General features: G+C 41.8%; 9 protein-coding genes and 1 long non-coding RNA gene across 11 annotated transcripts; 6 read left to right on the top strand and 4 right to left on the bottom strand.

Moving 5' to 3' along the window:
* Nucleotides 1-32,519: 32,519 nt before the first annotated feature.
* nubpl (nucleotide binding protein-like) lies at nt 32,520-39,222 on the bottom strand. 2 transcript variants are annotated; one of them, XM_079574071.1, is made up of 11 exons: nt 39,076-39,222; nt 37,608-37,752; nt 37,501-37,535; nt 37,286-37,376; nt 37,164-37,203; nt 36,980-37,070; nt 34,734-34,827; nt 34,582-34,667; nt 34,377-34,497; nt 32,756-32,838; nt 32,520-32,682 (listed from the first exon to the last, which is right to left on the bottom strand). In XM_079574071.1, exons 1-11 carry the CDS (start codon nt 39,202-39,204, stop codon nt 32,620-32,622), a joined length of 978 nt encoding a protein of 325 aa, XP_079430197.1. In that variant the 5' UTR covers nt 39,205-39,222; the 3' UTR covers nt 32,520-32,619. The 2 variants fall into 2 exon arrangements, with proteins under 2 accessions (XP_079430197.1, XP_079430198.1); XM_079574072.1 differs by having other exon boundaries at nt 39,080-39,212.
* Nucleotides 39,223-39,403: 181 nt separating this feature from the next.
* Nucleotides 39,404-41,526, top strand: LOC306975453 (D-aminoacyl-tRNA deacylase 2-like). Its single transcript, XM_079572986.1, has 3 exons — nt 39,404-39,583; nt 39,651-39,720; nt 41,090-41,526. Exons 1-3 carry the CDS (start codon nt 39,476-39,478, stop codon nt 41,398-41,400), a joined length of 489 nt encoding a protein of 162 aa, XP_079429112.1. The 5' UTR covers nt 39,404-39,475; the 3' UTR covers nt 41,401-41,526.
* Nucleotides 41,527-58,742: 17,216 nt separating this feature from the next.
* On the top strand, nt 58,743-61,513 carry LOC306976399 (uncharacterized protein; the record flags this gene model as incomplete). The annotated part of the gene is made up of 5 exons (XM_079574316.1): nt 58,743-59,156; nt 59,228-59,547; nt 59,626-59,743; nt 59,823-59,892; nt 61,009-61,513. The coding sequence occupies 5 exons, from the start codon at nt 58,743-58,745 to the stop codon at nt 61,287-61,289; spliced, it is 1,203 nt and encodes a 400-aa protein (XP_079430442.1). The 3' UTR covers nt 61,290-61,513.
* Nucleotides 61,514-62,001: 488 nt separating this feature from the next.
* Nucleotides 62,002-92,870, top strand: LOC306976398 (uncharacterized protein). The gene is made up of 20 exons (XM_079574315.1): nt 62,002-62,300; nt 64,634-64,757; nt 64,824-64,960; nt 66,440-66,606; nt 66,665-66,860; nt 68,341-68,579; nt 69,408-69,493; nt 69,563-69,624; nt 71,622-71,860; nt 71,920-72,109; nt 86,296-86,355; nt 86,425-86,548; nt 86,897-87,038; nt 87,115-87,243; nt 87,334-87,400; nt 88,682-89,299; nt 90,691-90,965; nt 92,080-92,194; nt 92,258-92,327; nt 92,498-92,870. The coding sequence occupies exons 2-20, from the start codon at nt 64,634-64,636 to the stop codon at nt 92,815-92,817; spliced, it is 3,360 nt and encodes a 1,119-aa protein (XP_079430441.1). The 5' UTR covers nt 62,002-62,300; the 3' UTR covers nt 92,818-92,870.
* Nucleotides 73,631-76,954, top strand: LOC306976313 (uncharacterized protein; the record flags this gene model as incomplete). Its single annotated transcript, XM_079574234.1, has 9 exons — nt 73,631-73,643; nt 73,898-74,039; nt 74,120-74,248; nt 74,849-74,933; nt 75,183-75,575; nt 75,765-76,132; nt 76,213-76,327; nt 76,391-76,460; nt 76,628-76,954. 9 exons carry the CDS (start codon nt 73,631-73,633, stop codon nt 76,945-76,947), a joined length of 1,635 nt encoding a protein of 544 aa, XP_079430360.1. The 3' UTR covers nt 76,948-76,954.
* A 1,119-nt stretch (nt 92,871-93,989) lies between the features above and the next one.
* Nucleotides 93,990-104,571, top strand: LOC306975889 (uncharacterized protein). Its single transcript, XM_079573687.1, has 6 exons — nt 93,990-94,242; nt 98,397-98,606; nt 100,954-101,227; nt 101,415-101,624; nt 103,074-103,284; nt 104,249-104,571. The coding sequence occupies exons 1-6, from the start codon at nt 94,030-94,032 to the stop codon at nt 104,484-104,486; spliced, it is 1,356 nt and encodes a 451-aa protein (XP_079429813.1). The 5' UTR covers nt 93,990-94,029; the 3' UTR covers nt 104,487-104,571.
* An 8,303-nt stretch (nt 104,572-112,874) lies between these two features.
* Nucleotides 112,875-114,538, bottom strand: yipf6 (Yip1 domain family, member 6). Its single transcript, XM_079574097.1, has 2 exons — nt 113,976-114,538; nt 112,875-113,257 (listed from the first exon to the last, which is right to left on the bottom strand). The coding sequence occupies exons 1-2, from the start codon at nt 114,306-114,308 to the stop codon at nt 112,916-112,918; spliced, it is 675 nt and encodes a 224-aa protein (XP_079430223.1). The 5' UTR covers nt 114,309-114,538; the 3' UTR covers nt 112,875-112,915.
* A 2,069-nt stretch (nt 114,539-116,607) lies between these two features.
* snapc1b (small nuclear RNA activating complex, polypeptide 1b) lies at nt 116,608-131,826 on the top strand. Its single transcript, XM_079573547.1, has 10 exons — nt 116,608-116,945; nt 118,652-118,808; nt 121,217-121,357; nt 121,424-121,528; nt 125,834-125,980; nt 126,058-126,120; nt 130,220-130,282; nt 130,364-130,505; nt 130,642-130,707; nt 131,576-131,826. Exons 1-10 carry the CDS (start codon nt 116,815-116,817, stop codon nt 131,626-131,628), a joined length of 1,068 nt encoding a protein of 355 aa, XP_079429673.1. The 5' UTR covers nt 116,608-116,814; the 3' UTR covers nt 131,629-131,826.
* Nucleotides 122,399-136,361, bottom strand: LOC306975846. The gene is made up of 3 exons (XR_013793726.1): nt 136,290-136,361; nt 122,837-122,865; nt 122,399-122,436 (listed from the first exon to the last, which is right to left on the bottom strand). It is a non-coding gene; the product is annotated as an uncharacterized lncRNA (long non-coding RNA).
* Nucleotides 132,112-133,739, bottom strand: LOC306975793 (uncharacterized protein). The gene is made up of 2 exons (XM_079573546.1): nt 133,714-133,739; nt 132,112-133,289 (listed from the first exon to the last, which is right to left on the bottom strand). The coding sequence occupies exons 1-2, from the start codon at nt 133,714-133,716 to the stop codon at nt 132,195-132,197; spliced, it is 1,098 nt and encodes a 365-aa protein (XP_079429672.1). The 5' UTR covers nt 133,717-133,739; the 3' UTR covers nt 132,112-132,194.
* Nucleotides 136,362-142,533: the final 6,172 nt, after the last annotated feature.

Below are 142,533 nucleotides of genomic sequence, written 5' to 3'. Positions count from 1 at the left end.
ACTCACTGCAAATAGTACCGTAGCCCACTTTTGCGGACCCACTGTTGAGAACCACTGGAGCAAAGCGTTGTACAACTATAAGTGCTGGACTCACATAGTTGTACATGTAACTCTCTGAACACACCTGCAGCATCCGTTAGTATTTACTCCACGAGCCGCTGCTGCTGACGCGCCGCTGTGGCTCCTGCAGATTTGTGGGTTTTAAAACGTGTCTAATTATTTTACTGCCACATTTTGTAATGTATAATTGTGCTGCATAATCGCAAAAAATGGTTTAACTTGGTATCAGTGTTGTTTTCATCATCAAAGACGATAATCTTTGTTGACGCACCTTTTTTAACGACCGTAATGTAATGATGATGAGCTAAAAACAGTAAAACATGACATTTATGTTAATGAGATGAGATGAGACGAAAATGGGACATCAGGCTGTTTGCAAACAGAGCGTGTGCCCAGAGCAGGAGAACACACTCGGTACATATTTAAAGGGACTATAAGGAGTTTAAAAATGTTAAAATGATGTATTTTCCTCCCCCTACATGTTCCTCCATGTCCTAATGTGTAGAATGAGCCAAGAACTGTTCACCACAACTGCCTCTAAAATCCTGCACTGTCACTCAAAGAGGTGTTACTTCGGGCCCGAAGTGCCGTCATGCACGAGCTTAATATAGAAGCTGCAGTTACACGTATGACCTGAGGTGGCAGTAGTGAGTATAAAATGGCCAACTTGCATCTAGCCCCTTAAAGTAGGTGTTTTATTCGTCATTATTTGTGAACCGTATAACGAAACCTGAGCAGCATGTTCCCGGAGGTCGGGGAAACCGTAGCACTCGGAGGGAACCTGTCTGCCTTCAGTCTCCTTCAGAGCGTGGTGTCCTGCACTGGTCAGCTCCTCCTCCTCCCTCTTCCTCCCGCGCAGCACCCTCCGCTCCACAACAGTCTTTCACCGTTGTCTCCAGTGCTATTCCATGAGCCAGAACAAGAAGGGATAGAGGGAGAGTAATGGTGCAGAGGAAGAATATTTATATGGACAGTGAGGTCAGAGCTGCAGGAAACAGGAGCCTAGAGGAAGACCAAAGAGGAGATTCATGGATGTAGCAGATGAAGCTGGTGTGAGAGCAGAAGACATAATGGGCACAGGAGACCAGGCGTGGCTTTACTCATGTTTGAAACCAACTCTCCGTCCTCCTGATGCTGAACATGGAGCCGCTGTGAGGTGATCGCTGCGGCGCGTGACAGCGGCTGCTGAGAAGAGCAAAATCCCGCTCCGTCAGGGTTTTCAAACAGAGCGAGACGTGTGAGGAAAAAAAAAAAGAGGGAGCGCGGCAGCCAAAGTGTGAGCTGTGCAGAATCACGGAGCTGCTGAGGACGCAACGCCCACAGCTCGATCTGACACACGACTGAGGGAGGACACTGCTCATCAACACAACGTCCCGCGAGAGGCATGTTTACGGCAGTTGAAAGGCCCTTGACTTAAAGAAGACCTCTTACTGCAATAAGTAGTTATTAACCGTCAAAAACAAGGACATTGTCTGTGGCCATGTGCTCAAAGTGTGGGGCAGGGTGTCCATGTTGATGAGATATTTGTTGTGACCCAGGACCTTACATGGGATTGGAACCAACCATCAGCTCCCTCATCAAGAAGGCCCAGCAGAGGATGTTCTTCCTGCAGCAGCTGAGGGAACTTAAAGAGGGGGTATTCTGCTTTTTTCAGTCACATAGCACCAGTCTATATCACACTACAATGATGACAAACCTTCTGTTGGTCTGTAAATGCAGTAAATTAGAATAACTGCCTTGTATAAAATGTCTCTCTCAAAATGGCTGTAGTGAATGTCTTGAAATAGGCCTCTGTCTCTTTAAGAACCTCTGAGCCTTTCCGACACGCCCCCTCCACACGCTGTCTGTGGCATCAGTGGGGAGGGGGTTCTGCTGAGGAGCAGTGGTTGGTTACTCGGCTGGTGACGAAAGCTCGGAGGCGTCTCCAGGAGGTGGGGGCGTTCCTAGGAGGACTCAGGCAAACCTATCCCTAAAATGGCCGCCATCAGATTTTTTACAGATTACTTACAAATACGTAAATGTGCCAAGGCAACACTTCAGGCATGTTTTTAATGAGGGAATGATATAATAACATGATGTACAGCTTGAAAAAGTCCATTTTGCATAATACCCCCTTTAAAGCCGGCCTTGCTTCCTTTTTCATCTCTTACTGCAATAAATAGTTATTAACCGTCAAAAACAAGGAAATTGTCTGTGGCCATGTGCCCAAAGTCCATGTCCATGTTGATGGGATATTTGTTGTTTGTTTGACCCAGGACCTTACATGGGATTGGAACCAACCATCAGCTCCCTCATCAAGAAGGCCCAGCAGAGGATGTTCTTCCTGCAGCAGCTGAGGGAACTTAAGGATGCTGGTGCAGTTGTACACGGCCATCATCGAGTCCATCCTCACCTCCTCTTTCACCGTGTGGTACGCCGGTGACACAGACCGGGACCAGCATCGACTGCAGCGCATTGTGTGGCTGGGTACCATGACACTTTTTCCAATACTGGTACTTTAACCTCTTAACTCCCGCCTGAACCGAGAGGATCTTTTTCCTCAGGTCATCAGATTTTTTTTTCCATCATTTTTTTGTTGGGTATTCAACTCATTTTTTTAACTTTTTTTTTTTTAACTTTTTTGTCATTTTTTGGTCATTTTTTATCACATTTTTGTCACTTTTTTTGTCACATTTTTGTCACTTTTTTGTCACATTTTTGTCACTTTTTTGTCACATTTTTGTATTTTTTTTGTCAATTTTTTTATCATTTTTTTGTGAAATTTTTGTGAAATTTTTTCATCAATTTCTTTGTCAATTTCTTGTGACATTTTTGTGACATTTTTGCCACTTTTTCATAAATTTTTCGTCACTTTTTTGTCAATGTTTTCTCACTTTTTTGTCACATTTCCATCATTGTTTTCGTCTCAGTTTTGTTGCTATTTTCACAGCTTTTTTCCAGAAGCTTTTGGATTGGGGTAAAGCCAAACTGGAGAAAATGTGCTCGGTTCAGGTGGGAGTTAAGGGGTTAAAGGGACTATACGGAGTTTAACAAATTTCAAATGTATTTATTTCCCTCCCCGTACATGTTCCAGCCATGTCCTAATGTGTAGAATGAGCCCAGACCTGTTCACCACAACTGCCTCTAAAATCCTGCACTGTCACTCAAAAAGGTGTTACTTTGGGTCTGAATTGCCGTCATGCACGAGCTTAATATAGAAGCTGCAGTTACACGTATGACCTGAGGTGGCAGTAGTGAGCATAAAACTTGCATCTAGCCCCTTTAACGATGCTTGGTTTTCTATTCTGAACGATACTGTTTTCGATGCCTATACTAAAATAATGTTAACTGATTCTATTAAAGATTGATTTTTATAATAAGCCCTACAGTGTCGTTGGTGGTGGCAAGCTTCGATTGCAGCCACAGTTGCCTTGGGGTAGACTGACGGAATTGAGGCTACCAGTTTGCGCCATCGGCCCCTCCGACCACCACCAACCACCCACTCACACTCTACAATCATTCTGGCCTATTGTACATGTTTTTAGTGGTAGGGGAAACTGGAGTGGTGCATGGTAGCGCAGCCATTAGTGCGTCTGCTTCACAGCTAGAAGGTCCCGGGTTCAATTCCCACCTGGACTAGGCCGTCTTGCAAACTCCACAGAGTGACAGTGGCTCAGTCGGTCATGATCGGAAGGTCAGGTCGTTGTGTCCTTGGGCAAGACACTTCACCCTCCCTACCTCCAGTGTTTGCGCACAGCGGTGTATAAATGAGAATGGGTTCCTTACTGTAAAACGCTTATGGGGCCTGATGTAGGTGGAAAAGCGCTGTACAAATGTGACCATTTACCAGAACAGCCCCGTTCAGATGTTTCTTTCAGCACCAGAAGAACCTAAACTTTTTTCATGATACTTCACTGTGTTTAAGTTTAAGTGTAATGGTTTTGTATAGCCCAATATCACAACAGACGTTGCCTCACAGCTGCACCAAACATTAATGCAACAAAACAGAGCAATATATAATGTCCCATAAGCGTCGGCAGCAGGTAGCGACGAGCGGCGTGGGCGTCCCCCGTCCTTAGACTCTCCAGCACGGCAAGGAAAAACTCAAAAACCCGGCAGGAGAAAAGAGAAACCACAGAAGGAGAGATCCACTCCCATGGACGGACAGGCTATAGAGACCCAGGGCCGAAGGATCCCTCAGCAGACGGGCCAAGATCACAGACAGGAGACACCATGTGAATAGTGATGAACAGACTACAGATAAATTAAATATTGTATCATGATAAGACAAAGTCTGCAGTAAGAAGAAGAGGACAGCGCTTAGTGGACCGTACTTCCCACAGCAGTGTTCCTCCTAAGGCAGCTTTACTTCAGGCTGTGGGTCAGAGCTTTACCTAACTGACCTGATTATAAGCTCATTCTCAGAGGTACGTTTTGAGCCTAGTCTTAAATGTAGGGACTGTGTCTGCTTCTTTAACGTGGGCTGGGAGTTTATTCCATAAAACCGGAGCTTGGAGCTAAAGGCTCTTCCTCCTACAGTAATTTTGGAGACTCGAGGAATCACTCATAGCCCTGAGTTTTGAGAGCAGAGACTCTGGTTGGCTGATATGGAATGACAGCGTCTTGGAGATAGAGCGGAGCTAAACCCTTTATGGATTTAAATGTACTTGGGGACTGTTTTTGAGTCCTCTCTACGATTTGATAAAACACAGAGCAAATTGTCAAACGTGGACAGCAGCGAGTTCACCTGATGAGGAAACTGAACTCTTTTAACGTATCAGCAAATATTTTATTGAAAGTGTCTTAACCTTTTCTTTTATTTGCTGGTTTGACGCCGGTCTGTGAAAAATAAGAACAGTCTGAACCACATTGTCAAAGTGTGTAGTCAGATTTCTGGTGTGCGTTTTGAAGACCTCGCCTCACTCTGTAAGAAAAGAGTCGTCCAAAAGACTCGATCGATTTTGGGTCAACAAAACTATGTCTTGCGGTCGCACTTTACTCTGATGCCTCCGGGAGGCGATGTGTCGTTCCCCAACAGAAAAGAAATGACAATAGCCAGGAAGGCAGTGTTTATCTTGTTCTTTTTTCCCCTCATTTTTCCCCTTTGTGTCCTGATGCACTTACAGTTCATGACGTCTGTATATTGTTGTTTGTGTCTCCATTTACTGTTTTTTATGACCAGAGAGCAGTGAACAAACAGAATTGCCCATTGGGATGAATAAAGTTGTTTTGATTGATTTGATTTGATAAATGTGAGGAGCAGGATTTTAAATTTTACTCAACAGGAAGCCAATGGAGAGACTTTAGCACAGGTGTCATGCGTTCTCTTCTCTTTGTCCACGTTAACAATCTTGCAGCTGCATTTTGAACTACTTGAAAACTTTTCAGGAAGCTTTTAGGACACGCTGCCAGCAGGAAGTTACAGTAATCCAGCCTTGAAGAGACAATGCGTGAATACGTTTTTCTGCATCGCTCTTAGTTAGGATATTTCGTATTTTAGCAATATTGCGCAGGTGAAAGAACGCTATTTTACAAGCCTGGTTTATGTGTGTTTTAAAAGAGAGGTCTTGGTCTGTGTGACGTTATCCAGCCCTCACAGACCTGCCGCTCTAACTGGGACAGACTCGACCCTCTCCTCTGCGTCCTTCGCTCCTTCTCGTTGTACATTTCCAGTAACTCTGCGTCTTTAGCGTCCGTCTGTCTGAAATCCCTGGGGCTCTGGTTAAATTTAGCCCCAGTCCAGACTCCGGGCCTGTTCCCCCTCATTAAAGACCCTCTCCGGGGGAATCCGCCATCGATTTCAAAATTCACCGCTCCGTCCAACGCGCCGCTGCTGCACTTCATAAATACGCTCGATATTAATGATCGAGGACTCCTGCTACTTTAACTCAATACTAATAATAAAATAAAAACAAACATACACACCGTCCCTTTAGAAGATTCTAGATACCACTCATACACTGTGCAAAATGCTAAAAATCTACCAAAACGTTGATGATTTTTGTATTATTTATCCTTTATTTATACAGGTTTGTCCCTTGAGTAACCAAAATATTCACTTAAGTAAGAGTAATGCTAGCTTGATATAAGTAAAAGGAAAAAAGTACTTTTCAATGACGCCATAACTTGTGTGAAACAAAACATAAAATTCTGGAAATGGTGATATTTGCACAGAAAATACAGAAAATAAATAATTTAAAAGAACAAGGACGATCTGTATCTATTTTATGGATAAAAATGAAGCATTTTCCTTTTAAACATTTACTCCCACCTGAACGGATCCCGTTTTCTCCAGTTTTGCTTTACCCTAATCAAAAAGCTTCTTGGAAAAAAAGCACCAAAACAGCCACAAAAATGAGAAGAAAACAAGGATGTAAACGCAACAATATTGTGACAAAATTCAACAAAAATGTGACAAAAATTCAACCAAAAAGTGACAAAAATTCATCAAAAATGTGACAAAAATTCAACCAAAACGTGACAAAATGTGACAAAATTCAACCAAAACATGACCAAAATGTGACAAAAATTCAACCAAAACGTGACAAAAATGTGACAAAAATTCCACAAAAATGTGACAAAAATTCAACAAAAATGTGACAAAAATTCAACAAAAAGTGACAAAAATTCAACAAAAATGTGACAAAAATTCAACCAAAACGTGACAAAAATTCAATAAAAATGTGACAAAAATTCAACAAAAAGTGACAAAAATTCACCAAAAATGTGACAAAAATTCAACCAAAACGTGACAAAAATGTGACAAAAATTCAACCAAAACGTGACAAAAATGTGACAAAAATTCCACCAAAATGTGACAAAAATTCAACCAAAATTCAACAAAAATGTGACAAAAATTCAACAAAAATGTGACAAAAATTCAACAAAAAGTGACTAAAATGGGACAAAAATTCAACTAAAATGGGACAAAATTGAAAAAAAAAAACCTAAAAAAGGTGACAGAACACAGCAACAACGCGAGAAAAAAGATCAGTTTTGTGGGTCTTAGCTTTCAAATGAGGTGTTACACAGGCCTATATAACCTAAGAGGACAGAATGCATTTGGTTTAGGCGGGTGGTAAGAGGTTAAATATTTACTCACAGTGGAAAAAGTAATTATTTTTACACAAGTAAGAAACAAATACTTCATTATAATTGTACTAGAAGTAAAAAGTACCGTTTGATAAATAATGAAGTGCTTTCTTTGTCATTGTACAATCCTCTGAAGCGGTGCAGCGCCTCCTGGGTTTGTCCCTGTTTCAGAGCATGACATCCTGCACTGGTCAGCTCCTCCTCTGCCTCCTGCGCAGCTCCCTCCGCGCCACAACAGTCTTCCACCATCTTCTGGCCAGAACAACAGTAGGATAGAGGCTTGTGTGGCTTAAAGGAACAGGCCACCGTTTTTCATACTGAGATATGTTTTTACCTGAGCTTAGACGAGTTGATCCGTACCTGGTCTTTGTGCCCCTTCACCTCTGTTTGGGGCTATAGGAATATGCTGTCAGAGGCCAAATGCTAACATCTTTAATCGTTTTGCGTGACTGAGGGCACGCACAAAGACCAGACAGGTACACATCAACTCGTCGAAGCTCAGGTAAGAACATATCTCAGTGTGGAAAACGGTGGCTCCTTTAACAGTGAGTCTTGCCTCCTCGTTCGTCCTGTTTTGGTTTCCTGTAGCGCCTCTTGTGACTCCTCCTCTGTGCTGCAGGCGTGGGGGCTCTTGGTGCCTCTTCAGTGTTTCAGAAGAAGACATTTGAAGGTCTTAATAGCTCATAAGCTGCTGTTTGTTTACTTTCTTCAGGACTCTCTGCAGTAAAAAATCCACCAAACTCCACAGAAACACAGCAAAGACGCACAGAAGTATCCAGGAAAACAATGTGGAACAGAAACCACAAATGCAGTTTGCAGAAAAACCAAGAGAGAGGGAAGTTGCTGCTTGTCGCCAATGTTATGCAGAACTACTCTTCAAAAGGTTACTCAAGAACATGTACTTCAGTAAATGTAACTAAGTACTACCCGCCTCTGCTTGAGACTCAACATCTCATTTGCAAGGTCGGTTTCAAACATATAAATTGTAAAGAGATGAAATAAAAATGCAAAAGTTTCACAGATACATCATGACATGGCAGCAATATTCCCTCCAGACCTTTTCAGAAAACTCTCTCCAAATTCTGACTTCTCCAAGTGTGACCAGCTTGGACAGCTTCAGGTCCTGCTGAAGCCTGAACCAGCCGGAGGGACCTGAGAAGGAGAAGAAGGAGAAACCTCCAGCTGCACTGCTGACACTGAAGGACAGAGATGACTCACTCTGCGTGTGAAGTAACAGGGTGAGGAACAAGTCTGAGGGCACGAGTTGGAGAATAGATTAGTAAACAGTAACCAGTAACAGTCGGCAAAGGTAACTGCGACACTTCTCCATCGGGGATTACATCGGGAGGATCCGAGCCGAAATCACCGGACGTCGGAGAGATCGTTTTGCCCAACCCTCACCGTTTATACTTAATCTCTCATCGTCAGCCATAACAATGACAACACATTAAAGGCAGCCATCCAAGGATTGTAGCTCCTGAATGAGATCAGCACAAACATTATCATTCTTTGTGAGTTCTTGATGTAGTTGGGCTTTTGATCCAGATTATTTAACTTGTCTTGAGATGTTTCTGACTCGTTTCAATACATTTTGTCCTTATTTCAAGTCATTTTCTGTGCCAATGGGGTAAGAACACGGGTCTTATCTCAGTGGCAGTTTTACTTTCTTATTTCAAACGGGATTTCCCTTACAACTAGTGGTAAACGTACTCAAAAGAGCAAAGTAAACTTGGTCAGATCAGGAAAAAAGTCTAAATGAGTGAAAACTGCTCAAAACTAGTAACATTTTCTCAATTCAAGACATTTAAGACAATGCTTGATATTCACTTTTTGCAGTGTGCCGATGAAAGCTCAAGTGCGCCCCCAGAAAACCAGAAAACATGGGTCTGTTGGAAGAAAAGACTCAGGGAAGAGCCGCTGTTGTACATAACTTCACTATTGAAGTTATGAATTCACCTGCTCAGTTTTTCAGAGCTGAAGTGGAAGTAGTTTTGGCAACACTTTGCATTACGGGCCGGTAAGTCCGTGGTACTTACAGTGGTAATTAAAGTGATAATTAGTAATTAGGTAAGGTTAGTAAGGTTAGTAATTAGGGTTAGGGGTTAGGGAGACATAGAGTTACCACAGTATCTCTCATTACTAAGATACAGTGGTAATGCTCTTAGTAATGAAGGTTGTACTTCTATTTACTTTGGTGCTTTAACCCCTTAACTCCCACCTGAACCGAGCACATTTTCTCCAGTTTGGCTTTACCCCAATCCAAAAGCTTCTGGAAAAAAGGTGTGAAAATAGCAACAAAATTGAGACAAAAATAATGATGGAAATGTGACAAAAAAGCGAGAAAACATTGACAAAAAATTGCTGAAAAAGTGGCAAAAATGTCAAAAGAAATTGACAAAAAAATGACAAAATGTGATTAAAAAAATGACAAAAATGAGATAAAAATTTGACTAAAAAATGACTTGAATACCCAACAAAAAAATGATGGAAAAAAATCGGACTTGAGGAAAAAGATTCTCTCGGTTCAGGCAGGAGTTAAGAGGTTAAGTACCACAATAAGTACCTAGAAGTACCACTATTATTACTAGAATTTACCACTGTAGTTACCACCATAAGTACCATTTTAAGTACCACCGGAAGTACCACCATAAGTAGCATTGTAAATATCACTGTAAGTACCACCATAAGTACCACCGCAAGTCAGGGGCGTCGGACTGGGGGGGTAAAGAGTACTGTGTACCCAGGGCCCAGAGCAGGGTGGGGGCCCTAAAAAGTGCTGCAAAAAGCGTTCTGTATTGTACTTTCTAAGTTTCCTCATAATTGATACAATAAGTATTGAACACAACCGGGCTGAAATACAATGGATGCTAGACAGAATTTTGCACAAACAATAATGATGGATGAATTTAAAAATGTGCCAAATGGTTCAGCCGGCTTCAAATATGGTGCAAGACTAAATGAGGCTGAAGCCCTTGAGCTTTTTTGTTCATGAGACAACATATACGTAGTACAACATTTCTTTTTTGCAAAATAGCATTTTAATGCCTACTTTAAAGTCACACGTTTGTTATTCCCAGCACAAATGCAAATGTCCCTGGTGCAGTCATCCTGTTTAATGTGATATGCTAATAATCATTATGCATGCAGAATATTCCACCACCAATTTAAATATCTGTATCACTACTGGGATTGAAGGTTATTCAATTTCTGTAACTGAGGCCAATCCAGATGAAATTTCAAGTCAAACATGACACAATGAACTAAGTATCCAGGACTAATCTATATTTTTGGGGAGTTATAATAGAAAATAAATCAACTGCAGTGTCAAACCACTGTTATGTGGTTAAAGAACAAAAAATATGAGGGGGGTCCAAAAAGATAGTTTGTACCTAGGGCCCAGAATTTGGTGCTACGCCCCTGCCGCAAGTACCACGATAATTATCTAGAATTACCTCTGTAAGTACCAAGGACTTACCGGCCCGTAATGTAAAGTTTTTTTTAGAATTCACAGTGTCTCTGTTTTAAGATGAAGCCCTTGTTTTTAAATCTCGGATCACAATCGTCTGAAACAGGAAGTTCAAGTTCAGGCGAGCGCTGTCATCGGCTGATTAAGTTTATCTCCAGAGGAAGTCGAGGGTTCCGCTCTAAACAAAAACATTGCAGGATCACAGAGCAGCTCCAGATCACACAGAGTCCGCCCCGGCTGAATGTTTGGTTTCATTTCACTCTTCCAGGTTTCATAGTTTTAGTTTCCAAAAACCAAATATCTACCTTAACCTCTTAACTCCCACCTGAACGGATCCCATTTTCTCCAGTTCAAAAAGCTTCTTGGGAAAAAAGCACCAAAACAGCCACAAAAAATGAGAAGAAAAACAAGGATGTAAACACAACAAAAATGTGACAAAAATTCAACCAAATTGTGACAAAAATTCAACAAAAAAGTGACAAAAATTCAACAAAAGTGTGACAAAAATTCAACAAAAAAGTGACAAAAAATCAACAAAAATGTGACAAAAATTCAAGCCAAAAGTGACAAAAATTCAACCAAATAGTGACAAAAATTAAACCAAAAAGTGACAAAAATTCAACCAAATAGTGAAAAAATTCAACAAAAATGTGACAAAACTCAACAAAAATGTGACAAAAATTCAACAAAAAAAATACAAAAATTCAACAAAAATGTGACAAAAATTCAACCAAATAGTGACAAAAATTCAACCAAAAAGTGACAAAAATTCAACAAAAATGTGACAAAAATTCAACCAAATAGTGACAAAAAATCAACAAAAAAGTGACAAAATTCAACCAAAATGTGACAAAAATTCAACCAAATAGTGACAAAAAATCAACAAAAAAGTGACAAAAATTCAACCAAATAGTGACAAAAATTCAACAAAAATTTGACAAAAATTCAACCAAACAGTGACAAAAATTCAACAAAAAAAATTACAAAAACTCAACAAAAATGTGACACAAAAGAAAAAAAAACACATAAAAAAGGTGACACAACACAGCAACAACGCGAGGAAAAAGATCAGTTTTGTGGGTCTTAGCTTTCAAATGAGGTGTTACACAGACCTATATAATGGCCAAAGAGGACAGAACGCATTTGGTTCAGGCGGGTGGGAAGAGGTTAACCTGCGGAGTCAAAGCTTACATTTCCTTCCAAAAGTTACATTGAACTCGACCTCTAACTATAACAAAAACTTTGCGTGTGTCTCTGAGTGCGTTTTCCTCCCAGCCCGAGCTCACTACTTCATTCCCTTTGTGCGGTTTTCTTGTTTCTTGACGACTTTGCTGTGAACACTGGAGTTTAAAGTCAGTCTGGAACAGTGCGGCTCATGTTTAATACAGAGAAAACCCGGTTAATATTCACGTCTCCTGCTCGAATCAGAGTCTGACCTACTTCCACTTTCTCTGCTCCCGAACCGACTTTACAGAAACACAAAAGTAGATCAAGTTAAAGCAGGTTTTCTTAATGTAATAGGTTTGGTGTATTTTCAATGTGAAGGATGAGAGGTTTAACCAAATACTACAAGTTCTCCCCGACCCTGAGTATCACCTGAAGAAGCCCGACTTGTGGAGAGTGGGGTAAATCTTTTTTTGAGCCGGGCAGTGTATTTTAAGACAAGGAAAGTATATTTGTAGAGCAAAATTCATACACAGTTCAAAGTGCTTCGCAGTTGCATAAAATTTCAAAAAAGCAGATGAAGTCACCCCATAAAACATCAACAATATTGTCTAATATATTGTCTGTACATTCATTTTCATTCTTTCCCATTTTTCTAAAGTAATACTTTGTTTTTTACCCAAAGTAAGTTCTGTCTCCTTGGATGGATGGATGGATGGATGGATGGATGGATGGATGGATGGATGGATGGATGGATGGATGGATGGATGGGTGGGTGGGTGGATGGATGGATGGGTGGGTGGGTGGATGGATGGGTGGGTGGGTGGATGGGTGGATGGATGGATGGATGGATGAGTGTGTTGGAGTTGGATGGATGGATGGATAAATGGATGGACGGGTGGATGGACGGATAGATGGATGGATGGATTGTTGGATGGATGGATTGTTGGATGGATGGATGGATAAATGGATGGACGGACAGGTGGATGGACGGATAGATGGATGGATGGATTGTTGGATGGATAGATGGATGGATGGATTGTTGGATGGATTGTTGGATGGATGGATGGATGGATGGATGGATGGATGGATGGATGGATGGATGGATGGATGGATGCTGGATGGATTGTTGGATGGATTGTTGGATGGATGGATGGATGGATGGATGATGGATGGATGGATGGATGGATTGATGGGTGGATGGATGGATTGATGGGTGGATGGATGATGGATGGATGATGGATGGATGGATGGATGGATGGATTGATGGATTGATGGATGGATGGATGGATTGTTGGATGGATGGATGGATAAATGGATGGACGGACAGGTGGATGGACGGATAGATGGATGGATGGATTGTTGGATGGATGGATGGATGGATGGATGGATGGATGGATTGTTGGATGGATAGATGGATGGATGGATTGTTGGATGGATGGATGGATTGTTGGATGGATTGTTGGATGGATGGATGGATGGATGGATGGATGGATGGATGGATGGATGCTGGATGGATTGTTGGATGGATTGTTGGATGGATGGATGGATGGATGGATGATGGATGGATGGATGTGTGGTAGTACGCACTTCCGCTGGCAAACCAATCACCGCTACACCCGATGCTATATTAGGGGCGCAACGCACCTTCAGCCCTCCCTTTCGCCTCTGACGTCGCATAGCTTAGCCTGGGGACGGAGCTGCTGCGTTTGGCCGGCGTCTCGTGCCAAACACACGATTCAGTTGTACAAGGCGTAAGGCCGCGCAACTGAACTACGCTTTCGCCGTATGCGTCTTTGGTAAGTTTTCGTGTGGTTTTCATTCATTAAATCTAGTTCGATCTGTCCTAAAACCGTGCTGTTTGTAGCATGTTGGCGTTTCTCGAGCTCACGCCTCTGCCGTGCGCGTGCTCTACCTGCCGTCCCCGTGGGCTGTGGCGTTGGGGCTTTTCCTCGCCGTGCGTATGCGGTGCCACGCGGTCGTATTGAGAGAGGACCGGGCGAATCGTGTGCGGAGTGCTTCAATTGACGGTATGTTTTCACAGTGCTTCCAGGAAACAAATGTATGCGTGCTTCTCCTTCTAAAACAAGTCATATTTTCATAGGATCCTGTTCCTACCTCCCCTTCCTTTTGCCATATGGTCGTGATCGCTTCGAGTTGCTGGTCGCTTGGTCAAAGTGAGCGCCCACCCGGCGCACAAAGTTAAAGCTGCGTACGAACTGAACTGAACTCAATTGACCAGGGCGCGAGGGCTCCCGCACCTGAGTGCGCTCCCCGCTGGTCTCACGAACTACTCCTCCACAAACAAGGTAACAAGGCTATCGCCATCTGCGTGGCCCTAATACGCAACGGCTGCTGTAAGACTTCGTTCCTATCCTAGTCTCCAAGTTGTGGAGCTTGGCCCTGAGCGCCACACTGCAATAGGATTAGTGGATTTTGTTTTATTTTATTAATTGTTGAGTGGATGTGGATACGAATGAGTGTGAATGCGGTTGTGTGTGTTCAATGCTTTTAAAATCGACTTACAAATTTAACAAAAAATGCTTTTTCTATAAAACTAAAATAAAGTATTTTGTATAATAACTTTTGCTGTCTGTCCATTTTCACGCTCCTCTCGAACCTGTGACCTTGTAAACAAATAATTGTGGTTCCTTGAGCCCAGAATCCAAGGTGGCGTTGTTGGTAATTCTTAAAGTAGATACACTTTTGATTTAAGTTAAGCCTCGGCTGCTACATTCTTGGCGCTGCAGGCAGGATGGACTGAAAGTGGACAAAGGCAAAACGTTTCTTTTGGTGGGTTTAATCAGGGTATTTAGGATTTTGCTAATACTTGGTACTAGATAGTTGTAGCCAGTAGGAGGTCTATACAAAAGTAATTAATTCCTGTGCTAAGCATTTTTGTTTACTGCTTGAGTTAAAGCATTATTTTTGTGCATGTTTTGTGGTTTTTCATTTGATTATTTGCATGTTTTAGTTTTGCTGTGTTTCTTTTTGTGTGTAAACTATTGCTTGCATATAGTTTTTTTTGCTTTGTTAACACCTTTAGGTTACTACTGTCGCGGCTACCGGGATTAGCTGGTCCGTGCCAACAGTCTGATACATTTTTTTTGTATAGTGAACAAGATTACAGCAGTTTGTTTTGCCCTTTCATCTAAATTATGGAGGAAGCTTTACAGGAGTTGCGTGAACAGTTAGCTCAGTTGAGGGCTGACAATGAGCAATTGCGTAACGAACGTACACAACCTGTGCCGACTACTGTTGGTGATACAGCCTCAACATCAGGTGCGTCGTCAATCGCTGCTTCTACATCTAACCCAATTAATACGGATCGACTAGTTTTTGTGCCGCGGGACAGAAAATGTCCAATGTTCAAAGGTAGGTCTGGTACTAGTCTAGGTGAGTGGCTAGAAGAAGCTCAGGCGTGTATACGTGCTAGGCACTTATCTGCCGCAGATCAGGCGTTCTTTTTATATGACCATTTGGAAGGGGAGGCTAGAGAAGAAATTAAGTATCGTTCAAGTGCGGAGCGATCGGATCCCAATCGGATAATTTCCATTTTGCAGGACCTTTATGGATGCGTTGAGTCTTATGTTTCACTGCAGGAGGCGTTTTTCTCCCGACGGCAGCAAGAGGGCGAAAGTTTGCTAGAGTATTCCCTTGCGCTTATGGCTTTAATGGAGAGGGTAAAACAGCGCGCTCCCAATAACATGACCAACGCGGAAACATTGCTTCGCGATCAATTCGTCGAACAAGTCTTAGATGGCGCTCTCCGTCGCGAGCTAAAGCAATATGTCCGTAATACTCCCGCCGCCACTTTGCTCGACGTCAGAGGTGAAGCATTAAGGTGGGAGCGTGAGGGGTTGCCAGCGGGGGTGCGTGCCCGCAGTAATTCTGTCCCCTCCGCCTTTGGTATCCAGTACGCCGTTCAGGGTGGTTACCAGCGTACCACTACTGCTCCTCCGGGGGCCGAGGTAAACGAAATGAAGGAAATGTTGCGGCGACAACAAGAGCAACTTGATCGTCTGACACAAAGCATTGCCCGCTTGGAGGAATCTCACAATCCTCGTCAGCGTAACCGCTCCCCGCGCTTTGGCCCTATTATCTGTAGGCGATGTCAACAGCCTGGACACATTTCCCGGGACTGTGACAGACAACGTGACCCTCATCGTTCGCAGCTGCCGATGCAGGGGCAATCTCGGTCACATCCGGAAAACTAGTGCCCACCGGGTTGCAGGGCCACGGCTCGGGTGGGGCACTCACTGGCTCGGACAATGTTTCGAATGGTTTGGAAGACGCGCCGAAGCTCATTTCCTCCTGTCCACATATCAAGGTTTGTATGAGTGGTGTTTCGGTGCCATGTCTGGTGGACACAGGATCGATGGTGTCGACCATCACGGAACGCTGCTTTATGGAACACTTCGCACCTCTGGGAGAAGACCGACTTAAGGCCTGCCACTGGCTTAAGCTTAAGGCTGCTAACGGCTTATCCATCCCCTACATCGGTTACTTAGAGCTTGATGTTGTCCTATGTGGTAAACAGATGCCTCACTGTGGTGTCCTGGTTGTGCGGGACCCCCCTGGAAGTACATCTACTCAGGCACCCGGTGTTCTAGGAATGAATATAATTCGAAAGTGTTATCAAGAGCTGTTTGGCGAGTATGGCCCCTCACTCTTTCAGATGACTCCAGATTCCTGTCCTACTTTTCTTATGGACGCCATGCAAAAGTGCCACACAGCTAGCCTGCAGGCTCCATTAGTCCATCCGGGTAAGGTGAGGGTGCGCGGAAAGCGAGCCTGTCGCATTCCTGGTGGCTCCATGAAGATCATAACGGCCACCTGTTCTGAACAGTTTTCGAACTCTCCGGTGTTGTTTGAGCCTCCTGAATTCGGCTTGCCAGCTGGGTTGCTAGCATCACCAGCCTTGGTTCATGTGGTGCGTGGAACAGCCTATATTCCTGTCGTTAATGTAGGGACTACAGAGTTGTTGCTCCATCCCCATACTGTAATGGGCACTCTTGACCATGTCAACGTGATCAGCATGCCAGCAGGAGTGGACGAGGTTCCACCTTTTTCTGCACATGTAGCATCTCAAACCGCGTCCACCGTGGCAGATCAAGTTGATGCCGTCGATTTGTCAAGCTTGCCTCAGGAGGAGCAAGCTGCAGCTAGGACCCTTCTCCGGCAGTATGAGTCTGTCTTTGCAGCGTCAGATCAGGATTTAGGTTGCACCACTTTGATTTCGCATGACATCCCCTTGTTAGACGATGCCCCTGTACGTCAACGACATAGACGAATCCCGCCGTCCGAATACGAACTGGTGAAGGAACACATAAACAATCTGTTAGAGGCCCGGATCATTCGCGAGAGCTCGAGCCCCTATGCGTCGCCGATTGTGTTAGTTCGGAAAAAGGATGGTAGTCTCCGGCTCTGCGTGGACTACCGGCAGTTAAACCTTAAAACCCGTAAGGACGCTTTTCCGCTCCCCAGGATTGAGGAAACCCTAGACAGCCTCACTGGTGCCTGCTGGTTCTCAACCATGGACCTGGCGAGTGGTTATAACCAGGTGCCGGTTACTGAAGCCGACCGGCCGAAGACGGCATTCTGCACTCCGTTCGGTCTTTTTGAGTGGAACCGGATGCCCTTCGGTCTGTGCAACGCGCCCAGCACCTTCCAAAGGCTTATGCAGAGGATCTTTGGGGCTCAGCAGGGACAGTCACTGTTGCTGTACCTGGATGATATCGTGGTCTTTTCATCTAGCGTTCAGCAGCATCTGCAGCGGCTGGAGGGGGTGCTGGGGCGTTTGCAACAGGAAAACTTGAAGGTCAAGCTCTCGAAGTGCAGCTTTTTCAGGCGGGAGGTTCGCTATCTGGGTCACGTTATTTCCGATCAGGGCGTGTCTACTGATCCAGATAAGATCGCGGCGGTAGCCGATTGGCAGGTCCCCACCACAGTCTCGGAGCTCCGCTCTTTCTTAGGATTTGCGAGCTATTATCGCAGATTTGTGGAGGGTTTTGCCAAATTAGCTGCACCATTACATCGACGGGTCGCGGAGTTGTCCGGTCAGGCAAAGAGGAAAGCTGCTAAATGGGGGACAGAGTTTTGGGATGAGGAGTGTCAGGCGAGTTTCAGCGCTCTGAAAGCAAAGCTCTGCGCCGCACCGGTGCTCGCTTATGCCGATTTTTCGTTGCCGTTCGTGCTTGAGGTCGACGCTAGTCATAGTGGCTTAGGCGCAGTGCTCTCACAAGAGCAGGGCGGGAAAGTGCGGCCTATAGCGTATGCTAGTCGAGGCTTGCGGCCCACTGAGAGAAATATGTCCAACTACAGCTCCATGAAGCTGGAGCTACTGGCTCTAAAATGGGCCTTGACCGAAAAGTTTCGAGAATACCTGTTAGGTCATCAATGCGTCGTCTTTACCGATAACAACCCGTTGAGCCACCTCAATACAGCAAAATTAGGCGCCGTTGAACAACGTTGGGCAGCCCAACTGGCCTCTTTCGATTTCGAATTGCGGTATAGGTCAGGGAAGAGCAACCGCAATGCCGATGCATTGTCGCGCCAGCATGGCCCTAGTGTAGACCAACTGGCAGCTCTTGTACCAGGGACTTTGATGCCACCGTCTCTCCGGGAAGCTGTGTGCCAGCCGCAGGTGGAGGTAGTCCAGGCAGTAGTGGCAGCCTTTCCTGGACACCCACCATCCGACGTTCGTGCTCTCCAGGAGAGTGACCTGGTTATTCAGGAAGTGGTGTCCTTTTGGAAGCAGAGGAGACATCCTAGTTATGCAGAGCGACAGCAAATGTCTCTGCCCGCCCAGGGGTTACTCCGTCAGTGGGATCGTTTGGTCGAGAAGGATGGGCTGTTTTACAGGCAGGTGCTCCGCCCTGATGGTGGCGAAAGGGTGTTACAACTGCTCCTGCCAAACTCCCTAATCAAGGATGTTTTAAATCAGGTCCACCAGGAGCACGGCCATCAAGGCGTTGAGCGAACCTTGGCCCTTCTCAGACCTCGTTGTTACTGGCCAGGGATGGCCAGGGATGTGGCACTGTGGTGTCGTGAATGTGAAAGGTGTCAGGTTGCGAAAGATTCTCGCCCTCCGGCGCGCGCCCCCATGGGTCATCTCTTGGCATCGAGGCCCAACGAAATTATAGCACTTGACTTTACCCTGTTGGAACCGTCCCGAAACAGAATTGAAAATGTATTAGTCATCACTGATGTTTTCAGCAAATACACACTAGCTGTCCCGACTCGTGACCAGCGCGCCACCACTGTGGCTCATGTTTTAGTTACAGAATGGTTCTCAAAATTCGGGGTCCCCATTCGGATCCATTCAGATCAGGGACGTTGTTTTGAGAGTAGTTTGATCCAACAGCTTTGCGGTTTCTATGGGGTTGCTAAATCGCGAACCACTCCCTACCATCCTATGGGGAATGGCCAGTGTGAAAGGTTCAATAGAACACTGCACAACCTGCTTCGTACACTGCCCGAATCTAGGAAGCGCGATTGGTGCTCCAGCTTACCTCAGCTATTGTACGCATACAACACAACTCCTCACCAGTCTACCGGCGAATCTCCATTCTTTTTGTTGTTCGGCCAAGAGCCAAGGCTCCCTGTAGACTTTTTGTTGGGAAGAGTTGAAGATCCTGTGGGCGGAGAACCACACGAGTGGATTGTCGAACATCAGACCCGGTTGCAACTAGCATTTGAGAGGGCTAGGGTACGCTCAAAGGGAGCTGCGGATCGCAGGAAGGTGCAACATGACCAGCGTGTGCGAGATGCACCCTTAGGAGAAGGCCAGCTAGTGTTGTTGAGAAATTTGGGTGTCCGGGGTCGGTGTAAGACTCGTGATATGTGGCAGTCCGAACCTTATGTTGTCTTGCAGGCACCCTCTCAGGGTGGAGCTGTTTATACAATTGCTCCGGTGAAGAATCAAACATTGGTGAAACGAGTTCATCGCTCAGTAGTGAAGCCGCTACATGGGGCGAATCCTTTACAGTTGGCTCCTTGCGATGTACCAGCGATGGTACCGCGACGTCCGTCGGATGAGTTGTCTGGTGATGGAGACTTGTTGCTTTCTGTGCCAGCTCAAGCTGCACCACAATCACTCCCAGTTCAAATAGTTGCGACACAGGCTCCTCCTGTCCAGCTACCTTCAGTTGTTTCAGACGAGCCCGTGGCTGGCCCGTCAGTGCAGGGCCCTCTTGATCCTCCTTTCATTCTTCCCGTTGACAACACAGGAGTGCGTAGGTCCACACGTCCCACGGCCGGTCGCCATCCAAACCCACATAATTTGCCGCGATCTGCCCATCCTATGTCTAGTGCAGTGTCTTTTGTTCGAGCAAGGAGCCCGCATTAGTCGTTTGGTAAGGTCGATCGTCGGGGCGACGATCCAGGGAGAAGGGGTGGAATGTGGTAGTACGCACTTCCGCTGGCAAACCAATCACCGCTACACCCGATGCTATATTAGGGGCGCAACGCACCTTCAGCCCTCCCTTTCGCCTCTGACGTCGCATAGCTTAGCCTGGGGACGGAGCTGCTGCGTTTGGCCGGCGTCTCGTGCCAAACACACGATTCAGTTGTACAAGGCGTAAGGCCGCGCAACTGAACTACGCTTTCGCCGTATGCGTCTTTGGTAAGTTTTCGTGTGGTTTTCATTCATTAAATCTAGTTCGATCTGTCCTAAAACCGTGCTGTTTGTAGCATGTTGGCGTTTCTCGAGCTCACGCCTCTGCCGTGCGCGTGCTCTACCTGCCGTCCCCGTGGGCTGTGGCGTTGGGGCTTTTCCTCGCCGTGCGTATGCGGTGCCACGCGGTCGTATTGAGAGAGGACCGGGCGAATCGTGTGCGGAGTGCTTCAATTGACGGTATGTTTTCACAGTGCTTCCAGGAAACAAATGTATGCGTGCTTCTCCTTCTAAAACAAGTCATATTTTCATAGGATCCTGTTCCTACCTCCCCTTCCTTTTGCCATATGGTCGTGATCGCTTCGAGTTGCTGGTCGCTTGGTCCAAGTGAGCGCCCACCCGGCGCACAAAGTTAAAGCTGCGTACGAACTGAACTGAACTCAATTGACCAGGGCGCGAGGGCTCCCGCACCTGAGTGCGCTCCCCGCTGGTCTCACGAGCTACTCCTCCACAAACAAGGTAACAAGGCTATCGCCATCTGCGTGGCCCTAATACGCAACGGCTGCTGTAAGACTTCGTTCCTATCCTAGTCTCCAAGTTGTGGAGCTTGGCCCTGAGCGCCACACTGCAATAGGATTAGTGGATTTTGTTTTATTTTATTAATTGTTGAGTGGATGTGGATACGAATGAGTGTGAATGCGGTTGTGTGTGTTCAATGCTTTTAAAATCGACTTACAAATTTAACAAAAAATGCTTTTTCTATAAAACTAAAATAAAGTATTTTGTATAATAACTTTTGCTGTCTGTCCATTTTCACGCTCCTCTCGAACCTGTGACCTTGTAAACAAATAATTGTGGTTCCTTGAGCCCAGAATCCAAGGTGGCGTTGTTGGTAATTCTTAAAGTAGATACACTTTTGATTTAAGTTAAGCCTCGGCTGCTACAGATGGATGGATGGATGGATTGATGGGTGGATGGATGGATTGATGGGTGGATGGATGATGGATGGATGATGGATGGATGGATGGATGGATGGATTGATGGATTGATGGATGGATGGATGGATTGATGGGTGGATGGATGGATGATGGATTCAGGACCTGGAACATGAAGGTCTCCTTGTAAACAGGGTTGGGCCGTCCGCGTCGCACTGACGTCTTAAGGTGCGTACACACCAAAAGCGTCCACGCCTCCAACTTCCATGTTAACCCTATGTAGATGTGCTTCAACGCGCTACGAAATGCAAGCAAAGCTGTCGCAAACGCGAGCGGATGAGGAAAAACGTGTGTCAAAGCCAGGGAGAACAGCGCGGCGAGCGAACAGGGAGGCCGCGCCCACTGCTTCATGCACTCAAGTAATCCAATCTACACGTGCGTTCATTTATGCCTTGTTAACCAATCAGGGATGCTGACTGGGCTCAGGCGTCACCTGTTACCTGCAACATGGAGGACAAGTTGATCATCGCGGTAAAGGAATAGACAGAAACTTGGAGTGAGGTAATATCTACTACTACTTTTGTGCGTCAATTTTAATTAACCTGCCCTGTGTAACCATGTGTAACCATCAATTACCACTTCATTTGCATTGCATGTTGGAAACATACAGTAACTGTAATATTAGTGAACACATTGTAAAAAATAGCCTATATAGATTTTTTCAGCGGAGGTGTGCAAAAATAAGTGGAAGAGTTTGAGGGACACCTCCTCCTTCTTTCAAGAAGGGGCCACGCACCACCAGCAGCAACATGAGCCAGGAGCGCCTGTGTCCCAATGTATGACAGCAGGTCATCGAACAGGGCCCGGGACTTTAAGTCAACAATCGGTGGCCAGACACGCCTCCTATGTATGACGCTTGCAAAACTTCACGCGCCAGCAAACTGGCGTTTGTCGCAAGTGTGAAGTATGTGAAGCGGCGTTGTTTGGCGTCCAACGAGAGGCAGATGGGGCGTGGACCCACGTTTGGTGTGTACGCACCTTTACAGCGAGAGATCTCCTGCCCCATGGAGTTCAGGAGCGAGAGACGCCCGTACGTGTCTGCAACAACAACACAGAGAAAAGTCTGTTTTAAATTATTAGTTCAGAGAAGAAAAACACAAATGACATTCATTTATTTATTTATTTATTGTTTATTTTGTGAATGATCAGGTAAATTAAAATAAAGTAATAAAGTAAGGTCCCTGTTCTGCCGAGATTAACTTAATCAAAGAAACTGGAACTAAATTAAAAAAACTACACTAGACTTAAATGTAACCAAATAAACTAAGAAACTAAATGATAATAAAGACGGAAACACTTTATAAAACCTACACCTTTTTCAGCCTCAATAAAAGACAAATTAACACTTAATCCATTGTGAACATTCACTCATAAGTCATTAGTGAAGTGTGACTAACAATAACTAAACCACTACAGTTAATGCACTAATGCCTAACTAATAATGGAATAGTTCTCCACATACTTTACAAATACATTGTTAAGTATTAATGAAGTGTCAGTCACAATTAACTAATGAATAATGAGTGAATGTTCACGCTGAATTAAGTGTTAACTCATCAGTCATTAAGGCTAAATAAGGTTAAGGTTAATTATAAAGTGTCCCTGGATCTGCCAAAAATAAACATAACCAAAGAAACATGAACTAAATTAAGAAGAAAAAAAAAACGACGCTAAACTTAAACCTGAACTACACTAGACTAAACTAACAAACTAAATAACAATAAAGAAAACTGACACTTTATAAAACCTACACCTTTTTCAGCCTTAATAAAAGACAAATTAACACTTAATTCATCGTGAACATTCACTCATAAGTCATTAGTGAAGTATGGCTAACAATAACTAAACCACTACAGTTAATGCACTAATGCCTAACTAATAATGGAATAGTTCTCCACATACTTTACAAATATATTGTTAAGTATTAATGAAGTGTCAGTCACACTTAACTAATGAATAATGAGTGAATGTTCACGATGAATTAAGTGTTAACTCATCAGTCATTAAGGCTAAATAAGGTTAAGGTTAATTATAAAGTGTTAAAACTCAGAGAACACAGGGTTAAGTCTCCCCCAAAGTAACTTTGAAGAAGGTCCCTGGATCTGCCAAAATAAACTTAACCAAAGAAACTAGAACTAAATTAAGAAAAACTACACTAAACTAATAATAAAGAAAACCTCTGCAGAGACGAACCAAACCAAATGAAATGAAATTAATTAATTCATTAAATAAACCAAACCATACGTAAAGATAAAGAAAAGTAAAATAATAAAATAAATAGATAATAAATAAATGACATGACATGACATGACATGACATGACATGACATGACATGACATGACATGACATGACATGACATGACATGACATGACATGACATGACATGACATGACATGACATGACATGACAATAAAATAAAATAAAATAAAATAAAATAAAATAAAATAAAATAAAATAAAATAAAATAAAATAAAATAAAATAAAATAAAATAAAATAAAATAAAATAAAATAAAATAAAATAAAATAAAGTTCTGAGCCGCTGTCTAATAACACGGCTTGTCCCATTTGGAGAAGAATCGCTTCAGTCCAGACTTTGGCCGGTTCTTGAAAGCGTTGAGGCGGATGTTGAGGTGTTTCACAGCATCCTCCTGGAACTCCAAGGTCTTAGTTCCCACGGCAGCGAGCAGAACCTCCAGGGAACCTCCGTACTCGTGGATCAGGTCCCGGGCTGCGGCTTTGCCCAGCTTCTGAACGTTCTTCGGTTTGAGGTGGATTCCTTCAGGGACTTTGAAGTGGTCCAGGGAGGCCTTCACCAGCAGGTCCACCAGCTTGTCATGGTAGGACCTCAGGTGGGCCGGCCGATCCTTGAGAAGTTTCTTCACCATGACCCAGATCACGGATCTCTCCAAAGTGCGGTCGGAGACGGTCTCAGGAGCTTCTGTGGAGTCTTCGTCACACAGATCTTCTCTGGGATCATGTAGGATTTTGGACTCAATTTGATTTTCTGGGGCGGGATCTTGGCTCTCATCCAGGCTTTGGTGGCCTTCAGAGCAGACGTCATCAGGGCATGAAGGCTCCTCTGGACTTTCAAAAGAGTCTTCATAGATGTCAAAGAAGTCATCTGTGTGTAAGAGTTCTTTGAGCTCTGAATCTTCACCTGGCTCCTCTGTTGTGAGGTTTTCATCCACATCTTCTAGACTTTCAGCCCACAGTGGACTGTTCAATGCGAGATTTAAAACCTCCTGAAGAATCTGGTGGCCGTCAGTGATGGTGTCTTTGGGCCTGGTCTCGTTTTGAGTCTCAACAAGACTCTCTGCGCTGTTATAGTTTGTGTCATCGTCCTGAACGTCTTGTTTTTCTGGACGTGATGTCTCTGATGGGCTTTGATTGTCCACAGAGCAGATGTCTTCAGAGCATGAAGGCTCCTCTGGACTTTCCAAAGAGTCTTCATAGATGTCAGAGATGTTGTCCACTGAATCATCTTTGTGGGACAGTTCAGGGATCTCTGTTTCTATGTGTTCTGTGGCAAGATCTTCATTCACATCTTCTCGAGCTTCAGCCCACAGTGGACTGTTTAATGCGATGTTAAAGATCTCCTGCAGAATCTGGTGGCCGTCAGAGATGGTGTTTGTTGGATATGAGAGATCTTCCTGACTTATCTCCTCTAGACTTCCGACATCAAGTCTAGTTTCCGAGTCTACTGAAGAATCAGGGTCTGTCTCCACTGAGTGGTCTGGGAGAATCTCTCCAGCTTCAGTGGTCTCTGTGACTTCCTCCTGACCTTCTGGTTCTGTAGAGTTTTCTGGAAGTTGTGTTTTCTCTGGGACCGTGGCATCCTTTGCGGTTTGGGTGTTTTCATCCAGATTCTCTTGTTCCCCTACACTTTGGGTCTCTGACGGACTTTGGTGAACATCAGAGCTGCTGTCTGATGTCTCTGGTATTTTCTCCACACTCTCGCCTTCTGGGACTTCCACTGGGCTTTGGAAGATGTTAGACAGGCCGTCTAACCAGCGAGATTCTGAAGAGGTCAAGATCTCTAGTTTTTCAGATATTTGGCTCCCCTCTGGGCTTTGGAAGAGCTTTGAAATCCCGTCTAACCAGAGATAGTCAGCGCATCTGGAACTGTTTAAGTAACAGGAGAAATCTGCTGAACTGAGCTCCTCTGAGGTTGGGCTGGTCTCAGAGTCTGACCAGAGCACTGGGCGTTGGTCAGGATATTCAGCGTCCTTCAAACTGTCCCCCAAAGTGTGGGCTACTCCGGGACTGGTCTCCTCGGGACCCTGGTCGAGGATTCCAGCCTGAGAGTCTTCTGAAGTGCCTGAGTCGTCTGATGTTGCAGTGGACAGTGGAGCGACATGTGGTTCCTCTGTGACGGACTCATCCACATCGTCTCTGGGTCCCTCTGGCGTTTTGACCTCTGTTGGTTTCTCTGGTGCCGTAATGTCATCCAGTCTGTTCTCAGAGGAGCATGTTTCTCTCTCCTCAGGCGTCTGCTCACTCTGAGACTCTGAACCGTGTAGTGGACTCTGCTTTTCGTCTGCCTGGCTCTCGCTGTGCTCATCTGAATCCTGGAGGTCTTGGGAGTTCACCTCTGAACAGTTGAGGTTCTCTGCTCGCTCTTGTGAAGGTGACGTGTCTTCTGAACGCTGCTCTTCTCTGGAGTGGGGTTCAGATGTGACCTGATGTTTTTGGGAAACGTTCTCACTAAGAAGTTCCTCCTCTGGGACTGTGAAGCCCATGGTGAGGAGCAGAGCTGTGGAAGCTCTCTTTTTCGCCTCTTTCTTTGTGCAGCCTTTTCCCGTCGCTCTGAACTGGTTCAGTGACGCCTCGATGGTGAACATATAACTGTTGTTTTCCAACGCTTTCTCCTCCAGCGTGCGGTACACAGCGTACTTCTCCCTGCGAAGCATTTGAAGCTCTGACAGGCGAGAACATGGATCTTTTCCTAAACCAAAGTCCGGCCCGATGTGGACCGGCGTCTTGTTCTTCTTGGATGTTGGTGGGGCGGTTGTTTGGGGCTGGTTCGCTGTATCTTGCTTCTGCAGTGACCTGTCCACTGGAGTTGGCTCCTCTCTGAGCGTCTGGAGAGGAGGGGAGCTGGTTTGTGGGGCAGTCAAGTCCAGAAGGTCTGTTTCTGGGACCTGGTAGCCCATCTTCTGGAGCAGAGCTGTGGACGCTCGTCTCTTTGCTTCCTTCTTAGTGGAGCCAGTGCCGACAGCGCTGACCTTGTCTAAGGAGGCCTCGATGGTGAAAAGCAATTCTGCTCCTTTGATTTGCCCATGGATCTGGCGGTACGTCGCGTACGGCTGTTTACGAACCATTTGTAGCTCGGACAGACGCATCGATGGGTCCTTTCCTAAGCCGAAGTCTGGACGATCGTGGGGCTTAGGGTTAACCGTGCCCTTCTCCAGTTCTGTGGGGCTTTTGTCGACAGATGAAGACCTTTCCGTTTCTGTGGGCCTTGTGTCGACTGTGTTTTTGTTGGAGATGGGAGCTAAACTCTCCAATTTCTCCAACATCTGGATAGAGGCCTCCTCCCGGGCAGCCGTTAGGCTCGTCCCTCGTGCCTCTACGCAGAAATCCCCGGCCTCAATACGAGAGAAGAGGTTATCGGGGTCGGTGGGCGTCTCATACGACTCCTTTAAGTGCAGGGTGAGATTGCACTCTTTCGCCCGTGTGACGAGGGCGATGAAGTATTTTCCTGCCTCCATGTTAACGACTTTGAACAAGGCAGAACGAGCGAAGAATGTCTTTAGCTGAGAACGGTTTGTAAAACGCGAGTGTTCCTGTGAAAGCAGTGTCCGTTTGGAAAGGCTGTTTCGAACTGACGTTTGTGATGTGTTCAATCTCAAAGGTGTCGGGTGATGACGGAATGATGACCTCACCGTTGCTCCCGGCAACACCATCAGAATACAGGAAGTAGACCGTGCACGGAATGTTTAAGCTAAGTTTGTGCTACTATGGAAACAGCTTTGGAATCGCCCATATATGGTCATGTTCGAGGCAGCCAGAGGGAAAACAAATTATTTCCATTATCATTCTTTAAAGGAGCTAGATGCAAGTTGGTCATTGTATACTCACTACTGCCACCTCAGGTCATACGTGTAACTGCAGCTTCTATATTAAGCTCGTGCATGCAACTTTCTGAGTGACAGTGCAGGATTTTAGAGGCAGTTGTGGTGAACAGGTCTGGGCTCATTCTACACATTAGGACATGGCTGGAACATGTAGGGGGAGGAAAATACAACTTAACTTCCACCTAAACTGAGCACATTTTCTCTAGTTTGGCTTTACCCCAATCCAAGAGCTTCTGGAAAAAAGGTGAGAAAATAGCGACAGAACTGAGAAGAAAACAATGATGAAGATGTGACAAAAAAGTGACAAAACTTAGACAAAAAATTGACAAAAAATTGTCAAAAAACGGAAAAAAAATTGACAAAAAAATTATGAAAAAGTGGCAAAAATGTGACAAAAATTGACAAAAATGTGACAAAAAATGACAAAAAAAGTTGCAAAAAAAGGACCAAAAAATGGCGAAAAATTAACAAAAAATGTAAGAAAAAATTATGAAAAAGTGGCAAAAATGTAAAAAAAAAAATAACAAAAAAAGGACAAAAAATTTTAAAAAAAATGACAAAAAAATGATGAGAAAATGATGAACACGTGACAAAAAGTGACGAAAAATTTACTATTTGACAAAAAAATTACAAAAAAGTTACAAAAATGAGTTGAAACCCCCCCAAAAAATGATGGAAAAAAAATCTGATGACGTGAGGAAAAACATCCATTTAGATGCGTTTTGTAGATCTTAGCTTTCAAATGAGGCGTTACACTGGCCTACAGGATTCGGATAAAGCTGAACTGGAGAAAATGCTCTCGGTTCAGGCGGGAGTTAAGCGGTTAAACTCTGTAATAAACTGTATTTTTCTTCTAAATAAAGATACAGACACATGGAGAGCGAAGTGGTTCCACAGTCGATAAATACATAAAAAAAACGGACAATGCTAACCAGGAAACTAACGTTAGCTTCACGCTACATGCTAACACTAGCTACAATTGCCGAAAACACATCCACATGGGCCTAATTCTGACTTTACTTTATTCGTATGTGATAAATATTTGTGTAGTTCGCCAGAAAACGCCTAAAAAGAGTGAAAAAAAAGGTTTCTTGTAGTTTTTTCATTTTGTAGTTTATTTTCATGGTATAATTTTCCTTGCATTGCTTTGGACTATGTCATAAAACATATCCGCAGAAACAAGGCGTCTCTGCATCCTCTCTTTGACCGTCTATACCTTGTGTATAGGAGTAATTTCTCAGTAATATTTAATGGACGGGTTTTTTTTTCCACCTGCGTCTCCATGGAAACACAGTCAGGTCTAATTGCCGCCCGAGGCCCGTCTCTTTCATCTGCGGCGGAGCGGTTTTCCCTCCCGAGGTCGCGGGTTCGACTCCCCGCTCACACCCACAGCGACACCGAACTGGAAGATAAAGTTTCAGGCTCGAAAATTGGACGAGAGATTTTAAAATGAAGTGAACAAAAAAATAAATAAATTGCGAGTGACTTCTTTTTTTCTCTTGAGGTGGCGATAAATAATTCACGCCCCGCCGTCTGTGACTCTGTCCTCAGGTAAAACACGCGAAAACTACAACTCCAGCAGGTTTTCCCCCAGTTTCACTCATTCTTATTCTGCGTACGAGTCCTGCCTGAGAAAAAAGAGGGACAAAAAGCTGCAAAATGGAGAAAGAAATGTTCATGAAGCGGCTGAAAGAGCTGTAGCTTTAGAATGACGGGGTTTCTGTGTTTATTGTGCATTTAAATGTATGAAAAAAGTTGAGAAATATAACAAAACATTGACACAAACAACGATCAACTATTGGATCGAACAGAGGGAAGAGAATTGGACCAAATGGGAAATGTTTGAGCAGTTCCTGTCAATTATACAGCTTATTATATATTTTAAGTCCATAGTTTTTGTATTTTCGATGAACTTATATTGCAAAAAATGTTGAGTTTTATCATAATTTTATCATAATCATCACATAATGCTTGAGTGGCGCTGCTTGAGGATGTGTTGATGGAGTAAACTAAAGGGAAATGTTTGTTGGAGGCTCTATTTATGAAATTTACAATGTACAAAACACTACAGACCCGAACTATAAAAACAAAGTAGGTTTTTATCAAAAAATACTACATATTTATGTCATTTTTGCTCCATTTATCTGCACTAGAAAACGATGAATCGATTACTAACATAGTTGTCGACCAATTCAATAATCGATTAGTCGTTTCCGCCCAGCTCCTGCAGGTGCTCACAGGGCCGGATTTAAGTAAAATGGGCCCCGGGGCTAAAGTTTTTTCAGGCCCTCCATATACTGTATGTCTGTCCAGGGGCGGACTGGCCATATGTCCATTCTGGAAGAGCACAGAGGTCTTAGCTTTCAAATGAGGCGCTACATTGTTGCTCTCCAGTCGAGAAGCTTTTAGATTTGGGTAAAGCCCAGTATTAAAAAAATATGAATCTAAAAGGAAGTCCGTGGAGTATGGTGTACCACAAAGTTCAATTTTGGGACCATTATTATTTATTATTTTTATTAATGATTTTTCTTCTGTTTCTACGACCACCTTTCCAGTTCTTTTTGCTGATGATAAAAATAAAAAAATAAATAAAAATAAAAAGTCGACCTGGGGAAAATGCACTCGTTAATGTTAAGGCGGGGGGTAAGAGGTTAAAATATGTCTTTGTGGAAGGGTCCAGGGCTGTTTTTCAGTCCCAGTCCGCCCCTGTGTCTGTCTGATTTCTCTCGACAATGACAGGATAAATGAATATATTTTTAAAATTTGCCAAACTTCTTAAACATATAGGACAATACAGACTTTTATGTATTTTAAAAGTTTTTACCATAAATTGCACAAGAAATAGGTGTTAAATTAACAGCAGTGAACTGTAATAAAAAGAAATGAGACAGCGCTTAACTGTAAATTGAATAACAAGGATCTTGTATTTTTTACAGTAAAAAAAATGGCAACCACAGCTGCCAGTTATTTACCGTAAAAAATACAGGGCAGATTTTTACAGTGTAGTTTAAAAATATAAACATAATGACCCCAATTTGAGCTCCGTGGCCCCCGTGGACGAACCTTTGCTACTGCCAGACTGGTGGGGGGACAGAGATGTTTTTATTTTAATGGTGAATTTTTGTGCATTTTAACAAACCAATAGGTACGTGTGTTTTCCCATAGTCAACTCAAAGAAAATGGCGCAGACCTGGTTTAGTCCTGGTTTAGTCCTGGTTTAGTCCTGGTTTGGTCACAGCTACAAAGGCGTCTGATTAACCCCTTAACTCCCACCTGAACCGAGCACATTTTCTCCAGTTTGGCTTTACCCCAATCCAAAAGCTTCTGGAAAAAAGCTGTGAAAATAACAACAAAACTGAGACGAAAACAATGATGAAAATGTGACAAAAAAGTGACGAAGAAATGACAAAAAAATATTTTAAAATATGACCAAAAAAAACAAAAAAATGACAAAAAAAAATGACAAAAATGTGACAAAAAGTGACACAAAATTGATTAAAAAGACAAAAAAGCTTCAAAATGAGTTGAATACCCCCCCCCCCCCCAAAAAGATGGAAAAAAATCTGATGACGTAAGGAAAAAGATCCATTTAGATTAGTTTTGTAGATCTTAGCTTTCAAATGAGGTGTTACACTGGCCGACAGGATTTGGGTAAAGCTGAACTGGAGAAAATGCTCTCGGTTCAGGCGGGAGTTAAGAGGTTAAGACTTACACGTGAGGGAGTCTGCAAAGAGAGAGGGAACTCTCCTTTTCTCCGTAAGCCCAGGGGCCCCTCAACCTGCTGAGCCCCTGCATAAATCCGGGGCCTTGGGTGCTCAGTTATTGTGTCCTTAGGCAAGACACTTCACCCACGTTGCCTCCAGTGTCTGCGCACACTGGTGTATGAATGAGGGACTTGATTATGACGTCACATGTTTCCTGTTTCCTCAGACGTTGAACTCTGTACTTCTTGCTACTGTATGTAAATAACATGTAAAACTATTTTTTTTAACTGGCTGGGATCCACACACTCACCCGGAACAGCTCTGAGGCACCAGGTTCATGACAAATGAGTGGGTGATGCTGTTGTTTCAATATTCACCAAACAGAAGAGTAAAAATATACTTCACTGGGAGAATGTGACATGAATGTATTGAGCCACTGCGCCCTCTGCAGGAGATTTTAGGACTGCAGTATTTTACTTGACCAGTATCTTAACCCCACTTTATCAGAGCACATTTTCCCCAGTTCGACTTTATCTAATAGCTTCTCGACTGGAGAGCTTGGCCAGTGTAATGCCTCAGTTGAAAGCTAAGACCTGCAGAGTTTTTTTTAATAATAATAATGCATCGGTTTTATACCGTGTTAATTTTGACAACATATTTTATTTTAATTTTAGTCTTTTGACTAAAATGTAATTTAGTTTTAGTCGACTAAATTTAAGACTAATTTAGTCAACTTATATTTATAATATTCATTCTAATCATATTTAATCAAGGTCCTCGACTTCATGGAGCTGCTTCCACATGAATGAAGCTCAGACCTGTTCATTTGGCAGTGAATTTACATGATCTGAGGCTCTTTCAGACGCTCAATAGAAGTTTGGATGATTTTAGTCTCTCCTTTCTTCATTTTTATTTAGTCTTATTTTAGTCGACTAAAATATCTGGACATTTTAGTCATAGTTTTAGTCTCATGAGAAACTTTTAATTTAGTTTTAGTCCAATTTTAGTCGTCAAAAATAACACTTTGACTAAAATTGAGACTGAATATTTTAGTAATTAATTAACACTGATTCTATACAGCACTCTGCTGAGACTGCTGCCCCGCGACCCCGACCCGGATAAAGCGTAAGAAAATGGATGGATGGATCTATACAGCACTTTTCTGGAAACTCAAAGACACTTTACATTGCATTATTCATCACATTTTTGTCAGTTTTTTGTGTTTTCATCCTTGTTTTCGTCGCTATTTTGTTTCAGGAAGACTGGAGAATATGTGGTCGGTTACGGTGTGTGTTGAGATTAAATCATACACTTAAATCTAACATTATTCACATTATTGGTATCACAAAACAGACTTTTTGCTCAATAATTTATTCAGTATAACACCGTGAAAGCCGTGTCGGTTTGTGCGTTCATGCAGCAGCAGAGAGTTTCACACTGAAATGAAAAATCTACAGGTTTAGCGTCATGTGTGAAGGGCCTTTAGTCTCTGGACGACGGCAGCCGCCACTTTCCTGTACGCCTCGGCCTGAAACAACACAAATACTCACAGTTATCTGCACACGGGTAGATTCAGAATGATATTTGTAATAATGTTTTACCTCGGGGCTGTCCGGAGCAGAGACGACGACTGGTCTCCCGCTGTCTGAAGTTTCTCTGATGTTCAGATGCAGAGGAACGTCACCTGCAAACACAGGATTTATAAATAAAGACACGTCACTTATGATTAACCTCTGACCCCGCCTTAACTGAGTGAGTTCGGCTTAACCCAAACCAAGACCTACAAAACTGATGTTAATGGAACTTATTCCTTGCGTTATTGGTGTCACTTTTTTTGTTGCGTTTTCGTCTTTTTTGTCCATTTTTTTTTTTGCCACATTTTTGTCACTTTTTTGCCACATTTTTGTCACTTTTTTGCCACATTTTTGCCAGATTTTTGTCACTTTTTTGCCACATTTGTCACATTTTTGCCACATTTTTGCCACATTTTTGTCACTTTTTTGCCACATTTTTGTCACTTTTTTGCCACATTTTGTCACATTTTTGCCACATTTTTGTCACATTTTTCCCATATTTTTGTCACTTTTTCCCCACATTTTTGTCACTTTTTTGTCACTTTTTTGCCACATTTTTCCCACATTTGTCTCTTTTTCATCTCTTTTTCGTCACATTTTTGTCACTTTTTTGCCACATTTTTGTCACTTTTTTGTCACTTTTTTGCCACATTTTTGTCACTTTTTTGCCACATTTTTGTCACTTTTTTGCCACATTTTTGCCACATTTTTGTCACTTTTTTGCCACATTTTTGTCACTTTTTTGCCACATTTTTGCCACTTTTTTGTCACTTTTTTGCCACATTTTTCCCACATTTGTCTCTTTTTCATCTCTTTCGTCACATTTTTGTCACTTTTTTGCCACATTTTTGTCACTTTTTTGCCACATTTTTGTCACATTTTTGTCACTTTTTCGTCACATTTTTCGTCACATTTTTGTCACTTTTTCGTCACATTTTTGTCACTTTTTTGCCACATTTTTGTCACTTTTTTGCCACATTTTTGTCACTTTTTTGCCACATTTTTGTCACTTTTTTGCCACATTTTGTCACATTTTTGCCACATTTTTGCCACATTTTTGTCACTTTTTCCCCACATTTTTGTCACTTTTTCCCCACATTTTTGTCACTTTTTTCCCACATTTTTGTCACTTTTTTGTCACTTTTTTGCCACATTTTTCCCACATTTGTCTCTTTTTCATCTCTTTTTCGTCACATTTTTGTCACTTTTTTGTCACAATTTTGTCACTTTTTCGTCACATTTTTGTCACAATTTCGTCACTTTTTCGCCACATTTTTGTCACTTTTTTGCCACAATTTTGTCACTTTTTCGTCACATTTTTGTCCCAATTTTGTCCCAATTTTGTCACTTTTTCAGCACTTTTTATCACTTTTTCGTCACATTTTCGTCACTTTTCCATCACCCAATTTCCCCACAATTTTGTTTTCATCACGTCTGTTGCTCTTTGCTCACTTTCCTGTTGCATTATTGTTGCTTTTAGATTTGGGTAAAGCCAATGTGCTCAGCTCAGGCGAGGTTAAAAGCCAAGAATCCCATTGTGGTAACTATGGCAACTGTCAAAGCGGGTTTACGGTGAATATCTCCGTAACGGCAGGACCGATCCACATGAAACAAAAACCGCCCCAAAGCCCGGCGTCTCCTCTCTCACCTAAGAACGTCACGCCCAGAGTCAGCGCCAGGTTCTTGGCTCCGTCCGAACCGAAGATGTGAGTTTGATGGAGACAGTTGGGACACTGGAACACGCTCATGTTCTGCACCAAACCCAGCACCTGCAGACGACAGAGCAAAACAAAACATGCTCCTCAAAATCAAAACTTTCTGAGTGATAAAGCTTTAATCTGAATGAGTCTCACCGGGACGTGGACTTTGTTGAACATCTCCGCCCCTCGCCGAGCGTCCAGCAGCGCGATGTCCTGAGGCGTGGACACGATCACCGCCCCTGAGAGGAAGAAGACACGACGTTAACTCCATGGATTCCTAATGTCGCTCCCTGCTTCACACTGACCTGCGACCGGGACGTTCTGAGAGATGGACAGCTGCACGTCTCCTGTTCCCGGAGGCATGTCCACGACCAGGAAGTCCAGCTCTCCCCAGTCCACCTGCAGAAACACCCATGTCATCAAACACTTTCACCTGTTTGAGGAGATCAATAAGACCGAGTGTAGGAATGAAAGGAAACTGGGATATTTAGTTTAGTGAGTAAATCATGCACAGCTGGCCAACCTTTGAGGAAAATATGTAAACATGATGGAAAACCTACCAATATGTTTTTGTTTTGATAAGATAAGAGATAAGATGATACTTTATTGATCTCACAGATGGAGAAATTGCATTTTGGACCATATTTTTGATTAATAGATTGAGTTACAAGGAAGCCATGTCATTATTTTCAAAGACATTTCCCTGTAATGTCAAATGGAACCAAATTCAATGCTTTTTAATGACTTTTAAGGCCTTTACTGTCCCACATGAATGCTTAGTCTAATGCTTAGACAAAAGAGAGAAACAGCGCCATCTTCTGCCAAATCAATGGACGACCCATTAAACACATTTAACCTCTTAACCGAGCACATTTTCTCCAGTTCGGCTACACCCAAGTCTAAAAGCTTCTGGAAAAAAACTAGCAACAAAAAAGTGCCAAACCACTTAAAAAACATGATTAACCACGGCGACAATGAGACAACAAAGTTGGTCAGTTTTGTAGGTCTTCGCTTTCAAATGAGGCGTTACTCTGGCCTATAGGCTGTAAACTTTTAGATTTGGGTAAAACTGAACTGTAGAAGATGTGCTTGCCACTTGGTGGCGGTGGTGTAAAACCTCGCACCACCGCCACCAAGCGGCATTTCACTGGCGAGGCCCGGCCTTTGATATTCTGAGATTCTGAGTTATTACAAATAAATGTCCACCCTAGTCGCTATAACCCGTCACTCAGTATAGCTGTAGACCCGCACTAAGTAGACCAGTGGTTCCCAACCATTTTACTGGAAGCCCCCGCTGCACATTCCATTCCAAAAACTATGGCCAGTACAAATGTATAAAAGAATGAATGCTAGAAATAATTGCAAACAAACTGCAATTGGAGTGTTTGATGCACCCGTACTCCTTTCTTATATTTGATGATTTTTACTCATGACCCTTTGACCAGACAAAGCTCTGAGCCTCTGCAATCCCAGAACCACTGTAATGACTGTGTAGTGTATTGCCAATACTCCTGCAGCTGCAGAAAGGAGTGAGTCCGGTGTCCAGAGCACCTGCAGAATGAGCGACTACAACGACAATATGTTCGCTATACTCAGGAAATAGAATTCAAGAGACAGTGGAATATTTAAGGATAAATATTAGGGGTTCAGGACCCGGGGTTTGGATTATCACGGTGCGAGTGCAATCTAAGAAATAACAAGTTGGTTTTGAAATGAAATAACCTAATGATCGTTACTAGACAGTATTTATAATCTTAGAATAAAATTGGCAATGCTTTCAAAGCTGCTTTATAATAAAATGTACCTCTGGGCTCACAATACGTGAAAGCAAAATAGGAAACAAATTGTACAGCAGCAAAGGAAGAAAAAACAACAACAACAACAGCAACAGTGCAGGCCATGCGCTCGGGAAGTGGTAGTTTAATTTTCGCGGAGCGTCTACAGGTGCAGTTTCGCGGTGAATGACGATTAGATCGCCCTGTTTGGATGCGCACACACACACGGCAGTCAGATCTCGTGCACTCGCGTTGTTGTGACGCCGGGTTGTCCTCGGACAGCAGCACCGTGGTCCATATTGACCCGTGGCCAATGCCCGCGGCCGGAGGGACGGTCACGTGGGGGGGGGGGGCTTAAGCCCCGCCTTACTCGCAATTGCGTTTTATATTATAGATTGCGTTTTATATTATAGATACCTAAAAAAAGGAGGAGTTATGAAGTGTGTTCTGAATGATACAGGATTCTTCCGCATTTCAGCAACGTGTTACTAATTTGCACTTGTGATAAAAAAGATAAAAGCTGCAATAGCTCAGTATCGGAATGATGTCACCGCTGATAACACACCCCTCAAAAGTCCTGTATTGAAGAGAAGTATTCCACTGTTAACAACCACAACATTCCCGCAGAATTCCTCTCTCTCACACATGATTGTCCTAAACATTTCCGCATTTCGTCACCATTGTTCTGTGGTGTGGGTTTGTTGATTGTCGCGAGCACAATGGAAATCAATAGAGTTTGTCCGACTATATTCCTCCTGATTTCGAACAGAAAGTACCTGTCTGAGCAGCTTCTCGATGGCCGACATCACCATGAGGCCCCTCCACACGATCGGAGCCGTGTCGTCCACCAGGAAACCCATCGACATGCTGCCACAAAATAAAACAGTCCATGTGTATCCAGTTATGATGGAAAATTACAATAAATGGGAATTTTTACTGCCACGTTTTCTTCTAACTCACCAGGGAATTCCGTAGTTCATGAGAGGGACCATCAGATTGTCTGGAATAAAATGTATTTGATTTTGAGGCCTTTGGTTAAAACAAGCACACATCATTACACACGTATATAGCTGAGTCCTTACTGTCATTAAGGTCTGGGTTCCCCTTAAGATTCATCAGTTTGGGAATGGAAGGGCCGTAAACGTCAGCGTCCAACAAACCGACAGATTTTGACTGAAATGTAATAAATACACGGTCAAGATAAAACTTCAGAATACTAGATAACTTTGTAACTCAACACTAGTTTAAAAGTACAAAACAAAACGTATTAAGGGACATTTGATACGAGGGAACTCACCGGATCATTTGCAGAAAGTCCGAGAGCCAGATTAACTTCAGAAAGAGAGAAAAAATAAAATGATTATGTATAAAATAGTAACATTAAAGGCAGGATCTCTGTGTTACCTGCAGTGGTGGACTTCCCGACTCCTCCTTTCCCCGACGCCACCACGATGATCTGCTTGACCCCAGCGATGGGCTTCTGTTTGGGGAGACCTCGGGCCATCTGCTGCCTCTGCCGCTCCTGAAGAGTCTTACTGTCCACGGAGCGCTTTAATATCGCACAACAAGACAGGGATTTATTAAAAAAAAGGCAAAACTGACACAAAAATAAGAAAAAGGAAAGTAACGTCCGGAGCACAGAGCATTAAAAATAATTCACAACAGAACAAAAGTCAGACACAGGAGTAGACTTGATAAGTAAGTTATTGGACCGCCTGAACCGAGCACATTTTCTCCAGTGTAGATTTACCCAAATCTAAAAGCTTCTTGGAAAAAAAAACTCAAAATAGCGCCAAAAACGAGATGAAAACTGAACAAAAATGTCACAAACAACAACAAAAAAAATCCATGAAAGCTATGAAAAAGTGACAAAAAAGCAATGAAAAAGTGACAAATAAAAGCAATGAAAAAGTGACAAAAAAAGCAACGAAAAAGTGACAAAAAAAGCAATGAAAAAATGACAAAAAAGCAATGAAAAAGTGACAAAAAAAGCAATGAAAAAATGACAAAAAAAAGCGATGAAAAAATGACAAAAAAAGCAATGAAAAAGTGACAAAAAAGCAACGAAAAAGTGACAAAAAATGCAACGAAAAAATGACAAAAAAAGCAATGAAAAAGTGACAAAAAAAGCAACGAAAAAATGACAAAAAATGCAACGAAAAAATGACAAAAAAAGCAATGAAAAAGTGACAAAAAAAGCAACGAAAAAATGACAAAAAAAGCAACGAAAAAGTGACAAAAAATGCAACGAAAAAATGACAAAAAAAGCAATGAAAAAGTGACAAAAAAAGCAATGAAAAAATTCACAAAATCGTAAAAAAGTGACAAAAAAAGCAATGAAAAAGTGACAAAAAAAGTGATGAAAAAGTGACAAAAAAGCAACGAAAAAGTGACAAAAAAGCAATGAAAAAGTGACAAAAAAAGCAATGAAAAAGTGACAAAAAAAGCGATGAAAAAGTTAAAAAAAAAGATGAAAAAAGCGATAAAAATGTGACAAAAAGCGCCAAAAAAGTGACAAAAAAAGTGCTGAAAAAGTGACAAAAACAGCGTGACAAAAGTGACGAAAAATGTGACAAATGCGATGAAAAACTGCCAAAATGGTGTGACGAAAACGCAAAAATGAACATATCCTCCTCGAAAATACACGTAAAGGAAATAAAATATAGTTAAGCTTTTAATACTGACGATATTTCGCTTCTTTTACAGAGATCTGGAGGTTAACATTGGCTAAAGTCGCATTGTTTACATTATTCCAAATGCTTTTACTCTGACATCACACTTCCGGTTTAACTGCGGCTAACGCTAGCCGCTAACTCAAACCGCTGACACCCGTAAATATGTGATTTCTAGAGGATTCTGCCGGATTTCTTACTTGCCATCGTATCGACTGCGCACAGCACTCCGGGCCGTGTTGTATTTCATTCCCCGCTCGTAAAACCGAAGCTTTATTCACTGACAATCTCAGAAAATGCGACAATCTGCTGTACGTGAAATGCGCCATGTTTAACTGGACTCACGAGCCACCTACAGTGCGCATGCGTGTGAATGTAACGTATCATTAAAATGTAATATAAATGTTCATCTTTTGTCTCTACGTTTTTGTTCATTCACCAGAAATCCACAATAACAAATAAAAAATGAAAATAAATTGTATAGCTTGACTTTTGTGACGTAGCATTGTTTTGAACGTAACGCGGAAGTAAACTCTGCCTGCTCTTTCACACGCTTCTGTCATCACCCCAGTTAAAATCGTGTGGTAGGTGAAGTGGATCATGTCGGATAAAGATGCCCCGGTGGCCCGCGCGGTGCTGCAGCAGTGCCTCGGGGCTTCGCTGATGGTTAAACCCGCTGAAGAGGGCTCTGAGGCGGAGTACGTGCAGGTCAGAACCCCCATCTGTGCTGTCATTCATTCCGTTTAAAAGCAATGAACACAATCTTGTGTTTCAGATCGAAAGGGGAATGGTGATCTACATTTGTTTCTTCAAAGGAGCAACAGATGATATCCTACCAAAGATGGGTCAGTGAATCTAATGAACATGTTTTATACATATATAAGAGAGAGTAGCCTTTATTCCAGCTGCTGCAGATGTTTTGACCTGGTTGATGGAGCTATCTACATGAAAGAAAAGCTGGCACAAAGTTCACTGTTATCTATATCAGAACAAATGAAGTACATTTTTCATAAGAGCATGAACTTGCATTATCACATGACCAGTGTGTTTGGTACCACATGTATTTAAATACGTATTACCAAACTCATTTTGGGTAACTGTATTCAGGTAAGTAAGTAACTGCGTTATTTCAATCAATCAATGGTTTTGTATAGCCCAATATCACAACAAGGGTTGCCTCACAGGGCTGCACCGAATATTAAGGCAATAAAACAGAGTAAATATGACAATGTAAAGTTCAGGCGGGAAAACATAATGTCCAAATAAGCGTCGGCAGCGCGGGTGTCCCCTGTCCTTAGACTGTCCAGCACGGCGAGGAAAAACTCAAAAACCCTGGGGGAAAGACGAGAAACCTTGGGAGAACCACAGAAGGAGAGATCCAGTCCCATGGACGGACAGGCTATAAACCCAGGGCCGATGGAATTCCCTCAGTAGACGGCCCAAAAAAGCAGACCGTCCAGTCCTTGGTGTCCAATTCCAGTAGGCATTGTCCAACCGTACAATGAAATTCTGTTCAGGTGTTAGTCCTGATCCTCTGTGGGCCGACCTGAGCAGCATGTCACTAGCACCCAGAAGAAACCTGCTGGCTGCCTTCAGTGCTCCTCTGGTCCTCTGAAACAGCGCAGCGCCTCCTGGGTTTGTCATTGATTCAGAGCGTGCTGTCCTGCACTGGTCAGCTCATCCACCCCCCCCTTCCTCTTCCTCCTGTGCAGCTCCTTCCTCTCCACAACAGTCTTGCACCATCTTCTCGTTTGTCCCTTCCTGTCTGTTTACTTACTCTTTCATTTGAGAGCATTTAGATTACAGTTCTGTCTTAAAATCAAAGAAATCCATCACAGTAGTCAATCTTTAAACTTCAGTTTCATAATCATAACATTAATAAGAAAGAAAATATCGAAACAGCCCAGGAAAGGTTCAGCTCTGTCCTCCAGGGCATTTGCTAAATGTTTTTGTGCATTTCTAATTATTAGTAATTAAGTTCAGTAACAAGTGTAGCATAAACATCTTCTTAATCATACACCACTTTTATGCATTAAGTAAATCGTGAAAGTATTCTCAGTATTCAGAATACAGTACTCTGGACAAACTACTGGAATATGCTTCTAAATACATCTTAAGTATTCAATATTCTGTACAATTTCAAAGTATCTCCCCAACCAGCTTATGTGCAAGTTGCTGTTTTTTGAAACAAACCTTTGACTCTCTTTCCTCCAGTGTCGTCTCTGCTGAACCTGCGTCTGTCTGAATCCTCGTCGGGTAAAATGGTGTCAGTTTTGGACCTTCCCGGGAGTTTACTCATCGTTCCTCAGGCCACTTTAGGAGGAAAAGCCAAAGGCAAAGCCATGCAGTATCACAACAACGTCAACAAGGAGGACGGACTGCGGCTGTACGAGGCGTTCGTGGGACTCTGTGAAAACGAGCTCAGCGCAAAAGAGAATGTGAAGGTGGAACACGGCACATACGGAAACAGACAGGTGCTCAAGCTGGACACGAACGGGCCTTATACGCACATCATGGAGTTCTGAGCCAGGAGGAGCTCACGGGATGTTTTAAGAAGCTTTAAATACGTGATTAAAATGTTGTAATAGAGATTTCAGAAACTTGTTTTTTTTTGTCAATTTGTGGAGAAAAAGAACATTTGTGTGGTACAGAATGGGCTATATGCACAGTGACCCCACGTGATTTCCGCCCGGACAGTCAGCCAGACGCTGTCCTTCCTGTCCCTTATCTCTTCCCATTAAAAATTAGCAGGTCCCACAGAAATGAAGCGATAGCTTAAGATTTGGTAAAGGACAGCGAGTAAAAGTTCGGATGTGACGGAGCAGGCTCAAAATTATTACATGAGACATAACGGCTTCACTGGAGGAAACTCCGTGTTCATTACGGTGGATGTTTTTGTCTTGAGGCTAACGTGGCTAACAAAATAAAAAATAAAACTAGCGCAAAGTTTTGAACGAGCCTGCGCAAAAAAGAATCGTCCTGTTAGTAGTTTAAATAATATTTACTTGTTTACATGTTATATTATCATTTTTAACACTAGCCTTTAGCTCTAAGATAAAAGCTCCTCCTTACGACAGCTGGCGTTTCCTTTGGGGCAGGATTCACAGTGAACATGATGTTTGTAATACGTTGCTGTGACTGTCCATCAGTAACTCGTCCTTAACCAGATCCTGAGCTTCTCTTTATTTGTGTGGGAACCTGCTAATTGTGAACGTAAACGATCAGCGACAGGAAGTCCAGCGTCTGGCTGACTGTCCAGGAAGACGTCACGTGGGGAAACTGTGCATATAGCCTATTGACTCTGTGCATAACTTCAAATCATAACAATGACTTCCTGTTTCGATCCAGCACGCCAAAATAGAAGCACACAGCTCATCTCATTGATTAGTTCAGCAGGTACTTGCAACATTACAAGAATATAATTAAATACACACATGTACACAAGTGTTTTGTCTGTTAATAGTGAGGCAGAAAGAAAGTTGAACTAGTGAACTGCTGAACTAATGAATAGGATGGTGCTTTTATTTTGGTGTGCTGGATCAATATTGAAAGTGCTGTTTGGGAGATATTCAAATACAATATCAAGTTCATCCCCAATGTCAACAAATGTGAAAATGTTGTGGAAAAAATGGGAAAAAATTGGGGAAAATAAGTGGGAAGAACTGTGAAACATTGGGGGAAAATTGGGCGAAAAAATGTAGAAAAAAAAAAAAAAGTAGAATGGGGCAAAAAAAATAAAAATCCTTTCTTCTGCCCTTTTGTAGGAAAATTATCTTTTTGAGCGACAAAGCGATGGAAATTCAGATGTTTGCAGCACATTTCTCATATCATGGTTAATCATCGTTTACAAATGCTCAAAAATATTGAGGTTTGAATTATTGTTCCAACACACATACAAAGATTGGAAGCTTCCACTTGTCACCACAGAGTCTGGAGTGAATAAAAATATGAATACCGAATGAATGAATGAATGGAACGAATTTACATATCACCTGGGTATAAACCTCTTAACTCCCGCCTGAACTGAGAGCATTTTCTCCAGTTCAGCTTTACCCAAATCCTGTAGGCCAGTGTAACGCCTCATTTGAAAGCTAAGATCTACAAGACTCATCTAAATGTATCTTTTTCCTCACGTCATCAGATTTTTTTTCCATAATTTTCTTTTGGTATTCAAGTCATTTTTGTAATTTTTTTTCTTCATTTTTTTTTTTTTTACTTTTGTCACATTTTTGTCATTTTTTTGGGTCTTTTTTTGTGTCATTTTTTGTCAAATCTATGTCAAATGTTTGTCAAATTTTTGTCATGTTTTGTCATTTTTATCATTTTTTCTCACTTTTTTGTCACATTTTCATCATTGTTTTCCTCTCAGTTCTGTCACTATTTTTAAAGCCAAACTGGAAAAAATGTGCTCGGTTCAGGTGGGAGTTAAGGGGTTAATTAGTCGTTTAAGTAAATGAATATATTGCTGTACTGTACATGTTGTATTCTCCTCCCTGTCAGTAGATGGCGCACAGCGAAAGAAACTGAGCACACGAAGCTCAGGATTTTCTGGCTACTTTAGCTTCTGTAACGTGCATCAAAAGCCGCAAAATGCACCACTCACACTTCCTGTGAATCCCGTGTTTCTCTCTTAACTTAGGCACAAAACCTGATTCAAAATATACATGTACTGGATTTAACCTGTGTTTATATAATTAAATCGAATTAATGATGATTTATATGTATAATCTTATTTCACAAGTTATTTTACCTTTGTTTTGGCATTTCTAACTCTTATTTTGAAAGGACCACTTCCTGTTTTCAACCGTTAAAACCCGTTGGCTTCATTTCGGCTTTTGCTCGATCAACTCGCAACATATTTTACCCACGAATTTCAGCCTTAAAATCCAACTTTAAAGGATCTGCAGATTGTCAAAGGTTTGTTTATGAAATTATCTTGGATTTGGCAAAAGTTTTGAGGTAAAAACGGGGAGAAACGGCTGTGTTTTGGGCGAAAGTTGGGGAAGGTGTTACGAAGATTCTCGTTGACCAGAGAATCCTGCTGCAGCGGTAGGACTGGCCTGAAGTACTTTTAAAGAGGGGGTATTATGCTTTTTTCAGCCACATAGCACCTGTCTATGGCACACTACAATGATGACGAAACCTTCTGTTGGTGTGTAAATGCAGTAAATTAGAATAACTGCCTTGTATAAAATTGCTCTTTCAAAATGGCGGTAGCGAAAGACTTGAAATAGGCCCCTGTCTCTTTAAGAACCTCTGACCCTTTCCGACACGCCCCCTCCACACGCTGTCTGTGGCATCACAACAACACTGCGCTCGTTCTCTCAACTGTATTGAAACTACGATCGGTGCATTTTATTTTTTATTATTGGAAAGGAGCTACTGTTTATCACTTTGTGAACAATGGCCACACAGGATATTATTTGGAGACAAACCTTCCACACCGGACGCTTGGAAGGGGCTCTTGCCTGAAAAATAACTGGTTTGGAGGCCATCTCTTTGCATCTGCCATGCCCTATGGATCTCTAACTATACCCCCATGGACGACACCAGGATCTGCAGGAGCCCATACGATTCAAAGACGGACATTATCTGTGCAGGTGGACAGTGTTTTTTCGAGGTTACCCATTAGCTTGTTATAATCGACTACAGCTCATTGTTGATGAAAAGTCTGCAATAAACCACAAATGTGTAAAGCCAGGCTCATTGTGTGATCATCGTAAAGGCTGCTTCAAGTAGTTGCCGGCTTTATTGACGTTATTTGTGCATAATATGCTGCCTGTTTTCAATGAATGTTGTGAAGGTGAAGGTTGTTAGCTTGTCGTGGCTAATAGTGCCTTAGCTCCGGGAGAAAACCACTCGGCTACGACTCACTGTAGATGAAATGTGAGCAATAAACTACAAAATCAACAAGCCAGGCTCCGTGTGTGATCATCATAAAGGCTGCTTCAAGCAGTTGCCTGTTTTAGTGACGTTTTCAATGCATAATATGCTGCTAGTATTCAGTGAATTTTCCCGTTAGCTTGTCGCGGCTAGCTTGTTAGCTCCGGGAGAAAACCACTCGGCTATGACCCATTGTAGATGAAATGTGAGCAATAAACTTCCAAATCAACAAGCCAGGCTCCGTGTGTGATCATTGTTAAACGGTTCTTTATGTGTGTGGTGGTTTTATTGACTTTATGTGTGCATATTTCTCGTTTTCACGTGATGACTCGAGGTTTAGCTTAGCATTAGCTTTCTCCGGAGGCTCTGTGCATCATCAAGGCCCAGCGCAGAACCAGACACTGAAATAAGTGTTCTTGTCACCGGTTTTAATCCTGGGTGTTTCGGTAACAGAAACACTGATGTGTGTCTTTGTAAAAGTCTGCTGTGGCTCCGGTTCACAACACATGAAGCTAATCCTCCATGATGACTCTGTTTACATCTTAGGGCTAGACACTGCGGGGAGGGGGTTCTGCAGAGGAGCAGTGGTTGGTTACTCGGCTGGTGACGAAAGGTTGGAGGCGTATCCTGGAGGTCGGAGGCGTTTCCTGAAGGAATCAGGCGTTTTATCCCTAAAATGGCTGCCATCGGAGTTTTTACAGATTACTCGAAAATACGTGAATGTGCTAAGGCAACACTTCAGGCATGTTTTTAATGAGGGAATGACTTAATAACATGATGTAAAGCTTGAAAAAGTCGATTTTGCATAATAGGCCCCCTTTAATATTCAACGTTGTTTATACATACCGAGTTTAACCATAACCCTTATTTGAATTGATGTAATCTCAAAATCTACCTGTATTTTGTGTTTAATTATTTTTTAAGACCCTATTTAAGATTTAAAAAGTTGCCAAACTAACTCAACGATTTATAAATAGATATATTAAAATCCTCATCTGTCTATTCCCTCTCTGGATTTTCAACATGTGAGGTCTATGTTTCAGCCTGGTGTCTGTATAGTTCTAATCTTTTTGGAAAAGCATTTTCAGTGTCTTTAGTTGTAATGTTGATTTATTGATTAGGGCTTTTTTTTTTACTCCTCAAAAAATTGTGATTGTAAAATGATGAGTGAAAGAAGTCATGTTACTTTTAGACGTCAAACAACAACATCTTCTTCCCCACATTAGAACAATACCCAATAATATACTCAAAAATATTTGGCTTTATGTGGAGAGCGGACTCTTCTGGAGGAGTTCGACTTCCACCTTTTCCTGACATTCAGAGTACCTCTGGGGGACAGCCACGTGACTAAAATAAGTCCGGGATAGAATCACAGAGCGTCTAAAATCTGCTTTACGGAAACTCAGACAAACTTTGAACTGTTGCAGCTGAACCAGAGATCACAAGGCTTCTGATCGGTGACATCACTCAAACACAGAGACAGAAGAAAACAAAACTCAGCCTCTTGAGGGTCGGTTATTGCAGTAGTCAAATCCGCGATTGCGATTCGATATTGATAAACCTTGCAGCCTTGTTTGATTGGTAAAAGTTATTTGTTTACGCATTTATGTCTTGATCAATAATAAACATAGGGCTGCTCGATTATTGAAAAAATAATAATCACGATTATTTTTGTCATAATTCAAATTACGATTATTCAAACGATTATTTGTTGCCTTTAAAAAAATCCATCAAAAAAAGACAAAAATCCATCAAAAAAATGACAAAAATCCATCAAAAAAAGACAAAAATCCATCAAAAAAATGACAAAAATCCATCAAAAAAAAGACAAAAATTCAGCAAAAAAGTGACAAAAATCCAGCAAAAAAAATGACAAAAATCCAGCAGAAAAATGACAAAAATCCAGCAGGAATAGACAAAAATCCAGCAGAAAAATGACAAAAATCCAGCAAAAAATGACAAAAATCCAGCAAAAAAAAGACAAAAATCCAGCAAAAAAGTGACAAAAATCCAGCAAAAAAGTGACAAAAATCCAGCAGAAAAATGACCAAAATCCAGCAAAAAAAATGACAAAAATCCAGCAAAAAAGACAAAAATCCAGCAATAAAAATGACAAAAATCCAGCAAAAAAAAGACAATAATCCAGCAAAAAAAGACAAAAATCCAGCAAAAAAAGACAAAAATCCAGCAAAAAAGTGACAAAAATCCAGCAAAAAAGTGACAAAAATCCAGCAGAAAAATGACCAAAATCCAGCAAAAAAATGACAAAAATCCAGCAAAAAAGACAAAAATCCAGCAACAAAAATGACAAAAATCCAGCAAAAAAAGACAAAAATCCAGCAAAAAAAAGACAAAAATCCAACAAAAAAAGACAAAAATCCAGCAGAAAAATGACAAAAATCCAGCAAAAAAATGACAAAAATCCAACAGAAAAAGACAAAAATCCAAAAATTTAAATTTAGCAAAAAACAAACAAACAAAAAATTGTAATCGATTAATTGCACAGCCCTAAATAAACATTTTGTGTTGCAAGATCCTAAAACCAGTTTTCAAAAACATAAAAAGTCTCTCTCTTATTTCTGAATCCTTGCACCTGTCCCCAATCAAGCCGCAACTTATGCTAGTGACTGAATTCTGGAGGTTCTGTTCTTGACGTCTGTCCATAACCTGGCAACATCGTGACTTTTGAAAACGTTACCAGTACGGTATTGGAAAAAAGGTTTAGGTACTGCTGGTATGGAAAAAAATAAATGTATTCACAGGAAGGACAGAAAAAAAAAATATCTTAAGATACCAAGATACCCTGTTGATCCAGGGACTAAAGGAAGTCTTTTTGTGGAATAAATTAACATTGCTGTTCTGTTTTCCAAGTATCGTTAACCTCTTACCACCCGCCAAAACCAAATGCATTCTCTCCTCTTTGCCATTGTCGTCACTTTTTATTTCCCTTATGTGTTTTTGTCATTTTTTTGCTGGATTTTTGTCATTTTTCTTCTGGATTTTTGTAATTTTTTTGCTGGATTTTTGTCTTTTTTCTGCTGGATTTTTGTCTTTTTTTCTTTTGTCACTTTTCTGTTGAATTTTTTGTCATTTTTCTTCTGGATTTTTGTAATTTTTTTGCTGGATTTTGGTCATTTTTTGCTGGATTTTTATCTTTTTTTTTTGCTCTTTTGTCACTTTTTTGTTGGATTTTTTTTTCATTTTTTTGCTGGATTTTTTTCATGTTTTTGCTGGATTTTTGCCTTTTTTCTGCTGGATTTTTGTCATTTTTTTGCTGGATTTTTGTCATTTTTTAGCTGGATTTTTGTCTTTTTTTGCTGGATTTTTGTCTTTTTTCTGCTGGATTTTTGTCATTTTTTTGTTGCTCTTTTGTCACTTTTTTGTTGAATTTTTTGTCATTTTTCTTCTGGATTTTTGTCATTTTTTTGCTGGATTTTTGTCTTTTTTCTGCTGGATTTTTGTCACCATTTTGCTGGATTTTTGTCATTTTTTGCTGGATTTTTGTCATGTTTTTGTTGCTCTTTTGTCATTTTTTTGCTGGATTTTTGTCACTTTTTTGTTGCTCTTTTGTCACTTTTTTTTTTGAGTTTTTGTCATTTTTGTCATTTTTTTGGGTCACTTTTAAGTGTTTTTTTGTTGTGTTTACATCCTCATTTTCTTCTCGTTTTTTATTGCTGTTTTGTTGAAGCTTTTAGATTTGTAGAATTTGTAGAAAACATGTTCAGGTGGGAGTTAAGAGGTTAAAGTACAGTTATCATGAGGGAACCTATGATTTTGTGCAGGTCAGCATTAATTCTGTTTTTGTTGCTCTTCTCCAGATGACGACCAGGGACATGCTGAAGAAAGTGGAGTTTTATTTAAGAAAAGGGAAGTTTCCCCCGAACGTTTCGTCAAAAGGAGGTTACATGATCAAGAGAGCGTCCAAGAACTTCATTTATAAAGGTTTGAGCTTGAAGTGCACTTGTTTTTAGTCCCTTGGTTTTATTTTTGTTAACGCACGAGTCGACAAAAGTAGTTTTAGTCTCATTAACTACTTTTAATTTGGTTTTAGTCAGCAAAAAATATTTCTTTGACTTAAATTGTGACGAAATAAATGAAGACTTGCTGATTTGAGGAGACCGTACAATAAACGCTCTTGTGTTTCAGACGGGTGCCTGTTGCGTAAGCACAGAGGGCGCCTCCTACAGGTCATTATGAGCGACGACAAGGTGCGTGAAATCCTGTCGCAGCTCCACAACAGCGAGATCCACAGCGGGACGGAGTATATGGTCCAGCAGATCATGGTGAGCACTGAACAATGGGCGAGGAATGTGAAATAGGTTACATTCATTTTTAAAGTGTTGGGTTTGGCCTTTTATTGACAGACCGTGGAAAACTGTGGCAACTGGTTCCACCTTTTAGTCCTTTTATAGAACTTGTTTTGTAGCAGGAGACTGAGCTGCGTCATGGATTCTCTCTTGACTGGAGTAATTTACGCTATTATGTTCTTTTAGCTAAATTTATAACATAGTAGCATCATTACCTGAAGACCTAATACTGTATGTAAGTTATTGCTTTATTGTCATTGTAGAAGGAAATAGTGTTCGGCCTTAAAGAGGGGGTATTCTGCTTTTCTCAATCCCATAGCACCAGTCTATATCACACTACAATGATGACGAAACCTTCTGTTGGTCTGTATATGCAGTAAATTAGATAATAAAATGTCTCTCTCAAAATGGCTGTAGTGAATGTCTTGAAATAGGCCTCTGTCTCTTTAAGAACCTCTGACCCTTTCCGACACGCCCCCCCCCACACGCTGTCTGTGGCATCAGTGGGGAGGGGGTTCTGCTGAGGAGCAGTGGTTGGTTACTCGGCTGGTGACGAAAGCTCGGAGGCGTCTCCAGGAGGTGGGGGCGTTCGTAGGAGGACTCAGGCAAAGCTGTCCCTAAAATGGCCGCCATCAGAGTTTTTACAGATTACTCAAAAAAACGTGAATGTGCCAAGGCAACACTTCATGCATGTTTTGAATAACATGATGTAAAGCTTGAAAAAGTCAATTTTGCATAATACCCCCCCTTTAAGCGAGACCGTTTGAACGATAAGCTGCACTCTGACATGTCCTCATTGATTTTTAGTCCAGGTATTACTGGGGCGGAGTGTCGACCGCGGTGAAGGAGTGGATCCGTAACTGCGAGGTCTGTAAGGCCGTAAAGTTACAGCGTGCAGCGCCCGGACACAGGGAGATCATCAAGACGTGTTTGGCCTACAGCTGCGACGCCTCCAGCTTCCTCAACCCAGAGCTCACCTTCCACAAGTACAAATACTTAGACTCATACATGTCACTCTTGTTTCTTGTCTTCATGAGGAGCCAGGCTTTATTGTCGTTTTATCCCCCTCTGCAGCTTTGTTTTCTCTGAATTTGTGCTATGAATGAATAGGAGTTTTATCATGTGAAGAGCGAGTTCAGCACAAGGCACACAGACACAGAGCACGCAAAAAAACATGACAAAATGTGGCAAAAACACGACTTAAGAGAGATGAAAAAGCATCAAAAAGAGCCATGAAATAGTGACAAAATGTGATGAAAAAGTCACCAAAACACACAAAAAAACAACAACTACAGAAACACGACAAAAATGCTTCAAAAATGCGACAAGAAAGTTACGTCACACTGGCCCTCAGGCTGTAGGCTCCAGTCGAGGAGCTTTTACATTTGGAGAAAATGCCCTCGGTTAAGGGGTTAGATGATCCAGCACAGGTTTGATGACTGTCCTGTGTGCAGGTTCCCTAAGCCGCCGGAGCTGAGGCAGCGCTGGCTGACGGTCGCTCAGAGGGACGAGGGCTCCATTAGGACTTACACCTGGCTCTGCTCCAAACACTTTGAACCCGACTGTTTCGTTCAGACGGAGGACGGGCAGGAGCTGCGGCCGGACGCTGTGCCCACCCTCATCGGAGTCTCCAGACAACAGGCCGAGGTGTGTTAACATTACAGTAACAGCTATAAGAAATCAAGCAAAGTGCAAATATGAGGAGGTCATGTTTGTTTGTTGTTGCATTACTGAGTAACTATCTTAACCCTCAACCAGAGGGACGGCGCTCATGCTTCACAACTAGAAGGTCCCAGGTTCAATTCCCACTTAAACGGGGCCTTTCTGTGAAGTTGGCATGTTCTCTCCGTGTCTGCGTAGGTTTCCTCTACCACTTAAAACATGTACAATAGGCCAGGATGAATGAAAGTGTGTTTGAGAGTGCGCATGGGGGACAATGAATGGAAATTAGCCCAAGGCTACAATCCGGTGTGGCTTGTTCATTATCTTGCACTGTCCACTCCCGACCAAATAAATCAATAAATTTAAACATTAACCAGACAAAATACAAAATATTCCCACCTCTTTCAAAAATGCTCAAGCTCCACATGTCCTCTTTCTGACCCATTTAAAACACTGTTACAGCACGGCTCGCAGCGGCGCAGTCAGGTCAGAGGTCACTCAGGTCTAAACCAACATCTGAATACAATTTAATTATGTAATTGTACAATGACAATAAAAGAACTTACAGTACTTATATCTTACTGTACTTATAAGTACTTATGTACTTATAATATACTTATAATTGGAATTTTGAGCAAGTTTGGAGTATTTCAATGCCAATGGAACAAGAATGAGTATTTTTAAGCGAATCCTATTTCAAGACTGTTCGGACCTGCTCAAAATTAGCACAAATTGTCTTGATGCAGCACATTTCAAGCCATTTGTCAAAGATAAGACTTTTCATTTGGAATGGAAGTTTATTTGCATGAGGCATTTTACACATAAGTCGCCCAAAGTGATTTGTTGTTCAGTCACTCCACACACGGTGGTGGTAAGCTACGTGCGCCAACGGTCCCTCAGACAAACATCATTCATTCACCCACACACATCATTCATCCCTTTTGTACATGTTTTTTTTAGTGGTGAATGAAACGTACACAGACCCGGGAGAACTCCACACAGAATTCATATTCAGCTGCATCATCTTGCCTTTAGTTAATGAAGTTTGTTCACTTAAATGTTTGAAATGTGCCCCCAGGCCCAGCCCCCGGCGCCGGAGGAGCCCCTGTTCCACCCCTCGTCTCTGGAGGACCTGCTGACCTGCGCCGTGGTCACAGCAGAGGTGTGTCCCGAGGGCTTCAGCGCGGGGCAGAGTGAGCCTCCCCACGAGGATCACCACGAGGAGCACCACGAGGAGCACCAGTACAGCCAGAGAGTACCCGCCCCGCACCCCCGAGAGCCCCGCATGGAGGTACACGAGACCAGGCAGGGCGCCTCCTTCGCCACGTACGACCAGATCGCCAGGTAAAGACTGAAGAAGATACATGTGTGGTATCTCTCTTTTACTTTTCTTTTGTTAGATATTGACACTAAACTTCATATACGGGATGCCTTTTAAAAGCTGCATAAACTGACAGACTCGCTCCTTCCCTCTCGCAGGTATCTGAGTCACCGGGTCATGCCCAAACAAGTGCAGAAGAGGCACTCGCTGAAGAGGAAGGCAAAAAGCTTCGCTCTCGTCGGTCAGTATTTACTCTGCTAAGGCGACACGTTGCAGGTGAAAACATTGAGTTTTCACACGCTGGTCAGTGTTTATATTTCTAAGTTTGAATCATTTTCCAGGAAGTAAGCTTGGTATCCACGTGTTGCAGGAAAGGCTGTGATTGAGATGACGTTGCAATTTAAATATTGTATAATTCCTTCCTTTGTGGGAGACAGCAGCGGCTAAAGACGGGAGAAATATACACAGGGCGCATGTGCAGACTAAGCTTTAGGACTCTCCTTCCTTCCTTCCTTCCTTCCTTCCTTCCTTCCTTCCTTCCTTCCTTCCTTCCTTCCTTCCTTTCTTTCTTTCTTATTGTTTTTTCTTCTTTCATTTCCTTCCTTCCTTCCTTTCCTTCTTTCCTTTCTTTCTTTCTTTCTCTTTCTGTCTTTTTGTTTTTTTCTTCCTCCTTTCTTTTCCTTCCTTTCTTCCTTTGTTATTTCTTTCCTTCCCTCTTACCTTAATTCTTCCTCCTTTCCTTCCTTCCTTCTTTATTTCCTTCCTTTGGTTGGGTGAAAGTTTGTTTGAGAGCCAACAATATCCCAACAATCTAGTCCAGCGTGGCAGGCATGAGTCCCATGTGTTTATCAACAGGACGTATCAAATTAACTTTTTAATATCTAATTCCTGCTTAACTTTAATGAGATATGAACACAAAAAAAAGGTACAGATTCTATATTTTTTTTAATAATAATTATGTTGTTCAAAAACTGAACAAGATCCCACACCCCCTTTGAAAAAGTCTTTGTTACTAATATTTCAACAAAATAAAAACATGCTTTTAAACCTGGCTGTATCCAATATCTAGATTTTGTCAATGAAAATCTTGCTACAATCTACAGCAGAAAGTTTTCGCTATTCACCTGCAGCGTCTGGCTTTAATGAGAGAATCAAGTATTCTGTGCAATGTTTATATTTATCTAAAATGACTGTGTTTCAGATGGAGTCCTGATGTACACGGGGCGTTCTCCTCCGGTCAAAGTCCCGCGCAGCCGAGAGGAGGTCAGGACTGCACTCACGCTGAAGGCTTTTATGTCAGATATCCACCATCCTCACCTCGTCCTCACCTGGTCCTCCTGCGTTTCCAGGTGAACTCGCTCCTGCAGCAGGTCCACGATGACCGCGGGCACTTGGGTTATCTCTCCTGCTTCCAGTCTCTGCTGAAGAGCTACTACTGGGCCTCCATAAACAAAGACCTGCGCAGCTGGATCGCTCACTGCCCCACCTGCCTCAGCCGCACGACCAAGTGGCTCCGCTGCAGCGTCCTGAACTGCACCAACTGCTGCGGGCCGGTGGAGCGGAAGCTCGGGATCACCTTCCACTCGTGAGTTCAACGCCAGGCACCGCTTCAGTTTGTCTCCAATAACAAGAAATGTGGGGAAAAATGGAGAAAAATGTAAAAGAAAAAATGTAAAAAGGGAAAAAATTGGGTTAAAATTTAAGAAAACTGGTGGAAACATTTATTTAACATTGGGGAAAAATCGTGGCAAAATTGGAAAATAATAGGGAAAAAAATAGGATGAAAATTTAGGGAAAATCTGTGAAAATTGGTGGAAAAATATATTTTGAAAATTGGTAAAACATGTGGGAAAAATTGGCAAACAATGGGAAACATTGGAGAAAAAAATCGGGTAGTAATTGTTAAATGGGGGAAAAAATTGGGTGAAAATGTAGGAAAAAATCGGTGAAATTTTTTGGAAAAATTTATTTTAAAAATGTGGGAAAAATTGGCAAACAATGGGAAACATTGAAGAAAAAAATCAGGGAGTAATTGATAAATGGGGGAAAAAATTGGGTGAAATTTAGGAAAAAATCAGTGAAAATTGGTGGAAAAAATTATTTTGAAAATTGGGAAAACATGTGGGAAAAAATTGGCAAACAATGGGAAACATTGGAGAAAAAAATCAGGGAGTAATTGTTAAATGGGGAAAGAATTGGGTGAAAATTTCGGAAAAAATCTGTGAAATTTTTTGGAAAAATGTATTTTAAAAATGTGGGAAAAATTGGAGAAAAATATCGGGAAATAATTCTTAAATGGGGAAAAAATTGGGTGAAAATATAGGGAATAATCTGTGAAAATTGGTGGGAAAATGTATTTTAAAAATGTGGGAAAAATTGGCGAACAATGGGAGAAAACATTGGAGAAAAAAATCAAATAATTTTTACATAGGGAATTTTTTGAAAAATCAGGGGAAAATGGTGGAAAAGTTTATTTAAAGAAATGGGGGAAAATGTGGGGAAAACTGGCAAGAAAAGGGAAACATTGGGGGAAAAAGATGCGAGGCGAAAGGTGACAAAGCAAAATTGAAAAAAAAGGGATAATGGGGAAACAATTGCATAAAAATGTGGAAAAAAAATGCAACATTTCGGGGAAAAGACTTTGTGTTGAGAACTTCTTATTCCACTACATTTCTATAACGACTCCAAAGTAAAAAGTTGTCCGTGTGTAATTTGAAAAGCCTGTCCAAGCCTGTGCTCGTCTGTTACTCCTCTTTCTCTGTAGATTCCCTATCAACTGCCCGTCTCTGATGACCCGCTGGCAGAAGGCGGCCGGACGCTCTCAGAGCTGGCACCCTCGCCTCTGGTCGTCCGTGTGCTCCGTCCACTTCACCGACGACTGCTTCGACCGATCGGGAGGACGAGTGGAGCTCAGGCCAGGCGTCGTCCCCACCGTGAAGACGCACGGAGACGAGGCGGTGAGAGCGACTCAACTCGGACTAAAGCAGCGGGAAATTCAGGCTCCTCTAAACTTAACTATGTTTCTGATCAGATCCAGAGCTCGAGCGAGGGTCAAGCTGCTGCGGAAACGGAGGACGCGGAGGAGCAAGACGTAAGTATAGTATTACATTTAAAAAGTCAAAGCTAAAGCAAAAATTTTTGTTTTCTCTTTAAAGGAAACGTTTTTTGCTAAGTTTGACGCGATGGAGCTGTACATTACCCAAAAAACATACCCCCCAGGTCTGACCTTTGTGGAGAAAAACACCTTCAGAAGACTCTGCAAGAAGTATTTCATCAAAGGTTTGGACAGTATTCATCCTTTTTCTATGTTTTAATAATGAGGATGAATTATCTTTGTTTCCCGAACTGGTACCCATACATTTACTGCTGCTACATTCAGGGCCGCCTTAACCACTGGGCTTGCCTGGGCTGGAAAAAAAAAGACATTAGGGGGGCCTATATTTCATGTTTAGCCCAGGGGCCTCTGAGTAGGTTAAGTCGGCCCTGGCTACATTTACTCTTAGTTTAAAGTCTGCAGTGAGTGGATATTGTGTGTTTTGCAGACGAGGCTCTGCACACCCGACTGCGTGGTCGTGTGGTGCCGGTGCTCAGGAACAGGGCGAAGGTGAACGAATTTCTGAAGGAATATCACGACGAACTCAACCACCTGGACATGAAAAAGTGTCTGAGGCTGCTCAGCGAGAGGTGACTGAATACGACTACTACTACTTCTCTGGCCTCTATGATTATTATTATTATTGTTACGCAAGACTCCATTTGTTTATGAAAAATCATGTTAAAAAAACTCAGTAGAGGAAAAAGCAAAAAAAGCTGCTATAATATGATAATTAATATATATATTTTTTTCTTCTGCGACAGATGCTTTTGGAAGAACATGCGTCCCGACATCATCAGGTGGATCAGTAAATGCTCCGTCTGTCGAGAAAAGCAGAAAACTGAGATAAAGAAAAACCCGGCGAAGAAAAAGACGCGGCCGCTGTTTCCACCGCCTCTCCTCGTCATTCCCAGGTCAGTGAATGAGTTTTTAGAAAGTATTAATAATAATAATAATAATGCCTTACACTTGTAATGCGCTTTACAAGCCTGTATTAACAAGTTTCTCAAAGCGCTACATTGTCGTCATTATTCATTCACTCCATACTCGGTGGTGATAAGCTACTGTTGTAGCCACAGCTGCCCTGGGGTAAACTGACGGAAGCGAGGCAACCAGTCTGCGCCATCGGCCCCTCCGACCACCACCAACCACTCACTCACACACCACATTCACCCCAGGCTTCCTGGTGTTACCAAACGGTCTCCCATCCAAGTACCGACCAGGCCCTTCCCTGCTTAGCTTCCAAGATCTGACGGGATTGGGCATAGCAAAGGCGGTATTAGTTAGATTAGAATAGCTATAAAGTATTTATCCTTATGTTGTTAAAGACCAAGACACATTAAAGACTTAAAGAGTCTCTTGTGTATCTGCCCGTACAAATGGTACTGTTTCGTTACCGTCTTACAGTGTAACTAATAACTATTGATTGTTCGTGTTTCTCTCAATCGATAAAGGCTCATTCATACTTCACAAGACGCAAGAACTTCTTGTTCTTGCACCCTGAGCTGCAGAACAAAATGAAGTCACTTTTGCCTTGTCGCCATGGAGCTGTCGTCAGTTACAAAATGTTTCCATGGTTTACAAGGCAAAAGTGACTTCATTTTGCTCTGCAGCTCAGGGTGCAAGAACAAGAAGTTCTTGCGTCTTGTGAAGTATGAATGAGCCTTTAAGCCCTAAAAAGTACAGTTATTGAAATATGATTAAAGCTGGGAAGTCAAAAAGTAGCTGATGATAAAACTCTAACTTTAGCACTGCATCAGTGATGTGAATGTTACTTTAGGTCCAAGCCTACGATATAACGATTTTAGCATGTTGGGAATTATACAGAGGTGAGTAGAGCAGCCAAAACATTTGCTCAAGTAAGAGTAACGTTACTTTGATATAATTTTACTCAAGTAAGTAGTGCCCCTAATAATTAAGTAAAAGTAAAAAATGGAGAAAATGTTACTTGAGTTCTGTGAGTAACAATTTGAGAGAAAAAGTTATTTTCAATGACGCCATAAATTGTATGAAACAAATCGTAAAATCATTTGAATACTGTGACAAACAAAATTGCATGAAAATACAAAGAAAACTAAATCATTCTTAAGATCAATTTGCGTGAGATGAATTGTATTGATTATTTTTACTCAAGTAAGAGGACTACTGATGCTTCATTTTAATTTTACCCTGGCAGAAGTAAAAAGTGCTTTGTCATAAAACTATTTCTAAGAAGTACGATTTCTTTAAAAAGTTACTCAAGTACATGTACTTGAATAGATGTAACCGAGTAATACCGGCCACTGGAATTATATATGCGGTGAAGAAACGTTCATATAACGGTTTTGCCCATTTGCCGTTTTGTTTACGTATGACTTTATTCAGATTAAACCGATGGCCGCTGGCTGCTCTGCTTCGAGACGGCGACACGAGGGGCCGCCATTGCTGTAGTAGTACCTCCATATAGCCGCTAGTTTCCCATTTGAAAGCATTGCCCTTTAGGCACGCTTGTTACAATGAGCGAGGAACACGCTTCTCTATGGTCCTCATGGCGGGGAGCCATTAAGTTTAACATCCTGACTCGGGAACCTTTGCAATGAATGGGCTGAATGGGACCCACTCATCTTTATTAAATTATATCTATGGTTAGTTACAATTAAAGAAACCACGCTGTTTTTTGTAAGAAACTTTAGAAATGTTCTATACTAATGAGGGCCGGACTTTGAGTGACAGGCCGTTAGCATTAGAGCTAATGGGCCGAGTCTACAGTGAAGATCCTGCACTTTTGTCTTTTTTAGGAACATGCGCCGTCAGAGCTGGGGAGGAGGAGTCTGTAAATCCGCCATGATTTCCCCCTCGAACGTAGTTATTATGGTAAACGGAGAGGAGAGGGAGGAGCTGTCTATTATTTTTACGGTCTATGGCGGGAATGCTCTGCGGTCATTAGTTATTTTCAAGTGGGAATAATCCCACCAGGGAACCATGGACACCCGTAATTCTGGAAAATGTGTCTTTAAAAAATGATCGCTGTAGCTTTCTTTATTTGACCGTCATTTACCCAGGACAGTCAAACTGAGATTTAACAGTAAGTTGTTTACTTTTGCGTTTTAAACCTTTCACTCATAAATGTGTGTTGCGTCCACAGAGCGCCAGAGTCAGAGGAGGAAGTTGAAAACCATGACATCGGTGAAGGATCGGAAACTGAGTCTGAAACGGAGACGGCGGTGAGTCCAAGTCGTCTTAGTCACAAATGTAGAGTCAACCTCTGCCTTTCTTGTTGTCCGTAGCGATTCTTGATTGTTTTTTTTCCAAGTAAAGGTGATCGAGCCAGAACTGGCCAAAGTCCAGACTCCAGTCCAGACCCAAGTCAAGGTCCCAACCCGAAGGAACCAAAGCCAGGCCAGAGTGCACAGCGTACGGGCTCCGGGTCAAACCCAAATCCAGCCTCAAGCCCAGCGTCAGACCCAAAAGCGAGTCCAAATTATTGTAACGAAAAACACTCAAGTCCCGAAGATTCAAATCCCAATCCAGGCTCCAGTCCAGGCTGCAGTCCAGGCTCCAGTCCGGATTCCTATCAGAATTCCAGTGCGAGTCCCAGTCCAGGCCAAACTCCAAGCCCAAATGCAGCCTCAAATCCAAATCCTATCCTTAAATCAGACCCTGGCTAAAGTCCCAGCTCTTCAGAGTCAAGCTGCTGCCCAGACCCCAGTCCAAACGCAGGTCTTAATCCCGGCTGTGGTCCAGTCCCAGCAGAGCGTCCCGGTCTTGTTCGCCCTCAGGAGCATCCGGCCTAAGGGCCCCGTGAACCTGCAGCCTGAGGTCCCCGTGAACCTGCAGCCTGGGGTCCCCGTGAACCTGCAGCCTGAGGTCCCCGTGAACCTGCAGCCTGAGGTCCCCGTGAACCTGCAGCCTGCGGGTCCCGTCATCCTGAACTCGCCCCCGGACCCGGCCCTCGTGGCTGGGCTGTGGCCGGATAGACCACAGAAGAAGAAGAACGCAGACGCCAAAGGGAAACAGACGAGCGAAAAACAGAAGGTGAGACACACATGAAACAACACAAGACAATTCATGTGCTGATGAATACTGTGAAAATGCATGTTTTTCAGACAGAACAGACAGAAATACAAATTGAGAGCCCGACTGAAATGAACTGCCAGCGTGAGAAGCGGTTGAAGACGAGGCCCGCCAAGTCTGCAGTGCTGAGGATCCAGAAGGAGAAAGCGTCCCACACAGGGGGGAACGCAGCTCGTCCAAAAAACAACAAAACCCGAGTGAACCCAACAGCCCCGAGCTCCGCCGCCGTCACGCACAGCAGCAGGGGGCGCCTTCTGAAGAGGAAGGCGTTCCCAGATGAGGAGGTCTCCACGAAGAGAGGCCGAAATCCTGGGCCGGAGCCGCCTGTGGACCTGAGCTCCAAGGAGAAGAAGTGAGAAATACTTACAAAAATGTTTAGAAATCAACAAACGATCCACATGATGTATACTGTGTGTTGTTTACATTGAAGTGAGGCTCCTGTCGCCAGTGTGCGCCCCCTAGAGGCTCGTGTGGTCGTGCAGCAGTGCAGTCGAGCCAAGGTGAAGACCCGAGACGGAGTGGACGGAGCGGAGCCGCAGTACGCACAGGTCTGTGGTTATCATCGGTTTAAAAGTGTCGTTTAAACATTACTCACTTCATCTGAGTCTGAACCTGATCCTGTTTCAGATCGGAGAGGGGCTGGTGGTTTTTGTGTGTTTCTTTGATGGAGCCACTGAGGACACGGCTCACAGAATCGGTAAAAGGATTATCTTTGTATCGAGTTGCAATGTTTTTTATGCCCACGGTGGGTCAAAACTGAAGGGCCGCTCTCTGCTATTACGTGTTTTGTCTTTTACAAACACATGGTTTATCTGCAGTGTTGGGGGTTAAATTACTTTCTTTTATCAGTAACTTAAAGGGGGGGTATTATGCAAAATCGACTTTTTCAAGCTTTACATCATGTTTTTATGTCATTCCCTCATTAAAAACATGCCTGAAGTGTTGCCTTGGCACATTCACGTATTTTTGAGTAATCAGTAAAAACTCTGATGGCGGCCATTTTAGGGATAGGTTTGCCTGAGTCCTCCTAGGAACGCCCCCACCTCCTGGAGACGCCTCTGAGCTTTCGTCACCAGCCGAGTAACCAACCACTGCTCCTCAGCAGAACCCCCTCCCCACTGATGCCACAGACAGCGTGTGGAGGGGGCGTGTCGGAAAGGGTCAGAGGTTCTTAAAGAGACAGAGGCCTATTTCAAGACATTCACTACAGCCATTTAGAGAGAGACATTTTATACAAGGCAGTTATTCTAATTTACTGCATTTACAGACCAACAGAAGGTTTGGTCATCATTGTAGTGTGATATAGACTGGTGCTATGTGATTGAAAAAAGCATAATACCCCCTCTTTAAACAAAATACAGTAATATATTAGTCATTACAATTTAAGTAACTCAAGTTACACGTGGATGTGGGGGGAGGAGCCTTCTCTCACCTGTCCTGTGGGGGAGGAGCCTTTTCTAAATGGTTTATATTGTTGTATGAACAAAGAAAAGCCTCCTATGGACAAGTTTTACAAATGAACAATAAAACAATGTATCTGGTTTGTCCAATGCTATAGTTACGCCCATATCAAATACATGAATAAATTAAATGCTCCACCGAATAATGTCGCCAAACCAAAACATGGGAGAATACGTCTGTTCGTTCTCACTCAGCACTAGGCCCAGGCCAGAACCTCCTTTAACATAGAAAAGCCGGCGGGACTGTGTACAATCAGCAACTCTTCTTAAAGAAGCATTTACATGTCACTAAATATCAAGTAACATTTTGTTTGTTGCTTTGCCTTTATCCTGTCACGTTCTCTCCCCCTCAGCGAATACGGTGATGAACACTCAGTTCTTCCACGGCTGCCTCTCTCAGAGCAAACGGCCGGCGTCGGTGCTGGAGCTGCCCGGGGGAGTCCTGCTGCTGCCTCTGCAGTCTCAGAGCTCAGGTCAGGCCAGACGAGGCTCCCAGCTCTTCTCCAGCCTGGCGTCCTGCTGCAGAGAGATGCTGTCAAAGAGCAGGGCCACAGGGGTCGCCGTGGAGCAGGGCGTGTACGGACAGAGGCAGGAGGTCAAAGTCGAACCACTGAGCCACATCCTGGAGTTTTAACCTGTTCACAGAGACCAGGAGAAACTATTATATCATTGTGCCTGCTCACTTCTCAGTTAAACTCTGCTGTGACTCTACACAAGTACCTCTGAACCAAGAGGAGCCACAGAATGTGTATTTTTATGTTGATTTGAAGAATCATGAGGTCAGAAAACATGAGGAAGACCAAAGAGGAGAGTGTTCTCTGTTGACACGACAAGGCAACGGACAACAAAGCGAAAGAATTATTTTCATATTAACCCTTCAGTCTTGTTACTTTATTTAAACCTCTTAAGGTTAATCATAACTGTACAGGGGAAGAGTTTTTTATTCACCCTTAAAAATGTATTTCAGTTTGCTAACCTTGTCATTATGTTCTAAAAAAGAAAGTCTTTGTTTAAATTAAATGAATTATGAATGTTGATTTTGGTAGTTGCTGTACTCATGCCCTCCCTGTCTGTAGAGGGCGCCTGCTTCCCTCTAGCGTCAGGAACTGTACAGACTGAGCTCAGGGTGTTTGGGTGACTTCAGCTTCTCTAAACTGCACCAAACACGAATCTGGTCAAAACACTCACACTTCCTGTCAGTCCCCTTTCGAACACAACAAAAGCACAAAACCAGAACAAAATGCTTTATTCTTACTTTCATATTCATACATGTTCAATCGAGACTTCAGCACAACACGCCACATGATGTATTAAATGTAAAATAACGAGTTTGATCTTTTTTTTTGAGTAAACAATCTCTCTTACTCTTATTTTGAAAGGTCCACTTCCTGCAAATAAACGTTAAGCACAGTTAGCTTCAAACGGTTTTAGCTCGATCGCCTTATAGCACAATTTAGCCACAATTTTCTATGTAAAAATACAACTTTGGAGGACTTGTAGCTTGCGAAATGTAGCGTCTGTGAATTTTACTTGGTTTTATGCAAAGCTGTGGTTAAAAATTACGCGAAAAAAGCCAAGTTTTGGGCGAAAACTGACGACGGCGTTGCAAAGATTTGTGCGGACGAACCGATCACGTTCTAACACGGTAGAACTTGCTTCAACGCTTCTGATATCGGATGAGTTTTACTTGTGTACATGTGTTTTGTAAATTGGAAAACTGCTCCTATAACTCAGACAACGCCTTTAGGCAATAGTCTAAAATCTAAACAACCATTTTAAATGTCATGTTGAGTCATAATTTTACTTTAATGCAAGTTGCTATAAACATAACACCATCATTATTGGGGTTAATAAATTGTAGGTGTTGTGCAGGAGGTGGATGTATGAAATCAAAAATAATAATGTGTTTATAAGCATTTTATAATCTGGAAATAGACATTTTCAAGGTATTCTGGTGTTTACAGAAACAATTAACCTCTTACCACCCGCCTTAACCAGTGCATTTTCAGCTTTACCCAAATCTAGAGCTTCTCGACTGGAGCTAAAACCTACAAAACTCATCTAAACGGATCTTTTTCCTTGCTTTAATGCCCTGTTGTCGTTGTCATTTTTTTTCCGTCTCATTTTTGCCACTTTTGATTGCGTTTTTGTTGAGTATTTGTCACTTCTTTGTTGCACTTTCAACACTTTTTTGTCGCTTTTTTTGCTACTCTTTTTTATGGCTGGGTACCGGTAATTTTTTTCAATAACGATACTTGATTTTCAATACCGATACCTGAACGATACCTATATCGATGTCTATACACAATTGTTTGTCATACAGAACCAGAAAACAGATTAATAATGTTAATTTATTCCTTTTCCTTCCATTTAATTTGTGAAACAACTAGAAACTTCTTTGAACGACAAAAGGGCAGGAAAAAAAAACACTTTACAAGTTTTTCTCATTCCCCCTCCCCATTTTTAACTCATTTTTCCTCATTTTTTTTACCCCAAATTTTATACGTTGTGACCCCCCCCCCACAATTTTTTTTACAGTTTTTTTTTTACATTTTCCCCCCAAAATTGCCCCCCACATTTTTTCATATTTTTTTCCCCACATTTTCCCCCTTTTTTCCTCCTTTTTGGATTTTTTTTCTTTTGATGACACACAGCATCAAAACTTGAATTTAAAGATTTTGCATTTCTTTTCGGTTCCTGCTTTTTTATTAAACTAGGAGGTTTTACTAAGCCTTTTTTTCGACACCAGACTGGTCTTTTTTAATGGCACCCAGCCCGACTCTTTTGTTACTTTTTCATTGCTCTTTTAGTTTTGTTGTTGTTTTTTTGTGGCTTTATTTTGCCACATTTTAACCCTTTTTTTGTTTTGCTTTGATTCTTGTCGTATTCTTATTTTTGTCTCCGTTTTGGCGCCTTTTCAAGAAGCTTTTAGATTTGAGTAAAGCTGATCTGGAGAAAATGTGCTCGGTTCAGGTGGGGGCAGGGGCGAACTGAGAAACAGCCCTGGACTCTGACCAGCCTGGCCCAAATTAGCGTAATTGTGACACTTCCACAAATACATATTTTAACCTCTTACCACCCGCCTAAACCAAACGCATTCTGTCCTCTTTTGGCTGTGTAACACCTCATTTGAAAGCTAAGACCCACAAAACCGACCTTTTTCCTCGAGCTGTTGCTGTGCTGTGTCACCTTTTGTATGTTTTTTTTTTTTTTGTCACATTTTTGTTGAGTTTTTGTCACTTTTTGTTGAATTTTTGTCAAATTTTTTGTTGAATTTTTGTCACATTTTTATTGAGTTTTTGTCACATTTTTGTTGAATTTTTGTTGAATTTTTGTTGAATTTTTTGTTGAAGTTTTGTTGAATTTTTGTCACATTTTTGTTGAATTTTTGTCACATTTTTTGTTGAATTTTTGTCACATTTTTATTGAGTTTTTGTCACATTTTTGTTGAATTTTTGTCACTCTTTGGTTGAATTTTTGTCACATTTTTATTGAGTTTTTGTCACATTTTTGTTGAATTTTTGTCACTCTTTGGTTGAGTTTTTGTCACATTTTTGTCACATCTTTGTTGAATTTTTCATTTTTTGTTGTGTTTTTTTTGTCCGTGTTTTTCTCATGTTTTCATCCTCTTTTTCTCGCTATTTTTATGATTTTCTTTTTAGCTTTTAGATTTGGTAAAGCTCGGTTGAGGCGGGACTGGTGGCCCTCGAGCCAGTGGCCCTTCTGTGCTCTTCCAGAACGGACATATGGCCAGTCCGCCCCTGGGTGGGGGTTAGAGATTAAATCAATTATACTTTTGTGGTTGCATTTTGAGCTCTGTGTTTTATTATTATATACATCACATCTGACTATGGGATGGAGAAATCACTGTTAAAAATGATCATTACTGCCAATGCTCTTCATAACCAGTTACTGTGTATTCTTTATTTTAACTAATCTACAGGTTGAAATGAATGCCCTTTTGCCTTTTCTGTTCAGATGCCGTCCTTTGAAGTCATACAACAGGCAGAGCTGTATTTACGCAAAGGGAAGTATCTCCCTGGCACTTCGGATGCCGCCAAACGCGCCATCAGGAGGGCCAGCAAATACTACGTTTATAAAGGTTTGTGTGTCTGAAACAGCCCTGCTCCGTACTGAGAGGCAGGATATTAACCGCTCTGTGTTTCAGACGGGTGGCTGATGCGTAAGTACAGGGGCCGCTTCCTACGGGCCGTTTCGAGCGACGAGCAGGTGCGTGCGATCATGCTGCAGTTCCACGACAACAACAACCACGCGGGGAGGATACAGATGGTCCTTCAGATCATGGTGAGGACTGAACCAGGCGCTCCGTGTTCACATCCTTAATTCTCACGGTCACTGTGGACGTGTCCTGTGCTGACTTTGATCAAGCAGCTCCCATGTGTTTAACCTCTTAACCCCCGACTTAAAGAGACTAGATGCAAGTTGGTCTTTTTTTACTCACTACTGCCATCTCAGGTCTCACGCGTAACTGCAGCTTCTATATTAAGCTCGTGCATGACGGCACTTCGGACCTGAAGTATAAACTTTATAGAGCTCCACAGTCCCGCCTCCTCTCTGGTCCGGAAGTAAAACTCCCCTTGCTTTGAGACCGTATTGATTTGGAATAAAGTCTTTAACTCCGTAACTGCGTCAGCTTGGGCTGAATCCAGCTCTGTGGTTATAAAGCGACCGCAAAGTCAGATGCAGGTGAAAAAAGCACGTATGAGATCCATCTAGTTTATGAAAAAGTACAGTTTAACTGCGAGCCTTCGTCCTTGAACTACATTACCCAGGATGCTCGGGAGTCCCATGGTCTACTACGAGGCTTTTGATTGGTGGAGCTTCACGTTCCCACACGTGTTTATTTATTGTAATGTAGACGACATATTATAAATAATTTATTAAAACATAATGCTGGCAGAGAGTTGACGTTTTATCCAGATCTAACACTGATAGTAAGAACAACGTCAAAAAAATGTTCCCAACGATCCAATTAAACGAACCACCGATAATTTTTATTCCAATTAGCCTGATTCAGATTGTTTAATAGTGAAATAATATAGAACTCTTGTCTGCAAAGTAAAAGAAACTCGCCGTGTTTGCTGAAAACCTGGTTGCCTTGACCAGCGGGCGCGATGTCGCAATGGTTCTTGGGATACGGAGTTTCTATAGTCAGGAAGTGAATGATGTCACAGCCTTGTACCTTTGCCTTTTCTTCAACATGTCGTCTTCTTTTTGGATTGAAATGAAACATTTTATGGTCACGAATTACTACGTCGCTGATTAGCTTTTGCGGTGACGTTAAACTCTTAATATTTGAATTTTTGGAAAATCGACGGCCGTGTAGACAGGGATTTTTTGCTTCCGGAGCAACAAGACCACAAGGGGCGGGACTGTGGAGCTCTATTGCCGTCATGCACGAGCTTAATATAGAAGCTGCAGTTACACGTATGACCTGAGGTGGCAGTAGTGAGTATAAAATGGCTAACTTGCATCTAGCCCCATTAAAAGGTGCTGTAAATAGCAAAAACTTGATTATTATGCACTTTACCTAGAGTTGATGAATATTTAGAGCTGTAATGATTTTGCCTTCAGTCTAACGTGAGCGCTCTTTCCGGTAATTTGGCTTCCTAACCTGCGTGTAGGTGGAATAAAGAGGGATTTGAGCAGTTTTCTGGGTTAATCAGACAATTATCATGTTATTATGTGCTCTGACTCAACATGCCCCGTGTGATTTGATTGGGAGAGTGAGTGTTTTGTTTGTGTTTATGTTGTCTGTTGCAGTCCGTGTATTACTGGGAGCGCGTGAGGGACTTCGTGAAGGAGTGGATCCAGAAATGCGAGGTGTGCAAGACCCGTAAAGAGCACCAGCCTCCGGAGATCGTCAAATCCTGTCTGGCTTACGGCTGCGACACCTCCAGCTTCCTCCACCCAGAGCTCAGCTTCCACAGGTCCGTCTGACGGTCTCTCGATGTGTCGGTCAGCAGCATCACCTTGTCCTCCTTGCAGGTTTCCTAAGCTCCGGGAGCAGAGGCAGCGCTGGCTCCTGGTCGCTCAGAGGGACGATGGCTCGTTGAGGAGGAACTCCTGGCTCTGCTCCAGACACTTTGAACCCGACTGTTTCATCCAGACGGAGGACGGGCAGGAGGAGTTGCAGTCGGACGCTGTGCCCACCATCATCGGAGTCTCCAAACAACAGACCGAGGTGGGGCTGGGAATAATACACAGGTCTGAAACAAATTTGATGCAGTATGGTCAAGTTTAAGGCACCAGAATGTGAACGAGGGAGCAAGTGGAAGATGAAATGATCTCCAAAAGCTACAAGTTACAGATGAGACATTACTACAGTGTATCCGCGGGGTCTTAAAAAGTCTTAAATTCAAGAATCCAAATTTAAGGCCTTAAAAAGTCTAAAATTCTGCCTATTTGGTCTTAAATCCAGGGTAAACTGGTCTTAAAAATGAACGTTCAACGACCCAATTATTTGCGCACAATTGAGTTTAAAAAGTAACAAATAAATGCAGAGAAGCAGCGATGAGGAGCCGCCCGGTGCCGCTCATGGTCCGAGAGGGCGAAGCGACGCTGACGCACTGGCCGCCGCCACAAACAACGTAAACTCAGCGATAGTCGAGCGAGGCAGAAGGACTCTCCTTCAGAGCTTTATCCACCCAAAAAAACAACTGAAGTCAGCAGAGTTTAGGAATCCAGAACATGACCGAGGTGTCGCTGATGGATCCGTAATGCTGCTGTCGTTGGAAAGATACGTCCAATATGAAACAACGTGGAGATAATCCTTCACTGTAAATATCCAACTCAAGGTAATGAACGGCATAATTCACAATAAAGTTTGTCCAAATGTTGGGAAACTTAAAGCGAACGCTCCTCTGCTCAGGGACAGAAGGAAAGAGAAAGTCCTGTTACTTTAGAAACACGTTTCTCACTTTGTTCATCAAAACATCTGACAAACAAGTTTAGAAAACATAAAACCTAGACTAGATTCTGGCCTAATAATAATATCATTATAATTATGATAATTAATGAGTTGTAAAGTTGACAGTGTTTTGTTCTTTGCAAACGAGTGGAAAAGCTGCTTTTATTTTTAGAAACAGTGAATGTTTACCAGCTCAAGTATTACAAAGCATTTTAAATACATATTTAAATTTAAATAAATATTTTAAAAAAATAAATATCTGTTGTTTTCTTTCATTCAGTCGATAATTGTGAGTAATTATTCAATCTCAATATTCTGATTATGGGATAAGGTTGTTAAAACTTGAATGGTTGTTAAAATGCCTAATGTGAAAAATGAAGTTCTTAAATCTGTACATCCCACTGTGAAATCAAAAACAACAGTTTGACACTTGGATTTTTGTGACAGTGATTTTCTTTGCAGTCCATTTATATATTGCGCGTTCAAAAACAGGTCTTATTTTTGAGATTTTGTGCTCTTAAAAAGGTCTTAAAAAGTCTTAAATTTGACTTGTCCAACTCTGCAGATACCCTGTTACTATAACATTGGAAAAGAAATCGGGTTCTATACAGGTGCTTTTACATTCTCAAAATAAAAGAGAAAGCTTGTATTAGAAAGTCCGTGTCTGCTACAATAAATGAGTTTCTGTGAATGGCGTGGAGTTGTAATAAGTTGTTATTACAAAGTTATTGTTATTTTTAACATGTGTTCTCAGGCCCAGCCCTCGGACCCGGAGGAGCCCCTGTTCCACCCCTCGTCTCTGGAGGACCTGCTGACCTGCGCCGCGGCCTCAGCAGAGGTGTGTCCCGTGGGCTTCAGCGCGGAGCAGAGTGAGCCTCCCCACGAGGAGCACCAGTACAGCCTGAGAGTACCCGACCCACACCCCCCCGACGCCACAGGCATCCTGGACTCCAGGAAGAACACCTCTTTCACCACCTACAACCAAATCGCCAGGTGAGGACCGAACCAGACCTTAAAGGGACTAGATGCAAGTTTGCCATTTTATAATCACTACTGCCACCTTAGGTCATACGTGTAACTGCACCATCTATATTAACCTCTTAACTCCTGCCTGAACCGAAAGGATCTTTTTCCTCACGTCATCAGATTTTTTTTCCATCATTTTTTTTGTTGGGTATTCAACTCATTTTTGTAAACTTTTTTTTCATTTTTTTTTTTTTTTCATTTTTGTCATTTTTTCGCCAATTTTTATCAATTTTTTGTCATATTTTTGTATTTTTTTGTCACATTTTGGTCATTTTTTTTCGTCAATTTTTTGTCAATTTCTTGTGACATTTTTGTGACATTTTTGCCACTTTTTCATCAATTTTTCGTCACTTTTTTGTCAATGTTTTCTCACTTTTTTGTCACATTTCCATCATTGTTTTCGTCTCAGTTTTGTTGCTATTTTCACACCTTTTTCCAGAAGCTTTTGGACTGGGGTAAAGCCAAACTGGAGAAAATGTGCTTGGTTCAGGTGGGAGTTAAGGGGTTAAGCTCATGCATGACGGCACTTAGGACCCGAATTAACACCTTTTGAGTTCATTTGAGCTCATTCTACACATTAGGACATTGTTGAAACATGTAGGGGGAGAATAATTACTTTTAACATTTTCAAACTCTGTATAGTCCCTTTAACTAAGTAAATCACAGATTAGGACTGAAGCAGGAAGTTTAAACCAGGACCAAAACAGGACTGAGCAAGAGTATTCTTCTTTTGATAGCATGACATTTCTCTTAGAATGAAAGCGTTGTACTTACAGTATTTGACCTTCGCCGCAGGTATCTGACCCACAGGATTCTGCCTCAGTCGAGCAAAACCATCAAGAACTCTTTGCGGAGGATGGCGAAGCGCTTCACTCTCATCGGTCAGTCTTTATCACAGACATGAACAAACCTCACGAGTTACTGTCGTTAATGTATTAAGTGTGTTTCAGACGGACACCTGATGTACAAGCTGCGCTCTCGCCCGGTCAGAGTCCCGCGCAGCAGAGAAGAGGTCAGCACTTCATACTCTGAACATTTATCCTCTTAACTCCCACCTGAACGGATCCCATTTCCTCCAGTTTGGCTTTACCCTAATCAAAAAGCTTCTTGGGAAAAAACACCAAAATAGCCACAAAAAATAAGAAGAAAGCAAGGATGTAAACGCAACAAAAATGTGACAAAAATTCAACAAAAATGTGACAAAAATTCAACGAAAATGTGACAAATATTCAACAAAAATTCAACAAAAATGTGACAAAAATTCAACAAAAATATGACAAAAATTCAACAAAAATATGACAAATATTCAACAAAAATGTGACAAAAATTCAACAAAAATATGACAAAAATTCAACAAAAATGTGACAAAAATTAAACGAAAATGTGACAAAAATTCAACAAAAATGTGACAAAAATTCAACAAAAATGTGACAAAAATTCAACAAAAATGTAAGAAAAAACTTCGACACAAATTCAACAAAAATGAAAAAAAAAAGAAATAAAAAAAATTGGCATTTGGTTTAGGCGGGCGGTAAAAGGTTAACAACCAAAAGGCTTTATTTTCCAAATACTGTATGTGTCTAGAAAACGAAAGTTAAGTAGGAAACTACTGAGGCACTGGTCCTGAAGCACTGAATGATCCACATTGCGCATGTGCAGTTCGAGTAGTAATACGGACAGAGTCAAACCTGTGGATCTCTAATGACCAATCAGGAAGCGATACAGCCCCATGGCATCCAGGGCTTTGCTCCTACAGAGTATTCTTGCGGAAATGCAAAGATTCTGAGCGACCTCAGGGGAGTGAAGAAACATCGGGGTGAAAATCGGGCAAGTTTGTTCAACAATTTTATATATTTTCAAGTTGCAGACTTTTGCTTGTAATTTCGGAATCATAAGCGACAGAAACTTAACGTGTTTTATTCTGGAATCTGCTGATTTTTATCCTTTCAAACGAGCTCCCTCTACTAAACATGAATGTCCTGAATAAATCAGCCTTAACCTCTTAACTCCCACCTGAATGGATCCCATTTTCTCCAGTTTGGCTTTACCCTAATCAAAAAGATTCTTGGGGAAAAATTCAACAAAAATGTGACAAAAAATCAACAAAGATGTGACAAAAATTCAACAAAGATGTGACAAAAATGTGACAAAAACTCAACCAAAGAGTGACAAAACTTCAACAAAAATTCAACAAAAATTCAACAAAAATGTCACAAAAACTCAACAAAAATGTGACAAAAATTCAACAAAAATGTGACAAAAATTCAACAAAAAGTGACAAAAATCTGAACCAAAAAGTGACAAAAATTCAACAAAAACTCAACAAAAATGTGACAAAAACTCAACAAAAATGTGACAAAAACTCAGCAAAAAAAATTACAAAAATTCAACAAAAAGTGATAAAAAGCTCAACCAAAAAGTGACAAAAATTCAACAAAAAATCAACAAAAACTCAACCAAAAAGTGACAAAAATTCAACAAAAATGTGACAAAAACTCAGCAAAAAAATTACAAAAATTCAACAAAAAGTGATAAAAATCTCAACCAAAAAGTGACAAAAATTCAATAAAAATGTCACAGAAACTCAACAAAAATGTCACAAAAATGAAAAAAAAAGAAAAGAAAAAAAAAACATACAAAGGGGGACACAACACAGCAACAACGCGAGGAAAAAGATCAGTTTTGTGGGTCTTAGTTACACAGCCAAAAGAGGACAGAATGCATTTGGTTTAGGCGGGTGGTAAGAGGTTAAGCCCCCCCCATACAGCGCCCCCTGCTGTCACAGTTCAACACTGACACATTGGCCCTAGGAAAACCCACATCTGTCGACCTCTATAGTTATATATTGGTCAGGCTGTGGTCGTGATCCCTGTTGTCCATGGTGGGCCAGTCTGGTTGTTCTGGCACCAATGGCCCTGTACCTTCTACTGATGTATCACTGACTTTTTTCTGTATAGAGCCGTGTCCACTGCTGTGAAAAGATTCCGACATTTCGAGCTGTTGTTCCAGGTGAACTCGATCCTGCAGCAGTTCCACGATAACCGCGGGCACTACGGCCACCGCACCTGCTTCAGGGCCATGTCGAAGCACTACTACTGGGCCTCCATGAGCAAAGACGTGCACCACTGGATCTCCCGCTGCTCCACCTGCGTCAACCGCACCAAGAGGAAGTGGCTCCGCTGCAGCATCACCCACTGCACCAACTGCTGCGGGCCGGTGGAGAGGAAGCTCGGGCTCACCTTCCACAAGTACGTTTAAATACACAAGTTCATATTGTCCTTGGTTGGATCGTTTTACTCGTCTGCAGGTTCCCGATGGACCGGCCGTCTCTGCTGGAGCACTGGCTGAAGGCGACGGGGCGTCCACACTGGTACCCTCCGCTCTGGTCGTCCGTGTGCTCCGTCCACTTCACCGACGACTGCTTCGACAGGTCGGGAGGACGAGTGGAGCTCAGGCCGGACGCCGTCCCCACCGTGAAGACGCACGGAGACGAGGCGGTGAGAAAAAGTCACACTATTTCACCTCTGGGAGTAAACTCAACTTTAACCATTTTTAATGCCAAAATATTGCTTTATCTACAGTATCTCAGTGAAGTAAATACTCCTACTCCTACTACAGTATTTCATTATATTTTTTAAGGCGAGACATGGCAGGTAAAAAAAGTATTGATTTTTCATGCAGTGGTTAAAGTGCAGATTTTTAGCGAGTTTTCTCCCGTAACATGTTAGTTTTCTAGTTTTCATGTCAGAGAAATAAAAAGATAAAACTTACCCCATCAATGCTTATGCCATGATGCTTATTTTGTGATGTTTTGTCGCTGGTGAAAATGTGTCGCGCTTACAAAACTTTAAAGCTGTTTTTCTCCAAATTAGGTTTTTGCTCCACTCATGCAACAAAATTGTATTGTACTTTAGTATTTACTACCGACTCCAAACTTTGCACTGCAGTGTCTTGCCTTAATAAGGCAACACTAAACACTTTACTATAATACAAAATAGTCCGTGTACAACTTTAACACATTGAGTGCCGCTCTGTTTTTGGGATTTAGCTATTGAGTGCCAACAGTTATAGCTTATTCCACAGGCTGTGGCTCGTTTGAAAGGTGAGACTCTGAGCTCTCTGTAGGTGAAATCTGTTTAATTCTACGTGGCTCGGTTCCTGAGAAATCCTAAGGTAAACAGAGGCTAGTTTAGATTTTTTTTTAGAAAGGGAGATAATGTTTATGAAACACTCTACTTTCTGATCAGCTCCTCCTCTCTCTTCTCTCCTCTCAGACACTAACGTTATGGGAAGAGGGAAATGCCTAAATATCTCAGTTTCAAGTATACTACATTTTCAAGGACATCATTGTTGACACGTTTTGAAACACGCGTGTTGCTGCAGTTCCATTGCTTTGCCTTTTTATGGCGTGTGCATTTAAACAGCCTGGTTCTCAGATTGAAGACTTTAACTGGATGTTTCTCAGCCGTCCTTGGACCGATTTTAACCATTTAAAAACTCAGAGAAATGTTAAAATCTTGCGATATTTCTATGTGAAGCCCCTCAGATTTGTCAAACGCTCCAGAGAGCGAGAGAGAAGTGTCGGCTTTACAGCTGTTCACTACACAACTCCACGAAAAGAACGTTTTTGATTGTCATTTATTTCAGGTCTGTTCAGCACAGAGCTCCCAAAATCACACATAAGGTGTATTAGAGTGTCTAGTTTCGTAATAAAAACGCAATAACGAGTTTTTCCGTTGTTCATCTCAGTACAAACTGGTACCAAAAGTACATGTCCAAATAGGGCTCAAAGTACGAAATATTTTATATTTACTTCATTCAGTCTTATCTTAACCTCTCTTCCTTTTTTTTCTGATCAGGTCCAGAATGTGAACCAGGGTCAAACTGCTGCAGCAACTGAAGTCACAGAGGAACAGGAGGTATTTAAACATATTTACTACATACAAACTGCGAAAGTATTATAAAAATGATCTGACTCTGGGCTGTATCTTCGAAGGAGGCGTTTTTTTCTAAATTTGATGCAGTGGAGCTGTACCTTTCTAGTCAAACGTATCCTCCAGGACTCAACTACGTCGAGAAAAACACCTTCAGGAGATTCTGCAAGAACTATTTAGTCAAAGGTTTGGACAACTTTGGAAAGAGTGTTTTCTCTTTTTGCTACGTTAGCAGTTTGCATTTTAAGATCTCTATTGGTTTAACGTTACACTTAACAGGACATTTCACATATCAGTCCATCTTCTAGTTATAGCATCAACTTAGATTTGGTTTTCCTGTGTGCTTTGCAGATGCGGCTCTGCACATCCGTCGCGGTGATCGTGTGGTGCCTGTGCTCAGGAACAGGGCGCAGGTGAACGAAGCTCTGAAGGAATATCACGACGAACTCAACCACCTGGATGAAAAGAAGTGTCTGAGGCTGCTCAACGAGAGGTCTGAATACTGCTGTTACTGTTACTGCTACTGCTACAGCGACTACCGCCATTACCGCTGTTTTATTATCACTACGACAGGTGCTTTTGGAAGACGATGCGCTCAGACATCAGGAAGTGGATCAGCAAATGTCCCGTCTGTCGCTGGAAAAACAAGCTCAAAAACCGGCCGAAGCGAGACGAGGGCGAGAGGCTCCTGCCGCCGCACAGGTCAGTGCATTGATCTTGGACAAGTCTGTCTCAAACCCTCTTAGATATTCAGTCCCCCCCCCCCTTCTTAAAGGGGGGGATTATGCAAAATTGACTTTTTCAAGCTTTATATCATGTTATTATGTCATTCCCCCATTAAAAACATGCCTGAAGTGTTGCCTTGGCACATTCACGTATTTTTGAGTAAGCTGTAAAAACTCTGATGGCGGCCATTTTAGGGATAGGTTTGCCTGAGTCCTCCTAGGAACGCCCCCACCTCCTGGAGACGCCTCCGAGCTTTCGTCACCAGCCGAGTAACCAACCACTGCTCCTCAGCAGAACCCCCTCCCCACTGATGCCACAGACAGCGTGTGGAGGGGGCGTGTCGGAAAGGGTCAGAGGTTTTTAAAGAGACAGAGGCCTATTTCAAGACATTCACTACAGCCATTTTGAGAGAGACATTTTATACAAGGCAGTTATTCTAATTTACTGCATTTACAGACCAACAGAAGGTTTGGTCATCATTGTAGTGTGATATAGACTGGTGTTATGTGATTGAAAAAAGCAGAATACCCCCTCCTTAATGCTTAATTTTACATATGAACCCTCTTCTGTTCAAAGTGCCCCAGGGTTAGAGATTGACGTTTGGGATGAAAACGATGCTTTCAGTGAAGAAAGTGACGGCGAGTCAGAATCAGAGACAGCGGTGAGTTCAACTCTCTAACAAATATAGATTTAGCCTCTGCCATTCTTATGTTAGTGGCAATGCAGTGTATAGTATTGTATGTAGTAGCCTTTGCCAGACTTAAAGGTAGTGTATGGGCAGGCCTAACACGCACAGATGTTTCGGGGCTGCTCCCCGGTCTAACACTCGCCTGCATCGATGCTGACTCTCTCCAGGCGGGTTTAATGATAATATAAAATCTGTGTTGATGGTTTGATATTTGTGACTTAGGTGAAGGCGATTCAGCCCAAATCCCAGAAGAAAGTCCTGACTCGAACTGGAATCAAAAAAAGAGTCCAGGCTCAGGTCCGGGGCTCAAATCAGACTCAGACTCAAGTCAAGACCCGAATCAAAACCCCTCAAATCAAAGTGCTGTCCCGGGTTCAGCCTTCAGCCCAGTCCGCAGCCCAAACCAAGGTCCTCATCCTGACCCTCAACCGTCAGGCCGGGGCCCCCATCACCCTGAGCACGGGGGCGTCCACAGCGTCCGCAGCCCTCACCTCAGCCCCTGTAAACCGCCAGCCTGGGGGCCCCGTCGAACAGAGCGTGGCCCCGGAGCCTGAGGATAAACCACAACAGAAGAACAAGAACGCGAAAGGGAAACAAACAGGAAAAAGACACAAGGTAACATTCGCAGGCACTGTTGGTTTCATTTTTCTGATAAACCTTTCTGTATTTAAAGTGGACAATAATACACCCTAACAAAACATCTCCTGCTGAATCTCCCATTACAACTTTAAAGATTGAACACAAAACTCTACACTTTAAACCCCACAATCCAAATGAATCCTGAACTTTTTTATTGAATTACAGCCTGAGAAGATGGAAATACAAATCGAGAACCCGAATGAGATGAACTACCAGCACGAGGAGCAGGTGGAGACGAGCCTCACCAAACAACAACAACAGCAGCAGCAGCAGCTTCAGAGAGTGGAGGAGATCGAAGCTTCTCCACAAACCATCAACAAAACCGCCCCGAGCCCCGCGGCCAACACGCCCCTGCCCACGCACAGCAGCAGGGGGCGCCCTCTGAAGAGGAAGGCGTTCCCAGACGAAGAGGAGAGCCCTAAGAGGGGAGTCCGGAGTCCTGACCCTGAGGCGACCGTGGGCCTTGGCTCCAAACCTGTGACCCTTCTGGACAGATTACAGACAGAGGAGCTCAGGGAGAAGATAACTGACAGGTACACGAATACTATTCAGTTTTCAGGCGACAGAAACAAAGTAAAAACACAGCTCAGATATTCGCTCTTGTTTGTTCCAGTGCGCCTGAAGCCAGTGTGCGCCCCCTGGAGGCTCGCGTGGTCGTGCAGCAGTGCAGTCGAGCCAAAGTGAAGACCCGGGACGGACTGCACGGAGCGGAGCCGCAGTACGCACAGGTCTGTGGTCTTTGTTTATCAGATTATCTTTGATCTCAGAGGCTGAACTGTTTCCTGTTTCAGATCGAAGCGGGGCTGGTGGTTTACGTGTGTTTCTTTGAAGGAGCCACCGAGGACACCACCAACAGAATCGGTGAGATTTTATCAAAGATGGAGGCACGTCCTTGGACCTTCAGTGTCTTTGGGGGGGTGTTAAAGGTTTATCGATAATTGGGGATAATGTGCTGGACTTTGGGAAGGGCTGATCTACAGGAACACACTGTCCACCACAGAATCTTTACCTCACATCTCTCCCCTCAGCGGACGCGGTGATGAACACTCAGTTCTTCCACGGCGGTCTCTCTCGGCCGGCGTCGGTGCTGGAGCTGCCCGGGGGGGTTCTGCTGCTGCCTCAGGAGTCTCTGGGCTGGGAGCGGGGCCCGAACAGGAGCATGAGGAGCCACGGGGTCACCGAGGCCCGGCGAGGCTCCCAGCTCTTCTCCAGCCTGGCGTCCCGCTGCAGAGAGACGCTGTTACAGAGCGGGGACACAGGGGGCGCCGTGGAGCAGGGCGTGTACGGACAGAGGCAGGAGGTCGAAATGAGCTCCTCTGAACCGATGAGCCACATCCTGGAGTTTTAACCTGTTTACAGCGACCAGGGGAAACACTCGTATCAGAACGGGACACGAAAGCGGCCTAATCAAGCAGTAAGGACTTCTGAACCAAGAGGAGCCACTGACGCTGGAAATTTGTGATTAAAAAATAGATCATTTGTAAACTTGGCTTGTTTATTCTTTGTCGATTTGTAGAATGCTGAGGTCAGAGCTGCAGGAAACAGGAAGGACAAAGAAGAGATGTGTGGATGTAGTGAAAGACGAAGGTAGTTGAGCGCAGAGGATACAGATGTGGAGAATTCACAATCGACCCCTCGGAAAGCAACAAGAACAAAAATGTATTTGCACTTCCTTCACTACTGTGGGTTTTTATTTAACTACTTACAAATCTATTTTACAGGGGAAACTATTGTAAATGTGGTTTGTGGTCAGGAAAACTTGAGATGTTTGGAGAAAAAGCAAACTCCAAATAATTAGAAATAACCAAAGCCGGGAGTACTCAGTTACATTTATTCATGTACTCTTTGAAGTAACTGTACTTCTTATTGTTAATTATTTGGGACACTACTTTTTACTTCTCGAGTTATTTTAAAGTAACGTTAATGGAAATAACCAGCCTGTTCCAGAAATAGAAACTTAAATTGTCTGATCCTCTTGCTGTAGCGCCACCTCTTGTCCGAGGCCTTAAATTATAAAAAGATAAAAATAAACAAAAAACTTGACTGTATTCTACACCTATCACCATTAAAATAGTAGGAGACTAATTTAAGTTAACACTGACAAACATTAACCTCTTAACCCCCACCTTAACTGAGTGCATTTTCTCCAATTTGGCTTTTCTCAAATTTAAAAGCTTCAAAAGAGTGACGAAAACGAGGATAAAAAACAAAAAAGTTTATAAAAAAGTGAAAAAGCAACAAAAATGTTACGAACACATGATTAAAAAAAAGGACTAAAATGTTACAAAAAAGTGGTAAATCAGCAATGAAAAAACAAAAAGGAACAACGCAGGGAAAAAGATTCATTTAAATCAGTTTTGTAGGCTTAGCTTTCAAATGAGGCGCTACACTGGCCTATAGGCTGTGAGCTCCAATCAAGAAGCTTTTAGATTTGGGTAAACTGGAGAAAATGTGGTAGGTTCAGGTGGAGGTTAAGAGGTTAAAGAGGAATTGGCCCTGCACATGCGCAGTTGTGTGTTTTTGCCGAAGATGGTACTTCCGCCAACGATCGTGCAGGAAAAACAAAACTCCGCAAAACGTACCAGCCGCACTTCCGGTCTATCCATTTTCATAACGACAAAAGTACCAAACTAGTTATTTTTACTTCAATATACAGCTTATTTACGACCAACCTTGAATCAAAAGATATATTGTAGTAGAAATATTAAACATTGATTGATTTCGATGTCATTAAATAGGTTGAATAGCCTTTCATACTCTTATTTTGAAAGGTCACTTCCTTTAGACGGCTAGCTTAGCGCTAACAGGAAAACCGATATAGCTTGATCACCTTATAGCTTGAAATGTAGCCACAAATGTACTTCAAAAACACAGCTTTAGAGGACTGGTAGCTTGTTAAATATAGTCTCTATGAATTTAACTTGACTTTGTGTTTACGCGGAATAAAAAATGCGCAACAAAAGTCAAGTCCTTGGAGAAAATTGACGACGGTGTAGCAGAGATTTGGACGGACCACCGATCACGTTCTAACACGGTAGCGCTAAGCTTTAACACTTTATATTTACATCCGTTTTGTCTGCGTAAAAATCTATAATATGTTAATAAATCACTTGTAAATTAAATTGGAAAGAAGTCTATGAAGTCTAAATTATAGCCTACAATTTTGCCATCTTGTTTCAAAACTTTAATGTGGGATGCAAAAACAAATTAAACTGTTATATTTAGTAGGCTAAATATACTTAACATGGAAAGCATAGGTGTTGTGCAGAAAGTAGACACAAAATCAAAATGATTATCAATAGTGTTTAGAAACATAATCTGGAAATAGTTTATTACTAGGGCTTAAGTTTCGTCAAAGCCATAAAATAGAAAGTTAATGATTTGCTCCAATATTTCTTTTCATTTTAATCAATTTAAACAACCAAGAAACTTTCTTTAGGGTTTTTTACCTTTTTTTTATTTTTTTATATATGTATATGTATATACCTTATGCACAGAGGCGGGTAGTACGATCCACTTTTCTGATACCTGATCTCACGATACCACACGATACCCAGGGACCGATCCAATCCGTATCGCGTTACGGTAAGTAACTACAACGTTTTACCGTATAATGTGTAAAAAGTCATGTGTCCAAAGTTTATAAACCAAAGGCCATTTGACTTTCACTAAAGTGTCAATATTGAAAAGTGCAATGACACAAAATGTAACAAAGTGCTGTGTAGCTGTTACTGGAAAACAAAGAGTGTGTAATAAAAAATGCCTCCAAACACAAGCACTGAAGTACTGAAAGTATTGCGATCCAAGTCCGATCCGATATTTTGTCCCAGCCCTAGAACTCAGTTACATTTACTTGAGTAACTTTTTGAAGAAATTGTACCTCTTACAGTAGTTTTACCATATGGTACTTTTTACTTCTACTTCAGTAAAATTACTTTGAAGTATCTGTACTCTTACTTGAGTCAAAACAATTGTTACTTTTTCCACTGTGAGTAAATATTTAAGCGGCAAATGTTTCATTTTCATCAGTAAAATAGATGTAGTTCGTCTCATCTTTCTTGTTCATTAAAATTATTGGTATCATCTTATTTTACAGTACCTTGATGCATCGTACCTCACTAAATTTAGTACAATGTAATGTGCTCTGTAGCAATCAGTAATAACTTGTACCTATTTTATGTACACAATGGAATAACTTGTATTCGTACTTTGTAGGTACATAATGTAATAGGACACGAGACCCTTAAGGTTAGGGCTTAAGGTTAGGGTTAGAGTTATGTCACATTACATTATGTACCAACAAACTACAAATACATATTATTCCACTGTGTATCTCACCAATCTCACCAGGAACAAGTTATTACACATTGTACTAAATGTAGTGAGGTACAATGTATCATGGTAGTGTAAAATAAAATTATTATATTTTTCTGTATTTTCAGTTTTCTGGGAATTTTCTTTCCACAGGATTTTATTTTTTGTTTCACAAGATTTAACACGTCATTGAAGATAAATCAGACTTTTTTGCGCAAACAGTTACTCACAATACTTCCTCCAAGTACTTTTTACTTCTACTCACTAAAATTATTTACTTCTACTTATATACCACCCTATTAGAGGTATTGTTTAAAGGTCCTCAGCCCAATTCATAACTGAAATTATTGTCTTGTCTTGCTATTGTATACATTTTTTACTGATTTACTTTTTGGATGAAATAATTGTCCTTTACTTTTCTCATCCAGATGCCGTCGTTTGAAGTTATACAACAAGTGGAGCTTTATTTGCGCAAAAGGAAGTATCTCCCCAACGCCACCGAGCAAATGAAGAAGGCAGTCAGGAAGGCCAAGCCAGTCTACGTTTACAAAGGTCTGTGTTTCTCATCAAATTAACCACCGCTCTCCAGATTTCAGAGATCAACACTGAGGCGGGATGTTGTGTTGCAGGTGGGCAGCTGTTGCGCAAGTACAGGGGGCGCTACGTACGGGCCGTTTCCAGCCACGAGCAGGTGCGTGAGATCCTGCTGCAGTTCCACGACAACAACAACCACGCGGGGAGAATACAGATGGTCCAGGAGATCATGGTGAGGACTGGAGATGCAGGGGGTCCAGAGCTTTGGTCAGAGGGCCTGGTCTTTCGAAGTAAAACGGTGTCTCTCTGTTGCAGTCCGTGTATTACTGGGAGCACATGAGGGACTTTGTGGAGGAGTGGATTAAGAAATGTGAGGTGTGTAAAACTCAAAGAGAGCAACAGGCTTCGAAGATCGTCAAGTCCTGTTTGGCTTACGGATGTGACGCCTCCAGCTTCTGCCACCCGGAGCTCACCTTCCACAGGTACGTCTGCTGCTGGTCACAAACTACACGGTGTGATTAAAACCCCAAGACTAATAACACTTAACCCCTTAACTCCCACCCGAACCGAGTACGTTTTCTCCAGTTTGGCTTTACCCCAGTCCAAAAGCTTCTGGAAAAAAGCAACAAAACTGAGACGAAAACAATGATGGAAATCTGACAAAAAAGTGAGAAAACATTGACAAAAAAGTGGCAAAAAAAATTGACAAAATTTGAGAAAAAAATTACAAAAATGTGACAAAAATATGATAAAAAATTACATTTTTTTTTCAAAAGTGTTGTAAAAATGTGACAAAAAAATGACAAAAATGTGACAAAAAATGACAAAAATTTGTTTAAAAAATTGACAAAAATGTGATAAAAAATGGACGAAAAAATGACAAAGAAATTGACAAAATTTGAGAAAAAAATTACAAAAATGTGACAAAAATATGATAAAAAATGACAAAAAAATTACAAAATTTTTTCAAAAATGTGACAAAAAATAACAAAAATAATACAAAAAAAATGACAAAAATTGATTAAAAAAATGACAAAAATGTGATAAAAAAAAATGTGACTTTTTTTTTTTTTACAAAAATGACAAAGAAAATGACCAAAAAAATTCACAAATTTGACAAAAAATTTGACAAAAAATTTGACAAAAAATTTGACAAAAAATGTGACAAAAAAAATGACAAAAATGTGATAAAAAAATTAAGAAAAAAAAAAGTGATACAAATTTGGAATTTTTTTTTTACAAAAATTTGACAAAAAAATGACTAAAAAGTTACAAAAATGAGTTGAATACCCAACAAATAAATGATGGAAAAAAAATCTGATGACGTGAGGAAAAAGATCCTCTCGGTTCAGGCGGGAGTTAAGAGGTTAAGCAAACTGTCCCCTCTCTAGTGTTGCAAAAGGACAAATATTTTCCAGGGCACTTAACCCTTTAACCATTGTATATTTTATGGTCCATGAAACATATATTTTGAGTAATATTGCATTCACCTTAATCCATACCAGAAGTATTTATTCCCATGTAGTCGCATTAATTCCCCTCTCCTCACACAGGAGTTGACTGGGATTGGGAGGGCGTCTGACACATTCCGACTCACCTCTGTGCAGGTTCCCTAAGCTGCCGGAGCAGAGGCGGCGCTGGCTGACGGTCGCTCAGAGAGACGAGGGCTCAATTAGGAAAAACTCCTGGCTCTGCTCCAGACACTTTGAACCCGACTGTTTCGTTCAGACGGAGGACGGGCAGGAGCTGCGGCCGGACGCTGAGCCCACCCTCATCGGAGTCTCCAGACAACAGGCCGAGGTGCGGCTGGACACAGTTCTTTATTATACAGTATCTTAAACAATGTTAAAATGAAGTATTTTCCTCCCCCTACATGTTCCAGCCATGTTGTAGTGCAGGGGTAGGCAGGTTTTCTTGGTCGAGGGCCGATTTTCTTTATTGTAAACAGACCAAGGGCCGAAGGCGCTTATTATTAGCCCAAAGCACTGCACTGGAAAAATGATAATCTTAAATGAGATAAATGACTTAAAATTGCTTGAATTAAAGTTCTTCTATGTTGAAAAACAGAAAAAAGTGAGTGCATCTTCTTCTTCTATGTTGAATTTGAGTCGGTTTGAACTAATCCAAGATACAAATCCTATAGCGCCAATGGAACAAGAAATGTTGAAACTTGAAATCATGTGAAATGACAGAAAATTATCTGAATTAAGAGAATAACGACTACTAGAGGTTTTATCTCGTCTCCGACCGGACCAAATCTACTCAAACCTTAGATTTAATCTCTTAATTCAAGTAGATTCATGTCATTTGTTCCTTGCACTTTTTCCAGTGCACTTCTTTCAAATGCCAGTGTTGCACATAATACATGAGCTCATTGGGTGTATTGACAGTATTTCTGCCTTTATTTCTCCCATTTAACTCTAATAGTGTTAAAAGTACCCTCTGATTTGTGTAATAAGGTTTCTCAAAATCATCTTGAGGGCCAGAGGTTCTGTGCTGGAGGGCCGGATTTGGCCCCCGGGCCTGACGTTGCCTACCCCTGTTCTAATGTGTAGAATGAGCTCAGACCTGTTCACCACAACTGCCTCTAAAATCCTGCACTGTCACTCAGAAAGGTGTTAAATCGGGTCTGAAGTGCCGTCATGCATGAGCTTAATATAGAAGCTGCAGTTACAGGTAAGACCTGAGGTGGCAGTAGTGAGTATAAAAATGACAACATGCATTTCTAGTCCCTTTAATCAGTTTGCGCTGCATATTATCAAACTATGCTTGTATTCTTTACATATGACGGTTTGTAGCAGCATGTTGGTTTTGATTTCTAGCCTGAGGTTTTCATAATCGCTCTTCTCCTTTTCTCGTCCTCTGTTCTCCAGTCCCAGCCCTCAGAGTCTGAAGATCTCCTGTTCCACTCCTCTTCTCTGGAGGGCCTGCTGACCTGCGCCGCGGCCGCAGCAGAGGAGGGCTTCAGCGTGCAGCAGAGCCACTCTCTCCTTGAGGAGCATCAGTACAGCCTGAGAGCCCCCGACCCACACCCCCCCGACACCACCGGCCTCCTGAGCCAAAGGAACAGCTGCTTCACCACCTACAACCAGATCGCCAGGTCAGGACATGGATTCCTTTTGAAAATGCGACATACTTTGCTCACATCTGTCTTTTGTCTCAGGTATCTGACCCACAGGATCCTGCCTTACTCCAACAAAACCAAGAATTATGTGTGGAGCATGGCCAAGCGCTTCACCTTCGTCGGTCAGTCTTCATCACTTCATCACAGACATGGACTCAAGAGTAGGGCTGAAACGACTAATCTATTATTGAAATAGTCGACAACTATTTTAGTAATTGATTAATCGTTTTCTGGTTCACACGGACTCAAATAGAGCAAAAATGACATGAAAATGTAGTATTTTTGGTGAAAACCTACTTTGTTTCTATTGTTAGGGTCTGTAGTGTTTTGTCCATTGTAAATTTCATGATTATCTGTCTGTGTCTCACCCAATCATAAAGAAGAAATAGTGCCAAGAGCCTCCTACAAACATTTACTTTAAGTTTACTCCATCAACCCATCCTCAATTTTCTAACACCATTCACAGCCAAGCGATCAATCGTAAAAATAATTGATGAGAAAATAACCATTAGTTGCAGCCCTACTCAAGAGTAACGAGCTCCTCTCTTAACTGTGTTTACTGTGTTTCAGACGGAGTCCTGATGTACAAGCTGTTCTCTCGTTGGGTCAGAGTCCCGCGCAGCAGAGAAGAGGTCAGCGCTTCATCCAGATCTCTGCATTTTCATGTCGTTTCTTCACGTAGTACAGTCGACAAATCACCACGAATTATGTTAAAGAGATATTTCAGGATGTTTGACATAGAGCCTCATTTCCTAGTTATCCAGAGTGTTGCTGATTTCTGGAGATATTTTTTTTTGTAGTTCATGCGGGTCTTGTATTTGAAGAGTTTCGTGGTGCAAGGCTAGTGCTAGGCTAGTGCATTTCTATGGTATCAGCTAGCCTGCATTGAAAACAGTGTGACCCACAGAGCACCTGAGGCAAATCACTTATAACGCCAGACTAATCATATAAATGTCCATTTGAATTTAAAAGAACTTAGCTTTGTGGTTGTATAAGCCAGTGGTTCTCAACCTTTTGGAGCTGCGACCCTCATTATAACAGTTGATTAGGATCGTGACCCCCGCCTGGGTCAGATCATGGGAAAAACAGGGACATTAACCTATATCATTCTTAAAAAAACAATGGCTAAAATTAATCAAATTTAGAACATATAATAGCACCCTGGTAAAATAGCATGTATGCTACAATACCAAAATAATAATATATATTTTTATCTATATGCTCTGGCGACCCCCCAAATCTGTCTCGCGACCCCCAGCTTGAGAGCCCCTGGTATAAGCTACGCAGCGGTGATCTGCTAGAAAATAGTCCCTCAAAATGTGATCATTCATGTGATGCAGGTCAGTTTTATTCCAAACATGATTCTATCGACACAGACATTTATATGATTAGTCTGGCGTTATAAGTGATTTGCCTCAGGTGCTCTGTGGAGCCGGTCACACTGTTTTTTATGCAGGCTAGCTGATACCATAGAAATGTGCTAGCCTTGTATTAGCCTTGCACTAGCCTAGCACTAGCCTAGTGCCACGAAACTCTTCAAATATAAGAACTGCATGAATTACAAAAAAGTTTTTTTTTTCATCAGCAACACTCTGGATAACTAGGAAATGAGGCCCTATATCAAAAATCCTGAAATATCCCTTTAATCTCTTAACTCCCACCTGAACCGAGCACATTTTCTCCAGTTTGGCTTTACCCCAGTCCAAAAGCTTCTGGAAAAAAACAAAACTGAGACGAAAACAATGATCGAAATGTGACAAAAAAGTGAGAAAACATTGACAAAAAAGTGACAAAAAAATGATGAAAAAGTGGCAAAAATGTCACAAGAAATTGACAAAAAATGTACGAAAAAATGACAAAAATGTTACAAAATGTGATGAAAAAATGACAAAAAATGTTTTCAAAAAAATTTACAAAAATGTGACAAAATGTGAAAAAAAAAAGACAGAAATTTGACAAAAAAATTACAAAAATGCGTTGAATACCCAACAAAAAAATGCTGGAAAAAAAAATCTGATGACGTGAGGAAAAAGATCCTCTCGGTTCAGGCGGGAGTTAAGAGGTTAAATTGACCATGACCGTTTTAAAGTAATGCACCACACAGAGCAGGAGAGGAGCACTGCTTGTGAAGAGGTTCAGATAAAGGTCTAAATGTGTTTTCCAGGTGAACTCCATCCTGCAGCAGTTCCACGATAACCGCGGGCATCCTGGCCACAGAACCTGCTTCCAGGCCATGACTAAGCACTATTACTGGGCCTCCATGAGGAAAGACGTCCACCACTGGATTTTCCTCTGCTCCACCTGCGCCACCCGCACCAAGAAGAGGTGGCTCCGCTGCAGCGTCACCAACTGCACCAACTGCTGCGGGCCGGTGGAGCGGAAGCTCGGGCTCACCTTCCACAAGTACGTCTGAAAACACAAACTGCAGAGTGTTCTGTTCTGGTTTGATCGTTTTACTCGTCCGCAGATTCCCGATGGACCGGCCGTCTCTGCTGAAGCGCTGGCTGAAGGCGACCGGGCGTCCGCACTTCTACCCGGCGCAGTGGTCGTCCGTGTGCTCCGTCCACTTCACCGACGACTGCTTCGACAGGTCGGGAGGACGAGTGGAGTTCAGGCCGGACGCCGCCCCCACCGTGAAGACGCACGGAGACGAGGCGGTGAGAGCTCGAGGCTTAGCTATATCTACATTCAGGTTTATATTAACTCTTTTTGTTTTGGGATCAGATTCAAAGCGTGAACCAGGGTCAAACTGCGGCACAGACTGAGTACACAGAGGAGCAGGAGGTATTTAAACATATGTACAATCTGTAAACTGAAAGTATTAGACGCTGACTCCCTGCCGTCTGTTTGAAGGAGACGTTTTTCTCTAAATTCGATGCTGTTGAGCTGTTCCTTTCCAGTCAAACATACCCTCCTGGACTCAACGGCGTCGAGAAAAACACCTTCAGGAGATTCTGCAAGAACTATTTACTCAAAGGTCTGGTAGTAGTTTTCTCTTTCTATATCGATAACCGTAATTGTAAATGTTCATTGATCATAAACAATTATAATGTGCAAGGGACAACAACAACAGTACAATGCAGCAAACAATAAAATGTCCTGGCTGCATAATTTTGTCTCCTGCTTAGAGACTTTTCAAATCTCTGACAGGAAGTGAGACACTCTTCTCTTCTTTTCAGTCTGACATGATCAGTATCGGTATTTCCTTTGTAAAATGTTAATTGGTTCAACTTTAAACTAACTGGACATTTGAGGCGGTTATGAAAAGTTCACAGTTCAGACTTAGACAAAGCTTTTTAATGATGTTTCCCTGTGTGCTTTGCAGATGCGGCTCTGCACATCCGTCGCGGTGATCGTGTGGTGCCTGTGCTCAGGAACAGGGCGCAGGTGAACGAAGCTCTGAAGGAATATCACGACGAACTCAACCACCTGGACGTGAAGAAGTGTCTGAGGCTGCTCAACGAGAGGTGACTGAATACGACTGTTACTGTTACTGCTACGACGACTACCGCCATTACCGCTGCTTTCTCATCTCTGCGTCAGGTGCTTTTGGAAGACGATGCGCTCGGACATCAGGTGGTGGATCAGCAGATGTTCCGTCTGTCGCTGGAAAAACAAGCTCAAAAATAAAGCAAAACGAGACGAGGGCGAGAGGCTCCTGCCGCGGCTCAGGTCAGGCCCTAAAGAGTCCTCGAAATAAATATTCAGCTTAACTTAACCACCGCCAAAGTCCATTTATAAATAAATCTCTTCTCTTCAAAGCACTCCAGAGTTCGAGATGGACGTTTGTGATGAAAACAATGACACCGATTCAGAATCAGAGACGGCGGTGAGTCTGACGGTTCCATCTGTAACAAACGAAGAGTTCCACTGCAAAAACAGAGAAGTGCCATTTAATAAAATAACTCAATGTAACCCAGTGCATTTCTCTTTACATTGCTGTGATTTTCATTCTGTTCAGTGGAAATGTAGAAGCTGTTCGGCCTGTCACAATGAAAAAACTCCTAAAGCCTGAAAATAACAATAAGCTTTTGTTCTAAATGTACCAAATGTTTTTTAATGATTTGTCGTCTAGAACCAGAAAACAAAACCATAATGTGTAGAAGATTTGCAAATTTGCAATATCAGGTTCATGTCCAATGTCAAGAAATGTGTGTAAAATGAAGGATTTTTTTATGTCAAGAATTTGGCTAAAAAAGAGCACAAAAAAAAGCTTAATTAAAATGAGATAAAATTGGGGGAAAAACAAGAATAAAATGTGTCAAAAAATTGTTAGAAAAATAAAATATTTATTTGATCTGAAACAACCAAGTAACTTCTTTTACTGTTGTCACTGGACCAACGGCATCAAAAAACATTTTTGATTTTTCCGATAACTGACTGGTATCATTTAACGGCCCTAATCTTAAATCCGTCTTAAACTGAATCACAGATTTTTACACAACATAAAAATATAAGAAAGAAAAAGGCAAATTAACCTCTTAACTCCCGCCTGAACCGAGAGGATCTTTTTCCTCATGTCATCAGATTTTTTTTCCATCATTTTTTTGTTGGGTATTCAACTCATTTTTGTAACTTTTTTGTCATTATTTATCACATTTTTGTCATTTTTTTTGTCACATTTTTGGTCATTTTTTGGTCAATTTTTTGGTCAATTTTTTGTCATTTTTTTGTCACATTTTTGTCATTTTTTGTAAATTTTTTATCAATTTTTTGTAATTTTATTGGTCACATTTTGTCATTTTTTGGTCAATTTTTTCGTCAATTTTTAACACATTTTTGTAATTTTTTTGTCACATTTTTGTCATTTTTTCGTCAATTTCTTTGTCAATTTCTTGTGACATAAGAAAATTGACAAAGAAATTTTTCGTCACTTTTTTGTCACATTTCCATCATTGTTTTTGTCTCAGTTTTGTCACTATTTCCACAGCTTTTTTCCAGAAGCTTTTGGATTGGGGTAAAGCCAAACTGGAGAAAATGTGCTCAGTTCAGGTGGGAGTTAAGGGGTTAATAAAAATTAAAAGAAATATAGAAAAAAAAAAAAAATTTCTGTCACATGTTGAACGATACGTTGTTATTCTGTGTGAACGGTTTGATATTTGTGACTCAGGTTAAAGAGATTCAGCCCGAACCCCAGAAGAAAGTCCAAGTCCCGGCTCCAGTCCAGACTCCATTCCAGGCTCTTGTCCCGACTCCATTCCTGACTCCATTCCAGGCTCCAGTCCAGGTTCCAGTCCGAACCCAAATAAGAGTCCTGAAGAGAGTCCATAGCCAAGTCCCGGCTCAGGTCCGGAGGCCAAACAGGACCTCCGTTCAGACTCAGACTCGAGTCAAGACCACATTTGAAACTCAAGGAAAGCCTCAAGTCCAAGCCCAGCCCCAAACCAACGTCCAGTCTTCTGCCCAGTCCCCAGCCCAGACCAAGTTTTTCATCCTCACCGTCAACCGTGAACCTGGGGCCCCCATCACCCTGAGCCCGCTTCCTGAACCCGGCTCTGTGGGAGTCCAGCCCGGGCGCCCCATCACCCTCACCCAGGCCCCGAATTCTGGCCCTGTGGGAGTCCAGCCCGGAGCCCCCATCACCCTGACCACGCTTTCCAAACCCGGCCCTGCACAGGTCCAGCCCATCGTCCTGAGCTCGACCCCGGCCCGTGTGGCTGAGCTGTGGACGGATAAACCTCAACCGAAGAGCAAGAAAGGAGCAAAACAGACGGGCAGAAGACAAAAGGTAACGTTCACGGGCACGGATGAGTAACACTCCCATACTTTTGACCATCAGAGCGTTTGAGGAGCACATTTGATCATCTAAGGAGGTCGGTGAGGTCGGGCGGGGCCAGGTTATGGGGGGACCTGTAGGTGAGGAGGAGGAGACCGGGTGTGGGTGAGGAGGCGGGGCAGCAGAGTTCTGGATGTATTGCAGTTTTTGGAGATGAGTGGTGGGACGTAGAGAGGAGGCTATTGCAGCGTCTCACCGTAAGTCATTATGGTGTAGCCTCCTGAGACCCCAGAGTTTGTCTGGTGTGCATTTTATAATTGTTCTTGCTATTTGGGATAAGTAGGACCTAATAAGTATAATAACTAAAATGTGATGTTGTACAGGAAGTAGTTTTTGCAGAAAATGAATGTCCTCATGTGAGGCCAGTGGGTCTGTCATAACCTTATGAAATATAATTTGCTGTTTAGGGCCAGAAGGTCCTAATTAGTCAAAATTCAAAATTTCAGCTTAATATAATAAGTAGTTATGGTTAAGAGGTTAAAACTCCGCGGTTAAATTCTCCAGGTTCATAGCTTCAAAATGATCTGCAGCCCATATTCACTTAGATTTAGTTAGTAAAAGTTGTGTTTTTCAGGCGATGAGAGCCAAAACTGGTATCCGTTCAGTATCGGATATTTGTAGCCAATACCCAATATCGTATTTTTTCCAGTGTCGGTTCCGATATCGAATATCAGTATCGGATCGTGAAAAAAATAAAAATATACAAAACATAAACTAAAATCTACATCTGAGACAGACGGCTATCATAGAGGCTGGGCTAAGTAGGCTAGCTGTCTAGCACGCTAGCTATATCGTTTATTTCTACAACAATATACCACTTAGTATTTACACAACATGACTATGCAAATGTGCCACTTACAATAACTATTTACAACTGTAAACCATCTAAATAGTCCCAAGTTTAGCTAAACCACATGGTAGAATAAATAACGTTATATCGTCCCAATGTCCTCAAACCAGTGCTTCACATTCACTGATGTCCTCACGGCCACAATTACTAAAATATGTAACATTTTAATCCCCACATGATGATAGAGACAGTGTTGTACATAAATAAATGTCTTTTATTCATATCATTTGGATAGATTTTTTACCTGGATCATTTTTCTTTGTGTGTAGAAGGATTTTGCTGATATTCTCGCCGTCGTCTTCTCACTGACATTGGTGTAATGTTATGATATCACCACAAGATGGCGTGGGCAGTGTCCCCAAATGTGGCTAACAGGTCAAAGATGTACAAATGTGACTCTCATTGTGTCAAGAGGCAAAAATGTAATGTCCTGGTATGAGGTCACAGGGTCTCAGGAGGGTAGATTAATCCTGACCTTTTTAACCATTTACAGGCACAAAACACAGAAAAAGCAGAAAATGAGACGAACCCTGAGCACGAGGAGCAGGAGGAGACCGCCCCAAGCCCCGCGGCCAACACGCCCATGCCCACGCACAGCAGCAGGGGGCGCCCTCTGAAGAGGAAGGTGTTCCCAGACGAAGAGGAGAATCCCACGAAGAGAGTCCGGAGTCCTGACCCGGAGCCGATCGCGAGCCCTACCTACAAACCTGTGGTGATGCTGCACAGATTACAGACGGAGGAGCTCGGAGAGAAGAGGACGACTGACAGGTACACGAATACTAGATAATAGAATAATAGAATATATAATAGATTCATGGTTTTCACTGACAAGGGGTGACCCGTGAGTGTGATGTTATTTGTTATAACGCAAATCAAGAAATGCTACTGAATGAATCTACTGTTATAGTGTGTTACAGTCCAGTTTTATTCCTAATGCACTTAAAAACAGCGTAGTGTACCTTTAAGTGCTTGACACATCATAAAATTAGCCAACAAGCAAATAATGGAAGGATAAAATAAGTACTAGGAATAGATGGAGCAATAAAGACAACATGAGAGTGGCTAATAAATGAATCTAAATTAAAAGCCAAAGAGCTGCAGCTGCATTATGAACAAGCTGTCGCCGTGTAAATAATGTGCGGCTGATTCCAAAAAGTGCATTGCAAAAGTCAAGTTGATTAAAGTGATAGTCTGTAAGTTTGCAAAGTGAAGAAAGAGTGAAATTGAAATAATGTAAACAATCAAATTCCTCCCCTCTTTAACCAGAAAGCCCTTCTTAATTTGCAAAAAGAGGAGAAGTAAACCATCAAGCTCCTCCCCCTCCCTCCTGATTGGACCTGACAGGCTGGTTCACAGGAAAAACTCTTCTCATTGGTCGACGGGGGAGGATACTAGACTCTGGTTAGTTGCTGAGATCCAGGAAGGAGGGAGAAAAAGACCAGATTGTCGAAACATTTAGACTTCCAGACTGTCACTTTAAATCAGTGTTGAGTCTGTCCATTCAGATGATTCTGTGGAAACAAATCTTGTTTCTAATGTCTTTAAATGTATTAATAATAGTTAAGGCAATAAAGGGACTTATAATATTATTTTTCACAATCAGCACCTCATTCTGGATAGACACCTGACTTTGATTAGGGTTTCTGCTAATAAACATTAAAAGTCATGAAATAATTAGTCAAAATGAAGGCCTTAAAAGTCATTAAAAAGCATTAAATCAGATTTAAACTGGCATTACATCTACATTACATTTATCAAAAACACAAAAGCTATGGTCTGAAACTAGTTCTGACTGAAAATTGTACAAAATATTTTGCAGATGGAGGTACTGTTACTATTGTTAGACTATTAGCTCTTGTATCTGATTGGTTATTTCCTCCAGTGCGCCTGAAGCCAGTGTGCGCCCCCTGGAGGCTCGCGTGGTCGTGCAGCAGTGCAGTCGAGCCAAAGTGAAGACCCGGGACGGACTTCACGGAGCGGAGCCGCAGTACGCGCAGGTCTGTGGTCTTTGTTCGTCAGATTATCTTTGATCTCAGAGGCTGAACTGTTTCCTGTTTCAGATCGAAGCGGGGCTGGTGGTTTACGTGTGTTTCTTTGAAGGCGCCACCGAGGACACCACCAACAGAATCGGTGAGATTTTAATCAAAGATGGAGGCACGTCCTTGGACCTTCAGTGTCTTTGCGGGGGTGTTAAAGGTTTATCGATAACGGGGTCCGTGATGTGCTGGACTTTGGGAAGGGCTGATCTACAGGAACACACTGTCCACCACAGAATCTTTACCTCACATCTCTCCCCTCAGCGGACGCGGTGATGAACACTCAGTTCTTCCACGGCGGTCTCTCTCGGCCGGCGTCGGTGCTGGAGCTGCCCGGGGGGGTTCTGCTGCTGCCTCAGGAGTCTCTGGGCTGGGAGCGGGGCCCGAGCAGGAGCATGAGGAGCCGCGGGGTCAGCGAGGCCCGGCGAGGCTCCCAGCTCTTCTCCAGCCTGGCGTCCCGCTGCAGAGAGACGCTGTTACAGAGCGGGGACACAGGGGGCGCCGTGGAGCAGGGCGTGTACGGACAGAGGCAGGAGGTGGAAATGAGCTCCTCTGAACCGATGAGCCACGTCCTGGAGTTTTAACCTGTTTACAGCGACCAGGGGACACATTTATGAACCCTAACAGGGAAAGACAATAACAGGCTCTTCATCATGGCAGCTGTTGATGAAATCACAGGAAGAACAAGTGAACAGGGAAAATAAAATAATGTTTTCATGCTCCGTCCTTCTGAAAGTTTTACCCTAATGATAATAAATATTAAATAAATATGGTTATACAGCAAGCTTTTCCTCACTTTACAACTTCACTGCTCCTGCTAGAGTGAAGGCAAACTTACAAATTTGCGGCGTAAATTATATTTTTAATGATTTTTACTTTGTAGTTAGTTAAGTAGCGCTGAAGTCAATTATCTTTTGTGTTGAATTGTACTATGAAAACAAGTTTTATTTAAAAAAAACAAAAAAAGCTATGACGTGTGTTAGTTTTCATGGTTTTTAACCCCTTAACTCCCACCTGAACCAAGCACATTTTCTCCTGTTGACAATAAATGTGACAAAAAATGACAAAAAAAAATTATTAAAAAAAGACAAAAAATGCGACAAAAATGCGACAAAAAATTGATAAAAAATGACAATAAATGTGACAATAAAAGACAAAAAAATGACAATAAATGTGACAAAAAATGACGAAAAAATTGATTAAAAAAAGACAAAAAATGTGACAAAAAATGACCAAAAAATTGATAAAAAATGACAAAAAAAGACAAAAAATGTGACAAAAAAAGACAAAGAATGTGACAAAAAATGACAAAAGAATTGATTAAAAAAGACAAAAATGACAAAAAATGTTACAAAAATGTGACAAAAAATGAAAAAAAAATTGATTTAAAAAATGACCAAAAAAATGATTAAAAAAAAAAGACAAAATGTGACAAAAAATGACAAAAAACGATAAGAAAATGATTAAGAAAATGACAAAAAAGTTACAAAATGAGTTGAATACCCCCCCTCCCAAAAAAAGATGGAAAAAAATCTGATGACATGAAGAAAAAGATCCATTTAGATGAGTTTTGTAGATCTTAGCTTTCAAATGAGGCGTTACACTGGCCTACAGGATTTGGGTAAAGCCAAACTGGAGAAAATGCTCTCGGTTCAGGCGGGAGTTAAGCGGTTAAGAGCTTTTTTTTTTTACGGTCAGTCGTTTCTCTCCGGAGCACGAGGGGGCGGTCGCGCGGCTCTAAACCCGCTCGCCCCCGGAGGAAGCCGCGGACCCGGTAGTGTTGGTGTCGGTGCCTGATGGAGGAGCTGCCGCCTGAAGTCGTGGTCCACATCTTCGGCTTCTTGAACACGGCGGACAAACACTCGGTCCGCTGCTGCTGCCGTTCGCTCCAGCTGCTCACGGACCACCCGGCCCTGTGGCGGGGCTACACCGTGTTCCTCACCGACCTGAGGCGCTACACCTACGGCTTCTGGGACACGCTGAGCCGCCGCAGGATCACACGGGTGTCGGTGAGAGAAGGGGGTCCCCGCTTTTCCCTCGCTTTTCCCTCTTTTATCTGTTTTATATCTGTTTTATGTCTGTCACACTTTCCAAACGGCAGTCGCGGAAGAACCGTTAGTAACGGGTTTAACGGTCCGGAGTAACTGTTACACCGTTCACCTTCCCCAGCAGGTTGTCATTGTTTATGTCGGATGCCCTCCCGTTCCTCCTGTTACTCTTACGGTGTTTAATCTCTGAACCCCCACCTGGACCGAGCATGTTTACCTCCAGTGCGGTGTTACCCAAATCTAAAGGCTTCTGGAAACAAGCGTCAATATAGCGACAAAAAAGCAATGTGACAAAAAAATCCAAAAATGTGACAGAAAAATTACACAAATATGACAAAAATATTACCAAAATGTGACAAAAAAAATGTACCGAAATTGGACAAATAAAAAAAAAAAAATTACAAAAATGTGACAAAAAAAATACTAAAATTTGACAAAAAAGCAACAAATATATTTTAAAAAAAATCCCCAAATGTGACATAAATTTACAAAATGTGACAGAAAAATTACACAAATATGACAAAGAAAATCCCAAAATGTGACAAAAATGTGACATAAATTTACAAAAATCTGACCAAAAAATGACACAAATGTGAAAAAAATATTATTACATAAAATGACCAAAATGTGACAAAAAAATAAAAAAAATGGTGATAAAAAAATTTACCAAAATTTGATAAATAAAAAACAAAAAATTACAAAAATGTGACCAAAAAATACTAACATTTGACCCAAAAAAAAGCAACAAAAATATATTTAAAAAAAATACTAAATTGTGACAAAATAAATGACAAAAAAGTAACGAAAAGCAAAAAAATAAAACACATATGTTTTGTAGGCCTATTGCTGTGAGCTCCAGTCGAGAAGCTTTTAGATTTGGGTAACGCTGAAGTGGAGAGAATGTGTTCGGTCAAGGCGGGGGTTAAGAGGTTAAGATGAGGGCTGGTCAAAATTATTGAATTTATCTGAACTTAATTCGATTTTGGAGTAAAGCAGAGTTCGGGAAAATCCACTGTTTTGATCCGCCATGTTTGTGGCAGTTTGTGCACGTTTTCCACAGACTCACATTAGTTTAAAAACAACATAAAAAGTGCAGATAAAAGCCGTGAACTGCCCTGTTCGCTGCTGTGTCACTGAACTCACTGTGAAGTCCAAGTGTGATCATTCATTGATGATGTTGCAATATGATTTTCATTTGTTATGTATTTAAAGGAATAGGCCACCGTTTTTACATACTGAGATATGCTCTTACCTCACTTTAGCCGAGTTAATATATCCCCGTCTGGTCTTTGTCCGTGCGCTCTGTCACGCAAACGGAGCACATACGCAGCACATAGGCGTAATGATACGAGGAGTAAAACGTCCGCGCAGTAACTCCTAAAGGTTATTGACGGAAGTGAGCGGGGAAGTCTTTAGGAGTTACTGCGCGGACGTTTTGCTCCTCGTATCATTACGCCTCACAATATAGTCCCCCTTTTTATTTGCTTATAAAATCGACATGTTACATTTCTGGGTAAATATACTTCGCATGAAAACACTTCACATGACTTTATTTAAATAGGAAACACGTGGAAGAGCTTTGTAGCTTTTATCGTGAGCTTTTTTGGAGCTATGTGACATGTGGGAGAGGCTCCGTTTGCCTGGCAGAGCGCACGGACAAAGACCAGACGGTGATATATTAACTCGGCTAAAGTGAGGTAAGAACATATCTCAGTATGTGAAAACGGTGGCCTATTCCTTTAACCAGAAGGAAATGTTCATGTTCTCTCTCTCAATGATCTGTCTAATCTAAATATTTACATACTCTTTTTTTCTTTCTTTCTTTGTTTACTCAAGCAAGAAACACTGAGGTCATTTTACTCTAATCGAAGTAAAAAGCACTGCATAAACATGGTTTATTGCCAGTGCTCATCTTCGACTCCAGTCCCGATTGGGCCTTGATACGATACATTAACATTTCACCCTAAAAATCGTACCCATTCACACCGTATGAATCATTTACACAAACTCAGTGCTGTTTACAGATGGTCCTGTTTCGATTTCAGCCAAGACTTAGCTGGAGAAATGAACATTTTAAACTCAGTCATGGTTAATATTTATTAAATCTGTACATTTGCCCAGATGATAAGACGAGGAAAATCTCCTTCCTACGCCAGCAATTATTTTGTTGAGAAACGTCAATTTTCTTTTCGATATCGTATGGAGAGTTTATGACAACTCGCAGCAAAAAGAGCCTAAAGAATCTAATGCTCACTAAATATGAGCCTTGATATTCAATCAAAATATAAAGAATAATTATAACTAGAAATGCAATGGCTGCGCCATTGCGATTGACTGCGGAATTGCGGGAAGCGAATGCAGAAATTGCATAAACTGTTCAAATTGCATAAATTGCTGAATTTGCATAAACTGGTAAAATGCATAAATGTCATGTTGCATAAACTGTATAAACTGCATAAAGTGGTAAAATGCATGAATGGATTAATTTGCATAAATTATCTAAATTGCATAAACTCTTTAAAATTCATAAATCCTAAATGGCATAAACTCTTAAGTTGCATAAACGGTTTAAAATGCATAAAGTGGTTAATTTGCATAAATTGTTAATATTGCATAAATTTTTATATTCCATAAACTGGTCAAACTGTTGAAATGGCCTCAGTGCTTGATTGGCAGAAGCTGCACAAATGGCTGAAAGGCGGAGTTTCCCCATTGGCTGGATTCCCCCCATACACACTAATGCAAAAATTTCAAACTCCCGTATAAAAAAACTGGAAAACTGCAGAAGGACAATTTTTTCTCAAAACCCACAAGTTGCAGAAGCTGAACCTGCACAAAGTGCAGAAATAGCAGAAAATGCAGAAAAAAGTGCAGAAAAGCATGGATTTGCGGCAGCCCCATTATAAGTCAATGGGAAAAATCTCCGACATTTTGGCCGATTGCGGAAAAACCGTAAGTTGCAGAAGTCCCAAAAGTAATAGCACCCTTCTCCTCAACATGCGGAACGTTTTGATGCATAACTTGCATAAATTGTACAAAGCATGAAGGTGCTGAAAGCTCTAGAAAATCCGGAAAAAGATGGAAGAGGAATAATAATAAAGAACATGAAAACCAATAATTGACTGCGGAAGAATTCCGCAGTCAATCAAAAATGAAAAAATACAGTACACAGTAGTTTTACTTTAATTATGTGATTAGAATATTATACTTGTGATGATCTACTGATGAATCATGTCGTCATCAATGAAACGATTCTTTGATATTGTGAAATTCTGTGAAAATAAATTAATAACAATTACAATTTGTTAGTGTTGTAGTGTTATTACCTCCAGTGCGGCGTTACCCAAATCTAAAGGCTTCTGGAAATAGGCGTCAATATAGCGACAAACAAGCAGCGTAAATGTGACCAAAAAAATCCCAAAATGTGACAGAAAAATTACACAAATATGACAAAAAATGTACAAAAATTTGACAAATAAAAAACAAAAAATTACAAAAATGTGACAAAAAAATTACACAAATATGACCAAAAAAAAACAAGAAATTCCATAAATGTGACAAAAAAATCCAAAAATGTGACATAAAATGACCAAAATTTGATAAATAAAAAACAAAATTACAAAAATGTGACCAAAAAATACTCAAATTTGACAAAAAAAGCAACAAAACTATATTTAAAAAAAACTACTAAATTGTGACAAAATAAATGACAAAAAAGTAACAAAAAGAGCCTAAAGAGGCAAAATACTTGGCAATATCGCTGTTTTCATGCTTTAACCTCTTAGCCCTTGCCTTAACCGAGTATTTTCTCCAGTTCAGCTTTACCCAAATCCATAAGGTCGCTGCCTATAGGCCAGTGTAACATCGCTTTTTTGCCACGTTTTTGTCGCTCTTTTGTTGCATTTTCATCCTCATTTTTGTCTCTTTGTTGTTGCTATTTTGAGGCTTTCTTCAAGAGGTTTAACGCTGTATGTTCCCTTCAGTTTAAACACTGACCGTGTCTTTGAGCAAAGCCAGTCATGTTATCGCCAGCCCCGACTGCAGCAGGTTTAACCCACGGCAGGACGGGTCAAACGAGGATAACGACGTTGTTTCTTTGCCGTTTCCCGCCTCAGGTGCGTCACCTGCGGCGTAAAGAGTGGCGCCGCCTGATCACCTTCCTGCCCTCGCTCACCGCCATCGTGTTCGTGGACGGGGGGAGGCTTTACCGCGAGAAGTACCTGGTCAACCTGTCGCATTTCCCCGAACTGCGGGAACTGGGGATCCGCAACGCCACGTGGCAGGAGCGCATGATCAGCTGGGACCTGGCCGACCACCTGCAGGAGGTACTGAGAGAAAACCAGGGAGTAAATCTATAAATGTAATATAAACACTGACTGAGGACGCTCTACGGCTGCTGTAACACAATAATACAAATAATAATAATAGGAAAGATCCTGGTTTACTTTGCAGAGCTGTCGTTTAGCGTTTACAGAGGAGTCAGTGCGTTTGTTAATGCAGAATAAGGAGCCATGTGACCTTGAGTTCCTACATGTACCACAACAGACATAGGGGCTTAAAATGCTGCAGTTATATTATACAGCAGAGGTAGGCAAGTTTTCTTAACCCCTTAACCTCCCACACATTTTCTCCAGTTTGGCTTTACCCCAGTCCAAAAGCTTCTGGAAAAAAGCTGTGAAAATAGCAACAAAACTGAGACGAAAACAATGATGGAAATGTGACAAAAAAGTGACGAAAAAAATGTGACAAAAATGTGATAAAAAAATTGACAAAAAATGACAAAAATGTTACAAAAATGAGTTTAATACTCAACAAAAAATGATAGAAAAAAAATCTGATGACTTGAGGAAAAAGATCCTCTCGGTTCAGGCGGGAGTTAAGAGGTTAATGGAGGGCCAATTGTTTTCATTGTAAAAAGACCGAGGGCCGAAGCAAATGGAAAAAAGACCATCTTAATTGAGATAAATGACTTACAATTGCTTAAATAAAGGTTCTTTATGTTGAATTTGAGTTTGTTTGGACTAATCTAAGATAAAGATACAAATGCTGATGCCAATGGAACAAACATAAAACCCACAAATGAACTTTTGCTTTTAAAAAGATTTGTTCTTCACTTGAAATTATACAATATAATCTGAGTTAAGAGAATAATGACTTGTTCCATTGGCGATAAGATGTTTTATCTGTTCTAAGACCAGACCAAATCTAATCAAACTTTAGATTCAATCTCTTAATTCAAGTAGGTTTCTGTCATTTCTTCCTTCCAATTATTATTATTATTCAAGTGCACTTTCTACAAATGCCAGAGTTGTTCATATTATGGCCTCATTGGGTGTATTAACAGTATTTCTCCCATTTAACCCTAAAAATGTTAAAGTGCTTTCTTGTCATAATGTTTCTCAAAATCTTGAGGGCCAGAGGTTCTGGGCCGGATTTGGCCCCCGGGACTGACGTTGCCTACCCCTGTTATACAGCTTTCTCTGTTGTTGTAAAAATGTTTCCTTTTTTTTTTTTTCACCTTAATATTACTCAATAATACCTTCTAATATGGAGTTTCGTGCATATTTGTAGAAAGTTTATAGGCCTGCGATATACAGTTATGTCACGGAATACACCGAAAAGTTTACTAGAGCAGGAAATGGCTCGCTGAACGAAAGAAAGGAAAGAAAGAAAGAAAGAGATCCGAGGCACACGGTGAACAAAAGTGGAACTAAAAGTCCTTTATTATCATGGACGTGTGGTGCATCTCCAGCTCGCTGCTTCTCCAGGCGGCTCCGCTCCTACTGCAGATTCAGGACAGCATATTCATGTACTCTCTCCCCGTGCGACTTCTGCTCTGTTTTAGCTGAATAATATGAAGAGTAAACAACGCTCTGAAGGTGCTCTCCGTGAAGGAAGAGCTTTTTAACCTTTTACAACAAAGTCACAGTTTCACCGCAACAAAATGTGAAAAAGATGAGGAAATGTGAGGACCTGCGCTCAATTTAACATTCGACCAGAGCGGGTCCTAAACTGATTAATTATATTTGTATTTCTGAGAAAATAAAGCCGATAGTTCTGTGAACGAGAGAAGTTTCCACTGATGACCTGAGCTGTGCCGCTTGTGTTTTCTGCCACACACAAGCACAGATTAACCCAGTGCAGGAAAGAGACTTGCTTCAGTGTTATCTTATTATCTTATCCACTGCAAAAATGCTGAGCTGTTAGAAAGGTGGACCCAAAGTGGCAAAAACCAAAGTCAAATCTTCGATCCATGTTTATACACTTGCATATTTTACTTATACATTTTGGGCAGAACTGTTCCATTGTTTTAATGTCACAAAATAAAGTGCAAATATATAAACATAAATATATGGGTGTTTTCGTGCATCCCTAAAAAGTGTATCCAAACTTTCGATACTCTACATTATACAGTATAATAGAGTATTTTATGTATAATGTGTGCATTATTATCTAAAGCTTAGAAAGTAACACAATTTTGATTCTTTACTTGTGCTTTAGGATTGATAGAATCACAATAAAAGCAAACAGAATTACCGGTAATGGAATATTTGTTTCAATATAAATCCTAGCTTAAATCTTAAGTATCCGGCTGAATGAACTCTGAGCTCTCGCTGTTTCCTCCTGCCACAGTCTTGATGTGATAATGTGAGTCTTTAACTCCGCCCTCAGCGTCTGACCCAGCTGAGCGTCTGTAACGTGCGTCTGCCGTGGCCGGTGGAGTTCGTCTCCGCCGCCTCTCGCCTGGTGAACCTGCGCTCGCTGCTCTTCCACCAACACGCCGAGGGCCTGGGGGGCAGCACCATCCGGCCCGTGCCCTGCCATGCCTTCCACAGCCTCCTGCAGAAGCTCACCCGCCTGGAGACGCTGTCCTGGGGCATGAAGGGGGAGCCGCCCGAGCCGCTGGAGGAGGACTACTTCAGCCCGCCCGACCCCGGCCTCACAGGTACTCACACCAAACCGAGATCCCCCAGGAGATGGTTTAACCCAGAGGCATTTCCCTCCAGGACATTAAACCTTACAGAATCAGAGCCTCTTAGGATTTTTGATGGATTATTTCATATTAAATGCTGCACAGATGTGTCTTCCCTTCCTTTCCTCCGCCGTGACGCTGATGGTGTCTCTCTCTGCAGACGCTGACGAGTTCCGGTACGGCGGCCCCGCGCTCACGTCTCTGGAGCTGGTGGATTACCCCGAGGCCATCCTCCCCGAAACCGCCCTGGAGAACCTCTCCTCGCTGCGCTCGCTCACCGTCCGATACAAGTCCATCCACCAGGGGCTGGAGTGCCGGCTCAAACGCTGGCTGTCCCCGCTGTACCAGCTGGAGCACCTCACCATCGCAGGTCATCCAACACCACTGAAAACATGTACAATAGGGCAGGTATTGTGAGAAGGGGTTGGGCTGGCCTTTCGCTGTTTCGTGGAGTTTTAGTGTAGGCCTATAGTGCAGAGGGAGGCAAGTTTGCTTGATCGAGGGCCGATTTTTTTCGTCGTCAAAAGACCGAGGGCCGAACCCCCGAAATTGTCGCCTGAAATAAAGTGTCACTTTCAACAAATGCCAGTTGTTTGTCATTATGACTTAAGTGGCTGTTCTGCTAAGAAATGTAAAGGAACCCGCCATGACCGAGCGCATTTTCTCCAGTTCGACTTTACCCAAACCCAAAAGCTTCTTAACTGGAGCTAAGACCTGCAAAACTGATCGTAACTTTTTTGTTGCATTGCCGCCATGTTTTTTCACACTAGTGTCGTGTTTTTTGTAATTTTCTATCATGTTTTTGTAGTTCTTTTGTTGCTTTTTAACGAAATTTGTGTGTTTCTGTTGTTGTTTTTTTTCCATTACATTTTTGTCTTGGTTTCGCCACATTTTCGTTATGTTTTTGTCATTATTTTGTTGCTTCTGTCACTTTTTTGTGGCTATATTTTTGGTATATTTTTGTAGAGTTTTCAAGCTTTTAGATTTGGGTAACGCCAAACTGGACAGAATGTGCTCGGTTCAAGTAGGGCTTACGAGGTAAACATCCCTTCGATCTCTGATTAGTTTATTGTTTCTCAAAATCGTCTTGAGGGCCAGACCTTCCATGCTGGAGGGCCGGATTTGGCCTCTGGGCCTGACGTTGCCTACCCCTGCTATAGTGGGTCCTGTTACGTATCCTGATTGACTTGAGGATCAGTTACATGAATGTTACAGTAAATGGAACCCCCTTGCGCTCACTCTCCCCTCTGCGCAGACATAACGCAAACTCGTACACATTGAGCTACACAAAAGCGTTCTTTAGGTCACTTCCCAAAATCCACTGCAGATCTACGTCACAAACCTGCTGTACAGATGATAGAATGAGTCGTAGCTGAATGTAATGAACGATGTCGGCAATGAGTGACCCCTCCCCTAACCCGACCCACGATCAAAGGAGTCTGTTACTCTTCCAGCAAGCTCTGTCCCTCATAAAGGAAAGTCACCCGTCGCCCTGGTTACTCTTAAAGTTTCATCAATGAGAGTTTTCCAATACGGCTCGACTCCCTGAGCAACACGCAGAAACGCTCTGGAGGGGTGGGAGAAAAGGGGGGGCTTTCCATCTGAGTGTGGAGTGAACGGAAATTGTTCCATGTAAACCGTTTTGTGACCATGTCTGTGAAAGACACTGTACAAATAAAGTCAAGGCCGCCGCCATTTTGGTCCTACTTTGGGGCAGATACGGTTTAATGCAGTTCAGTCACATTGGCCTCAGCGTGTTATGAGAGTTTAGGAAACTGCTTTATATACTGTAAAATAAATCGTCTTGTTTTGTTCCCAGGAGGCCATTCGATCTCCAGCTACGCCTGCGCCATCCCCCCCTCGGTGACGCGGCTGACCCTGCGCCTGACGCTGACGCTAAAGGACATGGAGAACATCGCGCCCCGAGTGCCCGGCCTCACGCACCTCGACATCGAACAGAACCGCTCCAACGTGTCGCTGTGCAGACGGCTCCCCGCGCTGTTCCCCAACCTCAGGACGCTGCGCATACGGTAACGCTTTAAACTCCGGGAGAGACACGGCGGGTGGAAGCACTCTTCACACAGTGGTTTATGTTGTTGTAGCTAGTTTTCTACTTAAAGGGATGTTTCAGGATTTCTCACATAGGGCCTCATTTCCTCGTTATCCAGAGTGTTGTTGTTTTCTGGAGATATATATATTTTTTAATCCATGCAGTCCTTACATTTGAAGAATTTAGTGATGCTAGGCTAGTGCTAGGCTAGTGCATGTCTCAAAGTGTTATTTTTGACGACTAAAATTGGACTAAAACTAAATTAAAAGTTTTTCATGAGACTAAAACTGTGACTAAAATGTCCAGATATTTTAGTCGACTAAAATAAGACTAAATAAAGATGAAAGGGAGAGACTGAAATCATCCAGACTTCTATTGAGCGTCTGAAAGAGCCTCAGATCATTTAAAATCACTGCCAAAGGATCAGCTCTGAGCTTTATTCATGTGGAGCAGCTCCATGAAGCAGAGGAACAAGATTAAATATGATTATAATGAATATTATCAATGCAAAGTCGACTAAATTCGTCTTAATTTTAGTCGACTAAAACTAGACTAAAATCGAATTACATTTTTGTCAAAAGACTAAGACTAAAACTAAATTAAAATATGTTGTCAAAAATAACACTGGCCTCAGGTGCACTGTGCTTGGGTCAGATGTTTTTTAATGCAGGCTACTAGTTACCATAGACATGCACTAGCCTAGCACTAGCCTAGCACCGCTAAACTCTTCAAATAGAAGGACTGCATGAATAAAAATAAAAAAAATCTCTAGAAATCAACAACACTCTGGATCACTAGGAAATGAGGCCCTGTGTGAAAAATCCTGAAATATCCCTTTAACATCTTAGTTTTAACGCCCCCTCACCCATAAACGTTGTATATATTTAAGGCAGAATGTTGCACAAACCCCGGCCTCACTTCCCTGCCCGTACCTATGGTCTCAGGTTCCTGCGCCGCGAGCCGGAGAAGGACCTGCTGAACCTCCACCGGCTGCAGCAGCTGGAGCGCCTGGACCTGTTCGTGGACCGCTGGTGCCTGAACGGGAAAACGTGGCCCACGCCGTTCGTCCTGAGCCTCATCAAGCAGCTGCAGGAGCTGACGGCCAACCGGCTGCAGGTGTGCACGCAGGCGCCCCCCAGAGACGTGCTGCGGGAGTGCGACTGCGTGTACGAGGAGCACTGACTCCGGCCAGACTCTCGGACGCTCCGTGGACGCCGGGTTTGGTTTGGGATTCCTGATTTCAGCGACGAACGGACGGTGCTGATGGGGATTAGAGTCGCAAACCAAGAAGAGACGATGCCAGAACGTTTTATTATTACTGATCTATTTTATGACTTAAGGCCAGACGCTGCAGGTGTGAATATGAATTTGTCAATGAGAGTTTTCCCTTTAACATCTTAGTTTGATGTCAGTGAAAAACATGTTCATTCTCTGATGTTTTGTCGCTTTGAGCCGGAGATTTATCCAGGAAGTGACTCCAACATGGCGCTTATTCATTCACAAATACGGTTTGGTATCCATGTGTAGCAGGAAAGGCTGTGACCGAGATGACGCTGTGATCCAAATATGGTCATTTCCTTAGTGGGAGACGAAAGACGGAGAGAGGAATATACACAGGTGCATGTGCAGACAAAGGGACTAAGCTTTAGGGACGTTTTTTCCGAGGGATTTTTCTGTATCAAATTCCCGCCTGATTTATTGAGTTTTGAAGCTACAAAACAAGATGAAATTGGATTTTTTTTTAAAACTAAAACAAGATCCAAAATCCCTCTGAGCAAATCACTTTCCCTTCATATTTATGTCATTAATCTACCGCAGGGGTCGGCAAGTTTGCTCGGTCGAGGGACGATTTTCTTCATTGTAAAAAGACCAAGGGCCGAACCTGACCATTTCAGTCAAAAGTAAACCTTACAAATGCCAGTGCTTAATGTATGACCTTAATTTGGTGCTCTGTTTGGAAATGTTTAAGTAATTGACAGTGTTTCTCACATTTTTTACAGTACTTAACCCCTGAAGCGAACAGATTTTCTCCAGTTTGACCTTTCCCAAATCTAAAAAGCTTCTTGGGGGGGAAAAAAAGCATCAAAAGATCGACAAAAACGTGATGAAAAAGCAACAAATATGCATAAAAAAAAGTGAAGACAACGCGGCGGCAACGTGGGGAAAAATCCTAGATCAGTTTTGACGGTCTTAGCTTTCAGATGAGGCGTTACTACTATAGGCTGTGAGCTCCAATCGAGAGGCTTTTTAGATTTGGGTAGAGCCAAACTGGAGAAAATGTGCTCGGTCAAGGCAGGGGTTAAGGGGTTAAACTCTACTGGTTCAAGTACCTCTGATTTGTGTGAAGTTATTTCTCAAAATCCTCCTGAGGGCCAATGGTTCTGCGCTAGAGGGCCGGATTTGGGGGCCTGATCTACAGTTTCAAACTGATCTCTCTACATGTGTTTTTCCCTCTTCACCTGCAGCGTCTCGCCTTTAACTTTGCACCTCGGGGGCCGCTGCATTAAACCTCACGTGGAAAGTTATTTTTTAATCAAATTGTGCCGGAATGGGTGTTAAAAACAGGATTTAAAGGCATTCGATGAGTTGAGCCAGAATGTAGCCCTTTTTTGGCGATGCCGGTGGTTTGGTGAGACCGTGCAGCCCAAGCAGAAGCCTTTTTACCACTGACACGCCTGTAGAGGGTCTGCAGGTGATGTCACAGGACGGCAAACCAGATGAGCGGCCATTTATTTAGTTTTTTCTTACTAACAAAGTGAATAAAGAGTCGCTGCGGCGTGAAGTTCAGTATTAGACGCGTTTCCCTCGAGGCGAGAGGCTGCAGGAACGAGTAAAAACAGACAAACCAGGAAGTGGCTCCAACATGGCGTCTTCATTCACAAATACTGACATGTTTGGGATCCATGTGTAGCACGAAAGGCCGTGATCCAAATATGTTTTTTGGTCAAACACAGTTAAAGCAGTACTAAGTCACGTGTTCACCTTAATAAATCCTCTCCGTAGTCCCTGTGGGGGTGATACAAGTGTTTATGGGATGATTGGAGGGTCTTTCATCTCCCCCTGGTGTCTCTGACCAGAAAACCAGGTTTGCAACTTGACTGTCACCGGTCCGGAGAAAGCAATACACACTAATGGAATCACGAAGAAGAAGCTAACATGCTAACGGGCAAAGCTAACTGTGGGCTAACGTCAATTTAAACAGTATTTACAGCCAAGTTTGAGTGAATTTTTTTTTTTCCATTGTATAATTGGATGCACAGTAACCCTCTCTCCCTTCGCCTTTCCTGTCAGCGTAGTATTTACTCTCCAAGACAATTAATAAGTTAAAAAATCGTAACTTTCTACTACACCTGCAGTTGCGCTTATGGCCTCTAGGGGGAAGAGTTACTTAGTGTTGCTTTAACACGATTATATTTAAGATTCTGCTAAAGATTGTGACCAGCTTTCTTTAGTTTGGTCATTATTGTGACGTTTATAGTTTCACTTCCTCATTGGACGGCGGCAGGAAGTGACATAGTAGAAGGTAAACAATTTAAAATTGTTGCCGTGCCGACCATGTTAAGCTAATGGGAAATGAGTCAAACTACTTTGGCATATACTTCTATGTTACTTCCTGTCAGCAGCTTCAAAATTCCAACAAAAATAACTTTTCTACCCAACATTTCTCCATTTAAGTTTCACTGAAGTAAAATGATCATTATGCAGCTGATGTTATATATTCAAAAGCACTAAACAAACCTGTCATATGCACTTTAACCATTTAAAAAAGATTTGAACATTTTGGAACGGTTTAGAAAAGTACAAAACAAATTAGAGCACTTTTTTTTTTAATGTTTTGAAAAAAAAGAAAAAAAATTAACACAAAAAAAATTAAAAAGCGAAAAAAAAAGATTGGAATCATTTGGAAAAGTAAAAAAAAAGTTTGAAACATTTTTGAACATTTTGAAAACAGGTTTTGAAAATTGTTTCCGTATTTCTCCAATTGAGGTTTTTTATCCCACTTTAACATCTGCACTTCTCTCCTACAGACTCCACACTCCACAGGCTCCGACTCATGTGGAAGATTTTTTTCACAGGGATTTTTTAAATATTTAACTCCTTTTGAATTTCCAAAAAGCCAATGCGAATCTTGTGTTTCACTCATAGCTAGTTTCTTCAAAAGTAAACGAAAACCCAAATCCCTCTGAGCTGATGTGATTGTGTCCACTGTTCTGATGAAATGCTTCTTCCTCTGCAGCGTCTCGCCTTAACCGAGCATTATTTAGTTTGTTTTTGATCAAACCGAAAGCACTTGTGTTAAACTGAGACACTGAAACCTGTTCTGTCGAGTCTTGATTATTTTGAAATGATGTAAAAACACTCATTAGCAGAAAGAAAACTCTGAACTCACAAAATGCTCCATCGTTTCCTCCACATGTTGTAGATTTTTTCGTTCCCGCTCTGTAAATGTGACGCCGCCTCTATTTTTTTACTTTTCATGTTCTGTAAAGTTGTGCGTCGCGTTCTTCGTTTTGCAAAATGGACAAACATTTCTTTTTTTTCCTTTTTGTAGCTTGAGAAATGTGTCTTTTTGACTGGAAAAGCGAACACTAAAGTTGTATTTACAGTGTCCGCGTCATGTGGTTTCTGGAAAGTTTAATCTCTTACCTAAGACTCATCTAAGCTTCTTCCTTGTTTTGTTTTTCATGTTTTTGTTCCATTTTTGACACATTTTTTTGCATTTTCTGAAGCTGTTTTACTTTTTGAGTGTAATGTAACTGTAATAAAGCCATGGAAACGAAAACGTGACAACAAAAACAAGGAAAGAGCTTAGGTCTTAGCTTTCAAATGAGGAGTTACTCTGGCCTAGAGGCTGTAAACTCTCCCTGGTTATGGCCGGGGTCAGAGGTTATGACATATTCATATTATATATCATTTTGAATATTGTTTCCTACTTTTGGACACCTTTTATGAGAAAGTAATAGGACCTTCATTGACACACGCAGACAGAGAAGACTCTGAACTTTGTGACTGTTTTTGTTTCATGTGGATCCTCGCAGTAATGGCGGATATATAAGAAAAAAAAACCCCTGCATTTTTGACACTTAGAATAGTTATAATCATTAAGTTCTTCCCTGCCGACTGCCTCAGTGTTAAACCACAGGCTCTTGATCAGGTTGCCAGGTTGGGCTGGGTGATAAAAAAAACTCCAGTGGAGAAGCAGAGACTTTCTGCTGATCTGCTCCTGTGCCTTTTCTATTTTTTTTTATTAGGTCAGGACATGTTTATAAGGACAACATAAAGAGACACAAAAACATAACAGAAAAATAAACAAAATTAAAAAAGCTAAGTACAACCAATTAGAGAACAAACAAAAGGAAAAGTCTAAATAAATAAATATATGGCTGTAACTAACGATTATTGGTAATCGACCAATCCACCGACTCCCTTCACAATCGATCGATGTTAATGGAGCAAAGTCAGTGTCCGCTGGAGGAGTTCCTGAGCCGACCATTTAACTCCGCCCCTTTCCTCCATGGAGACGCAGCAGGTCAATCACAGCAGAGGCGTGAAGACGATAAAACTTAAACACTTTTGAAAACTCCTTGGCTTATTAAATTCTGCTTTTTTCAGTCCCATAGCACCAGTCTATATCACACTACAATGATGACCAAACCTTCTGTTGGGCTGTAAATGCAGTAAATTAGAATAACTGCCTTGTATAAAATGTCTCTCTCAAAATGGCTGCAGTGAATGTCTTGAAATAGGCCTCTGTCTCTTTAAGAACCTCTGAGCCTTTAGACACGCCCCCTCCACACGCTGTCTGTGGCATCAGTGGGGAGGGGGTTCTGCTGAGGAGCAGTGGTCGGTTACTCGGCTGGTGACGAAAGCTCGGAGGCGTCTCCGGGAGGTGGGGGCGTTCCTAGGAGGACTCAGGCAAACCTATCCCTAAAATGGCCGCCATCAGAGTTTTTACAGATTACTCAAAAATACGTGAATGTGCCAAGGCAACACTTCAGGCATGTTTTTAATGAGGGAATGACATAATAACATGATGGAAAGCTTGAAAAAGTCAATTTTGCATAATACCCCCCCTTTTAGCGGTTTTACTTCTGAGAGCAGACGAGGAATATCTGAAACAAATAAAGGTAATGCTTTCTTATGGGCCTTATTGTAGCTGCATTATGAAACATTAATGAGCAGGACTCTGAGCAGTTTTCAGGAGACTTTTTAAAGTTTGTTTCAAATAAAATCAATTAAAATCGTAATCGTTTAAAGCCACACCGCGTAAGATTTAACCCAATAAACAAAACTGAAATAGAAGCATTTATTTTATGATGGATATTTTCACCATTGAAAAGTACCTCAAACAAACGTGCTTTTGTGCTAAGCGGCCTCTGCTAAAACATGACTATAACCTAACCATCTCCAGCTCGTTTCCATGGAGATATCGACTAAAGTCAGTCGAACTGAGAGTTAAACAGGTTAGGCCTCATCCAGATCCATTCTTTGATTGCGACGAGAACCCGCCCTGTTCTCCCTCTTACTGAGAATAAGCACCTCTGTCCTTCGTATTAGTGATTCTTCATCAATAAGAAATAATCAGCCGGTTTTGCATTGAAAACAACATGGCAAAAACAAACAACAGCTTGATTTGTTACTTTTTATTATACTTAAATCATCATAAATTAGCTATAAACACTCCCCGCCCTGTGCTGCGATTGGTCGATCCGCGTCCCAGATTCTGGTCCATTTCTCCTCGAACAGTTTAGAAAAATATTTAAATGCTTTGGAATTCAGGCCGAGCTTCGTGACGGAAACAAACGTACAAAATCATGTATTCGTTGTGTTGAACTTCTGGAGCCGCAGACGGGAGAGAACGCCTCAAGGTTCTGTTTTTAGGAGGGTCTGACTTCACTGTTTCTCCGCTCCGGCTTTACTCAAATCTAAAATGTCACAGCCTATAGACCGACATAACTCAAAATCTAAACTCATCTTTTTCCTCGTGTTCCTTCGACATTTTTCATTTCATTTTTGTTGCGTTTTCATCCTCGTTTTCATCTCATTCTGTTGCCATTTTGACGCTTTTTTCAAGACTCTTTTTTTTGTTTTGTTTTGTTTTTTTGGGTAAAGTCAAACTGACAAAAAAAGACAAGAAAAAAAGACGAGCGACAAAAAACACCTAAGAAACCGCGACAAGATGAAAAAACGCAGTGACGACGTGACAAAAAAGTTAGAATACGTTTAGCAGGTCTTAGCTTTCAAATGAGGTTAAAGGGATATTTCAGGATTTTTGACCTCATTTCCTAGTTATCCAGAGTGTTGCTGATTTCTGGAGATATTTTCTTATATTTGAAGAGTTTCGTGGCGCTAGGCTAGTGCCAGGCTAGTGCATGTCTATGGTATCAGCTAGCCTGCATTAAAAACAGTGTGACCCGCTCCACAGAGCACCTGAGGCAAATCACTTATAACGCCAGACTAACCATATAAAGTAATTTTTGGAATATAACTGACCTGCATCACATGAATGATCGCATTTTGAGGGACTATTTTCTCACAGATCACTCCACCGCTGCGTAGCTTATACGACCACGAAGCTGATGCTGCTCAAATATAAGTTATTTTAAATGGAAAATGGTTAAAATTATTCTACGACTGCCGTTTTTCCGCTTCTACTGAACAATCTGCTGTGAATGAACATCTATATCACGGGTCGGCAAGTTTGCGTTGTGGAGGGCCGATCTTCATCGATGCCAAAACATTGAGGGCCCAACCTCACCATTGTAGTCTAAAGTTAAGAACCGTTTTCTACTAATGCCAAAGTTTTACATCAGTGGTTCTAAAGTGGTCCAGCTCCCAGATCCGCTATTACCTTAGTGACAAGCTGCGACCCAAATTAAACTGTAATTTGTCATATATTGTATAAAACATGGTATTTGCCACACATGTTTTTATTGAATAAGCTGTGGGTTTGCTTTTAAGACTGAAATTATGATAAAAACAACCCAATAATATTAACTTTAGCAGACTCCAGTGTGTTTCCGTGTAGTTTCAGATGGAAAATATTGAAAAAAAGTTCCCTATTGACTCGCGACCCACTTTTGAGTCCCAACCCACCAGTTGAGAATCACTGTTTTACATTATGTATGACCAAGTGGGATGTTCTGCAGGACATTTAAAAGATACACCATAAAAAGACACTATTTCTCGCATTTTTAGAGTGCTTTAACAGGTATTTGATCTCTTATTGGCATAACAATATTTCTCAAAATCATCTTGAGGGCCAGAGGTTCTGCGCTTGACTTTATTCATGTGTGATAAATATGTTCGTATTCCAACAGAAAATGGATAAAAAGAGTGAAAGATTCTGTTTTCCCCCTCGGTGAAGCCACGCCCCCTCCTATGACGCGATGCCGTCTGTATCTATAGAACCAGTCCTTTAATGAACAAGTCAAGCGTGTTACCAAAATAATATAATATACTGGGACGTGGACACAGTAGTTTTACTATTTTCATAAAAACCCTTCCCTCGTCTGCGACTCCAAAGTGACTTCAAAATAAGAGTTTTAGAAAAATCCGTAATATAGCCCAGGAAGACATTCATATAATTGTTTTGTGCATATTTACATGTTTTTTTTACGACTTCTCCACAACTGTAAACATTCCAACAAACACCAGCGAACTGGGCAAAGCCACGGCGCCCCCTGGTGTCCATCCGGGTCAGTAGTCATTCAAAGGCAGATCGGGTAAAAAAAAAAAAAGAAAAAAGGAGTTCATTTTCAAAGCACTTATTTTAGACCAAATCAACTTTTCCTCCCGTTTTAACCCCTTAACTCCCACCTGAACCGAGCACATTTTCTCCAGCTTTACCTCAATCCAAAAGCTCCTGGAAAAAAGGTGTGAAAATAGCGACAAAACTGAGACGAAAACGAGGATGGAAATGTGAAAAAAGTGAGAAAAAATGGACGAAAAAGAGAAAAAATTGATGAAAAAATGAGGAAAAAATGGACGAAAAAGTGACAAAAATTGACAAAAAAGTGATAAGAATTTGACAAAAAAATAAATAAAATTTGGCGAAAAATTGAGGAAAAAATTGACAAAATTTAATTTAAAAAAATTGACGAAAAGGTGACAAAAAAGTCACAAAAAATTGACAAAAATCAGATGACTGCCCAACAAAAAAATTGACGAAAAATGTATGAAAAAGTGACAAAAAATGTAAAAAACAAAAAACAAAAAAAATAACAAGAATTTGACAAAAAATTGAGAATAATTTGACGAAAAAGTGACAAAAAAGTCACGAAAATTTGAGATGACTGCCCAACAAAAAAAGTGATGAAAAAAAATCTGATGACGTGAGGAAAAAGATCAATTTAGTTTTGTAGGTCTTAGCTTTCAAATGAGGCGTTACACTGGCCTACAGGATTTGGGGTAAAACTGAACTGGAGAAAATGCTCTCGGTTCAGGCGGGAGTTAAGAGGTTAACCTTGTTCTAATATAGTGTATGAGTTCGAGTCACATCCAGTGCGAGTCAAAACGCGCTGCTGCACCTGATGATGTCACGAGGTGGGTCAGCTCCATTACAGAAAACCCCCGAAACTGGCTTCATTTTTGTCTTTTGAGGGTTTTCCTCACGGTGAGAAAGTCAGAATGATCCACCCGATGACGAAGTAGAAGAGGAACACGGGGTAGACCACCAGCGCCTTGCGATTGGGCGGCTGGCTGTCGGCGAGGAAGGCCGTGGAGGCGAAGGTGGACCAGCCGAAGGAGGCGGCCACCACCAGGAGGCGCACGGCGAAGCTCACGGAGTTGTTGGCGAGGAACAGGACGAGGCGGCAGACGACCAGCGCCACGGTGAGCGGCATGATGCAGTAGCCCAGCACGCACAGGCTCTGGAAGAAGGAGATGGTGCCGCCCAGGAGCTTGGAGTTCAGCGTGATGACGAAGGAGCCGAGCCACACGATCACGAACACCTGAGGAGGAAGAGGACAGGCGTGTTTAACCCCTTAACTCCCACCTGGACCGAGCACGTTTTCTACAGTTTGGCTTTACCCCAGTCCAAAAGCTTCTGGAAAAAAGGTGAGAAAATAGCAACAACACTGAGACGAAAACAAGGATGGAAATGTGACAAAAAAGTGAGAAAACATTGACAAAAAAGGGACGAAAAATTGATGAAAAAGTGGCAAAAATGTCACAAGAAATTGACAAAAAATAGACGAAAAAATGACAAAAAATGTGACAAAAAAAATACAAAAAAGCGATAAAATTTAACAAAAAAATTGTCAAAAACTGGATAAAAAATGTGACAAAAAATGACAAAAATGTGATAAAAATTTGACTTTTTTTTTTTTTAAATGTGACCAAAAAATGACCAAAATGTGACAAAAAAATTGACAAAAATTTGATAGAAAATTGACGAAACAATGACAAAAATGTGACAAAAAATGACAAAAATTTGACAATAAAAAAAAAAAATGTGACAAAAAAACGACAAAAATGTGATGAAAAAATGACCAAAAAAATAACAAAAAAGTTACAAAAATGAGTTGAACACCCAACAAAAAAATGATGGAAAAAAAATCTGATGTGAGGAAAAAGATCCTCTCGGTTCAGGCGGGAGTTAAGAGGTTAACAATAGCAGAGACTAGTCCAGAACGCCCTAAAACCTAACCCCTGCCCCCCCGGGTTTACCTCTGCGAACTGCGGGCCCCCCTGGTCCTGGCTCTCCCCCGCTCCTCCCTGCAGCAGGAGGGCCAGGGTCACGCACAGCAGCAGCGGCCCCCACAGGTCCCAGTCCCGCAGCAGCGCCGAGCTCCTCTTCGGGTACAGCACATGCACGAACTTGTTCCCCACGGCCCGGAGATCCCGCAGCACCGTCTCCTTCACGGGCTCGTCCAGCGTGGACAGCTCGTCGTCCCGCCTGGAGGTCCCCATGGGCACCGAGATGTCCCCCTCCACCGCGATGTCCTCCGATATGGACACGTCCGCGAGCCCTGCGAACGGTCGGCTAGCATCGTCCGCCATCTTTAACTGACCGTTTCTGACTTTGTACCGTCCACAGAGCGAAGTCCCGGAAACGTGGCGTGTTTAATGGTTATATGTTCGAGTAAAAATCACGATCGAAGTCTGGAATGTTGAATAAAAGCGGATAAACTCGTAGATCCACTGACAGCTCCACGTCAGCGGTGGAGGCTGTTGTTTACTGCCGCAGGAGACGCTCGCGCACATCCGGCTGCGCGTTTAAGGACACTCGGAAACAAAAGTTAATATGGGACGTCTCTTTTAACTAATAATAATATTTTTACTTATAATAACAACAGTAATATAGTAATGATTATAGTAGTTAATAATACATGAATATAATGTGTTTTTTTTCTTTTCGTTTTTTGTTTGTTCGGCTTAGTTTGTTTCAAGGGGAGGGCTTGATTTGAAGTTTTGTGTGGGTTATTTTGTATTGTTAAAAAAAAAAGTATAAATAAAGTTTTCAAAAAATACATGAATACATACATACATAATACATGAATATATAATATATTAAACAGTTAAAATTAACAAAGTCTCTTTTTACCCCTTAACCCCCACCATAACCAAGCATTTTCTCCAGTTTGGCTTTACCCAACTCTAAAAGCTATGAAAAAAAGTTACAAAAACGCAGCAAAAAAGCGACAAAACATGATGGAAAAATTAGCAAAACGTAACAAAAAATGTGGCAAAAAGTGGTGCAAAGAATAAATTAAAATAAATAAATATGACGACAATGTGAGAGAAAAAAATAAATAAATCTCAGATCAGTTTTGTAAGTTTTGGCTTTCAAATGTGGCGCTACACAGGCCAAGCCCTCCAGTCGAGCACCTTTTAGATTTGGGTAAAGCTCGGTTGAATTAAGAGGTTAACTAATAATAACACAATTTGTTATATGATGATTATTTAATAATCATCATTATCATCATCATTCTTTATTATACAGACTCTAGGTCCATAATATTAACCTCTTAACTTCCGCCTGAACCGCATTTTCTCCAGTTCAGCTTTACCCAAATCCTGTAGGCCAGTGTAACGCCTCATTTGAAAGCTAAGATCTACAAAACTCATCTAAATGGATCTTTTTCCTCACATCATCACATTTTTTTCCATCTTTTTTTGGGGGGGGGGTATTCAACTCACTTTGTAACTTTTTTGTCATTTTTTTTAAATCAATTTTTTGTCGTTTTTTTTGGTCTTTTTTCGTCATTTTTTCGTCATTTTTTGGTCAAAGTTTTCTCACTTTTTTGTCACATTTCCATCATTGTTTTCGTCTCAGTTTTGTTGCTATTTTCACACCTTTTTTCCAGACGCTTTTGGATTGGGGTAAAGCCAAACTGGAGAAAATGCGCTCGGTTCAGGTGGGAGTTAAGGGGTTAATAATAACAATAATATAGTTATAATTACAGTAGTTAATACAATAAATGCTACAAGTCAAAATGTTATAGTTTAACCCACTCGGCTACACACAAGGCTGGATTTATACAGGGGCTTACAGGGCCTAAGCCCAGGGGCCCCTCAGGTGGAAGGGCCCCTGGGCATAAGGAGAAAAGGAGAGCTCCCTCTCTCTTTGCAGACTCCCTCACATGTAAGGCTTAATCAGACGACTTTGTACCCGAGACTAAACCAGGAATAAACCAGGACTAAACTAGGTCTTAGGTCTGAGCCATTTTCATTGAGTTGACTCTGGGAAAAAATAAGTACCTATTGCACCATTAAAATAAAATAAAAATCTCTTTGGGAGGACCCTCAGACCCCCCCTTTTAAATATGTCCCCCCCACCAGTCTGGCAGTAGGGTTCAAGGGTTCTTCCGCCAGGGCATGGAGCTCAAATTGGGGTCATTATGTTTAACTGTTTAACTTTTTTATTTTTTATTATTATTATTATTATTTTTTTACAAATTTGTCTTTTTTTAACTAGTGCTATGTTTGCGAAATTACTTCTTGTTCAAATAAATACAAAAAAATCATTCATTTGTCTTTTCATTGTAGAGAGAGAGAAATTGGACAGACAGACATACAGTATAAGGGGGGGCCTGAAAAAACTTTAGCCCCGGGGCCCATTTTACTTAAATCCGGCCCTGGCCACAGTTTACAAAAAAAAACCCAAAAAACTAATAGTCATAAATAGCAGAAAGTAATTATTACATTTTTAATATTTTTTTTTCCTCCGCTCTTTTCTGCCTTGTTAATGTGCATATAAACTAGCATTCAATTTAAAAAATAAAAATAATGCATCCTAATTAACGAAAATCTATCAGTTTTGTCACGTTTTTGCTGCGCACGTGAAGCGCTCCTTGTCGTTTGGTGATGACGCACAAATCCCGCGTCGGTGTCCGGTCCGTCGTTTGTTTACATCATGATTTTACGCGGATCGCCACCGTTACATGAATTATAGACTCATTTATTCCTATAATGCGCATTAAAGCACTCGGTCCAAAGCCAAACTCCGTCCCTGACGCGCTGCTCCAACTCTGCGGGGATTTGAGCGCTTTAAATCGGCGAAAAGATGAGGAGTTTTCGGCAAGTGGTGAACGCGGACTGCGACCTGCTCCTGAACCGCTTCCAACTGAGCGAGTCCGTGCGCTTCGAGGTGTTCAGCCAGATCTGGAGGGACATGAAGTTTGAGCAGATCTTCTAGTAGGTTTTAATGACGCTTAATTACCCACACATTCATAAACAAAGGTGTAAAGGACGAGCAATGAGGGCCATGTGGTGGAACTGGCAGTGTAACGTTAACTTCCTATTATATATGGGCCTTTTTAACCTCTTACCTCCCGCCTGAACCGAGAGGATCTTTTTCCTCACGTCATCTGATTTTTTTTTCCATAATTTTTTTGTATTCAACTCATTCTTGTCACATTTTTGTCATTTTTTCGTCAATTTTTTTCATCCATTTTTTCGTCATTTTTTTAAATCATTTTTTTGTCACATTTTTGTCATTTTTTTGTCAAATTTTTATCAAATTTTTGTTATTTTTTTTGTCATTTTTTGTCACATTTTCGTCATTTGTTCGTCCATTTTTTATCAATTTTTTGTCACATTTTTGTCTTTTTTTAAAAAAATTTTTTGTCAAATTCTTTGTCACATTTTGTCACATTTTGGTCATTTTTTTTAATCAATTTTTTGTCACATTTTTGTCACTTTTTTGTCATATTTTCATCATTATTTTTTTTCAATTTCTTGTGACATTTTTGCCACTTTTTTGCAAGGTTAGATTAGAAGGTTCTTCAGAAGCAGGTGTTAGCGGCAGGTTAAAGAGGGGGTATTCTGCTTTTTTCAGTCACATAGCACCAGTCTATATCACACTACAATGATGACCATACCTTCTGTTGGTCTGTAAATGCAGTAAATTAGAATAACTGCCTTGTATAAAATGTCTCTCTCAAAATGGCTGTAGTGAATGTCTTGAAATAGGCCTCTGTCTCTTTAAGAACCTCTGAGCCTTTCCGACACGCCCCCTCCACACGCTGTCTGTGGCATCAGTGGGGAGGGGGTTCTGCTGAGGAGCAGTGGTTGGTTACTCGGCTGGTGACGAAAGCTCAGAGGCGTCTCCAGGAGGTGGGGGCGTTCCTAGGAGGACTCAGGCAAACCTATCCCTAAAATGGCCGCCATCAGAGTTTTTACAGATTACTCAGAAATACGTGAATGTGCCAAGGCAACACTTCAGGCATGTTTTTAATGAGGGAATGACATAATAACATGATGTAAAGCTTGAAAAAAAAATCGATTTTGCATAACACCCCCCCTTTAACAATAGTAAAAAAAAAAAATCTATATCTACCTGTGTGACATGGATGTTGTTCTGTTATAATTGATTGTACAGTTTGTGTGATTTTATTGTGGCAGCATTTGAATTCTGTTTGGAAATGTGTCTTGTATACCCATGAGGGCACTTACTTATGTGCAAAACACAATAATAATCAAATAAATCAGATCAGTAGCCTAGCTTAGCATGAGCGCCGTGAATCTGTGGTCCTGGATCTGCAGCGGCTCCAGTCTGCAGGTTTAACAATGTGCTGCGATAAATCTCGAAGCGCTGCGGTGCGATAAACCGGCAGACTGGAGCCACTGCAGATCCATGACCGCAGATTCACGGCCGTCTTGTATCAGAACCTGCCAGTCATCAAATCCGATCCAATCCGATACTCTAAAAATGCCCGGATCGGCTACCGCTACTGAATATCGGATCGGTACAGCCCTAATAAAGGCACACGAATAATATAGGTCGACTATGTGGATGATGACATTTTGCAAGCAGCAATAGCACTTACTCTTTACTCGTCCGTCCTCCATTTTGACTTTAACACCATCATTGTGTTCTCCCGCCCTGTCTTGTCTCGCAGTGGCACAGCGAAGCACGAGAGCAGATCGTTCAGTCGGCTGGTTTTAGACACGGCCTACGAGTTCCTGCTGCCGCCGTTCACTTTCCAGATCCGAGTGGGAGCGCTCTACCTCCTGTACGCGCTGTTCCACTGTCAGACCGCGGATCCGCCGGAAAAGGTCTGAAACACCAACTAACTTCACGCTCTATTTACCCATCAGTGGTTCCCGAAATGACCACGGGAATGACCTCGTCCAGGAACAAAACATTCAAATTTTAAGGAATCTGTATCATGCTGTTTTAGCCATTCCAAAGTAAAGTATAGGCATTTATTTGATTTATTTCGCCATTACCACTATGGAGTAATCATTAACTAGTAAAGTAACACATTTTTGTGATGAATACAAGTATTTTCTGGAGGTATTTTTCAAACCAGGAAGACACAGCGCTTCGATTCAGTTAACTCCGCCCCCTCTCCCCTAGTTCATGCAACTTTACTGTAGTAGAAATAAAAATATCACAGCAATAAGTTAAGTTACTTCACACAATGCAGTTATAAGGAGTTGACATCTCCAAGACAGCTTCATAAATGGCTAACACACAAGCTAACACACAAGCTAACACACAAGCTAACACACACTAACACACAAGCTAACACACAAGCTAACACACAAGCTAACACACAAGCTAACACACAAGCTAATACACAAGCTATCACACTCGCTAATACACACGCTAACACACAAGCTAACACACACTAACACACAAGCTAACACACAAGCTAACACACAAGCTAACACACAAGCTAACACACAAGCTAAAATACAAGCTAACACACAAGCTAACACACACGCTAACACACACACGCTAGCACACAAGCTAACACACACGATAATACACATGCCAACACACAAGCTAACACACAAGCTATCACACTCGCTAATACACACGCTAACACACAAGCTAACACACACTAACACACAAGCTAACACACAAGCTATCACACTCGCTAATACACACGCTAACACACAAGCTAACACACACTAACACACAAGCTAACACACAAGCTAATACACAAGCTAACACACAAGCTAACACACAAGCTAACACACAAGCTATCACACTCGCTAATACACACGCTAACACACAAGCTAACACACACTAACACACAAGCTAACACACAAGCTAATACACAAGCTAACACACAAGCTAACACACAAGCTAACACACAAGCTATCACACTCGCTAATACACACGCTAACACACACTAACACACAAGCTAACACACAAGCTAATACACAAGCCAACACACAAGCGAACACACAAGCTAACACACACGCTAGCACACTCGCTAATACAAACTCTAACACACACTAACACACAAGCTAAAATACAAGCTAACACACAAGCTAACACACATGCCAACACACAAGCTAACACACAAGCTATCACACTCGCTAATACACACGCTAACACACACTAACACACAAGCTAAAATACAAGCTAACACACAAGCTAACACACATGCCAACACACAAGCGAACACACAAGCTTACACACAAGCTATCACACAAGCTAACACACACTGACACACAAGCTAACACACAAGCTAACACACAAGCTAACACACAAGCTAACACACAAGCTAACACACAAGCTAACACACAAGCTAACACACACGCTAGCACACTCGCTAATACAAACTCTAACACACTTGCTAATACACGCGCTAGCACACACGCTAACACACAAGCTAAAATACAAGCTAGCACACAAGCTAACACACACGCTAGCACACTCGCTAATACAAGCGCTAACACACTTGTTAATACACATGCTAACACACAAGCTAAAATACAAGCTAGCACACAAGCTAACACACACGCTAGCAGACAAGCTAACACACACGCTAACACACAAGCTTGCACACAAGCTTACACACAAGCTATCACACAAGCTTACACAAAAGCTAACACACAAGCTAACACACAAGCTTGCACACAAGCTAACACACAAGCTAACACACAAGCTAAAACACAAGCTAAAACACAAGCTAACACACAAGCTAACACACAAGCTAACACACAAACTTGCACACAAGCTTACACACAAGCTTACACACAAGCTAACACACAAGCTAGCACACAAGCTTACACAAAAGCTAACACACAAGCTAACACACAAGCTAACACACAAGCTAAAACACAAGCTAAAACACAAGCTATCACACAAGCTAACACACAAGCTTGCACACAAGCTTACACACAAGCTAACAAACACACAAGCTAGCACACACGCTAACACACAAGCTAACACACAAACTTGCATACAAGCTTACACACAAGCTTACACACAAGCTAACACACAAGCTAGCACACAAGCTAACACACAAGCTAACACACAAGCTAGCACACAAGCTTACACAAAAGCTAACACACAAGCTAACACACAAGCTAACACACAAGCTAACACACAAGCTAAAACACAAGCTAACACACAAGCTAAAACACAAGCTAAAACACAAGCTAACACAATCAAAATCGACCCTTTATTACTTTTTCCACTTTATTTATTCATGTTTGTACAGATCCGTTTGGCTTTGAAGGACTGGGACGAGGTGCTGAAGCTGGAGAAGGATTCTTTGGAAGCTCAGCACTTCGATGTGGTTTTTGTTTTGAGGAAACTTCTGCACGAGAAAGCCTTCGTCTTCACGGCGATGCCTCGACTGGTGAGTGTCCGGGCTTTGCATCTGGTGTTGAACCCGTTTCATATTTCCCTTCTCGTCTTTGTGAAGCTGCTGTTCGAGAGGAAGAAGGTTCCCCATCGCGCTCCGGTTTGTGAGAGCTTCGTGGAGAAACCGTCAGCTCCTCAGACGCTCATCAACAACAGCCTGTTAGAGGTAAAAGCACGGACTCTTAAGTATGGACATAAGTATGAAGAACTTAAGTTTAAAATAATACAAATGAAAGAGTCATCCAAATATTTAGGCGTTAAAGTAAAGCCTCGATCCATGAGTGATTTCAGTCTGCTGATTCTGGGACAGTGGGCGGGCTTCTCTCCAGTGTGGATGCGCTGGTGAAGCTTCAGGGTCTTCTTGCATATAAACTCTTTTCCACGCTGGTCACAGGAGAACCGTTTCCCTGAGTGAAGGTTCTGATGAACTTTCAGATACATTTCACTGGTAAAAGACCTGCCACACTGCTCACACTGGTACCTTATATTCTCATGGACGACTTGCTCGTGTCTTCTGAGAGCACTTTGACATTTGAATTTTTTCCCACAGAACATTTTACAGACGTACACGTGCTGTCCTCCTGCGTGCATCCGTTTATGTCGCTCTAAGGTGGGTTTAGAGGAGAGGTGTTTTCCACACTCATCACAGGGAAAGGTCGTTTTACTGTGAGTGCGTTTGTGTTGTGTCAATGCGTCTTTGCGATGAAAAGCGTTTCCACACTGGTCACAGCGATGTCTCTTTTCTTCTGTGTGAATGAGGCGGTGAACTCGTAAAGCTGATAAACGTCCGAAACTCTTCCCGCACTCGTCGCAGCTGAAGTCTCGCTTTCTTGTGTGAACGACTGCGTGCCGTTTAAGTGCTGTCTTCTTTGTAAACGATGACCCACACAGGTCACATGTGAACGGCCTCTCTCCAGTGTGGACTCTCATGTGGGCGGTGAGCTGTGATTTTTTAGTAACCCTTTTATCACACACGGAGCAGCAGAGGAGATTTTTTAGGAGATATTTTGTGGCTGAATGACTTCCCACACTCAGCACAGCAGTTTTCGCTTTAGGGGCATCGTCAGCATCTGCCTGTCAAAACAAACACCAGAGTTATTCATTAAAACCAGTGATATTTCTGTGGCTTCATGAAAGTCTCAGAAACTGAAGTCCGTCTCCTTGACGCACCGTAATATTACATCAGTGATAAGGAAAAACTTGGGAGTGGATCTCTCCCTCACGACGTTTCTCTTTTCTGGGTTTCTCAGTTTTTTCCTCACTCTGCTGCCACTTTGGACTTTGGATTATTTTGAGCAGGTAGTGACTTTGTCTGAGATAAGAACATTAATTATGACACTTTTAGCCTAATTATACCATCTGTTTTACTTCATAGTTTATACCACAGACTTAACCATCATTGGCCTTTTATTTTAAAAATGTTAAAATGTTGAAGCTGTTTGACGTTTGGGACGTGGCCTATGATCAAAAATACCATTTTCCTGAGGTCTTCGTTTCCACAAACTGCAAGAGAACATTAAGTATTAAGTAGGGATTGCCAGAGGCGGGTAGTACTTACAGTGCCTCTCGTAAGTATTCATACACCTTGAACTTTTGCACATTTTGTCATGTTTACAACCCTAAACATAAAGATTTTATTTTGATTTTTTTACTGAACGTTCACACACAAGTAACAGACAACTGTGAAGTGAAAGCGAAATGATACATGATTCTGTTATTTTTCCAAAAATAGAAAAGTGAAAAGTGGGACGTGCATAAGTATTCATACAGCATTTTCTGAGTGCATTAAATTGCCTTTATAACATTCCTAATGACTCCAGAATGTTCACACCTTGGCCTAACGGTTAAATAGAGGCCACCTGTGTGTAATCTACTCTCAGTATAATTACAGCAGTTCTTTTAGGCCCTCAGAGCTGTGATCGGAGTGTATTGGTCACTAAACAACATCATGAAGGTCAAGGAGCACCAGAGAGGTCAGGGATAAAGCTGTGGAGAAGTTTAAAGCAGCATTAAGTTATACAAAGATTTCCCAAGATTTAAACATCTCCCGGAGCAACTGTTCAATCCATCATTCAGAAATGTAAAGAGTAAAGCACCACTGCCAACTTACCAAGACACGGCTGTTCACGTAAACTAACAAACTGAACCAGGAGAACACTGGTCAGAAATACAACCAAGTGCCCCATGATAACTCTGGAGGAGCTGTGAAGTCCTGCCGCTGAGCTGGGTGAATCTGTACATGGGACAACTATGAGTCTTACTCTACACAAATCTGGCCTTCATGGACGAGTGGAAGAAGAAAGCCATTATTGAAAGGAGGCCATAAGAAATCCCGTTTGAAGTTTGCTAGAAGTCATATGGAGGACACAGCTCCATGTGGACGAAGGAGCTTTGGTCAGATGAGAGAAAAATATAACTTTTTGGACCAAATGCAAAACATTATGTATGGAGCAAACCTGACACTGCTCATTGTCCTGAGTGCACCATCCCCAGTGTCAAATATACGGGGGGGGGCATCATGCTGTGGGGCTGCTTTTCCTCAGCGGGGACTGGGGAGATTGTAAGAATAGTTGTGAAGATGGATGGAGCCAAATACAGAGACATTTTGGAGGAAAACCTGCTGGAGTCAGAAAGAGAACTGAGGCTGGGGCGGAGATTCACCTTCCAGCAGGACAATGACCCTAAACACAAAGATAAATCTCCAATGGAATGGTTCAATAAAAACATATTAATGTGTTAGAATGGCCCAGTCAAAGTCCTGACCTAAATCCTATTGAAAATCTGTGGAATAATCTGAAAACTGCTGTTCACAAACGCTCTCCTTCTAATGTGACAGAGCTGGAGTTGTTTTGTAAAGATGAATGGGCTAAAATGTCAGTCTCTACATGTGCAAATCTTGTAGAGTCAGACCCCAGAAGACTTGCTGCTGCTTATTACAGCAAAAGGGGGTCCCACAAAGTATTCATTCATGCTGTATGAATACTTATGCAAGCCCCACTTTTCACTTTTCTATTTTTGGAAAAATAACAGAATCATGTATCATTTTGCTTTCACTTCACAGTTGTCTGTTACTTGTGTGTGAACGTTCAGTAAAAAAATCAAAATAAAATCTTCATGTTTAGGGTTGTCAACATGACAAAATGTGCAAAAGTTCAAGGTGTATGAATACTTTCGAGAGGCACTGTAGATACATTTACTCAAATATTGCTAAAGTACATGTAATCAAGTTCTCAAGTAGTATTAGTGTGTTACTAGGACACTTGTATAAAATATGCAAACAACATTTCAATCCAAAATTAGCTCAATAATAACTTTTACACATTTACTTTAATTGTTTTTGTATTAATGGCCACCATTTTCCAGATGAAATAAATAAAGTTCCCAAAGCTCCTGCACATTTGGCTTCATTGAAAAGCTCTAAATGAGTGAATCAGTTTAGTTTTGTACTGATGGAGATATTCAGGTTCAGAGGTGGAGGATTTACATGTGCCACCAAAACTACAAACAAAGTCACTAGTGTTGTGATGATATCGTCCATATCATCGTCCATCACGATGGATGAGCCACCATCGCGAGGCCACGCCCCCTCCTGTCACAAACACGCAGCTCCGACGCAAACTTCTGAATATTGTCCCGTTCACCCTCTGTTTCTTAAACATTACGTTGAAATTGAGCAAATGCAAATAATAAGCTCCGATTTACATTTGTATTAGTGTGATAAGAGCACTGATATCGAGGAGTTGACGCTCTGAATAAGTCGTTCTCTCAGACTTTACGCACAAGTTTTAACACATTTCTGTTGCAAAATTCGTGTTCCGTGACTGTGTTCAGGTCATGTTAGTTTAGATCCATTTCTCCTGCAATCTCACATTTTCCTAACATACATAGTAATATGCAGCATAGATATAGGCTATGTAAATGTCTTTAAAAATGCTTAGAATGAGAAATGGACGACATCATCGTCCATCACGATGGTTCACTGTAAACATCGTCAACAAAGGAACAAAGTAAACTCACTCCAAAACAAACAGAAACCAGCTCTGAGCCAACAGCAGATATAAAACAATATGTGAGATAAAAACAAACCTTTAAACTGGACTGTTTTGGATCCTTCAAAACAAAAATACAAAGTTAGTGTAAAGCCTAAATCTCCACAGTTCTTCCGCTCAGCAGAAAGCAGCTCGTGCACAGGCCTGTTCAGGAAGAGGAAGTTCCCTTTCCTAAAGTTTCCTCCAGACGCTGTTGACGTGATCACATGACCAGACCCGTGCTCTGAGTCAGACTCCAACATCAAAAGTAAAATACTGTTTCAGTGCTGAGGAACTGAGTGTGAGTGAAAACAGGATTAAACAAATCTGTACATTTCAAAAAGTGAAGTAAACATGTGAGTAAAACTACAGGTCTTTGTACTCAGTTACATTTACTCGAGTACTGATGTGTCTTCACGTTTCTAAAGCCAGTCTGTTTTCAGGAGTTGTCCAATGTCCACGGCCTTTACGAGAACCTGAAGTCGTCGGTCTGTCCTCAGTCCGACTCCAGTCTGAGTCTGACCCATCCAAACATGGTCCAGACCCTGAGGGGCACCGTCCTGGACTTCTACAGGTGGCAGCAGGACAAGGTGGGCTTTAAACCGAGTAAACCAGGAGCAAACGGGACTGAATGTGTCTATGAACCATTTCCTCTTTTTCCCCTCAGTTTGTTCAGGCCGGATCGAGTCGTGATGAAGACGGCGGAGACGGGACGTCCTCTCAACAGGAGGTCAGATCATCAACTTATTACAACAACAATTACACAAGTAGGTTACACTGCGTTCCACATTATTATGCAAATGACATTTTTCTAAGATTTTCTAAATGATCAACTCAAATGACAGTCAGCGTAATTCATTAGTGTTTAACCCCTTAACTCCTGAACCGAGCACATTTTCTCCAGTTTGGCTTTACCCCAATCCAAAAGGAAAAAAGGAAAAAAGGTGAGAAGATAGTGACAGAACTGAGACGAAAACAATGATGAAGATGTGACAAAAAATGGACAAAAATTTGACAAAAAAAATTATAAAAAAGTGGCAAAAATGACACAAAATTTGACAAAAAATATACAAAAAAATGACAAAAAAATGACAAAAAAAATGACAAAAAATATGACAAAAATTGACAAAAAATGATGAAAAATTGACAAAAAATTATGAATTATGAAAAAGTGGCAAAAATGTGATGAAAAATTGACAAAAAAGACAAAAAATTGACAAAAAAATGGACAAAAAATTGACAAAAAAAAATATGAAAAAGTGGCAAAAATGTCACAAAAATTGACAAAAAATGTATGAAAGAATGACAAAAATGTGACAAAAAATGGACAAAAAAATGACAGAAAGTGACAAAAAATGATGAAAAATTGACAAATAATGATGAATTATGAAAAAGTGGAAAAAATGTCACAAAAAAGCGACAAAAAGTTACAAAATATAGTTGAAAACCCCCCAAAAAATGATGAAAAAAAAATCTGATGATGTGAGGAAAAAGATCCATTTAGATGAGTTTTGTAGATCTTAGCTTTCAAATGAGGCGTTACACTGGCCTACAGGATTTGGGTAAAGCTGAACTGGAGAAAAGGCTCTCGGATCAGGCGGGAGTTAAGAGGTTAACTGTTAGAGGATCATTTAAATGTGATTGAAAAAACCTCCCTGTGATAACAGTATTTTTTTCAAGAATGAATATAGGAAATCCTCATGTTTTGCTTGAGGCTCCAAAGGTTCTCAATGGGGTTGAAGTCAGGGTAGGAGGGGGTCCACATCATGAGTTTCTCTCCTTTTATGCCCATAGCAGCCAGTGATGCAGAGGTTTTCTTTACAGCAGGACATGGTGCGTTGTCATGATGAAGATGATCTTGTTCTTGTTTGTTTGTACCATAGAAGAAAGTGGTCAGTCAGAAAGAGGTCATTTTCACACCTTCAGGGATCCTAAAGGGGTCGACCAGCTCTCTCCCCATGATTCTGGCCTAAAACATGACTCCGCCCCCTCCTTGCTGACGTCACAGCCTTGTTGGGACATGGTGGCCATTCACCAACCGTCCACTACTCCATCCATCTGACCATCCAGGGTCACACGGCCTCATCAGTGAACAAGTGTTTGTAAATGAGTCCTCATGTATTTCTTCAGCTTCAATGAACAGTTTAGGGGAGGCCGGATAGAAGGTTTATGCACAACTGCAGCCTCTGAAGGGTCCGACACCTTCATGATCGGGGGCACCAGCAGTTTTGTAGCAGCTGTTCTCTTAATCTGATGTGTTTTTTCTGGCAGAAACCGTCCTCATTGTGGCTTTATCTGCACAAACCCGAGTGTGTCTGAATCAAATCTCTTATCTGTATGATGATTAAGCTTAATCTTTCATAAAATATCGAAGGTTTTCATACCTAGACCAAGGACTTCAACTATTTCACGCTTTTCATCAGCAGACATTCTTTTTCTTTACCATCTTGCTTGAAAACGATGATCTGCTTGAAAATGATGATCTGCTTAACCTCTTAACTCCCACCTGAACGGATCCCATTTTCTCCAGTTTGGCTTTACCCTAATCAAAAAGCTTCTTGGGAAAAAAGCACCAAAACAGCCACAGAAAATGAGAAGAAAACAAGGATGTAAACGCGACAAAAAGGAAACAAATCTCAACAAAAATGTGACAAAAACTCAACCCAAAAATGACAAAAATTCAACAAAAAAATGACAAAAAATCAACAAAAATGTGACAAAAAAACAACAACAAAAATTACAAAATTATGACAAAAAAAATTAAAAAAAGGTGACACAACACAGCAACAACGCGAGGAAAAAGATCAGTTTTGTGGGTCTTAGCTTTCAAATGAGGTGTTACACAGACCTATATAACAACCTAAGAGGACAGAATGCATTTGGTTCAGGCGGGTGGTAAGAGGTTAATAATGTGGAACATCCTTTTTCAGCAGTTTTTTCCCTCAACTGGGCTTAACCTGAAAACTAATCATCCCAGGTCTCTGAGATTAATGTCAGTGATTCAAAGAGCCCGAGACACAAAACCATCCAGGTTTTTGTTTTTTACCTTTTTGACGCTGAAATACAGTTTTCATAATAATTTGGAACGCGGTGTAGAGTTCATACACTGCGTTCCAAATTATTATGCAAATTGTACTTTTGTGTCAAAAAGGTAAAAAAAATAACAATAATAATGAAACTCATGGATGGTATCGTGTCTTGGGGCTCTATGAATCACTGACATTAATCTCAGAGACCTGGGATTATTAGTTGTCGGGTTAAGCCCAGTTAAGGGAAAAACTACTGAAAAAGGGTGTTCCACTTTATTATGCAGATCATCATTTTCAAGCAATATGGGAAAGAAAAAGGATCTCTCTGCTGATGAAAAGCGTGAAATAGTTGAATGCCTTGGTCTAGGTATGAAAACCTTCGATATTTCATGAAATATTAGGCGTAATCATCGAACTGATAAGAGATTTGTGGATGATTCAGACACACACGGGTTTGTGCAGATAAAGGTACAACATGGACGGTTTCTGCCAGACAAACACATCAGATTATTAGAACAGATGCTACAAAGCAGCAGACAGGTATTTGAAGCTGCTGGTGCCTCTGGAGTCTCCCGAACATGAAGGTGTAGGACCTTCCAGAGGCTGCAGTTGTGCATAAACCTTCAATCCGGGCCTCCCCTAAACTGTTCATTGAAGCTGATGAACAGAAACGGCTGCAGTGGCTCAGAAATACATGAGGACTCATTTTCAAACAGTCTTGTTCACTGATGAGGCCGTGTAACCCTGGATGGTCAAATCAATGGAGTAGTGGATAGTTGGTGAATGACCACAATGTCCCAACAAGTCTGTGACGTCAGTAAAGAGGTGGCGGAGTCATGTTTTGGGCCAGAGTCATGGTGAGAGAGCTGGTCGGCCTCTTTAGGCCCTTTTAGGATCCCTGAAGGTGTGAAAATGACCTTTGAAAAATATGTGGAGTTTCTGACTGACCACTGTCTTCTATGCTACAAAAAGAAGAGCCGTGCTTTCCCTAACAAAATACTCTTCATGCATGACAACGCACCATGTCCTGCTGCAAAGAAAACCTCTGCATCACTGGCTGCTATGGGCATAAAAGGAGAGAAACTCATGATGTGGACCCCCTCCTTTCCTGACCTCAACCCTGTTGAGAACCTTTGGAGCCTCAACAAAAAAAACTATTGTGAGGGTGGGAGGCAGTTTTCATCCAAACAGCAGCTCTGGGAGGCTATTCTGACATCCTGCAAAGAAATCCAAGCAGAAACTGTCCAAAAACTCACAATTTTAATGGATTTAAGAATTTTGAAGCTGCTTCACACAAGGGCTCCTATGGTAAAATATAACTTGACCTGTTAATATTTTTTTGATTGAAATAGCTTCTGATTTCAGTAAGTATGACCTCCTAATGCTACAAATACAACAAATTACCATTTTCAGTTAATTACAAGCTTTAAAATGTATTGAAACAATGAGTTGCATAATAATTTGGAACAGTGGATTTTGAGGTTTTTACTATATTTATTTTTGAATAAAATACTGTTATCACTGGGAGATTTTTTCCACCACATTTAAATGATCCTTTACCAGTTAAAGACTTGAAAATTATGCTGACTCTCATTTGAGTTGACAATTTAGAAAATCTTAGAAAAATGTCATTTGCATAATAATTTGGAGCGCGGTGTAGAGTTCATACAGGCGTCAGCCAGTCAAATGTAAAGACCATGCACTTTGTCTTTGTGCGTATTCGACGTTTCTAATGACCCATTGTTGAGCCTTTACTTCCATGTAACCGTTTGAGCACAGCTGTGTGTTTGCTTTGTGCAGAGTTCCAGACGAGCAGACCTTCTGGCCTCCATCAAGACGCGAGCGTACGGAGAGGCGGCCGAGGTGCGCACGGCTCCAGCCTCAAACTCTCTCTGGATTCACCTCGTTGTTCTCAAAGTGAAACATGTCCTCGTCCTTTTCCAGGTGTTAAAGTCTCGGCGACATCGTGCGGTGGAGGTGGATCACGTGACCAGTCGTGAGTCAAACCCCGCCCCCTCATCGAGATACCAGAGAAAGAAACAGAAAAGTCTGAAGTACAGAACCACGGCCAACGTCTGCGTGTCGGGTGAGGAAGTCGAGTCGTGGCAGAAAAATCGAGTCTTTGTCTCGTGTTAGATGGAGATGGGAGACTTCACACTGTGATTGTTGCTTCTTTAAACCCTTCTTGTCTTGTTTTAGAGCCGTTTGTTTTTGTTTTTCAGGAGACGTTTGGAAGGACGCCTCGTCTGTCACCAACATCACTCGTCTCACCACTCTGACCTCTGACGGTAAAAACTACTCACGAAAAAGCACTCAAAGTATTTATTGGTTTGGTTTTTCAACTTGACTAAATCATGTTCCGGCTTAAAAGTCACATAGTATTTTGTTGTATGTTTGTTTTTATGCCAAAAACGGAAAAACGTTGGCGTGGTGTTAGTCTGAGGGGGTGTGGTGTTAGTCTGAGGGGGCGTGGTGTTAGTCTGAGGGGGCGTGTGTTAGTCTGAGGGGGCGTGGTGTTAGTCTGAGGGGGCGTGGTGTTAGTCTGAGGGGCGTGTGTTAGTCTGAGGGGGCGTGTGTTAGTCTGAGGGGGCGTGGTGTTAGTCTGAGGGGCGTGGTGTTAGTCTGAGGGGCGTGTGTTAGTCTGAGGGGGCGTGGTGTTAGTCTGAGGGGCGTGTGTTAGTCTGAGGGGGTGTGGTGTTAGTCTGAGGGGGCGTGGTGTTAGTCTGAGGGGGCGTGTGTTAGTCTGAGGGGGCGTGGTGTTAGTCTGAGGGGGCGTGGTGTTAGTCTGAGGGGCGTGTGTTAGTCTGAGGGGGCGTGTGTTAGTCTGAGGGGGGCGTGTGTTAGTCTGAGGGGGCGTGTGTTAGTCTGAGGGGGCGTGGTGTTAGTCTGAGGGGCGTGGTGTTAGTCTGAGGGGCGTGTGTTAGTCTGAGGGGGCGTGTGTTAGTCTGAGGGGGCGTGTGTTAGTCTGAGGGGGCGTGGTGTTAGTCTGAGGGGCGTGGTGTTAGTCTGAGGGGGCGTGTGTTAGTCTGAGGGGGCGTGTGTTAGTCTGAGGGGGGCGTGGTGTTAGTCTGAGGGGCGTGGTGTTAGTCTGAGGGGGTGTGGTGTTAGCCTGAGGGGGCGTGGTGTTAAACCAGTTTGTTTCTCTTTTTGCTTCAGAAAAACCTCCTCGAAGCTTCAAGAAATTCAAATGGAAGATGGAATCCAGCTGAGTTTTAGCATTTTTTTTTATTTTGTGTCTTAACAAACTTTTTAACTAGTGAAAATGTGACATTATATTTAAAACTTTTCAATGTAAAAACTGGTGAAAATGAATGAATGACGACGAGATGAACCTGGATTTTAAAAATGTGGTGTTTTTAAACCATTAAACTTTCTTCACTGTCGTCGACGCCTCAATGTTTCTGTTACAGGTTTTAGAACAAACATTTGGAAAGTGATAGTGGAGGTAATTTGAGAGCTGTTGCGAATGAAGCCGTCTGGACACGACAGCATCACCTCATGACATCAGCAGGGGGAGCGGAGCGTTGTGAGTTCTTATGGTTCTTGATGAGACCGACTGGACAAGAAACACAGGAGTTTTGTTTTATTTTAATGAGGGAACAAAATTAAAACTTGGAAAAATCTCAAGTCAATTAACAAAATAACAAAAATAATTATAATGTAGAAAAATCAGACTTTTCAATACAATAAGCCTCTAGCAATGAAACGTTGTGTGTGCTGATTCTGGGACAGTGGGCGGGGCAGACGGGGCAGGAACAGCCTGAGGTTTGGAGCCTCATGTTTGGAGTCGGTGAAGCCTTATTTCCAGTGGCTTCAGTTGGATCTGGTCTGAGGAGAGTTCGGCCGCTCGGTTTTGAACGCTCTGGTGTTTCAGGGCTTTTCTGCTCTGACCACGTCCATGAGGCTTCTCCACATGACTTTGTTTGTGCTGTTTCAAACTTCCCTGGTGACCAAATGCTCTCCCACACTCATCACAGACGTGTTTCCTCTCTTTTGTGTGCACGAGTTGGTGCTTTTTCAAATGTCCTGACTGAGAGAAAGATGTTCCACAGAGGTCACAGGTGAAGGGCTTGTCACCAGTGTGGACGCGCTGGTGAAGCTTCAGGCTGTTCTTGTCAAAATACCTTTTCTCACACTGGTCACAGGAGAACCGTTTCCCTGTGTGAAGGTTCTGGTGAACTTTCAGATACGCTTTACCAGCAAAGGATTCACCACACTGCTCACACTGGTACCTTATATTCTCATGGACGACTTTCTCATGTTTTGTTAGAGCATCTTTACTTTTGAATGTTTTCCCACAGAACGTTTTACAGACGAACACGTGCTGTCCTCCTGCGTGCATCCGTTTATGTCGCTCTAAGGAGGATTTTCTGGAGAGGTGTTTTCCACACTCATCACAGGGAAAGGTCGTTTTGCTGTGAGTGCCTTTGTGTCGTATCAACGCGCTTTTGAGACGAAAGGCTCTTCCACACTGGTCACAGCGATGTCTCTTTTCTTCTGAGTGAATGAGGAGGTGCTCTCGTAAAGTGTTTGAACGTCCGAAACTTTTCCCGCACTCGTCGCAGCTGAAGTCTCGTTTACTTGTGTGAACGACCGCGTGTAGTTTAAGTGTTCCCGTGTCTTTAAACGATGACCCACACTGGTCACATGTGAACGGCCTCTCTCCAGTGTGGACTCTCATGTGGGCGGTGAGCAGGTATTTTTTAGCAAACCTTTTATCACACACGGAGCAGCAGAGGAGATTTTTCCCGCTGTGGAATCTCTGATGCTTTGTTAGATTTGATTCATGGCTGAACGACTTCCCACACTCATCACAGCGGTGTCGTTTCTTTACAACAGTTTTCGCTTTAGGGGCATCGTCAGCGTCTGCCTGTCAAAACAAACAACAGAGTTATCTTTATCTGACCTGTTTGCCCTGGGAGACCCTTGACCCCGGTCGTGTGGGGTTCGACAACAGAGCTTTTCTTTTTTCTTTGACCTTTATTTAACCAGGAAAATCCCACTGAGATTAAGAATCTCCTTTTCAGGGGAGTCCTGGCCCCAGCGGGGAACCTATTGTACATGTCTTTAGTGGTAGAGGAAACCTGGGACCTTGAAGCTGTGCCACCAAAGATTCAAGGAGGGGTTAGAGAAGAGCATTAATTATTCCACTCTTGGCCTAATTACCTTCTGTTTTATTTCATAGATTGTACCACACAAATAACCATTATTGGACTTTTCTTATAGATATTTGAAGTATTTACTAACATTTTAAAAATATTTTCAACAGTGGCGTGTAATAAAAAAGAACTCACCATTTTCCTGAGCTCTTCTCGTCTCCACAAACTGCAAGAGAACATGAAGTATTCATTAGAAATATCCTGATCTGATATTCAGGAGCCGATCCAGGCATGTTCAGAGTAACTGATGGGATTTAATGAGGGGGCATTCTGCTTTTTTCAATCACATAGCACCAGTCTATATCACACTTCAATGATGACAAACCTTCTGTTTGTCTGTAAATGCAGTAAATTAGAATAACTGCCTTGTATAAAATGTCTCTCTCAAAATGGCTGTAGTGAATGTCTTGAAATAGGCCTCTGTCTCTTTAAGAACCTCTGAGCCTTTCCGACACGCCCCCTCCACACGCTGTCTGTGGCATCAGTGGGGAGGGGGTTCTGCTGAGGAGCAGTGGTCGGTTACTCGGCTAGTGACGAAAGCTCGGAGGCGTCTCCAGGAGGTGGGGGCGTTCCTAGGAGGACTCAGGCAAACCTATCCCTAAAATGGCCGCCATCAGAGTTTTTACAGATTACTCAGAAATACGTGAATGAGCCAAGGCAACACTTAAGGCATGATTTTAATGAGGGAATGACAAAATAACATGATGTAAAGCTTGAAAAAGTCCATTTTGCATAATACCCCCCTTTAATGACTGGATCGTGTCCGATCCCCCAAAAGCTGTGAATCTACCTCACCGGCTCCACCTGCAGGTTCATGCCGCAGTCGTAGGAGCCACTGCATATTCAAGACTGTGCTAAGCTAGGCTACTATCGCTAACGGTGCCATGCCTTTAGTCCGACGTCTCATTATTCTGAAATCTCTCTAACCCAGTTGTGTTGTGGATTAGAGAGTCATGCAACCACTGGCCATAACCTTAAAGGAACAGGTCATGGTTTTCCACACTGAGATATGTTCTTACCTGAGCTTAGACGAGTTGATACGTACCGGTCTGGTCTACCAAAGATGTTGTTAGCATTTGGCCTCTCCCAATGTATTCCTATGGCTCCAAACGGGGGTGAAATTAGAAGCGACCAAGCTCTTTCACAGGCACAAAGGTACAAAGGACGGGTACGTATCAACTCGTCTAAACTCAGGTAAGAACAAATCACAGAATGGAAAACGGTGGCCTGTTCCTTTAAGGTCAGTGGACTCTTGCCTGGACCTAATTTTATTTTTCAATATTGTTTTGTTGTTGCATGATTATAAATGCAACTAGAAAACGCTGTAATATCCAACAGGTCAACAATGTATATGTAATCTAATGTATAAAAATATATCAATATATACTTTATACTGATATACCTGATATAAAAATACAATAGTACAAAAAGACTGTATTGGATTGATATCGTCCAGCATGAATTTTTAACCACAAATGGACGCTTTAGCCTTAAATGTCATGAAAAAAACATTAAATTAGATTCAAACTGGCACACACACACACACACACACGCACACACACACATGCACACACACACACACACACACACACACACGCACGCACGCACGCACACATGCACACACACACACACACACACACATGCACACACACACACACACACACACACACACGCACACACGCACGCACGCACGCACACACACGCACGTACTCAATCTTGTACTTCTATCTTAGTGAGGACACTCATAGACCCTAACCCTTTTCTAAACCCAATTCTAACCGTAAAACCACATCCTGACCCTCAAACAGTCCTTCAAATAAGTGAGGACGACCCAAAATGTCCTCACTCTGTTGCTTAAAAACTCAAACTGGAGCTTCATTTACAATGAAATAAAGACTCGAAGGAAAATACTCAATGTCGTTGTTGTTTTTGAGATGCAGAAGTGTGGCTTTGAGCTGGGGTGAGGGAGGCACGAGTGACAAACAAACACAAGGTTAAACACACATTATTATCTTTATCATTATTATTATTATCTTAAGGAGACTGGAAACAAGTTTGAAAAGCAGTTCCTCGTCTCTAAAACACAGATCGATGCCTCACACTTTGTGCACAGGTTTTATCTTGCATCTTGATCTCTGACGCATGTTTCCTTCTCCATCTCAGGAAGAACAAAGTGTCTCAGAGATTCCACTGTTGATAAGTGGGGGTGCAGTTATTTCCTCCATCGAAACGGACAAAATAACTACAAGTGTCCACGAGAGAGGACGTGTTTAAACACTTAAATACTCTTAGAATGAGTCATACTATGTGTTAATGTGTTATTAGGACATTTATATCAAATATGCAAACAATACAATGTTTTACACATTTACTTTTCTTCTGTGTTTGTATTAATGGCCACCATTTTCCCAAAGCCTCTTCACATTTGGCTTCATTGAAAAGCTCTAAATGAGTGAATCAGTTTAGTTTCGTCCTGATGGAGATATTCAGGTTCAGAAATGTGGAGGATTTACATGTGCCACCAAAACTACAAACAAAGTCCCACCTGAAGTGAACCCCCATCGCCCCCACCTGTCAGTGCACTGGGCCGACGCCAACCAGAGGGTTATTGTTTAAATAACAAAGGCACAAAGTAAACTCACTCCAAAACAAACAGAAACCAGCTCTGAGCCAACAGCAGATATAAAACAATATGTGAGATAAAAACAAACCTTTAAACTGGACTGTTTGGATCCTTCAAAACAAAAATACAAAGTTAGTGTAAAACCTAAACCTTCACAGTTGTTCCGCTCAGCAGAAAGCAGCAGATGCACCGGCCACAAAGAGGAAGTCTGTCTGTGCAGCTTTCCTTTACAGATGCTGCTGATGTGACGTGATCACATGACCTGTCGCACATCAAGATAAAAGTCAGTTTAATTCACGACTTTAAACGAGAACAAGACGGTGTTAACCTCTTAACTCCCGCCTGAACCGAGAGCATTTTCTCCAGTTCAGCTTTACCCAAATCCTGTAGGCCAGTGTAACGCCTCATTTGAAAGCTAAGATCTACAAAACTAAATTGATCTTTTTCCTCTCATCAGATTTTTTTTCAGCACTTTTTTTTGTTGGGCAGTCGTCTCATTTTTGTCAAGTTTTCGTGACCTTTTGTCAAATTTTTCGGGTTTTTTTTGGTCCATTTTTTGTCAAATTTTTCTCACTTTTTCGGCAATTTTTTGTCAATTTCTGCCACTTTTTCGTCAATTTTTTCTCACTTTTTTCACATTTTCATCCTTGTTTTCGTCTCAGTTTTGTTGCTATTTTCACACCTTTTTTCCAGAAGCTTTTGGATTGGGGTAAAGCTGGAGAAAATGTGCTCGGTTCAGGTGGGAGTTAAGAGGTTAAAGTATCGAACTCTGTCACATCCTGAAAGTTCTGACGTAAAGTAAGGTCATATAAATGCGCTGACTGTTGTTTTTTTTTTAAAGAAGAGAAAGATAGAAATATTACCTCTATAACGTCTTTGCTAAATGTTCCATGTTTTTGAATATTACGTGGTATTTTGTCAGAAAATTAGGGTTAATACCTTGGTTTTCCAATTCTGGAGAACGCTTACTTGAAAGAAACGACAGAGATCAGTGCTTTGGTCGGCTTGCAAGGGAGAATAGCAGTTCACCACAGCTACGCAGTGTGGTTCTCCTGCACCCATTCTCAAAGAGTTATTTTCTGCACAGCCTTTTATTTAGTTTTTCCATAGCATATTACATACAGAGGTGGAGTTACATTTTACATTGTCCAATACATTTTTATCTAAGTGGGGAGGCCCGGCCCGTGCAAGGCCATCTGCTCTTAGTGATATACAGTTGGACTGCACGCTCCGGGGCCCCATGTTACTCAATGTCCTCCCGTCTCCTTCGTTGACTCGTTATTTCTGATACAAAACAGTTTCTTACCGATATCACTGGAACAATGTGAAACTTATGCTAATCTTGAAGATGAATTCAAATACTTAGTTAGTGCGTCATTCTCATGCCAATAATTTTATTGCATTTATTTCCATATTTCCGGTTCTATGACATATTTCCTGTTCAATATGAAAACGGTTCAGCCTCTACACGAGCCTGAGTCAGTGTCAGTGTACGGAAGAAGACTGGCTTCGTTGAGTTAGATTTGTGTTGGATCGCTAAGTAGAGCCCACAGTGGGTGATCGATCAGAATCACACCAGATGTTTCTTTAGATTTGGTTTATTGAAGTTACAACTGTTCGTGAGTGTGTATGTGTGTGTGTGTGTGTGGTTCTGAAACAGATAAACAGAAATAAAAACAGAATTAGTTGAATGCAAATGAATTATAATGCAACAAACATCTATCCATATTTCCTATCTGCTATGATAATATAATAGCTGGAATACATCACCGTAACATGGCCGAAACTGGCATTAAACAATGTAAAAGGATGTTATGTGGGCCTAACAGCTCCACCATGAAAATGGGAAAGAATACACCATCCACAATACGATGGCGCCCTCTGCTGGTCGCGTAAATAACTACACCAGGCCTCACCGGGAGGTGTCACGTGACCACCAGTGGTCATGCGGGAGATGCGTGACTTATACCAATTAACTGGACTTAAGGCGAATGTCGCAGTGATAGCTTACAAACGATGCACCTACAGTGCTTAACTGCTAGTTTACATGGTGTAACCAAACAATAATGCCCGAGTGGCAACTTCCACATCTATAGAAGGGAACATCACGCTCGAGGCCTTGTAGGGCAGGCAAAGCCTGAGCTTACGTTTAGCAACATTAAACAGATCAAACACGACAAATGTAGCTTTAGCAACGACAGTACAGAAACAAAGAAATACAGATGCTTACTTGTAAGACGCACACAGAATAACAGGACAGTTGTATTCACAAGGTGGGTTATGGGTGCTACGAGCGTACACTACTGGCAAAAGCCTCGTGCTGAATGATACCAGCGTGCCACGAGCCTGCGTCAACTTGTGATTGGCTAAGAGTCCAGGTGAAGCGAGACGTCCTGTGGGCGCCAGGTTTAGTGTAATTAATACATGCTGCATTTTGTATTTAATAATAATATTTATTTATTTTTACAAGGGATTTAATGGGTTAATTTGTTGCGGGAAAAATAGAGTAAAATTGTAGTATTGCATTCGTGTTTATTTTGGTAGGTAAATTTGTGAATAGATGTATTTTATAAGCTAATTTGTAATTTAAAATGTCCGCATTGGAGCTTTAAGCCCGGAGCTGCGCGTTGCGCTAGAGCAGGATCAGAGGCAGTGGAGAGCCGGCGCGAGAAGCAGCAACATTAGGAAAAGAGCCCAACAGTTTCTTACCGTAGTTTATAAGAGGTTTCTTAAAGATTCTATGCTCCTGTAAAGTTCAACAAGTTCTGGAAATAAATTTTTGTTCAACTGTTTACGTCGGAGTGGCCGTGGATTTTTTCCTCAACATAAACACGAGTAATCAGGGAACTGTGGACTCGCGCCGACACACGTCCCTTCGTAGGAGAGAGAAAGTCACAGTAAAGTGTCTGAGCGGCCACAAGGGGGCCTTTTTTACAGTCAGACTGTCTAACATAATAAGTACTAATACTGTATAATACATAATAAATACTATTTGATGCTGAGGAACTGAGCGTAAGTGAAAACAGGATAAATACATTTTGAAAAGTGAAGTACATGTGAGTACAACTACAGGTCTGTATTGTAAAAGTATTTCTGACTCCTCATCACCAGGGGCGTGGGGTCAGGGGAGGCACGTGAGGCAGTAACCAGAGGCGGGTAGTACTCAGTTACATTTACTCAAGTACTGTTACTTGAGTAGAGATAATTGGTACTTTTTCCACTGTGAGTAAATATTTATGCGGCAAAATCTTCATCTGATCCACAAAGTCGACGTCGTTCGTCTCGTGCTCTTTGTTCTTTACAATTATTATCTTGGAATTTACATTCATTGAAAATAAACCAGACTTTTTGACTCAGTTACTCACAGTACTCGAATAACGTTTTCTCCAAGTGCTTTTTTAACTTTTACTTCAGTAAATATTTGGGCAAAACTTTTTACTTGCACTTCAGTGAAATTATTTCAAAGTAACGTTAGTCTTAGTCATGTTTGGTGAGTTTTCGATCTCGTGTAAAGAGGGCGGAGCTGCGGCGACGTTCCCGTGTCCCGCACACAAACATCTGGAAAGTGACTTTGTAGTGAAGGTAATTTGAGAGCTGTCGTCTGGGTCTGCTAAAGCCATGTGGACACACAACAGCATCACCTCGTGACATCAGCAGGTGGAGCAGAGCGTTGGCGAGACAGACTGAATGTGCAGGATTTCTCAAACATGAACAACAAGAAACACGACTGCCTTGAATTTAACTTTATTTTAACGAGGGAACAACATTAAACCTCAATTTAGCAGAAGTTTAGCTCCTAAAACATCCAGAGCAACGTGACAAAAACAATTATTATGTAGAAAAAACACAATAAAGATTCGTTTAAACATTTAGTTTTTGTAATTTAAAGAAAAAAATAAGTCACTGCTTTTATTCCAACTGTAGAACTGAATTTGAACTTTCGAAGATACATTTTCTCAAAAAGAAGAAACATGTTCAAACAAAAACAAGCCTCAGTGACAGTGTGAACGTCAAAGCGCAGGAACAGCCTGAGGTTTGGAGCCTCATGTTTGGAGTCGGTGAAGCCTTATTTCCAGTGGCTTCAGTTGGATCTGGTCTGAGGAGAGTTCGGCCGCTCGGTTTTGAACGCTCTGGTGTTTCAGGGCTTTTCTGCTCTGACCACGTCCATGAGGCTTCTCCACATGACTTTGTTTATGTCGTTTCAAATTTCCCCGCTGACCAAATGCTCTCCCACACTCATCACAGACGTGTTTCCTCTCTCTTTTGTGCACGAGTTTGTGCCTTTTCAAAGTGCCTGAGTGAGAGAAAGATGTTCCACAGAGGTCACAGGTGAAGGGCTTCTCTCCAGGTGGACGCGCTGGTGACGCTTCACGTTCTTCTTACATATAAACTCTTTTCCACACTGGTCACAGGAGAACCGTTTCCCTGTGTGAAGGTTCTGATGAACTTTCAGATTGGCTTTACTGGTAAAAGACCTGCCACACTGCTCACACTGGTACCTTATATTCTCATGGACGACTTTCTCATGTTCTCTGAGAGCTCTTTTACTTTTGAATGTTTTCCCACAGAACGTTTTACAGACGAACACGTGCTGTCCTCCTGCGTGCATCCGTTTATGTTGCTCTAAGGAGGATTTTCTGGAGAGGTGTTTTCCACACTCATCACAGGGAAAGGTCGTTTTACTGTGAGTGCGTTTGTGTTGTGTCAATCCACTTTTGCGACGAAAGGCTCTTCCACACTGGTCACAGCGGTGTCTCTTTTCTTCTGTGTGAATGAGGCGGTGAACTCGTAAAGTTGATGATTGTCCAAAACTTTTCCCGCACTCGTCGCAGCTGAAGTCTCGTTTTCTTGTGTGAACGACTGCGTGTTGTTTCAGTGTTTTCTTCTTTGTAAACGATGACCCACACTGGTCACATGTGAACGGCCTCTCTCCAGTGTGGACTCTCATGTGGACAGTGAGCAGTGATTTTTTAGTAAACCTTTTATCACACACGGAGCAGCAGAGGAGATTTTTCCCGCTGTGGAATCTCTGATGCTTTGTTAGATTTGTTTTGTGGCTGAATGACTGCCCACACTCATCACAGCGGTGTCGTTTCTTTACAACAGTTTTCACTTTAGAGGCATCGTCAGCGTCTGCCTGTCAAAACAAACACCAGAGTCATTCATTAGAGCCAGTGATATTTCTGTGGCTTCATGAAAGTCTAAGAAACTGGTCCATCTCCTCAAAGTATTATTGCAGCGAGAGGCAAAGATGAGGGATAACTTTTTTACTCTTTTTTTTTTTTTTTTAGCTCAATCTAGCGTTTTTTTCACCAACAAAATACAAGACGTGATGAAGATCTGGGTAAACCTATCACTAAATAACCATTAAAATCATAATTGCACAAACACTTTGTTGGGAACCACTTCTATTTTGTGCCTCATTAATTATATTCTGTTTAATTTCACAGATGAATCCACAGACTCTGGCCCTGGTTTTGAAACCATTACCATTATTCCGACGTCTTCTTTGTCTCCACTAACGATCGATCTGCAAGAGAAGGTATTAGAAATTAAGATAAGCCTTTATTGATCTCACAAAGGAGAAATTGACTTGTTTACGTTCAGCTCTCAGAAACACTCAGGGTGTGCAGGATAGACAGGAAATGTGCAAACAAGGAAATAGTAAATTACAGCTTTATTGTCACATTTTTAAACGTTTTTGTCGCTCTTTTGTGGCTTTTTCATCACTCTTTTGCCGTGTTTCCCAGAGCTAAACCAAAACACCCAGAGCTAAACCAAAACACCCAGAGCTAAACCAAAACACCCAGAGCTAAACCAAAACACCCAGAGCTAAACCAAAACACTCAGAGCTAAACCAAAAGACTCAGAGCTAAACCAAAACACCCAGAGCTAAACCAAAAGACTCAGAGCTAAACCAAAACACCCAGAGCTAAACCAAAACACTCAGAGCTAAACCAAAAGACTCAGAGCTAAACCAAAACACCCAGAGCTAAACCAAAACACCCAGAGCTAAACCAAAACACCCAGAGCTAAACCAAAACACTCAGAGCTAAACCAAAACACTCAGAGCTAAACCAAAACACCCAGAGCTAAACCAAAAGACCCAGAGCTAAACCAAAAGACCCAGAGCTAAACTAAAAGACCCAGAGCTAAACCAAAACACCCAGAGCTAAACCAAAACACTCAGAGCTAAACCAAAACACCCAGAGCTAAACCAAAACACCCAGAGCTAAACCAAAAGACCCAGAGCTAAACTAAAAGACCCAGAGCTAAACCAAAACACCCAGAGCTAAACCAAAACACTCAGAGCTAAACCAAAACACTCAGAG

The sequence above is a fragment of the Gobius niger genome (assembly GCF_951799975.1).
Source record: "Gobius niger genome assembly, chromosome: 16".
Taxonomy (NCBI): domain Eukaryota; kingdom Metazoa; phylum Chordata; class Actinopteri; order Gobiiformes; family Gobiidae; genus Gobius; species Gobius niger.
This window is presented reverse-complemented; position numbering and strand designations above follow the sequence as displayed.

Bases quoted from the DNA above. Each gene is read 5' to 3' on its own strand.
- LOC306976398 (XM_079574315.1), top strand. From the start codon at position 64,634: ATGCCGTCCTTTGAAGTCATACAACAGGCAGAGCTGTATTTACGCAAA. The intron at 69,625-71,621 runs GTCAGCACTTCA...CTGTTGTTCCAG, and splicing joins TCCCGCGCAGCAGAGAAGAG to GTGAACTCGATCCTGCAGCA. The intron at 86,356-86,424 runs GTATTTAAACAT...GTCTGTTTGAAG, and splicing joins AGTACACAGAGGAGCAGGAG to GAGACGTTTTTCTCTAAATT.
- LOC306975453 (XM_079572986.1), top strand. From the start codon at position 39,476: ATGTCGGATAAAGATGCCCCGGTGGCCCGCGCGGTGCTGCAGCAGTGC. The intron at 39,584-39,650 runs GTCAGAACCCCC...CTTGTGTTTCAG, and splicing joins CTGAGGCGGAGTACGTGCAG to ATCGAAAGGGGAATGGTGAT. The intron at 39,721-41,089 runs GTCAGTGAATCT...TCTTTCCTCCAG, and splicing joins TGATATCCTACCAAAGATGG to TGTCGTCTCTGCTGAACCTG.
- snapc1b (XM_079573547.1), top strand. From the start codon at position 116,815: ATGAGGAGTTTTCGGCAAGTGGTGAACGCGGACTGCGACCTGCTCCTG. The intron at 116,946-118,651 runs GTAGGTTTTAAT...CTTGTCTCGCAG, and splicing joins AAGTTTGAGCAGATCTTCTA to TGGCACAGCGAAGCACGAGA. The intron at 130,708-131,575 runs GTAAAAACTACT...TTTTTGCTTCAG, and splicing joins CACCACTCTGACCTCTGACG to AAAAACCTCCTCGAAGCTTC.
- nubpl (XM_079574071.1), bottom strand. From the start codon at position 39,204: ATGGCGCATTTCACGTACAGCAGATTGTCGCATTTTCTGAGATTGTCA. The intron at 37,753-39,075 runs GTAAGAAATCCG...GCGATATTAAAG, and splicing joins CGCAGTCGATACGATGGCAA to CGCTCCGTGGACAGTAAGAC. The intron at 37,377-37,500 runs GTGAGTTCCCTC...ATTACATTTCAG, and splicing joins GACTTTCTGCAAATGATCCG to TCAAAATCTGTCGGTTTGTT.
- yipf6 (XM_079574097.1), bottom strand. From the start codon at position 114,308: ATGGCGGACGATGCTAGCCGACCGTTCGCAGGGCTCGCGGACGTGTCC. The intron at 113,258-113,975 runs GTAAACCCGGGG...CTTCCTCCTCAG, and splicing joins GGGGCCCGCAGTTCGCAGAG to GTGTTCGTGATCGTGTGGCT.
- LOC306975889 (XM_079573687.1), top strand. From the start codon at position 94,030: ATGGAGGAGCTGCCGCCTGAAGTCGTGGTCCACATCTTCGGCTTCTTG. The intron at 94,243-98,396 runs GTGAGAGAAGGG...TTCCCGCCTCAG, and splicing joins GCAGGATCACACGGGTGTCG to GTGCGTCACCTGCGGCGTAA. The intron at 101,228-101,414 runs GTACTCACACCA...CTCTCTCTGCAG, and splicing joins GCCCGACCCCGGCCTCACAG to ACGCTGACGAGTTCCGGTAC.